The sequence below is a fragment of the Hevea brasiliensis genome, chromosome 14, assembly GCF_030052815.1.
Source record: "Hevea brasiliensis isolate MT/VB/25A 57/8 chromosome 14, ASM3005281v1, whole genome shotgun sequence".
Classification (NCBI taxonomy): Eukaryota; Viridiplantae; Streptophyta; class Magnoliopsida; order Malpighiales; family Euphorbiaceae; genus Hevea; species Hevea brasiliensis.
In genome coordinates this window covers 8,655,204-8,788,994 of record NC_079506.1, presented here as the reverse complement: position 1 = coordinate 8,788,994, position 133,791 = coordinate 8,655,204, and the positions used below count along the sequence as shown (strand labels likewise).

Genomic DNA, 133,791 nt, shown 5'->3' with positions numbered 1-133,791 from the left:
ATTTATTTTACAGGCTCTTGAGAGGCTTTGACTTTTAAATTGTATTCATGTTATTCATGTTGTTGCTTTGTGGTGCTCATTGGAGCAATTATTATTATTATTATTATTATTATTGAGAAATGTCAATTTATGCTAAATTGTTATCTTATTTATTTATGTATTTTTTTAATTAAAATTTTTATGACACAAAATTTATGCATGTCAAAAGTTTTGTTTTTAGAGCTACATGGACCTGGTACATAGGTAGCTTTTGAGTGTGGTGCAAAGTAAATAACTTTATTTTCTTGTTTTCAATATTATTATTATTATTTGTTCAAATAGCTAATTTATCAAAGAAATATAGAAATTTTGATTATAGATTATATTGGTCATGTTCAGTAGAACTTGGGTGTGACAACAGCCTTCTACCATGGCTTCTACTTCTTCTACTCCTCCCGATCAGTGGAAGACATGGGATGCTTTCATTAGTTTTAGAGGCAAAGATATCCGTCAGGGTTTTCTCTCCCATCTCTTTAAAGCTTTGTTGGGAAAACAAATCAATGCCTTCTTGGATGAAAACCTTGAAAAAGGAGAAGAGATCTCAAGTTCTCTACTGGAAACAATTGAAGATTCATACGTTTCAGTAGTGGTTTTCTCTGAAAATTATGCAGATTCCCCATGGTGCTTGGATGAGCTTGTAAAGATATTTCAATGCATGAAAACATCAGGACAAATAGTCCTACCAGTTTTTTATCGTGTAGATCCAACTGATGTTCAAGAGCTGAGAGGGAATTTTGGAGAGGCGTTTAGTAAGCATAAAAAAGAAGTAAAAATTTTGGAAGGATGGCGCCATGCCTTGATAGAAATAAGCAACTTAGCGGGATGGGACTCACGCAACATCAGGTGAGTTAATTATAGTCCTAATTGGATACATGAAGAATGCCTCTATTTCAGTGATGCCTAATTTAAAAAGAAATGACAACAATATATATATAAATATTTAATTGGATACTATTTGTTTGTTTCTTATATATGTTTTCTTTTTTTCTTCTTTGAAATAATTCTTATTTATGGATCTAAGGAAACTATTCTTCTTATTCATGTTTATAATTATTAATTCATAGTTTTTAACATATGTGTACCCTCAACATATAATATCTTAATTTTTAAGAACATTTATGTTTTACCTTTATGTTATGCGTGTTATTTTAATTCATGAATCATAAATACTTGATTATTTGCATATGATATTCTTAACCTTTAAAAGAATACCAATATTTATATATATAAATATTGGTTTTGCTATAGTAATGAAAGAAATATCGTTATATAATTAACCAATAAATTAAAGAATATGCCAATAAAATTAATTGATGGTTTTAAATAATAATAATAATAATAATAATAATAATAATAAATATGTATATTTTTATTAATTATAATTAATATATATATATATATATATATATATATATATATAAATATTAAATAAAATTTATTAGTTGTATTTATTACTACTAATTGATATATGACTTTTTAGTCTGTTAATAAGTAACATAAAAATTTAAATAAAATTAACATATATCTATATACATAAATTAAAACTGCAAAAATATGTACATTTTTATCATTAATAATAATTAATATGTGTATACTAAATAAAGTTTATCAATCCTATATTAATATTAGGGCTGAGCAGAATTCGGTTCAAACCGAAAAACCTAACTGAATCGAGTCAATTTGGTTCAATCGGTTCGGTTTTAAAATTTAATCGGTTCGGTTCGGTTTTAATTTATAAAAATTTCGGTTATTTCGGTTCGGTTCGGTTTTGAAGATAAAAAAATCGGTTAAACCGAACCGAACCGAATAGTGATTTATATAGTCAAATCGAACCGAATCGATTTTTGAATTAATTTATTTTTATGAAAAATTTATGAATTATATTTAATTTTATATATATTAATTGTTTAATTTTATTGATTAATAGTTATTAGGTTCAAACCAAAGTTAAAATTAGACCAAATAACTTGAAAATCAAGTTTAAATTAAAAAATAATCAAAAATCAAACCGATCGATTTAAACCGAACCGAACTGAAATAAAGCGGTTCGGTTCGATTCGGTTTTTACCAATTTCGGTTCGATTTCTAAAATTGACGGTTCAATTTTTATAATTTAATTCGGTTCGGTTCGGTTCGGTTTGAACCGATTGCTCACCCCTAATTAATATCACTAATTGTTATGTATTTTTTTAGTTTATTGATACTTAATATAAAAATTTTTAATATATATATATATAAAATTTAATTTTAATGTATCTTTATTTCTATCTTTTTAAGCTATATTATCATTAATTGTTGTTTACTAATACGTATATATTAAATAAAATTTATTGGTCTTATTAAATTTATGATGACATTAGATCCCTAATCACTTATTAATGTGACTTTTCAATTTTTTAATTTTTAATATAACATATATACAATATTATAAAGCTAAGTCATGTGATAAGGCTACAATATAAAAATGAATTATGATATGAAGATAAATAGGCTAATTTTGAAAAATAATTAGAGAACATAATGAGATATAAAAAGCCATAGTCACAAGTATTTATAATATGTAAAATTACTATTGAAAAAATAATTCTACTAATTTTTATAGCAAAAAGCCAATATAAATTTAAAATAATTATAAATCTCCATGATCATTTTGAAAGTTATATAGTAAAGAAAGTATGTAAAGATGATAAAAAAAAAGTTTCTACAAATATTTACGAGATATATATGATCTTAAAATTTAAGATTTTTTATATTTTTAATATTTTTTAAATTTAAATACCATATTTTTATTATGTATTAAATTAATAATTTTAAAAATTAAATGTCCACGCAAGATGTGGATAAATGTTTAGTTTTAATTAAACTTCATCTTGATTTTAGATAATGTGTCATTTATCTATTGAGTGATTGCATACATCCGAGTATAGGCAAGAACAACTCAATATAATACTAGTTCAAATATAAATGGTGTCATATCAAAATTAATATGAGTATCTTATTTTTCTAAAATAGAAACATAATCATTGTATATTATTTACTTAGAAGTATGACTTACTAACATGTCTTCTTCATATGCAATCAGGTCCGAGTCTGAACTAGTTGAGGAAATAGTAAATGTTGTTTTGGAGAAATTAAATCACATCTTTAAATGTGATTATAAGAATGATGATTTAGTTGGAATTGAATCGCGTGTGAGGAAAATGGAATCATTATTATTTTCTGGACCAATCAATGATAGACGAGTTGTAGGAATTTGGGGGATGGGAGGTATTGGAAAGACAACTCTTGCTGAAGAAGTATTTCATCGAATCAAGGAAAAATTTGATGGTCACTACTTTGTTGCCAATGTTAGGGAAGAAATAATGAAGCAAACACCAAATGCTTTACGGGACAAAATCTTTTGTCAATTGTTAGGAGAGAAAGATGGATATATAGACACTCCTCGTTTAGGGGCTTTCACTATTAGAAGACTTCAAAGTAAAAAAGTAATCCTTGTCTTTGATGATGTGGTTAATCCAAACCATTTAAAGCTTTTAGGTGGAGTATGTGATTTGTACAGTAAGGGAAGTAGAATAATTATAACCAGTAGAGATAGGCAAACACTTAAAAATGTTTGTCTTGAGGAGCATATATACGAGGTTAAAGAATTAATTGATTGTGAAGCTCTCCGTCTCTTCAGCTTATATGCCTTTAAACAAGATTATCCCAAAGAAGGATATAAGAAGCTATCAGAGATGGCAATAAGATATGCTTAAGGCAATCCGTTGGCTCTTAGAGTTTTAGGCTCTAATATGTATGATAAGGGTATAGAAGAATGGGGAAGTGAGTTGAAAAAACTGAAAGAAATTCCAGATTTCCAAATTCAAAAAGTTCTGAGAATAAGTTATGATGAACTAGATCGTCATGACAAAAATGTATTCCTTGATATTGCATTTTTCTTTAAGGGGAAGCCTAAAGGTCGTGTTGAGAGAATACTAAATGCTTGTGGTTTCTTTGCAACATGTGCACTAAGTCGTCTAATTGATAAATCTCTCATAACTATTTCATCATCCAATGGTATTGGTATGCATGACTTGTTGCAACAAATGGGCTTCGAAATTGTTTATGAGGAATCCAAACAACCTGGAGCACGCAGCAGGTTATTGAATTACAAGGATATCTGTTGTGTATTGACAAAAGAAACGGTAAGGACTTAGTGTAGTTTCTTGTTTCATTTTTCATCTATTTGAGTTTTGTAAGAACTGTAGCTCTCATATGGAATTAAGTGATATATGATGATCTTTTGCTGTTATTTTTTTAGGGAACTGAAAATGTTGAAGGCATATCACTTAACATGTATGAGGTGAATGATAATTTGGTGCTAAGTTCCACAGCCTTCCTGAAGATGTACAATCTTAGAATCCTCAAATTCTTCAATGTTTCTAATTCTAGTCGAGGACAATTGCAGCTTCCTAGCGGCCTTGAATTTCTACCAGAAGGGCTAAGATATCTTCACTGGGATAGATACCCTTTGAATTATTTGCCATTGAAGAGTTGCACAAAATATCTTGTAGAACTCCACATGCCCAGGAGCAACCTCACAGATCTTTGGAATGGAGATGAGGCAAGAGTAATTGTGCTGCTATATAAAATTGTTGTGAAAAATCACATCTACACAAAATAAATAACACAAAATTTAATGTGGTTCGGCGTAAGCCTACTCCACCAAATAAATTCACTATCAAGGAAAAATAATTACAACCACTAATTATTTTTCTCACCCTCAAAATCACTCAATCAAAATTCACGGAATTCAACACACCTCTCCACTTTATGGGCTCTCTGCAATACATTCTATATAATTGCCAATCACCTATTCATATATATAGGCCAAATCTAGTCCTTTTAGGACTCTAAATATTAAACTTCATAATTTAAATTTTACTAAACTTCCTAAACTAATTATACTTCCTAAATAAATTATACTTTCTAATTCCAATTGGATTTGGACTCTACAATCTTCACCTTCAAGTCAAATGGAATTAGTCTTCACAATTTCTGCAAAAGTCAATTTTCTGTTGGGTACTTCCTTGCACTCTTGATTGTTGATGTTGCCTCTTACTTCCACTTGCATTCTTCCAATCAATGTGCTTCCTTCCAATTTTTAGAGATTCTTTGTATCAATCTTCTCACCTTTCATTATTACAAGAGCACCTCGGTTAACTTTCATAACTCCACCATGAATCGAACACCCATAATCCAAAGAATCCAACTTACCTAAGGAAATTAAGTTCCTTTCAAATTTAGGAATATATCTCACTTCATCAAACACTTTTACTTGATTACCATGCAGCTTAATCTTCACTCTTCCAATACTTTCAACTTCCATCTTGTTCCCATTGGCTAGCTTCACTTTTTCTCCTTTCTTTTCTTCAATCATATCAAACCACTCCTTTTTTGAGCAAATATGGAATGGGCAAGCAGAATACATTAACTACTCATCTTGTAATGGATCTTTTGCCTTTTCCTTATCATCATCCACATTCAGACATTCACTATCAATACCATCATCTATTGCAATTGCAGCAGTTCCTTCTTTTTCTTTTTCGCGACTCTTCTTGAATTGTTTAAACTCTACAAGATCTTCCTTCATCTTCATACAATGGTATTGAATGTGACCCTTCTCATGACAGTAGTACCATTCTCTATCTTCATGGTCTACTCGTGGTCTCGAACTCGATCTACTATTCTTTCTTAAATTATTTCCATGTGAATTGCTTCTACCATGATTAGAACCAGCAATAAAAGCTCAACCTTTATTGCTACTATATGTCTTCTTGAACTTTTTATCATCAAAGATAACTGCGGTAACCTCCTCTACCTTCAAAGTCTCATTCCCAACTGTTAGAACTGTCACCAAGCTTTTATAAGAGTGTGGAAGAGAGTTAAAAGCAAGAGAGCTTTATCTTCTTCATCAACCTTCACATTAACACTAGCCAATTGGGTAATTAATTTATTAAAAATATTAAGATGATCCCTCACATCAGTACCTTCATCCATTCTGAGTTGGTATAACTCCTTCTTCAAGTACTAACGATTTGTGAGTGATTTTGACATGTACAGGCTCTCTAATTTCTTCCACAAAATAACAGGCGAGGTCTCTTTCAAGACATTGTACTTCACGTCTAGGGCTAATATCAATCTAATCGTACTCACAGCCCTTTGTTGAAGCTCCTTCCAATCATCATCTCTCATGGTCATTGGTTGCTTCTCGTTCAATGTTTTGATTAATCATTGTTGTACAAGGACATCTTTCACGGTGCTTTGCCATAAACTGAAATTATTTTTCCCATCGAACGGCTCCACCTCAAATTTTGTACTCGCCATCTTTGACATCTCGAACCAAGCTTTGATACCACTTGTTGTGAAAAATAACACCTACACAAAATAAAGAATACAAAATTTAACGTGATTCGGCGTAAGCCTACTTCACCAAAGAAATCCACTATCAAGGAAAAATAATTACAACCACTAATTATTTTTCTCACCCTCAAAATCACTCAAATAAAACTCACAGAATTCAACACACTTCTCCACTTTATAGGCTCTCTGCAATACATTCTATATAATTGCCAATCAACTATTCATATATATAGGCCACTAAAATCTAGTCCTTTTAGGACTCTAAATATTAAACTTCCTAATTTAAATTCTACTAAACTTTCTAAACTAATTATACTTCCTAAATAAATTATACTTTCTAATTCCAATTGGACTTGGACTCTAACAAAAATTTAGTTACATTTTGTGAAGTTAATTATCATCTGCTAATTTTATTGATATTTTCATTACAGGCTCTTGGAAATTTGAAATTTTTAGACCTCAGTAACTCTTTGGAGCTGACCAGAGTTCCAGACTTGTCTAGCGTCCCAAATCTTGAGGTTTTACGTTTGAGCGAATGTAGAAGCTTGATTGAGATTCCTAGCAGCATTGGCGAGTTAAAATGTCTGAAAGAACTTAATCTAATGGGATGCTCAAAACTACTTAGTATTCCCCAAAGCATCTGCAATCTGAAATCTCTTACACTCCTTAGTATGTCAGATTGTTTGAATGTCACTGAATTGCCAGAGAACATAGGGGATTTACAATATCTAGAGACCCTTCATATACTTGACAGTGGAATAAAAGCGTTGCCATCATCCATCAATCAATTGGAAAATTTGGTTTCCTTAAAGTGTAAAGGCTGCAAAGGTTTGACATTGCCTCCGTTGACAGGTTTGTCGAGTTTACAGGAAATGGAATTAATGTACTGTGGCATATTAGAAATTCCCGAGAGTCTTGGGTTTTTAGTGTCATTGAGATCCTTATTTTTAATTGAAAATAATTTTGAGAGCATACCGGTAAGCATTAAACAACTATCTAAGTTGAAAATTTTTTACTTGCTTGGTTGCAAGAGACTCAAATGTTTACCAGAGCTTCCATCATGCTTAGAACAGTTGCTTGTACGGTGTTGCACATCTTTGGAATCTGCATCAACTTCATTCCTTTTCCCAGAACAGGAAGACGAAGATAGAATCGAAAATATTCTTGAGTTTACTGATTGCATCAATTTGGATAAGGAGAAAGTAATGGAGAATGTATTGGAAACGCATCTGTTGAAACACAAGGTATTCTTTCATTTCTCAGGTGTTACAAGGGTCATCACGATAAGTTTGGATTTTATTTTTTCATAAAATAATTTATAATTTTTATGGTACAGATTGTTCGTTTGTGTATTACGGGGGATGAAGTGCCTCGAAGGATGAGATATAAGAACCAGAGTGGATCTTCTCTTTCATTCACACTAGATAAGCCAAACTTGATTGGTGTTTCTTTATGCCTTGTTTTTGATCCCAAAAATCATTATGGTTATCATGTTAGGTTTATTTGCGGAGCCCAATTCATTGATAAATCTAGACACAAAATAAAAATTGCCAAGTTCAGTTTTCGTTATGCTTGGATGACTAATCTGTTAGAATCAGAACATGTGTACCTTTGGAATGAACTGTTCGACATGGAAGACAGTTTTGTTGAGGCCTCATTTCACTTCTTCATTGAACATTTTTCACTCAAGCCACAACATAATTTCGAGGCTATAATTAAGTGTGGGGTACTTCCTATATTTCGAGACGATTGCCTTCACAGAGATAAAAAGAGAAGCAGAAATCAAGAAGATGAGGAAGACGAACCTTATTCTCTTCAAAGATTGAAACAAGGCCAAAAACCTTGCAACAGGTAAAGGCATTTCTCATAATTTATTTACTCTTTTTTTCTTAAATATAATTTATTTACTCTTACAAAGTACTTGTAATCTTTTGCAGCACTACCACCACAACAGAGTCTTATTAAGTGTTTAAAGGTTAGAAATTAAACAATATCTTTTGTTCCATATTCTATTTAGGCAACCTGAATTTTGCCAAATTACTCTATCCAGTGTTCACTCATATTGATGGGTATTATTGCTAAACTACTATATTATGTTGCCTTACTCTCTTATTTTTATTATTGAATTTCATTTATACATGATCTTTCCACATGAATTTCATTAAGTGTTTAAAGGTTAGACATTAAACAGTATCTTCTGTTAGACATTTAATAATAAAATTTATCTCTTAAATTTAAAATACCATAATAACCACTAATAACTGCAACTTTGATTCAACTTTGAAATCATGACACGTTCTTACTATGAAAATTCTTCAATTAAATTGCATTTTTTATTGATTGGAGAACTCATCACAATCGGTCCTATAGTGATTTAAGAGTTCAAATCAATTAAGTTTCTTGTTTATGCTGCTTGATCTTGTCTTGTAGGTCTCCTCTTTGTTGCAGATTCTGTACTTGGAGGCTTTTGTATGCGACTTTTCTGCAGAATTTTCTGTAGCTCTCGGCTTGGTTTTGCTGCTTTCTAAACCTTTGACTTTTCTTCTGCTGACAATTGTTATCCTGGACTTTTATTTGTTGTCTTTTGTAATGAAACTTTGGTACTGTCTTGTTAGTGTGTTTTATACCTTTCTTTCTATGTTTTTTCACTTAGCATACCATTGTTAGGTGTAGTGGGGAAGCCTATCGGTTTGGTTTGGTTGGCAACTGATACATGCATTTTGCATAGTCATTTAGGTTAGATTTCATGTCCATTTCATTTATTTGTTAGTCGCTTTTAGCTAATTTTATTAGTTATTTAGATAATTTTTCATAATTATTAATTTTTGGGTTAATTTGTATTTTACTTTGTTTTATAGTTAAAACAGTATTTTTGAGGGACTAAAAAGTAATTGTGCCAATAAGGAGTGATTCCCATAGTAAAAAAATGTCAAAATTAAGCTTGAAGGTTGAAGAATGTAAAATTGTCAAAGTCTGCATAGCCTGCTGCACAAGTCGTGCAGTTTTTGCACAAGAAAAAGCAATTTTTAAACCTACTGAAACTTGCATTACGTGCTGCATAACTTGTGCAGATTCACTCCTCGCTTATGCAGCTTCATGGAGACCTACATGACTTGCTGCATAACTTACACAATCTCATGCCTTGCTTGTGCAGCTTCACAGAAGGCGGTAGTCAAAATGGCCAAAACGTGCATAACTTACTGCATAATTTATGCAGTCTAACGCTTCACTTATGCAGCATTACAGAAGGAGCACTCAAACTTGCCAAAACTTGCACAACCAGCTGCATAGCTTATATAGTCTGCTTATGCACTTTCACGGATGACTCTAAAGCATGAAAAATTTGCACAACCAGCCTGCATAACTTGTGCAGAATCACGGGAAGCACTTGGAACCACTAAACTTGCTCAGAATCTACATAGGAAGCTTACACAACTTGTGCAATTCTTCATAATGAGTTGGCATGTGAATCCCTTCCTCAAACATACTATTTTAGGGTTATTTGTCAGAAAAATATAAATAGTGTCCTTATCTCATTTTGGCCAAAAAAAAAAAAAACCGAGAGAGGAACAAAGTGGAGAGAGGCAGAGAAAACGTCAGAAAACAGAGCAAGGGAGCATCACTTCCCATTTTTAGATCATATTTGGATTCTTCTTCTTTTCTTCATCATTTTTTATCTTTTTTGTATTGGGTTTCTTAGTTATTAGTATATTTTCAAGTTCTATTTTCATATTTACTCAGAATTTCTTTTAATAATTATAAATAGTGAGTAGTTTTTCATAGATTCTGGAGTTGAAATGTAATATTTAAGATATTTTGTGAATTTTGATTGGGTAATCCATATTTTATAGTTTTTATGAGGTTTTATCCATTCTTGTATGCCTAATCACATGCTTAGTGTAGGATCCCATTAAGTATTGTTCTTAATCCATGATTGAAGCACCGAAAGGAGAAAACCCTATGATAGATAATCAAGAAATTGGACTTAATTAATTTAGATTTAGAAATGGACTAAGGATTAAGAGAATTTACAGATTAATTAAGAAACCTAATGGGTCTTGATTGGTTTTAACTCTACGAAAGTAGGATTAAGTTAATTAAGACACTTTTTGTCTCATTCGAAAGGGTATTCAAAAGATTTAAGAATTAATCTCCTTAAAACTCATAATTTTCATAAGATTTGATAATCAATTTAAAATTTAAAAATAACTTGAATATGAATTCCCAAAATTCAAAATCACCCTTTTTAATATTGTTAATTGTTAATTGAATTTAATTGCTTGTCATATTTCAATTTGCTCATTTTATTTGCTGTTGCTTGAGTTGAATAATTTATATTGATAATTAGATTGTTGATTTTGCATAAATAGATTTTACACCCTTAATTCTATTAATCATTCACTTGATTTATAAAATTAACTTAAATTAGTTAATTTTTATATTAAAAATTCAATCATTAGTATAACTCTTCGAGAAAATGATATTTTTTCTATACTATTTGTACGACTTGTGCACTTGTGGTTGGGTCACATCAGCAACTTTCCTATTAAGTTTTTTCTGGATTTCATTTATTAACAAAATTTTGCATATAAGATAAATTGTGCTAAATTATAAATTTTGAATAAACACCACAGTCAATCCATCATAAAGATCAAAAGTATCCACAATCAAAATGAAAAATGTCTTATATAAATAGAATAAAACTCTCAGTAGGAGAGAGACAATAAATAAAAGAACTAAAAGACTACATTTCCTGTCTTGATTCGATGTTGCAGACAACTATTTACAAGAACCTATAAAGGCCAATTTCGACATTTTCCTGTCTCCACTTTCTTGGGCAATCCAAGACTGTGTGCTTCAATTGAACAGCATTTTTGTTGTGATCAACTACAAACTACCAATCCTATTGCTGAAGAATCCTCAAATAACCCACTTGTTTTTGGACTCATTCCTAGACTCGCTTTTGATTTATTGTTGGAACTACAACTGGGTTACTCTACCCCATCCACAGACTAAAGTTTCTGCAGAAGTTCATTGAGTTCTTTTATGCAAAAGAACACAGAAAATCATCTGTCTCACATTGGTATGCTCTCTCATAATGCTGAATTCCATTTATACATATGGTAGGTACCACTGAGAGGTACTAGAAAGGATTATTTGATAGTTGAAGATGTTAGATCATATTGAAGATGCTTATCTATCCACAAGCTTTTGTATATTTCCATGTACCTGTATATATCAAGTGTGCAGGATTCAAATGTCTCAGTTATGACTAGGATGCGTGTTGTGAGCTGAGGAATTTACAACAAATGCATTTTAACAAATGGATATCAAAAAATACATGTCATTTATGTATAAAATTGAAGAAAACATCTAAAAATCTATGCCATATACTTTGAAAGATGTACTAAAGAGCAATTATGATGTCACACAGTCACGGTGATATTAGTATGCTATGATGGTGACATCCATTATCTGGAAAAACTTGAGTAAAAAAAAAAGATTGAATTAGGAAGATGCAAAGAAAGAGCTCTATCAATTAATCTATATATTTTATTGATTCATCAGTCACCATCTTAAAAATGTCTAGCCACCACCCGAAATTTTTTTTTTAAAAAGGCAAAATCTTATGAAAATTTATCCACTGCCTAAACCATTGTCAATGCAATGTCTCTTTCCAGTCAATAAACATTGTTTGTGCATTAGGCCACCTACTCATGCCTCAGTTTTCAAGCATCATGTACACTCCTCGTCCCTTGCTTATTAGTTTAATACCAATAATTAGTAATTAACAATATCACAAGCACCACCATTATTCCTTCCTCCCGGAACAGAATTGTTAGTTGATCAATTGTTCCAAAAACCTAAGCTTAGAAATGTGAGAAAAATCTTTTATCTCTTTCATATTTTAATACAAACCTTTCATGGACAGTCAAAATTTAGAGTTCCCATGACATTGAAGAAAGGATGTAATTTACTTCGGTCTTCCTGTAAAAGCTCTTCCCATGTGAATGACAAACATTCAAGTCTATGGGATGGTGTATGGATGGGGCTATCCACTAGGCCTAGACAACCATTTCCCCAAGTCTATTAACACAAGCTATGAAGTATCAATACATTAATGATAAAATATTAATAATTTCATGTCAATAGAGGAGAAGAAGAAGAAGAAGAAGAAGACAATAAAAGGATCCAATGATCTCATCAGGATAAAATAAGCCCTGTTTATATGCTTGAAAGACGACAATGACTATGAAATAGAGAAAAGATTCAGATTATAAAGCCTATAAGATTTACCTTAAAAGCTCTGTTTTCTTTAATGTTTTCTTATCTTGGAATATGTCCAGAAATTCTTAGCAGCTGCAAAAGTGAGCTCTATGGTCAAAATACTGATTTTATTATTTTATGTAACTTCCTCTGTCTGTTATCATTCTAAACCATTTAAGTATAATTCTAAAATTTACCAAACTGAATTTAATTTTTTTTTTTCCAATTACTCTGTTCAGTGTTCACTGTTCACCTTTATGTGCAGACATATTATTGGGTTTTATTGCTAGAGTAATATATTATGTTGCCTTAATCTCGTATTTTACTATTGAATTTCATTTATTGATTTTCACTTGTTGCTCGATGAGCAATGAATTCTAAAGTCTTTGTTGCATTTATCTCCTTCAATTTTCCATCTATCCGTGCATGCAACAAAATTGCAAACAAATTCAATTCGAGAACTAGAGAAGTGAAGTTCTCAGCAAACACACACAGGACAAGAACTAGAGAAGCAATACAAGCATGCAAATAATGCAAACCAAGGCATTGTTGCTTTGCATTAAAAACAATTGCTCACTTACTAGTGAGTAGTCTGCAGCTTGGTTGGTCAGATGCAGAACGGGAATTTAAAAGCAGATATTAAATGCCGGATCCCAAGGATTCCTTTCAGTTTACTTCTCTGTTTTATCTGGGCATGAAAATTCCCACCAGCCTATTTCTTAAAGTTTTATATGGCTGCACTTATATTATTTTTTTAGGCTTTCTTTTTTTTTAAGAGATTTTTTGTAGGTTTTCATTTTTTATAATTCTATTGCCCTATTTAATATTCAATTTAACTTAAAAGTTTTATAAATTGAATGGTTAATTTTAATGATTTGCATTTAACTGAATTTCTAAATGAAAATCATTAAAATAAATTTACTATTATGATTTAAAATAATCTTATTTCATCATGAAATACTTATTTTTCAAGACTAATAAATTAAATTTTGGATTTGGATAAAATTATCTTTCATTACAGCCTCTTGGAAATTTGAAACTGATGGACCTCAGCAACTCTAAGGACTTGATCAGAATTTCAGACTTACCTAAAGCCATAAATATTGAGTTTTTATATTTAAAGGGATGTAAAAGTTTGGTTGAGATTCCCTCATCTCTTCAAAATCTGATCAAGCTTATTGAATTAGAATTATTGTAAGCCAACTTTCAAAGAAGATTCAAATCCCTCTGCATTTTTAATATCATAAGGTAAGACTATATTTGTTAAATTTAGAGAGAGTGTTGGACAAATTACAATTTAAATCATTTTATTTTGAGCTTATATAAGTAATTACATTACTTTTACACATCAAAATAACTAGTCAAGTCAATATTATAACCCAACCACTTATATATTACCTTTTTACTTTATATTCTTTTGATGTAGGATTCCAACAATATTAGTCTCATTAGAGAGATGAATGAGGGGAACAAAATTTTAGAACTTCTTTCCAACAGATATCAAATGGTTAAACCTAAAATAATGAATTACTTATTGGGTTGACAAATATGAGTAGAAACAACCAAATAAAGTTACCGAAATAGCATGATATTACATTTTAATCTAATATTTTTAATTTTAATTTAATTTATAATATACATGAAACGAAATAATATAGGTGAATTTTCTTTTTAACTTGAAAGGGTCAAAATTTGTCCACTCCCGCATATTAAATAGATAGATAAATAAATATAAGTAACTCCATTAAATGTGAAACGGTTGAAGTATGTAGGGTGGAATATTCTATGTACTGCAAGCGGATGAAAAAGTTCAATCAAGAACGGACAATCATTCTTTACACCTCAGGGTAAGTTGCATAAAATGGCTGCATGTCCGGCGGGAACCTTGTTTGGTGTATTGAGATCCGATTGCAAAGACAAAGGTTGGTGTATTGAGAGACTGAAGTTCCAGGCCTGATTTTGTCATGGAGTGTATCGCTTTTGTTTTTATGTAATTCATGCTCTATCCATCAAAATATAAATGCTTTTATTTTAACATAATTTAACAACATATTGTTAATATAATTAAAGTAATAAATTTTATTTTATATTTTCCTAAAATACTTTTCATTCATATTAATTCACTAAAAAAATAATTATTTTTATGAACTTTGATATTATATTTTTAATTTATTTGTCTTTAATTAAAATTAGATCTTTAAATCTTACAATTTGAAGATGACTCAATGAATATTATTTGTGTGACTTCATAAATTTAGCTCTGTTTTGCTAAGTTAATTAGCATCTGCTTATTTTATTGATATTTTCATTACAGGCTCTAAGGAAATTTGAAATTTTTATACCTCAGCAACTCTTTGGAGCTAACCAGAGTTCCAGACTTGTCTAGTGTTCCAAAGCTTGAGTTATTATTTTTGGACAGATGTAGAAGCTTGATTGAGATTCCTAGCAGCATTGGCGAGTTGAAATGTTTTAAAGAAATTTATCTCATTGGTTGCAAAGAACTGCGTAGTGTTCCACAAAGCATCTCAATCTGAAATCTCTTACAAACCTTGATATCTCAAATTATTTGAATGTGTTAGAATTATTACTCAAAATTCTAGTGGAATTTAGAGAGACATTTTCCTAATTTGAATAGGAGAAATATTCCTCAATATAATAGAGAAATATTTCCTATATAAAGTAGAACTCTTATTTAGTGTTATTTCTAAATTAAGTGGGATTCCTAATTAGATTAGAATTGAGGAAATTAATGCTATAAATAGGAGAATAGTGAAAAGAGTTATTTGATTTTCAACTCATTAGATTAGGATTGAGAAAGGGATTCTTATCTATTGATGAAAGAGCTCTTACCCATATAGTTGAAGATACCCTTTGTGGTGTAGTATTGTAATAGTAAATATATTGGGTTATGTATAGAGGAGACTGAGAGGAGCTAACTAATATATTTATTATGAGCAATTTGATGTAGTATGGGTTCTCTTGGATATAATTGCATTCATGGGTAGTATAGCTTTGAGCTCCTAAATTGATGATTATTTATTGATGATAGTGGAAAATGGCATGCCCGTGGATGTAGCCCTATGTTGAGAGGATAAACCACATAAATATTGATATTTTGTATGTTTACTTTATTTTTTTGCAATTTACACGCTTCTGTAGTGCACAACAATTGATATCAGAGCCATGGGAATGATCTTGGTGAGTTTGGTTGAAAGCGGAGCTGCTGCGATATATAGAAAGTTGCGCATGCAACAATAGTGATGATGGAGAGTTGAATTTAAAGTGGAGCTCTTGATGCAAAATCAAGAAAGTTGACGTGATAATTTTCTGAAGAAAAAAGCAAGTTACACCCAAGATGAAGATTAGAGAGATTGATAATTTAAAGGATTCAAGCTCAAGCATGGAAATATGATAATTGAAAGCACCCAAGAATTAGAGGTATATAATGGTTTATGGATTTTGAGTCAAGGTAGAGATTGTTAGAATTATGACTCAACATCCTAGTGGGATTTGAAGAGACCTTAATATTTCTCAATAGTATAGAGAAATATTTCCTATATAAAGTAGAACTTTTATTTTAGTTTTATTCCTAAATTGAGTGAGACTCCTAATTAGATTAGGATTGAAGAAATTAATACTATAAAAAGGAGAATAGTGGAAAGGATTATTTTGCTTTTAACTCAGAGTGAGGCTATTGCCCATTGTAAAAAGGGGTCTTGCCAATTGCTGCAGATTTAGCTCTACACAATGATGAGGGGCTTTTGCCCATTGTAATAAAAAGAGGCTTTGGCTTATGGTAGAGAAAGGACATAGAATTCAAAAGAAATGGATTTTTATCCATTGATGAGAGGGCTTTTGCCCATAGAGTTAAAAACACAATTTGTGGTGTAGTGTTATAATAGACAATTGGTATTAGAGCCATGAAAATGATTTTAGTAAGTTTGGTTGAAGGTGGAGATACTGCGACATGTAGAAAGTCGCACATGCAACAATAGTGATGGTGGAGAGTTGAATTTAAGGTGGAGCTTTTGATGCAAAAACAAGAAAGTTGATGCTGCGAAGATTTTCTAAAAAAAGAAGCAAGCTACACCCAAGATAAAGATTGAAGAAATTGATAATTTGAAGGGTTCAAGTTCAAGCATAAATATGTGATGATTGAAAGCACCCGAGAATTGGAGGTATGCAATAGTTCATAGATTTTGAGTCAAGGTAGAGATTATTAGAATTATGACTCAAAATCCCAGTGGAATTTAGAAAGACCTTTTTCTAATTTAAGTGGGAGAAATATTTCTCAATAGGATAGAGGAATACTTCCTATATAAAGCAGAACTCTTATTTTAATGTTATTCCTAAATTAAGTAGAACTTCTAATTAGATTAGGATTGAGGGAATTAATACTATAAATAGGAGAATAGTGGAAAGTGCTATTAGGCTTTCAACTTATAGAGTGAGGCTATTGGCCATTATAAAAAGAAGTCTTGCCAATTGTTGAGGATTTAGCTCTGCCCAATGATGAGGGGCTTTTGCCCATTGTAGTAAAAAGAGGCTTGGGCCTATGGTAGAAAAAAGACATAGAATTTAAGAGGAAAGAATTTTTGTCCATTTGTGAGAGGGCTTTGCTTATATAGTTGAAGACACTCTTTGTGGTGTAGTATTGTAATAGTAAATATATTGGGTTATGCTCAGAGGAGACTAAAAGGGATTAACTAATGTATTTACTATGAACAGTTTGATGTAGTATGGATTCTCTTGGGTATAATTGGGTTTATGGGTAGTATAGCTTTAAGCTTGTAAATTGATGATTATTTATTGATGATAGTAAAATGTAGTCCTATGTTGAGAGGGTGAACCACATAAATATTGATATTTTGCTTTATTTCTTTACAGTTTACACGCTTATGCAGTACATAATAGAACGTCATTGAATTGCCAGATAACATAGGGGATTTAGAATTACTGGAGTTCCTTTGCATAAATGCAAATGGAATGAAAACATTACCATCCGCCATCAATCAACTGAAAAATTTGGTAGACTTGGGCGCGTGGTGATGTGAAGGTTTGGCATTGCTTCCTTTGACAGGTTTGTCCCGTTCATGGAGGATTGATTTACATGACAATGGTATATTAGAAATTCCCCAGAGTATTTGTGATTTAGTGTCATTGTTACATTTACATTTAGGTGGAAACAATTTTGAGAGCGCACCTGCAAGCATTAAAAAACTGCCGAAGTTGAAATATCTCGGATTAAATGATTGCAAGAGACTTAAATCTTTACCAGAGCTTCCATGCTTAGAAGACAAAGATGAAGACTTATTATATGAAAACAAAAACAATAACGAAGAATCATATCTTGACTTTCATAATTGCATCAATTTGGACAAGGATGTATGTGAGAAAGTAACGGAGGACGTATTTGTAAAGCATCTGTTGCAACACAAGGTATGCTTCCTTCCTCATGCATTTCCTCAAGTCCATTAACACAAGCTATGAAGTTTCAATACATTACTGATAAAATATTAATAATTTCATGTCAATGAAGAGGAGAAGAAGAAGAAGAAGAAGAAGACAATAAAAGGATCCAATGATCTCATCAGGATAAAATAAGCTCCGTTTGTATGCTTGAAAGACGACAATGACTATGAAATAGACGACAATTACTATGATGATAAAATAATCTCTTATTTTACTATTGAATTTCATTTATTGAATTTCACTTATTGCTCGATGAGCAATGAATTCTAAAGTCTTTGTTGCATTTATCTCCTTCATTTTTTCCATCTATCTGTGTGAGCAACAAAATTGCAAAGAAATTCAATTCGAGGACTACAGAAGTGAAGTTCTAGCAAACACACAGAGGACAAGAACTAGAGAAGCAATACAAGCAAGCAAATAATGCAAACCAAGACATTGTGGCTTTGCATTAAAAACAATTGCTCACTCACTAGTTAGTAGTCTGCAGCTTGGTTGGTTAGACGCAGAACTGGAATTTAAAGCAGATATTAAATTGCGGATCCCAAGGATTCCTTTTAGTTTACCTCTCGGTTTTATCTGGGCATGAAAATTCCCACCAACCTATTTCTTAAAGTTTTATATGGCTGCCCTTATATTATTCTTTGTTAGGCTTTCTTTTTTCAAGAGCTTTTTTATTTTTAGGTTTTCATTTGTTGTAATTCTATTGCCTTATTTAATATTTAATTTAATTTAAAAGCTTTATTAATTCGAATGCTTAATTTTTTTAATTATTTGCTTTTAACTGAATTTCTAAACGAAAATCATAAATATAAATTTACTATTCCTGATTTAAAATAATCTTATTTCATCATGAAATACTTATTTTTGAAGACTAATTAATTAAATTTTTGATTTAGATAAAATTTACAGCCTCTTGGAAATTTGAAACTGATGGACCTCGGCCACTCTAAGGACTTGATCAGAATTTCAGACTTATCTAATGCCACAAATATTGAGTTTTTATATTTAAAGGGATGTAAAAGTTTGGTTGAGATTCCCTCATCTCTTCAAAATCTGATCAAGCTTACTGATCAAGATTACGGTAAGGCAACTTTCAAAGAAGATTCAAATCCCTCCGCATTTTTAAATATCATAAGGCAAGACTATATTAGTCTCATTAGAGAGATGAAAGAGGGGAAAGAAATTTTAGAAATTCTTTCCAACGGATATCAAATGGGTAACCCTAAAATAATGGGTTACTTATTGGGTTGACAAATATGAGTAGAAATCCAAAAATTAATAACACTTCTAAAAATAATGGCTAAAATTAAAGAGATTGTAGCAAACAAACTCACGGCTTCAGGCTTCAAAACTTTCAATTTCTTCTCTCTGTTAACCGTCCGTCGACTACAATTGTGATTACAGAAGGGCTTATCGACGGACGGAGGAAGTAAGAGGCGAGGAAGTCCGATTGACGCCGGGGATGTCATGGTTGGCAAGGGAGAGTCGCTGTTCGCCTTCTTCTCCCCTTTTTTTTCGCATCCTTGGTGAAAAGAAACAATGAAACAAGGCTGAATTCGAGGCAAGGAAGGGTTTCTAGCTAACTACAGCTGTAACTCACCTGTTGTTAGTTGTTAGATCTGTTGAGAAACGCGGGAATCCATCTCTTGCTCTGCTTTAGATCTTTCCAGCACGCACCGTTTTACTTATGCTTCTCCGCACCGTTTCTTCATTTTGCTTTGTCAGCTCAGTTCTTTTCTTTTACTTCCATTCATTTTCTATATGCTGCGTTTCATAATAAATACTTATCATTAATCCATTAGTTTTGTTTCTTAGAATTTTTGTTGACAAAAATGAGCTCTTTTATTTGTGGAATTTCAATCGCATGATGACTTTTGTCTTCCCTCATTCGTTTTCCCCAACAATAATATGTTCCTTCTGGGAAGGTGCTTCCAATCATGCTGTATGCCTATAAATTTTTATTGCGTCAAAGCAGTTTTCCACACGCAAAAAATATACATCTCTGGTATTTGTTTTGTTAATTACCTTGTTCAAACTCAGTTCTCACGGGAAATATTGTTCAAACTCTGCTTGCAAAAAAGCCTTCTACCACGGCTTCTACGTCTTCTACTCCTCCAGACATGGCTTCTACTTCTTCTACTCCTCCAGATCAGTACAAGAAATGGGATGCTTTCATTAGTTTTAGAGGCAAAGATATCCGTAAGGATTTTCTCTCCCATCTCTTGAAAGCTTTGTTTGGAAAACAAATCAAAGCCTTCTTGGATGAAAACCTTGATAAAGGAAAAGAGATATCCAGTTCTCTCCTCGAAACAATTGAAGAATCATACATCTCAGTGGTGATATTCTCTGAAAATTATGCAGAGTCTCCATGGTGCTTAGATGAGCTCGTGAAGATACTTCAATGCAAGAAAACATTAGGACAAATAGTCCTACCAGTTTTTTATCGTGTAGATCCAACTGATGTTCAAGAGCTGAGAGGGAATTTTGGAGAGGCATTCTCTCAGGCTCAGCATGGAGAAGAAGTAAAAAAGGTGGAGGAATGGTGCCATGCTTTGAAAGAAATCAGCAACTTAGCAGGATGGGACTCACAGTCACGGAATATCAAGTAAGTTAATTATTATTATTTTAACGTTTTCATTTTAATTATTATTATTATTATTATTATTATTATTATTATTATTTTAAATTAGAGATAACTTTAGTCCTAATTGGATACATGATGAATGGCTCTATTTCATTGATGTATATCTTAAAAAGAAATGACAACAATATATATACAAATATTTAATTGGATACTATTTGTTTGTTTCTTATATATGTTTTCTTTTTGGAAATAAATCTATTTATTCATATTTTATATTAGTAAGAATAATAATGGCGGTTTTTTCTTTTGTTTTTGGGTGTAAACAAATTGCTAAAAGTTAATCTGAATATATATAATGGTGAATTTGAAAATAAATCACTTAATTATTAATTTATAATTATTTTTTTAATATATAAATGGAATAGTCAAACTCGAGACATCCTCACCTCTTACATTGTTAAAAGTCTAAGAAAATTAACTAGACTACCCTTATTTGGCATATGTTAAAATAATTGATTATGATATTATACATCATATTTATCATAGTTTTTAACATATGTGCCCTCAACATATAATATATGAATTTTTTAGAATATTTGTGTTTTACCTTTATATTGAGGTTGTTATTTTAATTCATGTATCATAAATACTTGATTATATGCATAGATACTTTAACCTTTATATATATATATATATAGATGAAAGAAATATCAATATATAATGACAAACTGACTTAAAAAATCTAAATATTTGTATTTATTTTTTTATCTAAATTTTTTAATTTTAGACAATTAAATCAAACCTTTCAAGACTAAAAAAATTTTATTTGGCGCTCAAATTTTATCCCTGAATTGTAACTAGAAAATTACAATTTAGTTTTTAAAATTTGGTAAAATGAAGTTTAAATTAAGGGAATAAATTGTAAGTTTTACTAAATTTCAAGATGAAATTGCGTAGTTTTGAAAATATAAATTGTAAGGTTTTGCCAAATCTTGGGATAAAATTGTAATTTATTAAATTTTAATTTGAGTGTTCAATAATTTTTTATTTAAAAAAATTTAATTTAATCATTTAAAATTAATAATTTTGGATAGAATGAGTAACAAATTCAAATGTTGGATTTTTTTTTTTAATTCAATAACCAATAAATTAAAGAATATGCCATTTGGCTAAATCTTAACGTTTCCTTATTGAACGAGAAAATGAAATACTAATTCCAAAATCAAAAGGAAACGGCATCTTGTGGGCAAATACATAACATAAATGATGTGATCGCTACACATTGTCGGTTTGTCACATTCTAAGAATAATATGGCAAAAATTGGGGCATATAATTAAAAAGAAAAAATTAATGTTTAGCTAAAGTTAAAAACTCAATGCTTAATTAGATTGCTTGCAAATTGAAATTCTAAGATGAATCTTTAGATATAATACAAAAAATTCTTACATACATCTAAGTGCATAACATTCAATAGAAAATCAGTGTATCATTAGTTCAGATAGCACATACCATAATTTAAAATAAATTTCACCATGATCAAATTCAAATATAAACAGTGTTAATATCAAATTTAATATCAGTATCTTATTTTTCTAAATAGAAATATATATATTGATTGCATGTTATTTACTTAGAAGTATGACTTACTAACATTTCTTTTTCATATATAATCAGGTCTGAGTCCGAACTAGTTGAGGAAATAGTAAATGTTGTTTTGGAGAAATTAAATGACACCTTTAAAGGTGATTATGAGAATGATGATTTAATTGGAATTGAATCACGTGTGAAGAAAATGGAAGAATTATTATTTTCTGAATCAGTAAATGATAAACGAGTTGTAGGAATTTGGGGGATGGGAGGTATTGGAAAGACAACTCTTGCTGAAGAAGTATTTCATCGAATCAAGGCTAAATTTGATAGTCACTGCTTTGTTGCCAATGTTAGAGAAGAAATAATGAAGCAAACATCAAATGCTTTACGAGATAAAATCTTTCATCAATTGTTAGGAGAGAAAGATGGATATATAGATACACCTCATTTGGGGCTTTCATGAGGAGAAGACTTCAAAGTAAAAAAGTACTCATTGTCTTTGATGATGTAGATGATCCAAACGATTTAAAGTTTTTAGGTGGAATTTGTGATTGGTACAATATGGGAAGTAGAATAATTATAACCAGCAGGGATAGGCAAACACTTATAAATGTTTGCCTTGAGAAGTGTATATATGAGGTTAAAAAATTAATTGATCGTGAAGCTCTTCGTCTCTTTAGCTTATATGCCTTCAAACAAGATCATCCCAAAGAAAGATATGAGAAGCTATCGGTGATGGCAATAAGATATGCTCAAGGCAATCCGTTGGCTCTTAGAGTTTTTGGCTCTAATATGTATAAAAAGGGTATAGAAGAATGGGAAAGTGAGTTGAAAAAACTGAAAGAAATTCCTGATTTGAACATTCAAAATGTCCTGAGAATAAGTTATGATAAACTAGATCGTCATAAAAAAAACATATTTCTTCATATTGCATGTTTCTTTAAGGGGGAGCCTAGAGGTGATGTTGAGAGAATACTAGATGCTTGTGGTTTATCTGCAAGAAGTACAATAAGTTGTCTAATTGATAAATCTCTCATAACCATTTCATCAAACAATGTTGTTGGTATGCATGACTTGTTGCAACAAATGGGCAAGGAAATTGCTTATGAGGAATCCAAACAACCTGGAGCAAGCATCAGGTTATGGAATTACAATGATATTTGTCGTGTATTGTCAACAGAAACGGTGAGGACTAAATTAGAGCAGTTTCTTGTTTCATTTTTCTCATATTTGAGTTTTGTAAGAACTGTAGTTCTCATATGGAATTAAGTGGCAGATAATAATCTTTTGTTGTTATTTTATTAGGGAACTCAAAATGTTGAAAGCATATTACTTGACATGCATGAGGTGAAGGATAATTTGGTGCTAAGTTCCACAGCCTTCAAGAAGATGTACGCTCTTAGATTCCTCAAATTCTTCAATGTTTCTAATTCCGGACAAGGACAAGTGCTGCTTCCTAGCAGCCTTGAATTTCTACCAGAAGGGCTAAGATATCTTTACTGGGATAGATACCCTTCGAAGTATTTGCCTTTGAAGGGTTGCACAAAATATCTTGTAGAACTCCACATGCCTAGTAGCAACCTCAAAGAACTTTGGAACGGAGATGAGGCAAGAGTTATTGTGAGTATATAAAATTTAGCCACATTTTTGTGAAGTTAATTAGCAACTGCTTATTTTATTGATATTTTCATTACAGGATCTTGGAAATCTGAGACTTTTAGACCTCAGAGACTCTTCTGAGCTGACCAGAGTTCCAGACTTGTCTAGCGTCCCAAATCTTGAGTTTTTAAGTTTGAGGGGTTGTTTAAGCTTGATTGAGATTCCTAGCAGCATCTGCAATCTGAAATCTCTTACACTCCTTGATATCTCATTTTATCAGAATGTCAATGGATTGCCAGAGAACATAGGGAATTTAGAATTGCTGCAGGAACTTAATATATTTTCAAGTAGAATAAAAGCATTACCATCCTCCATCAATCAATTGAAAAATTTGGTAGACTTAAATTGTGGTTTATGTGAAGGTTTGACATTGCCTCCTTTGACAGGTTTGTCCTGTTTGCTGGATATGTCTTTAAATTACTCTGGTATATTAGAAATTCCCCAGAGTCTTGGGTGTTTAGTGTCATTGACATACTTACATTTAGCTGAAAGCAATTTTGAGAGTATACCTGCAAGCATTAAACAACTATCTCAGTTGGAAACACTTTGGTTAGATGGTTGCAAGAGACTTAAATTATTACCAGAGCTTCCCTGCTTAGAAAGATTGCATGCATCGGGTTGCACATCTTTGGAATCTGCATCAACTTCATTCCTTTTCACAGAACACGAAGTCGAATATAGAATTGCAACTTTTCTTGAATTTCGTAATTGCATCAATTTGGATAAGGAGAAAGTAATGGAGGATGTATTGGAAACGCATCTGTTGAACGATGAGGTATGCTTCCTTTTCTCAGGTGTTACAAGGATCATCACGATAAGTTTGGATTTTATTTTTCATAAAATAATGAATGATTTTCATGTACAGATTGTAGAATTATGTATACCCGGGGATGAAGTGCCTCAAAGGATGAGATATAAGAACCAGAGAGGATCTTCACTCTCATTCACGCTAGATAAGCCAAACTTGATTGCTGTTTCTTTATGCCTTGTTTTTAATCCCAAAAATCATTATTGTGATTTTGTTCTCCTTACTTGCGAAGCCCAATTCATTGATAAATCTGGACATAACAGTGATTTCGTTTTTGATTTCCCTCATTTATTGGCGGTTGATGGGTTAGAATCAAAACATGTGTGTCTTTGGAATAAATTGTTCAACATGGAAGACAGTTTCGTTGAGGCCTCATTTCAGTTCTGCCTTTACAAGTACTCATCCTCACTTCAAGGTGCGGGTCCATATACCGAGGGTATGATTAAATGTGGGGTACATCCTATATATGTTCGAGACAAATGTTGGTTGCAGAGATAAAAAGAGAATTAGAAATCAAGAAGATGAGGAAGAAGAACCTTCTCCCCTTAGATTGAAACAAGACCAAAAACCTTACAACAGGTAAAGGAATTTCTCATAATTTATTTACTCTTTTTTGAAATATAATTTATTTACTCTTACAAAGTACTTGTAATCTTTTGCAGCACTACCACCACGGCAGAGTCTTCTTAGGTGTTTGAAGGTTAGACATTAAACAATATCTTCTGGATTTCATTTATTAATAAAATTTTGCTTATAAGATAAATTGTGCTGAATTATAAATTTTGAATAAACACCACAGTCAATCCATCTAAAAAATCAAAAGCATCCACAATCAAAATGAAAAAAGTCTTATATAAAGTGAATAAAACTCTTGCTAGGGGAGAGAATAAATAAGAACTAAAAGACAACATTTCCTGTCTTGGTTCGGTGTTGCAGACAACGATCTACAAGGACCTATAAAGGCCAGTTCGACATTTTTCCGGTCTCTAGTTTCTTCGGCAATCCAGGACTGTGTGTTTCAATTGTACAGCAGTTTTGTTGTGATTAAACACAAACTACCAATCCTATTCTTGAAGAATCCTCAAATAACCCGCTTGTTTTTGGACTCATTCCTGGACTTGCTTTTGATTTATTGTTGGATCTACAACTGGGTTACTCTACAACCGATGTTTCGCATCCTTGGTGAAAAGAACAAGGCTGAATTCAAGGCAAGGAAGGGTTTCTAACTAACTACAACAGTAACTAATCTGCTGTTAGATCTGTTGAGAAATGCGGGAATCCATCTCTTGCTCTGCTTTAGATCTTTCGAGCACCGTTTTACTTATGCTTCTCCGCACCGTTTCTTCATTTTGCATTGTCAGCTCAGTTCTTATCTTTTAATTACTTCCATTCATTTTCTATACGCTGCATTTCATAATAAATACTTATCAATAGTGTATTCATTTTTCATAAGTATTTAAAAGTAAATTTTACTATTTTTTTATATTTATATTTATCTTTATCCCTTTCCTTGTTCTTTGAACTTTTGGCACTTCTGTTTTCTTCTCTCTAAATTATTTATTTAATGGACATTTTGCACATTATTACATTTTTCTACTCTCGCATATTAAATAAATAAACAAATATAAATAACTCCACTAAATATGAAATGGTTGAAATATATAAGGTGGAATATTCTATGCAGTAAAAAAGTTCAATCAAGAGTAGACAATCGTTGTTTACACTTCAAGGGAAAGTAGCATAAAATGGCTCCATGTGCCGGTAGGGACCTTGTTTGGTGTATTGAGATCCGATTGTAAAGACAAAGGTTGGTTTATTGAGAGACTTGAAGTTCCATGCCTGGTTTTGTGATCGGGTGTGTCGCTTTTTTGTTCTTGTGCGTTTCATTAATATCATAAAAAAAAAAAAAAAATTAAATATGCAATTCATGCTCTATCGATCAAAATATACATACTTTTATTTTAACATAATTTAACAATATATTGTTAATATAATTAAAGTAATAAATTTTATTTTATATTTTCCAAAAATTCCCTTCATTCACATTAATTCACTAAAAAAATAATTATTTTATGAATTTTGATATTATGTTTTTAATATATGTCTTTAATTAAAATTAAATCTTTAAATTTCATAATTTTAAAGATGACTCAATGAATATTATTCGTTTTTTTTCCTTATCAATATTATTAATTTAAAGCTTATATATATTGACAAAGTGATATCTTTCTTTAATTTGCTTCTATTATGTAGCTATTTTAATATCTGCATAGTTTTAAATCTATGACTTTGTACCTTTTTGTAGCTAAATACTTTGTTGACCTGTTCCTGGTATTAATCATTCCTTCAGTTTATTTTCCTTCACAGAAAGTGCATATGGTGTTTCCAGTTATCTTCATTTTCTTTCTTTGTTTAATTTACATCATTTCTACTCTGTCTCAGAATAGTTTATCGAATTATTAATCTATAGTGTTTTTGCTCTCTTTACCAGCTTCAAATTCAGTTGCACGACCCTTCTTTTATCACTTATCATGGCTTCTACTTCTTCAACCCGTCCCAGCTATGATGTTTTTATTAGCTATAGAGGCAAAAATATTCGAGATGGTTTTGTCTCCCATCTCTTGAATGCTTTCCAGCAAAAACAAATCAATGCCTTCTTGGATGAAAACCATTGTAAAGGAGAAGATATCTCACCAGCTCTCTTGGCAACAATTGAAGAATCATATGTCTCAGTAGTGATTTTCTCTCAAAATTATGCCGATTCTTCATGGTGCTTGGATGAGCTTGTGAAGATACTTGGATGCAGGAAAACATTAGGACAATTAGTCCTACCAGTTTTTTACCATGTAGATCCAACTGATGTTCAAGAGCTGACTGGGAATTTTGGGGAGGCATTTACTATTGCTAAGCATGGAGAAGAACTCAAAGGCTGTTTAGACAGGGTGGAACAATGGTGCCATGCTTTGATGGAAATAAGCAATATAAAAGAATGGGATTCACGGAATTTCAAGTAATGCACTTAGTATTTTTTAATATTCTTATTTTTGTTATATATATATTGCTATCAATTTGGATAAAAAAGCATATTAATTGTCTATTACTCAAAAGTGAGTCTACCATTAACTTACTAGCATTTGTTCTTCATATGTATCAGGTTTGAATCCAAACTAGTTGCGAAAATAGTTAATGATGTTTGGGAGAAATTAGGTTGCTTCTCTTCAAGTGATTCTCCCATTGACAACTTAGTTGGACTTGAGTCGCCTGTAATGAAAGCGGAATCCTTATTAAGTATTGAATCAACGGATAATAAAAGAGTCATAGGAATTTGGGGTATGGTAGGTATTGACAGGACAACTATTACTAATGAAGTATACAGTCGAAAACTCATACAAATTTGATAGTTAATGTTTTGTTGATAATGTCAAAGAGCATATGAGAAAACAAACATCAATTGCTTTATGCGATAAAATCATTGAGCAATTTTTAGGGTAAAAAAATTTACCTATAAACACACCTCAGTTACCTGCTTTCATTAAGAGAAAACATCGTAGTAAAAAGGTCGTCAACGTTGTTGACGATGTGGATGATCCAAACCATTTAAAGCTTTTAGCAAGAGATCATGATTTGTATCATAATGGAAGTAGAATTATTTTAACTAGCAGAGAGAGACATTTGCTTAAAAATGTTTGCGATGAGGATTATATATATGGGGTTGAAAAATTAATTTATGATGAAGCTCTTTCTCTTTAGCTTGTATGCTTTCAAACAAAATCATCCCAAGAATCAATTTGACCTGTTCCTGATGCTAGTCGTTCTTTCAGTTTATTTTCCTTCACAGAAAGTGCATGTAGTGTTTCAAGTTATCTTCATTTTCTTTCTTTGTTTAATTTGCATCATTTCTACTCTGTCTCATAATAGTTTATTGAATTATTAATCTATAGTGTTTTTGCTCTCTTTAGCAATTCTTGAAAGTAATCAAAATGGATGTATGAGAATATGGGAAAAAAAAATTACAAGTTTTGGGTAGAATATTTAATTTGAAATTGGACCTATAAATGGGATTATAAGTTTTGCGATTGAAAATTTAATTTTTAAAGAGTTCAAGGAGTAAAGTGAAATTTTTTTTAAAATGACTTGCTTGCTGCTTTTTCTTCCGCAAAATAAGGGAACGTGAAAAAAAAAAATAATAAGAAAAAAAAGAGGAAAGAAAAGAGGAACAGTCAAGAATCGGGAAAAAGGTGGGAAAGGGAGGAGATTTGGCCAAGCCATGACCTAGACCTTGAACACCCAACAAATTTTTCGGTGGAATTTCCCTCTTATCATTGTCCATTTTCATCTCTAATAGCATTCCCTCACCCTTAATTGTCCATAACCAATTGATTCACCGCAATCTCCACCTGAAAACACTAAAATTGAAGGAGAGAGTTGTGTGGCTGTCATATTTTCCCCTCCAATTTCTAGTGCAGCCCATTCCACTCTCATCGCTATATGTACCAATGAAACCTCTCTAGCCATTAGTTCAAGTGAAAGAGAAGAGAGAAGGGAAAAGTGGAGGAGTACGAAGACAGGGAGAGGCAAGAGGAAAATTTCTGCAACAACACTCCACCAAAGATTTGGTTAAATTCTCAACAAAAGGAACCCATCTAAGTCAAGGGAAGTGAGGGGGAAATTCCAAAACTCAACTCAGATTGGATTATTTCCTTAACCCAATTGTGAGTTTTCTTCATATTATATATATAAAAAAAATCTTTTTATGTATTGTTTAATTTGCGTTTGCTTTTTTCTATTTTGTTGATTAGATTTCAAAAGTAGGATCGTGATGTACAATTTTCAATATATTTTTTTTTCATAGAAAAAAAAAAGGTTATTGTTTGATACTGTGGTAGAGCTCTGGAAAATATCTCTGTAAATAATTGTTCAAAAAGTCTTGTTCTGCTTAATGTTGTTCAGGTTTTGCTAGCAACAAGCACTGTAGAACAAAAAGACTAAATGATAGAAAAAAAAAATTATTGGGAGGACTAGTTTAGTGAAATTATGAAAGCATCAAAACTTCAATGCCATCGATTATGGAGTATGCCATATTTCTGCTGTGTTTTCATGATTGACCTTGGTGATAATAATTAATCAGTAGTTATACAATGAAACTACAGTAAATGTTCTATATGAGCTCATGTAGTGAAATATGAATTCTTGTCTTTGTAATTTGTTATTCCTACATGTATCTTTCCTGGCCCTGCTATGGTGGTAATGGACTTGATTAATTCTAGTAAATTGCTTCTCTTGCGTTCACATTCTCATAAGTGAGATATATATCTTCTAAAAAAAGAGAGAGAGAGAAAAGATAGACGAAGAAGCTAAGAAACTAAATTTATATTTTTCTTTTCTTTTCAGATTTTAGCCATAGGACAATGAGTGGACCATCTCAAGTGACAAGCTAAACTCACAAGGCCTTTTGTACCCAATGGAAAAATATGCATATTTAATTTACTTTTGATATGAGTAATAATCAGGCGCATCATATAGAAAATCTTTGAAATATGCTAATAGGAGTATGCTATTTTTGTTCTGCACTTCCTTTTATTTATTTATATATATTTTTTTATATAGTGTTCTAGATTTAATGTTGTATTTCTCACTGGAGACATTTATTTTTCTTGTCTTAAATGATGGACTATAATATGTGAACTATTGGACTTAAGCCTTAAAGCTTGTGATTATGGTGCTTGCTTAAGATTGTATGTAAAAGAAATTTTGATAGGGGGAAATGAAACAATCCTAGTTTAAGTGAGATATCAAAATTTTAGTAGAACTTTAAAGACTTTTAGATGTTATACGGATGTTATATGGATAATTCAATCAAGTGAAGTTATAACACTAAGTTTGTCATATGTACTAAGAGCTATGTGGGCCTGATCATCCTTCTTAGGAGGTACATAAGTAGCCTTTGGGTGCGGTCAAAGATAGGTAAATTTTTCTGCAGTTGGAAACACAATTGAGTTTTGAGTTATTGTTCTTTGGTAATATTATATTATTATTTAAATGATGCGACTTACTGGTATGCTCGTTTATTTATTTTCATGTCTTTTATATGCTTAACGTTTGAGTTGATTGTTTGATTTATTAGAATGACTTTATCTATGTTATATTTACTTAGAAATTTTCAAAGGTTACATAAATTATGTACATATGAGGAAATTCTAGCTAAAAGAACGAATACTCTATACTAGCGTACCTTATTACTTTGTCCTAGTATCTTAATATATAAATTGATTTTGTTGATGCCATTTTATTTATTTATTTATTTATTTGTCATTTGAGAAAGAATTTTGTTTATTGAAAGTACTTGTAGTTAGTCAATTGTTTCGAGGAAACTCTGATGGTTTGGTTTCAGGTTACATATGTTCTAAATTTGAAGGACTGTTGTGTCACATTACCATCTTCAAACCCAGTTGCAAGACCCTTCTTTTATCACTTATCATGGCTTCTACTTCTTCAACCCGTCCCAGCTATGATGTTTTTATTAGCTATAGAGGCAAAGATATTCGAGATGGTTTTGTCTCTCATCTCTTTAATGCTTTCCAGCAAAAAAAAATCAATACCTTCTTGGATGAAAACCTTTGTAAAGGAGAAGAGATCTCACCAGCTCTCTTGGCAGCAATTGAAGAATCATATGTCTCAGTGGTGATTTTCTCTGATAATTATGCCGATTCCTCATGGTGCTTGAATGAGCTTGTGAAGATACTTGAATGCAGAAAAACATTAGGACAAATAGTCTTACCAGTTTTTTACCATGTAGATCCGACCGATGTTCAAGAGCTGACTGGGAATTTTGGGAAGGCATTTACTATTGCTAAGCATGGAGAAGAACTCAAAGGTTGTTTAGACAGGGTGGAACAATGGCGCCATGCTTTGATGGAAATAAGCATTATAACAGAATGGGATTCACGGAATTTCAAGTAATTCACTTAGTATTTTTTAATATTCTTATTTTTGTTATATATATATATATATATATATATATATATATATATATTGCTATCAATTTTTAAAAAAGCATATTAATTGTCTATTACTCAAAAGTGAGTCTACCATTAACTTACTAGCATTTGTTCTTCTTATGTATCAGGTCTGAATCCAAACTAGTTGTGAAAATAGTTAATGATGTTTGGGAGAAATTAGGTTGCTTCTCTTCAAGTGATTCTCCCATTGACAACTTAGTTGGACTTGAGTCACCTGTAATGAAAGCGGAATCCTTATTAAGTATTGAATCAACGGATAATAAAAGAGTCATAGGAATTTGGGGTATGGGAGGTATTGGCAAGACAACTATTGCCAATGAAGTATATAGTTGAATTATGACTAAATTTGATAGTTACTGTTTTGTTGATAATGTCAAAGAGCAGATGAGAAAACGAACAGCAATTGCTTTACGAGATAAAATCATTGAGCAATTGTTAGGAGAAAAAAATTTACGTATAAACACACCTCAGTTACCTGCTTTCATTAAGAGAAGACTTTGTAGTAAAAAGGTTGTCATTGTTTTTGATGATGTGGATGATCCAAACCTTTTAAATCTTTTAGCAGGAGATTGTGATTTGTATCATAATGGAAGTAGAATCATTGTAACTAGCAGAGATAGGCATCTGCTTAGAAGTGTTTGTGATGAGGATTATATATACGAGGTTGAAAAATTAATTGATGATGAAGCTCTTTGTCTCTTTAGCTTGTATGCCTTCAAACAAAATCATCCCAAGAATTAATTTGTTAATTTATCGAAGAGGTTGATAACATATGCTCAAGGCAATCCATTGGCTCTTAGAATTTTAGGCTCTAATTTATGTGACAAGGAGATTGAAGAATGGGAAAGTGAATTGAAAAAATTGAAAGAAATTCCTGATATGAACATAATTATAATTATTCATTGAATTGAAAAATAGTAATTTATTACTGTTTGATTCAATAAACTTTCTAAGAGCTCGATTTAGAAATCAAATATATATATATATATATATATATATATATATATATATATATATATTATTTTTAATAAATTTATAAATTAAGATATTTTATTGACATAGTAAAATCAAAATTCACTTGAAAATGGACCTAATTAAAAAAAAAAAAAACTCTAAGCACTTTTTTCAATTTTATTAAGTTTTTAATTTGGTTAATTTTTTTTAACATGAAGGTATAACTTATTTAGTAAAAAAATTAAGGTATAATTGTGATGTAATATATCAAAAAAATTTATTTCTATTTTTTTAAATAAAAATATTTAAATTTGTATGTAAAGAAAATATATTTTAGTCTACTTTTTTAGTGTTTTAGACTAAAAGAGATGGATTGTTGCGCGATGAAAAATTAAAAAAAAAAATTTCCATTTCATCAATTAAAAAATAAAAAAAACAAAAATAAAAAATTATATATACATAATTATAATTATTCCTTGAATTAAAAAAAATTATATACTTAAAAAACATACAATAATCTCACTCATATATTAAAAGGTGCACAAAATAATTCCGAGTCATTTTATTCATAACTTTATAGATGTCAAGTCAACTTTTTTTTTATAATTTATGATTTTCCTATATTCTTTTATGGAAGGTACTTGGGTGTTTCCATATATATATATATATATATATATATATATATATATATATATATATATATATATATATATATATATATATATTATGATAATTTTGTTAATTAGTGGTATATTTTTCATACTTTTCACCTCAAATCCAAGCGGCCCAATAGTAATTTTAAATACTTAAAAAAAAATTTTTACGTTGTCTCCCCTCATTCGTTTTCCACAGCAATAATATGTTCCTTCTGGGAAAGCGCCTTCAATCATGCTATATGCCTATAAATTTTTATAGCCTCCAAGAGTTTTCCACACCCCCACACGCAAAAAATACACATCTCTGGTATTTAATTGCTTTCGTTAATTACCTTGTTCAAATTCGGTTCTCATGGGAAGCATTGTTCAAACTCTGTTTGTACAACAGCCTTCTACCTTGGCTTCTACTTCTTCTACTCCTCCCGATCAGTGCAAGACATGGGATGCTTTCATTAGTTTTAGAGGCAAAGATATCCGTCAGGGTTTTGTCTCCCATCTCCATGATGCATTGCTGCGAAAACAGATCAATGCCTTCTTGGATAAGAACCTTGATAAAGGACAAGAGATCTCAAGTTCTCTCTTGGAAACAATTGAAAAATCATACATCTCAGTGGTGATTTTCTCTGAAAATTATGCAGATTCCCCATGGTGTTTGGATGAGCTTGTGAAGATACTTGAATGCAAGAAAACATCAGGACAAATGGTCCTACCAATTTTTTATCATGTAGATCCAGCTGATGTTCAAGAATTGAGAGGGAATTTTGGGAAGGCATTTCGTAAACATAAAAAAGATGTAAAAAAGGAGAAGGAATGGCGCCATGCTTTGAAAGAAATCAGCAACTTAGCAGGATGGGACTCAGAGTCACGGAATATCAAGTAAGTTAATTATTATTTTTTTAACATTTTCATTTTAATTATTATTATTATTATTATTATTTTAAATTAGAGATAACTTTAGTCCTAATCCGATACATGACAAATGGCTCTATTTCATTGATGTATAATTTAAAAAGAAATGACAACAATATCTATAAAAATATTTAATTAGATACTCTTTGTTTGTTTCTTATATATGTTTTCTTTTTGGAAATAAATCTATTTATGTTTTATATTAGCAAGAATAATAATGGCGGTTTTTTCTTTTGTTTTTGGGTGTAGACAAATTGCCAAAAGTTAAGCTAAATATATATAATGGTGAATTTGATAATAAATCACTTAATTATTAATTTAAAATTAAATTTTTTCATATAAATGGAATACTCACATTCTCTATCTCTTATATTTTTAAAAGTCTAAGAAAATTAACTAGACTACCCTTATTTAACATATGTTGAGATGATTGATTACAATAGTACACCATATTTATCATAGTTTTTCACATGTGTCCTCAACATATAATATTTGAATTTTTAAGAATATTTGTGTTTTACCTTTATATAGATGAAAGAAATATCAATATATAATGACCGGCTGAATTAAAAAAATATAAATATTTGTATTTACTGCTTTTTTTTTATTTAAATTTTTTAATTTTGAACAATTAAATCTAATCTTTCAAAATTAAAGAAATTTTATCCAATGCTCAAATTTTATCTCTGAATTCTAATAGGAGAATTACAATTTAGTTTTTGAAGTTTGGTAAAATAAAATTTAAATTAAGGGATTAAATTGTAAGTTTTATCAAATTTCATGATAAAATTGCTTGTTTTTAAAAATATAGAGACCAAATTATAAAGTTTTGTCAAATTTTAGGGATTACATTGTAATTTATTAAATTCTAATTTAAGTGTTGAATAATTTTTTTATTTTAAAAAAATTAATTTAATTACCTAAAATTAAAAAATTTGGATAGAATGAGTAACAAATTCAAATGTTAGATTTTTTTTTTTTTAAATTCAATAAGCAATAAATTAAAGAATATGCCATTTGGCTAAATATTAACGTTTCCTTATTGAACGAGAAAATGAAATACTAATTCCAAAATCAAAAGGAAACAGCATCTTGTGGGCAAATGCATAACATAAATGATGTGATCGGTACACATTGTCAGTTTGTCACATTCTAAGAATAACATGGCAAATATTGGGGCATAAAAAAAAAAATTAATGTTAAGCTAAAATTAAATACTCAATACTTAATTAGATTGCTTGCAAATTGAAATTCTAATATTAATCTTTAGATATAATACAAAAAATTCTTACATACATCTAAGTACATAATATTAGTTCAGATAGCACATACCATAATTTTAAATAAATTTCACCATGATCAAATTTAAATATAAACAGTGTTAATATCAAATTTAATATCAGTATCTTATTTTTCTAAATAGAAATATATATATTGATTGCATGTTATTTATTTAGAAGTATGACTTACTAACATTTCTTTTTCATATATAATCAGGTCTGAGTCCGAACTAGTTGAGGAAATAGTAAATGTTGTTTTGGAGAAATTAAATAACACCTTTAAAGGTGATTATGAGAATGATGATTTAGTTGGAATTGAATCACGTGTGAAGAAAATGGAAGAATTATTATTTTCTGAATCAATAAATGATAAACGAGTTGTAGGAATTTGGGGGATGGGAGGTATTGGAAAGACAACTCTTGCTGAAGAATTATTTCGTCGAATCAAGGCTAAATTTGACAGTCACTGCTTTGTTGCCAATGTTAGAGAAGAAATAATGAAGCAAACATCAAATACTTTGCGAGATAAAGTCTTCCGTCAATTAGAGAGAAAGATGGATATATAGATACGCCTCGTCTAGGGTTTTCACGAGGACAAGACTTCAGCGTAAAAAAGTACTCCTCATCTTTGATGATGTAGATGATTCATATGTTTTAAAGGGTTTAGGTGGGAACCTTAATTGGTACAATAAGGGAAGTAGAATAATTATAACCAGCAGAGATAGGCAAACACTCATAAATGTTTGCCTTGAGGAGCATATATATGAGGTTGAAGAATTAATTGATCATGAAGCTCTCCATCTCTTTAGCTTATATGCCTTCAAACAAGATCATCCCAAAGAAGGATATGAGAAGCTATCGGAGATGGCAATAAGATATGCTAAAGGCAATCCGTTGGCTCTTAGAGTTTTAGGCTCTAATATGTATAGTAAGGGTATAGAAGATTGGGAAAGTGAGTTGAAAAAATTGAAAGAAATTCCTGATTTGAACATTCAAAAGTCCTGAGAATAAGTTATGATAACCTAGATCGTTATCAAAAAAGTATATTTCTTGATATTGCATGTTTCTTTAAGGGGGAGCCTAGAGGTCGTGTTGAGGGAAAACTAGATGCTTGTGGTTTATCTGCAAGAAGTACAATAGGTCGTCTAATTGATAAATCTCTCATAACCATTTCATCATCCAATGGTATTGGTATGCATGACTTGTTGCAACAAATGGGCTTCAAATTGTTTATGAGGAATCCAAACAACCTGGAAAACGCAGCAGGTTATTGAATTACAAGGATATCTGTTGTGTATTGACAAAAGAAACGGTAAGGACTTAGTGTAGTTTCTTGTTTCATTTTTCATCTATTTGAGTTTTGTAAGAACTGTAGCTCTCATATGGAATTAAGTGATATATGATGATCTTTTGCTGTTATTTTTTTAGGGAACTGAAAATGTTGAAGGCATATCACTTAACATGTATGAGGTGAATGATAATTTGGTGCTAAGTTCCACAGCCTTCCAGAAGATGTACAATCTTAGAATCCTCAAATTCTTCAATGATTCTAATTCTAGTCGAGGACAATTGCAGCTTCCTAGCGGCCTTGAATTTCTACCAGAAGGGCTAAGATATCTTCACTGGGATAGATACCCTTTGAATTATTTGCCATTGAAGTGTTGCACAAAATATCTTGCGGAACTCCGCATGCCCTTGAGCAACCTCACAGATCTTTGGAATGGAGATGAGGCAAGAGTAATTGTGCTGCTATATAAAATTTAGTTACATTTTGTGAAGTTAATTAGCATTTGCTAATTTTATTGATATTTTCATCACAGGCTCTTGGAAATTTGAAACTTTTAGACCTCACCAGCTCTATGAAGCTGACCAGAGTTCCAGACTTGTCTAGATTCCCAAATCTTGAGGTTTTACGTTTGGGCGGATGCAGAAGCTTGATTGAGATTCCTAGCAGCATTGGCGAGTTAAAATGTCTAAAAGAAATTGATCTACTGAGATGCTTTAAACTGCATCGTATTCCCCAAAGCATCTGCAATCTGAAATCTCTTACAGTCCTTGGGATGTCAGATTTTTTGAATGTCACTGAATTGCCAGAGAACATAGGGGATTTAGAATTTCTAGAGACCCTTGAAATAGTTCGCATTGGAATAAAAGCATTACCATCCTCCATCAATCAATTGGAAAATTTGGTTTCCTTAAGGTGTAGAGGCTGTAAAGGTTTGACATTGCCTCCTTTGACAGGTTTGTCCCGCTTACGGGACATGAGTTTAGATGAGTGTGGTATAATAGAAATTCCCCAGAGTCTTGGGCTTTTAGTCTCATTGAGATCCTTAAGTTTAACTGAAAACAATTTTGAGAGCATACCTGCAAGCATTAAACAACTATCTAAGTTGAAACTGCTTTACTTATTTGGTTGCAAGAGACTCAAATGTTTACCAGAGCTTCCATCATGCTTAAGAAATTTGTCTTTAGGGAATTGCACATCTCTCAAATGTTTACCAGAGCTTCCATCATGCTTAAGAAATTTGTCTTTAGGGAATTGCACATCTCTCAAATGTTTACCAGAGCTTCCATCATGCTTAATAGATTTGTCTTTAGGGAATTGCACATCTCTGGAATCAGCATCAACTTCTTTCCTTTTCCCAGAACACAAAGACGAAGATCGAATTGAAAATTTTCTTGACTTTAGTAATTGCATCAGTTTGGATAAGGAGAAAGTGATGGAGGATGTATTGGAAACGCATCTGTTGAAACACAAGGTATGCTTTCATTTCTCAGGTGTTACAAGGATCATCACGATAAGTTTTTATTTTATTTTTTTTCATAAAATAATTTATAATTTTCATGGTACAGATTGTTCGTTTGTGTATTCCCGGGGATGAAGTGCCTCAAAGGATGAGATATAAGAACCAGAGTGGATCTTCTCTTTCATTCACACTAGATCAGCCTAACTTGATTGGTGTTTCTTTATGCCTTGTTTTTTATCCCAAAAATTATTATGGTTATTATGTTAGGTTTAATTGCGAAGCCCAATTCATTGATAAATCTGGACACAACAGTAAAAATTCCAAGTTCAGTTTCCAGGGTCACTGGATAACTGATCCGTTGGAATCAGAACATGTGTACCTTTGGAATGAATTGCTCTACAGTTCCGACAGGTTCGTTGAGGCCAAATTTCAGTTCTTCATTGAAGAGGCCTCGTTTCCGTACTACATTGAACATTTTTCACTCAAGCCACAACATAATTCCGGGGCTATAATTAAGTGTGGGGTACTTCCTATAGTTCGAGATGATTTTCTCTGCAGAGATAAAAAGAGAAGCAGAAATCAAGAAGATGAGGAAGAAGAACCTTCTCCCCTAAGAATGAAACAAGACCCAAAACCTTACAACAGGTAAAGGAATTTCTCATAATTTATTTACTCTTTTTTTTTTGTTAATATAATTTATTTACTCTTACAAAGTACTCGTAATCTTTTGCAGCACTACCGCCACAGCAGAGTCTCATTAAGTGTTTAAAGGTTAGAAATTAAACAGTATATTTTGTTCCATATTCTTCTTAATGCAACCTGAACTTTGCCAAATTACTCTGTCCAGTGTTCACTCATATTGATGGGTATTATTGCTAAACTAATATGTTATGTTGCCTTACTCTCTTATTTTTACTATTGAATTTCATTTTTACATTATCTGTCCACATGAATACATTACATTCACAAGGTTTGAAATCATAATAACCATTAATAAAATTTACAATAAAATTTCTCTCTTAAATTTAAAACATCATAACAACCATTAATAAGTACTACTTGATTTCACGAAAATTCTTCAATTAAACTGCATATTATATTGATCCGAGAACTCATCACATCCGGTCCTATAGCGATTTAAGAGTTCAAATCAACATAAGTTTCTAGCTGTGCTGCTTGATCTCGTCTTGTACGTCTCCTCTTTGTTGCAGATTTCGTGTTTGGAGGCTTTTGTGTGCGACTTTTCTGCAGAATTTGATGCAGCTCTCAGCTTTCTAAACCTTTGGCTTTTGTTCTGCTGGCAATTGTTTGCTGCCTTTTGTGATGCAACTTTGGTGCTGTATTATTGGCGTGTTTTGTACCTTTCTTTCTATGCTTTTTCACTTGGAATACCATTGTTGGGTGTAATAGGGAAGCCTATCGGATTGGTTTAATCGGCAAAGTCCATACTAAGTATTTTCTAGATGTCATTTATCAATAAAATTTTGCTGATAAAAGCAATTGTGCTGAATTATAAATTTTGAATAACACCACAGTCGATCCATCTTAAAGTTCAAAAGCATTCACAATCAGGCCAGTTTGACATTTTTCCTGTCACCAGTTTCTTAGGCAATCCAGGACTGTCTGGTTCAATTGCACGGCACTTTTGTGGTGATCAACCAAACTACCAATCCTATTACTAAAGAATCCTCAAATAACACGCTTGTTTTTGGACTCATTCCTGGACTCGCTTTTGATTTATTGTTGGATCTACAACTGGGTTACTCTATCCCGTCCAGAGACTAAAGTTCTTGCAGAAGTTCATAGAGTTCCTTTTTGCAAAAGAACACAGAAAATCATCTGTCACATTGGTATGTCTTCTCATAATGCTGAATTCCATTCGTAAATACCATAGGTTACTCTATATGCTTGAAAGACGACAATGACTATGAAATAGAGAAAAGATTCAGATTATAAAGCCTATAAGATTTACCTTAAAAGCTCTGTTTTCTTTAATGTTTTCTTATCTTGGAATATGTCCAGAAATTCTTAGCAGCTGCAAAAGTGAGCTCCTATGGTCAAAATACTGATTTTATTATTTTATGTAACTTCCCCTGTCTGCTATCATTCTAAACCAGTTAAGTATAATTCTAAAATTTACCAAATTGAATTTCATTTTTTTTCCCAATTACTCTCTTCAGTGTTCACTGTTCACCATTATATGCAGACATATTATTGGGTTTTATTGCTAGAGTAATGTATTATGTTGCCTTAATCTCTTATTTTACTATTGAATTTCATTTATTGATTTTCACTTGTTGGTCAATGAGCAATGAATTCTAAAGGCATTTATCTCCTTCAATTTTCCATCTATCCGTGCATGCAACAAAATTGCAAACAAATTCAATTCGAGAACTAGAGAAGTGAAGTTCTCAGCAAACACACACAGGACAAGAACTAGAGAAGCAATACAAGCAAGCAAATAATGCAAACCAAGGCATTGTTGCTTTGCATTAAAAACAATTGCTCACTTACTAGTGAGTAGTCTGCAGCTTGGTTGGTCAGATGCAGAACGGGAATTTAAAAGCAGATATTAAATGCCGGATCCCAAGGATTCCTTTCAGTTTACCTCTCTGTTTTATCTGGGCATGAAAATTCCCACCAGCCTATTTCTTAAAGTTTTATATGGCTGCACTTATATTATTTTTTTAGGCTTTCTTTTTTTTAAGAGATTTTTTGTTGGTTTTCATTTTTTATAATTCTATTGCCCTATTTAATATTTAATTTAACTTAAAAGTTTTATAAATTGAATGGTTAATTTTTTAATGATTTGCATTTAACTGAATTTCTAAACGAAAATCATTAAAATAAATTTACTATTATGATTTAAAATAATCTTATTTCATCATGAAATACTTATTTTTCAAGACTAATAAATTAAATTTTGGATTTAGATAAAATTATCTTTCATTACAGCCTATTGGAAATTTGAAGCTGATGGACCTCAGCAACTCTAAGGACTTGATCAGAATTTCAGGCTTATCTAATGCCACAAATATTGAGTTTTTATATTTAAAGGGATGTAAAAGTTTGGTTGAGTTTCTCTCATCTCTTCAAAATCTGATCAAGCTTACTGAATTAGAATTATTGTAAGCCAACTTTCAAAGAAGATTCAAATCCCTCTGCATTTTTTAATATCACAAGGCAAGACTATATTTGTTAAATTTAGAGAGAGTATTGGAAAAATTACAATTTAAATCATTTTAATTTGAGTTTATATAAGTAATTAGATTGCTTTTATACATCAAAATGACTAGTTAAGTCAATATTGCAACCCAACCACTTATATATTACCTTTTTACTTTGTATTCTTTTGATGTAGGATTCCAACAATATTAGTCTCATTAGAGAGATGAATGAGGGGAACAAAATTTTAGAACTTCTTTCCAACAGATATCAAATGGTTAACCCTAAAATAATGGATTACTTATTGGGTTGACAAATATGAGTAGAAACAACCAAATCAAGTTACCGAAATAGCATGATATTACATTTTAATCTAATATTTTTAATTTTAATTTAATTTATAATATACATGAAACAAAATAATATAGGTGAATTTTCTTTTTAACTTGAAAGGGTCAAAATTTGTCCACTCCCGCATATTAAATAGATAGATAAATAAATATAAATAACTCCGTTAAATGTGAAATGGTTGAAGTATGTAGGGTGGAATATTCTATGTACTGCAAGCGGATGAAAAAGTTCAATCAAGAACGGACAATCATTCTTTACACCTCAGGGTAAGTTGCATAAAATGGCTGCATGTGCCGGCGGGAACCTTGTTTGGTGTATTGAGATCCGATTGCAAAGACAAAGGTTGGTGTATTGAGAGACTGAAGTTCCAGGCCTGATTTTGTGATGGAGTGTATCGCTTTTGTTTTTATGTAATTCATGCTCTATCCATCAAAATATACAGGCTTTTATTTTAACATAATTTAACAACATATTGTTAATATAATTAAAGTAATAAATTTTATTTTATATTTTCCTAAAATACTTTTCATTCATATTAATTCAATAAAAAAATAATTATTTTTATGAACTTTGATATTATATTTTTAATTTATTTGTCTTTAATTAAAATTAGATCTTTAAATCTTACAATTTGAAGATGACTCAATCAATATTATTTGTGTGACTTCATAAATTTAGCTCTGTTTGCCTAAGTTAATTAGCATCTGCTTATTTTATTGATATTTTCATTACAGGCTCTAAGGAAATTTGAAATTTTTATACCTCAGCAACTCTTTGGAGCTAACCAGAGTTCCAGACTTGTCTAGTGTTCCAAAGCTTGCGTTATTATTTTTGGACAGATGTAGAAGCTTGATTGAGATTCCTAGCAGCATTGGCGAGTTGAAATGTTTTAAAGAAATTTATGTCATTGGTTGCAAAGAACTGCGTAGTGTTCCACAAAGCATCTCAATCTGAAATCTCTTACAAACCTTGATATCTCAAATTGTTTGAATGTGTTAGAATTATAACTCAAAATCCTAGTGGGATTTAAAGAGACATTTTTCTAATTTGAATGGGAGAAATATTCCTCAATATGATAGAGAAATATTTCTTATATAAAGCAGAACTCTTATTTAGCGTTGTTTCTAAATTAAGTGGGATTCCTAATTAGATTAGAATTGAGGAAATTAACACTATAAATAGGAGAATAGTGAAAAGAGTTATTTGATTTTCAACTCATTAAATTAGGATTGAGAAAGGGATTCTTGTCTATTGGTGAGAGAGCTCTTGCCCATATAGTTGAAGACACCCTTTGTGGTATAGTGTTGTAATAGTAAATATATTGGGTTATATATTGATGTGGCCCAACCGCAAGTGCACGGGTCATACAAGTAATACAGTAAAGATATCGTTCCCACGAGGAGTTGTGTTAATGATTGAATTTTTGATATAAAAAGTTGAGTAAATTGAAATATTCTTAAAATTAAAGTAACAAATTGATGGGTATTTGAGTATGAAATCTATATGTGCAAAATTAATAATCTATCAAACAATGAATTAATTAAACTAAAATTGCATCAAATTAAAATAGGCAAGTTCAAAAATGGCAATATTCAAAATGGCAAGCAATTAAATTTGATTGGAAATTAACAATGATAAAAAGGCGATTCCGGAGTTCGGGGTTTCATATTCGAGCTATTTTGGGATTTTAAATTGGTTATCCAATCTCGTAGAACTTACGGGTTTTAAGGAGATTAATTCTTAAATCCTTTGAATACCCTTTCGAGTGGGACAAAGAGTGCCTTAATCAATCTAATTCTACTTTCGTGGACTTAGAGTTAATTAAGACCCATTAAGTTCTTTAATTAATCTGTGAATCCTCTTAATCCTTAGCCTATTTCTAGGTCTAAGTTAATTAAGTCCAATTTCTTGATTATCTATCACAGGGCCTTCTCCTTTCGGTGCCTCAACCATGGATTAAGAACATCACTTAATGGGATCCTACACTAAGCATGTCATTAAGCACACAAGAAATTAATAAAACTCATTAAGACCACAAAATATGGATTACCCAATCAAAATCCACAAAATATCTCAAATATTACAACCCTTACTCCAGAATCAAAATAAAACTACTCACTATCCATAATGCTTACAAGATATATTGAGTTTAAATGGAAATAAAGCTTTAATCTAAGCTAAGGAACAAGAAATTAAACACTAGAAATGTAGAAAAATGTAAGGAAAGAAAGAAATCTGCAAATCTTGGTTGAAAATGGTGTGGAAGGTGAAAGTGACTCTTCAAATTCTACCTCTCCTCTTCCTTTCCTTTTTCTGCTCCTTGTCTCCCTTTTTTTTTTTTCTCCCTTCTAAAATGGGAAATGGGACTATATATAACATTTTCTGACATGGAGCCCTAAAATAGTGTGTTCTAGGAGGGATTTTCTAAGGGAATCTTCTGCCAGTTCATTAATGAACTCTTTATGGGACTGCATAAGTGGACTGCATAAGTTATGCAGTCCCTTATGCAGTTTTCGGCTGGTTCTGGTTCACTTATGCGAAACTGCATGACTTGGTGCATAGGTTATGCACAATTCCGTGAGAGTGCATAAGGGAGGCGTGAATGTGCATAAGCTATGCAATCTCCTTATGCACATTTCGGCAGGTATTGGAACAGTGATTTTTCTCCTTATGCAGATCTGCATAGCTTATGCGGCAAGTTATGCACAATTTGGTCAATGCATATTTCAGCTTGAAAACTTGTTTTTGACATCTTTGGCTGTAGAAGTCACTCCTCAATGGCAAAATTTCTCTTCAGTCCTTCAAAAACACCATTTTTCCTACAAAACAAAGTAAAAAAATACAAATTAATCCAAAATCGACAATTATAAAAAACTAACTAATTAACTAATGGAATTAGCTAAAAATGACTAATAATCAAATAAAATGACTATGAAATTAGACCTAAATGACTATGCAAAATGTATGCATCAAATACCCCCAAACTCAAGCTTTTGCTTGTCCTCAAGCAAACTTTAAAATGTGATGCAAAGTTTTTAGGGGTGCCTTATCCAAAGAGCTATGAAAATTACCAATTGAAGTAACTTAACACACCTTCAGCCATACCAGCAATCCATATACCCATCCTTCAAAATGCAAAGAATTTAATGCTTATCCAAGCTTTCACCGCTTAGCCATCAAGTCAATTATCATTCAAAATCCCCAAACCAACCAATCAAAAGAGAGAGTCATGCTCAAAAGGAATTCTAGGACCATCAATAACCAAAGTGTCTCTATATGGAATGATGGAATTGAATGAATGAATGAATAATTTTCCAATCCCATAGGCAAATTCCCTACTCCCATCTCCACTAATATAGCAAGTACTATCAAGAGATCAAAGGTCTTTTTAGGGATGTAATGAGGCCATGGGGTTCAAAATGAGGCTAAGAAGAAAAAGGGGTAAAAAGGCTTCAAAGCATGAGAATATTTTCAATTTTGAAACATAAGGTACACTTCTTATTTTATTATATTTTTTTCTTTTTCTCTTTTTTTTTTTTATATATGGGAGAGAGAAATATACAATGAGGATTGTCAAGTGCTAGCATAATTTACAAAACACATAAAAATGGAGGGACATTTTGATTCTTTAAACTTGCATCTTGCATTTCCTTTTGATGATTGTCCCTAAAAATGCCACCCCCAAACTCATTTCTTTTAATACTTTAGGTGGATTTCTTTCAATTTGAATGACAATAATGAAAAGTACATATACTAGCACTTTTACAAGATGACAAGCATTTCTTCTCCCTTTTATTGTATTTTTTTTCTTTTTCTTTTTTTTTTTTAAATTTTTTATTTTTTTATGTACCTAATATTATGAATAATTATTCTCATGAAAAGGGTTGGAGTGTTTGGTTCATTGGCTAGGTAGTAATAAGGATTTCAAGAAAAATTAGGGATAAAAAGGCTCAAAGGGGTTTGCAATGGTCAATTTTAATTAGGAAAAGGGCCAAAGGGTTTAAAATGAGAAGGTTTAAATCAAAGAATGCCTAATCATCTCTCTTTTCAAGTACAAGCTGGTATTTCGCCTTGAAAGGTTTAGAAAATTTGTTCTAGGATTGGTGAGACATCATTTGACTACCTTATATCCAATAACTCCCTCTAAACACTTCCATCTCCAAATGACTAGTTGGGTGGCTTTTTGGCTAAGAAGATATAGGCAAGGGATAACACTTCAAAACTTCGCACCTCTTAGGAAACTTTCAATCCACAAACCCATCTAAAGGTAAGTCAAATCACTCTCATAGGCACATTTTCAATACTCAAGGGATTTGGCAAGAGATTTTAATGCATGATGCGTGATTCCTAAAAATGAGTAATGCAATAACTAAATGGAGGAAATCTATTTGTATGCAATATGTACAATTTCTAAGTGATGTATAATGTGTATGTAAATGATGTATAATGTGTGTGTAAATGTGTTATGTATATGTATGTAAGGATGTATATGTAAAATATTTACAATATATGTAAATGGAATGGGATGAGATGTTCCTATACTCAAAATGTGAAAAATGAAGCAAAAATCAAAATGTGCACAAAAATGAAGCAAAAATCAAAATGTGCACCCCCAAACTCAAAATTGGACATTGTCCTCAATGTCTCAAGCAATGCATTATCAAAACTCAAAGCAAATAGTAATTACCAGGAATTGTGAAATGTTAAGAGCAAAAAGAAGAGGTTACCTGGTATAGAGCAGATGAGAAGTCAAGAGATAATGGGAATGCATAAGAGGCTGCAAAGGTTATGCAGAGTAAAGTGCTGTCCAGATCAAGTGCATAAGTAGGGTGCATAAGCCGTGCGGTTCTGCATGAGTGGTAATAAGGGCTGCACAGGCTATGCAGGATATGTGCATGAGGGGATTGACAGCCTATGCAGTTCTGCATGATTGGCATAGAGGACTGCACAGGCTATGCAGAATATGTGCATGAGGATATTCATAGCCTGTGCAGTATATTCAAAAGCTGCTCCATGATGATGAGCAAGGGAAAATGTACAACCAGCAGTAGAAGCATGGAAATATATACAGAGTATGGACAAATATGTACAAAAGGGCAATAAGTGTAATGAAAATCAAAGAAAACTAATGTAATAGCTATCCAATAAAACTTCAAGAAAAACAGAATTGAAAACAAACTAATTCAAAACAGACAAACATAATTCAAAACAAACTACAATTGTTTGAACATATTTACAAAGAAAAAGTCCTACGAGTTTGAATAAAAGTAAAACAGCAACTAATCTAGTTCTATTGTTTTGCCCTTGTCCAAGGATGTTGCTAAGGGGCTGGTAGCTGCTGGTTGCTGTCGAAATGATGGTGCTGGAGGAGGTGATGGAGGTGGAGGTGGCATTCCCAGAAAAATCATGATTTGCTTCACCATCTCCTTCAATTCTTTTTGCTTGTCCCTGGTTTCCATGACAAGGTCAAATAGTTGATCATGACGATCCTTGAGTGTATCAAGACCAGTGTCAAGCTTCCTATCCACAAAATATATATCATCACTAAGCCTTTCAAGATAGGTGAATAAGGCTTTAGTGTTGAATGCAGGAGGGGCTGTGGATGAGGAAGGTTCAGCTGTAGGAGCTGTAATGGCAGAAGGCTCTTTGGGGTCTCTGTGCAGATTGAGGGGTGGGGAGGTTCGATGAGAGTCTTTGTGGGGTGATGGGAAAGGTTGGGCTTCTGGTTGTGCAATGGGCTCAGTTTCTGCTGCAGGTTGTGTAATGTCAGAATGTGGCAAACTGAACCCTGTTTTGGATAGGTGTGCAGTATCAAAATATAAGGTGTCCACAAGTGCTGGTATTGGGTGCTCTTCAGGATTAAAACCAAAATGCTTGGCTATAACTGTTATGAGTCCACCCAGGACAATGTCACCTATGGATTTAGTGGCAATATGCAACACATGCTCACAAAAGAAATAACCAGGAGAAACCTTGACCTTGTGAAAAGCACACCATAACATGAATAATTCAGATTTCCCCACAGCACCAGAACTAGTCCCTCTGCCCAAAATAGTGCTAGAAATCAGTCTATGAATGAACCTAAGTGCAGGGTCAAGTATTTGAGAGGTTTTTGATCTGCCAGCAGAAAAAGTCTGAGGTTGGTTTGTGATGATTGTCCAAAATTGAGCAGCATTCCAAATACCCTTGTTTGCTACCTCTATCCCTGTATATGGCACTCTAAATAGCCCATCAATTGCAAACCCAAGAATGCTATGAAATTGATCCAATGATAACTCTCTATTTTGCCCCAAACATCTAAATTTCATAGTTGGCTTAAAATCTACATCATGCAATTTCAGGGTGGCAGAGAATGAGGAAATAAACTCTAAAACTAAAGCTGGGTAAACAATTTCTTGTTTGTGCACAAATTCCATCCAACCCATTCCATCTAGATAGGCAACCACATTATCAAAAAAATCAAGTGACTGTAGAGAGTCCACAGAAATATACCTAGTGGGTTGCACCTTCCTTTCCTTAAGTCTCTTAAAGGCGGCCTTTTGAACTGCATTAGGAAGAGGCCAAGGTAGTTTTGATACCAGTGAAACTGCTGACATTTGCTTTTTGCTGGAGGAGGGTGATTTGGCTTGTGTGGAGGCTGAACTTTTGGGGTTTTTGGGTGGTGGTTCTGAAAATGGGGTAGGTGGTTCTTTGCGTTTAGATAGAGGAGGTACAGAAGCAATGGGTCGCGTAGATTTCGACCGAATTTTCCTCTTGTAGGTGGTTGTGGGGGGTGGTGAGGGTGTCGCTTGTGGAGGGGAATCGGGATTGGGAGGTAGCGTTGACAATGGCGACACCTGGAGAGGGGAAGTTTGAGGGGAATGGGGAGGTGACTCCATGGGTTCCCGATAGTGAGGATGGAGAAGATGAGGGCGGAAATGAAAATGCAGGGGGAAGTTAGGGTTTATCCGTCGAAAATACGAGTGAAGAAGAAGGGGTATGTCGGAATTGAGGTCGTGGGGAAAAGGGGTGAGCAGGGATATCGGGAGATGGAGGTGGGAAAAGAAAATTGCCGAAAAGAAGTTTTAAACTGGACTTATATAAAACTGCATAAGGAGAAAGTGAATGTGCATAGCTTATGCATCCTGCTTATGCACCTCTCGGCGAGTTTTGGAGTTCAGAAAATGTGGTCATGCAGTTGTGCATAAGCTATGCACTCTGCTTATGCTCCTCTCGGCAGATTTTTAAATTCAGAGTTGATGGTTATGCAGAAGTGCATAGGCTATGCACCTTGCTTATGCACCTCTCGGCAAGTTTTGGGATTTTGGGTTGGTGGTCATGCAGTTGTGCATAAGCTATGCACTATGCTTATGCACCCCTCGGTGAGTTTTGAAATTCAGAATGTGAGGTCATGCAGAAGTGCATAAGTTATGCACTCTGCTATGCACCCCTCGGCAAGTTTTGATTTTTGGAGTTTCTGGTTATGCAGAAGTGCATAAGTCATGCACCTTCCTTATGCAGACTTCGGCAGAGAGAGAAAATGCAGAATTTGAAGTTATGCAAATGTGCATAAGTCATGCACTCTGCTTATGCAGGTTTTGAAAGATATGAAATTTGACAAAATTAGGCTATGCAGAGTTGCATAAGCTATGCACTCTTCTTATGCAGTTTGCAACAGGGATGAAAATAGCAAGAATTGTGGTTATGCAAGAGTGCATAAGCTATGCAGTTGCTTATGCATAATTCAACAAGATTGAGATTGTAATGGAAAATGATTTGCAAGTGTGAAAAATACCCTAGAATGAAGAAATATAATTCCATGAAGCATAAACCATGAGAAATTTTCACCAAAAACACACCAATATATACAAAGTTCATAAAGAATGCATCACACAAGCTTGTAGAAGATGGATCCTGCATAAAAGGCATTTGTGACCTATGCCATTTTGACTCAAATTCTGCAAATCAACATTTAGCACATTAAAACTCAATAAAATCTGCATAAAGTTGCATCTATTCACAAATGATGAACTCCCCAAGTCATGCCAAGAAAATGCAGCATGTCCATCTTAAATCTCACACCCCAAATAAACTCATAACTGCAAAAATGACTCACTTACCACCATATTAACATTAAAAGCACATATACTTAAAAGTTACACACCCAACCTCACCAAGAACATAAGCCATCTACTGCAGACACCCTCTTTGCTGCAGAATGTCATTTTTTCTCTGCATAAACCAGATAGTAGCTCCTGCACAGGTTATGCAGCAAAAATCAATCAATTTTTGGGAGAGTTTGAAAGACAAAATTTTCAAGTTAAGAATCACTCCCCAGCAGTTCACCAACCTTCCTCCATTGAAATACATCTACAAGGGACAAAATTCAACAATGTCAAAAATTGAATTTGAGGAGATTCAAGATAAAAACAAAAGTAATGAAAGTGAAAGTAAATCAGCAAAAGCAAAATAAAAGGACTTGGGATGCCTCCCAAGAGGGCTAATTTATAGTCCTTAGCTGGACTTTTCATGAATTTCACTGAAAAGAGGTGAGGGATTAGAGAGCTTATAACAGCTTGCTCCCTTTATTGGGTCTCCAGTTATGTAATGTTTCAATCTATGCCCATTGACCTTAAAATTCCCAGATTTTTCACTCCAAATTTCAATTGCTCCATAAGGGAAAACCTTAGAAACTCTATATGGACCAGTCCACCTTGATTTAAGTTTTCCAGGGGACAATTTCAATCTTGAGTTGAACAATAAAACTAAATCACCCTCTTTGAATTCCTTTTTTCTAAGATGCTTATCATGCCAGACTTTGGTTCTTTCTTTGTAAATACGGGCACTTTCATAAGCATCCATCCTCAGTTCTTCAAGCTCATTAAGTTGCAATAGTCTCTTTTCACCAGCTTGCCTAAGATCAAAATGCAAGGTCTGAATGCCCCAATATGCTCTATGTTCTAGCTCCACAGGTAAATGGCAAGACTTACCATACACCAACCTAAAGGGAGTAGTTCCTATAGGGGTTTTGTAAGCAGTCCTATATGCCCATAAAGCATCATCTAGTTTGATAGACCAATCTTTCCGAGAATTGTTCACTGTTTTCTCCAAAATATGCTTAAGTTCTCTGTTAGAAATTTTAACTTGTCCTGAAGTTTGAGGGTGATATGGGGTAGCTATCTTGTGCACTACACCATACTTCCTCATTAAGCTCTCAAATTGCTTATTGTAAAAATGTGAACCACCATCACTAATTATAGCCCTAGGAGCTCCAAATCTGCTCAAAACAAATTTCTTCAAAAATTTCACTACCACTCTAGCATCATTAGTTGAAGTTGCAATAGCTTCCACCCACTTTGACACATAGTCAACTCCAACTAGGATGTATCTATTACCAAATGAAGGAGGAAATGGCCCCATAAAATCTATTCCCCAAACATCGAATAATTCCACTTCAAGAATATCATTTAGGGGCATTTGATCTCTTTTTGACAAATTTCCACTCCTTTGGCATTTATCACATTCCAACACAAATTTCCTCACATCCTTAAAAAGATTTGGCCAAAAGAAACCAGCTTGCAAAATTTTACTAGCTGTTTTAGAGATTCCAAAATGTCCTCCATAATCAGAAGCATGGCAATGATGCATAATACTCTGTGTCTCATCATCAGGAATACATCTCCTTATTAAATCATCACAGCATCTCCTAAAGAGTAAAGGATCATCCCATCTATAAAATTTCACCTCATGCAAAAACTTTTTCTTTTGTTGCCATGTCATTCCTAGAGGTAAAACTCCACAAGATAGATAATTCACAAAGTCTGCATACCAAGGTAGTTTAGCAACAAGAGAGAAAAGTTGTTCATCCAAGAAAAACTCATCAATAAGGATTTCATCCAATTCTTCACCATCCAATTTCAACCTACTAAGATTATCAGCAACTACATTTTCAGCTCCCTTCTTATCTCTAATCTCCAAATCAAACTCTTATAGCATCAGAATCCACCTAATGAGCCTAGGTTTAGCCTCCTTTTTACAGAGCAAATACCTGATGGCTGCATGATCTGAAAATATAATCACTTTTGAGTCAATAATGTAAGGTCTGAACTTTTCTAATGCAAAGACAATTGCTAAAAATTCCTTTTCAGTTGTTGCATAATTTGTTTGAGCCTCATCCAGTGTTCTACTAGCATAATAAATAGCATAAGCCTTTTTGTCCTTTCTTTGACCAAGAACAGCTCCAATTGCATAGTTGCTAGCATCACACATAATTTCAAAAGGTAGGCTCCAATCAGGTGGTTGCATGATTGGTGCAGTGATAAGAGCTTGCTTCAACCTGCAAAAGGCATCCAAACACTCTTGGTCAAATACAAATGGTGTGTCATTACTTAACAAATTAGACAAAGGTTTGGCTATTTTAGAAAAATCCTTGATAAAGCGTCTGTAGAACCCGGCATGTCCTAGGAGACTTCGAATTCCCTTGACATTGGTAGGAGAAGCCATCTTCTCTATCACTTCAACCTTGGCTTTATCAACCTCTATTCCTCTGTTAGATACCAAATGTCCAAGCACTATCCCTTCCTGAACCATGAAGTGACACTTTTCCCAGTTTAACACAAGGTCAGTATCTGCACATCGCTGCAAAACTTTAGAAAGGTTAGCCAAGCATATGTCAAATGAAGATCCATAAACAGAAAAATCGTCCATAAAAACCTCCATTATGTCTTCAATGAAATCTGAGAAGATTGCCATCATGCACCTTTGAAAAGTGGCTGGTGCATTACACAACCCAAATGGCATCCTCCTATAAGCAAAGGTTCCATATGGGCAGGTAAAAGTGGTTTTCTCTTGATCATTTGAATGGATAGGGATTTGAAAAAAACCTGAGTATCCATCTAAATAGCAAAAATAAGAATGCCTAGCCAATCTTTCTAACATCTGATCAATGAAGGGAAGTGGAAAATGATCTTTTCTAGTGGCAACATTTAATTTTCTGTAATCTATGCACATTCGCCAACTAGTCACTGTTCTGGTGGGAATTAATTCATTATTTTCATTTTTGACCACTGTCATTCCACCCTTTTTTGGGACAACATGTACTGGGCTCACCCAAGTACTGTCTGAGATAGGATATATGATCCCTGCATCAAGCAACTTCAAAATTTCCTTTTTAACAACTTCTTTCATATTTGGGTTCAACCTCCTCTGATGTTCAATAGATGGCTTACAATTTTCTTCCAAACTGATTCTATGCATGCAAAAGTGTGGGCTTATTCCCTTAATGTCATCTATGGTGTATCCTAAAACTTTTCTGAATTGCCTCAACACTCTTAACAACTTATCAGCCTCTAAGGTACTCAAGTTTGCATTTACAATTACTGGATAAGTGTTATTGGTGCCAAGAAATTCATACCTGAGCTGAGAAGGAAGTTGCTTAAGTTCTACCTTAGGTGCATCTTCTTCCTTGAATGATGGTTGCTTAAATTTGACTTTTTCCTTTTGTGTGAGTTGAAAAACTGGAGCAGAAATGAATGGTGGACTACCCTCTAAGTGTTGAGCATATGCAGCCACATGAGGGTTGTCACAGTCTATGCCTTCTCCATGAACCAAGCAGTTTTCAAGTGGATCTTCTGGATATTTCTTTCTGAAGTGTTCTTCAACCAGCTCATCAATAATATCAACTCTCAAGCAAGTATTAGCTTCAGAATGATGCTTCTTCATAGTGTTATTAATGTTGAAAACCAATTGCTCTTCACCAACTCTAAGAGTCAATTTTTCTCCCTTAACATCAATTAATGCTCCTGCTGTAGCTAGAAAGGGTCTTCTCAAGATAATTGGAATATTAGAATCCTCCTCCATGTCCAAGATGACAAAGTCAATAGGTATGTAGAACTTCCCAACCTTCAGAGGCACATTCTCCAAAATCCCTTCAGGATACTTAATTGATCTGTCAGCTAACTGAAGAGAAATGTGGGTTGGTTTTAGATCTCCCATGTTGAGCTTCTCATAAATGGAGAGGGGCATGAGGCTAACACTAGCCCCTAAATCACATAAAGCTTTTGTAGAACATGATTCCCCAATATGGCATGGAATTGAAAAACTCCCTGGATCCTTGAGCTTTGGAGGAAGTTTCCTTTGAAGGATAGCACTACATTCTTCTGTCAAAGCTACAGTTTCATGATCTTCAAGTTTCCTCTTGTTTGAGAGAATTTCTTTCAAGAATTTTGCATAAGAGGGCATTTGTGAAAGAGCATCAACAAAAGGCACATTTATGTATAGCTTCTTCAAAACCTCTAAGAACTTCCCAAATTGCTTATCAAGCTTGGCTTTGTGAAATCTTTGTGGGAAAGGAAGTTGTGGCTTGTAGGGCTCAGGAGGTATATATTTCTCTTCCTTTTCTTCAATTTCCTCTTTACATTTTTCTGCACTCTCTTGTTTTTTGCTCTCATCAGTTTCTTTCTCATTTTCTCTCTTCTCGCTATTTTCACTCTTCTCATCATTTACAACTTTCCCACTTCTTAAAGTAATAGCTTGACACTGCTCTCTTGGGTTTTCTGGTTGACTTGGAAGTTTTCCAAAAGACTTGGTACTTGAAGAAGATGCTTGTTGTGCAATCTGATTTTCCAGCATTCTGTTATGTGTTTGCATCTGTTCTAGCCTTGCTTTCATCTCTCTCATCTCCTCATCATGCTTGTTTTGGTTAGCAAGAATCTGTTGCAATAAAGCTTCAGTGGTAGAACTTTGTTCTTGCTGTTTTGGTGGAGGATTCATATTTTTCTACTGAAAATTAGGCAATGGTTGCCTATTTTGCTGATATGGAATTCCTTATTGCTGTTGTGGTTGAAAATTCTGATTTGGAGCTTGATTTTGCTGATTTCCCCATGAAAAGTTGGGATGATTCCTCCAATTTGGATTATAAGTTTGAGAATAAGAATTCCCCATTTGCTTGTTTCCATAATTACCAACATATGCTGCTTGTTCTCCATAATCTACTCCACAGCTGGTAGTTCCTTCTGCATAAGCAACTTGTTGTGAACTTCCAGATGATGATGATGAACTAACCAACATGCTCAAATCTTCCATCTTCTTAGCCAAAACATTAGTAAGTGCATCAAACTTTGCATTAATCATGTTGAATGGATCAAGATCATACATTCCAGCAGCTTGTCTCCTCTGAGTTGGAGCTGGTCCTCTTGGACTACTCCAAAGATGAGTATTCTTTGCAATTTTCTCCAGTAGCTCATAAGCTTCATCTTCATGCTTCATAATAAATTCTCCTCCTGTTTGAGCATCAATAATTCCTCTGATTGCAGGAGTAACATTTGTGTAAAAATTCTGGTTTATCATCCATTTCGGAATGGCATGATGTGGGCATTGTCTCTCTAATTCCTTCCATCTCATCCATGATTCATAAAGAGTTTCATCTTCTCTTGGTCTGAAAGCTGTCATTTGATTCCTCAATTCTTGAGTTTTTCCAGGTGGAAAATATTGTGCAAGAAATGCATCAGTGAGTTGCTCCCAATTTGTAATGGAGTTGTGAGGTAAAGAATCAAGCCAATCCAATGCTCTATCTTTCAAAGAGAATGGGAATAGCTTCAATCTTGCTGCATCATCAGACACTCCAGGTTGTTTTTGCATATCACAAATCATAGCAAACTTCTTCAGATGTGTGTGTGGATTTTCAGAAGGATGTCCCCCAAATTGAGAATTTTGAATCATTTGAAGAATTCCAAAATCCATCTTGTAGCTATTTGCATCAATTCTTGGTCTTGCTATGCTCTCTCTCAGGTCATCAAAACGAGGAAAAGCATGATCCATCATACTTCCCCTGGGCAAATTAGCATTTACAACTTCTTCACCATGGGCTGCATTTTCATTTTTTCGATCATTTCCAGCATTACCAACACCAATTCTAATTCTTTCATCAGCCATGTCTGCTTCTAATTCAGTTTCTCTCAAAGCTTATTTTCTTCTTCTGGTTTCTTTCTTGTTGGCTTTACAAAATTTCTCAATTTCAGGATTGAACAATAAGGATGTGTCACTTGTGCTTCTAGCTCTTCTCATAAAAGGTTAAAAGTACCTGAAAAAGAACAAACAAACACAAAATGAAAAGATAACAAAAATAAAACTAAAAACAACTAAAATAATCAAGAATTCAATCTTAAACAAACAACTCCCTGGCGACGGCGCCAAAAACTTGATGTGGCCCAACCGCAATTGCACGGGTCGTACAAGTAATACAGTAAAGATATCGTTCCCACGAGGAGTTGTGTTAATGATTGAATTTTTGATATAAAAAGTTGAGTAAATTGAAATATTCTTAAAATTAAAGTAACAAATTGATGGGTATTTGAGTATGAAATCTATATGTGCAAAATTAATAATCTATCAAACAATGAATTAATTAAACTAAAATTGCATCAAATTAAAATAGGCAAGTTCAAAAATGGCAATATTCAAAATGGCAAGCAATTAAATTTGATTGGAAATTAACAATGATAAAAAGGCGATTCCGGAGTTCGGGGTTTCATATTCGAGCTATTTTGGGATTTTAAATTGGTTATCCAATCTCGTAGAACTTACGGGTTTTAAGGAGATTAATTCTTAAATCCTTTGAATACCCTTTCGAGTGGGACAAAGAGTGCCTTAATCAATCTAATCCTACTTTCGTGGACTTAGAGTTAATTAAGACCCATTAAGTTCTTTAATTAATCTGTGAATCCTCTTAATCCTTAGCCTATTTCTAGGTCTAAGTTAATTAAGTCCAATTTCTTGATTATCTATCACAGGGCCTTCTCCTTTCGGTGCCTCAACCATGGATTAAGAACATCACTTAATGGGATCCTACACTAAGCATGTCATTAAGCACACAAGAAATTAATAAAACTCATTAAGACCACAAAATATGGATTACCCAATCAAAATCCACAAAATATCTCAAATATTACAACCCTTACTCCAGAATCAAAATAAAACTACTCACTATCCATAATGCTTACAAGATATATTGAGTTTAAATGGAAATAAAGCTTTAATCTAAGCTAAGGAACAAGAAATTAAACACTAGAAATGTAGAAAAATGTAAGGAAAGAAAGAAATCTGCAAATCTTGGTTGAAAATGGTGTGGAAGGTGAAAGTGACTCTTCAAATTCTGCCTCTCCTCTTCCTTTCCTTTTTCTGCTCCTTGTCTCCCTTTTTTTTTTTCTCCCTTCTAAAATGGGAAATGGGACTATATATAACATTTTCTGACATGGAGCCCTAAAATAGTGTGTTCTAGGAGGGATTTTCTGAGGGAATCTTCTGCCAGCTCATTAATGAACTCTTTATGGGACTGCATAAGTGGACTGCATAAGTTATGCAGTCCCTTATGCAGTTTTCGGCTGGTTTTGGTTCACTTATGCGAAACTGCATGACTTGGTGCATAGGTTATGCACAATTCCGTGAGAGTGCATAAGGGAGGCGTGAATGTGCATAAGCTATGCAGTCTCCTTATGCACATTTCGGCAGGTATTGGAACAGTGATTTTTCTCCTTATGCAGATCTGCATAGCTTATGCGGCAAGTTATGCACAATTTGGTCAATGCATATTTCAGCTTGAAAACTTGTTTTTGACATCTTTGGCTATAGAAGTCACTCCTCAATGGCAAAATTTCTCTTCAGTCCTTCAAAAACACCATTTTCCCTACAAAACAAAGTAAAAAAATACAAATTAATCTAAAATCGACAATTATGAAAAACTAACTAATTAACTAATGGAATTAGCTAAAAATGACTAATAATCAAATAAAATGACTATGAAATTAGACCTAAATGACTATGCAAAATGTATGCATCATATATAGAGGAGATTGAGAGGAGCTAACTAATATATTTATTATGAGCAATTTGATGTAGTATGGGTTCTCTTAGGTGTAATTACATTCATGGGTAGTATAGCTTTGAGCTCCTAAATTGATGATTATTTATTGATGATAGTGAAAAATGGTATGCCCGTGGATGTAACCCTATGTTGAGAGGATAAACCACATAAATATTGATATTTTGTATGTTTACTTTATTTCTTTGCAATTTACACGCTTCTGTAGTGCACAACAATTGATATCAGAGCCATGGGAATGATCTTGGTGAGTTTGGTTGAAAGTGGAGCGGCTGCGACATATAGAAAGTTGCGCATGCAACAATAGTGATGATGGAGAGTTGAATTTAAAGTGGAGCTCTTGATGCAAAATCAAGAAAGTTGATGTGATGATTTTCTGAAGAAAGAAACAAGTTACACCCAAGATGAAGATTAGAGAGATTGATAATTTGAAGGATTCAAGCTCAAGCATGGAATGTGATAATTGAAAGCACCCAAGAATTAGAGGTATATAATGGTTTATGGATTTTGAGTCAATGTAGAGATTGTTAGAATTATGACTCAAGTCTCAACATCCTAGTGGGATTTGGAGAGACCTTAATATTTCTCAATAGTATAGAGAAATTTTTCCTATATAAAGTAGAACTCTTATTTTAGTATTATTCCTAAATTGAGTGAGACTCCTAATTAGATTAGGATTGAAGAAATTAATACTATAAATAGAAGAATGGTGGAAAGGATTATTTGGCTTTTAACTCATAGAGTGAGGCTATTGCCCATTGTAAAAAGGAGTCTTGCCAATTGCTGCAGATTTAGCTCTACCCAATGATGAGGGGCTTTTGCCCATTGCAATAAAAAGAGGCTTTGGCCTATGGTAGAGAAAGGACATAGAATTCAAGAGAAATGGATTATTATCCATTGATGAGAGGGCTTTTGCCCATATAGTTAAAGACACAATTTGTGGTGTAGTGTTATAATAGACAATTGGTATCAGAGCCATGAGAATGATTTTGGTAAGTTTGATTGAAGGTGGAGATACTGCGACATGTAGAAGGTCGCACATGCAACAATAGTGACGGTGGAGAGTTGAATTTAAGGTGGAGCTTTTGATGCAAAAACAAGAAAGTTGATGCCGCGAAGGTTTTTTGAAAAAAGAAGCAAGTTACACCCAAGATAAAGATTGAAGAGATTGATAATTTGAAGGGTTTAAGCTCAAGCATAAATATGTGATGATTGAAAGCAACCGAGAATTGGAGGTATGCAATAGTTCATAGATTTTGAGTTAAGGTAAAGATTGTTAGAATTATGACTCAAAATCCCAGTGGGATTTAAAAAGACCTTTTCCTAATTTAAGTGGGAGAAATATTTCTCAATAAGATAAAGGAATATTTCCTATATAAAGCAGAACTCTTATTTTAATGTTATTCCTAAATTAAGTGGAACTTCTAATTAGATTAGGATTGAGCGAATTAATACTATAAATAGGAGAAGAGTGGAAAGTGCTATTAGGCTTTCAACTTATAGAGTGAGGCTATTGGCCATTATAAAGAGAAGTCTTGCCAATTGTTGAGGATTTAGCTCTGCCCAATGATGAGGAGCTTTTGGCCATTGTAGTGAAAAGACGCTTGAGCCTATGGTAGAAAAAAGATATAGAATTTAAGAGGAAAGGATTTTTGTCCATTGGTGAGAGGGCTTTGCCTATATAGTTGAAGACACTCTTTATGGTGTAGTATTGTAATAGTAAATATATTTGGTTATACTCAGAGGAGACTAAAAGGGATTAACTAATGTATTTACTATGAACAGTTTGGTGTAGTATGGGTTCTCTTGGGTATAATTGGGTTTATGGGTAGTATAGCTTTGAGCTTGTAAATTGATGATTATTTTATTATTGAATTTCATTTATTGAATTTCACTTATTGCTCGATGAGCAATGAATTCTAAAGTCTTTGTTGCATTTATCTCCTTCATTTTTTCCATCTATCTGTGTGAGCAACAAAATTGAAAAGAAATTCAATTCGAGGACTAGAGAAGTGAAGTTCTAGCAAACACACAGAGGACAAGAACTAGAGAAGCAATACAAGCAAGCAAATAATGCAAACCAAGACATTGTGGCTTTGCATTAAAAACAATTGCTCACTCACTAGTTAGTAGTCTGCAGCTCGGTTGGTTAGACGCAGAACTTGAATTTAAAGCAGATATTAAATTGCGGATCCCAAGGATTCCTTTTAGTTTACCTCTCGGTTTTATCTGGGCATGAAAATTCCCACCAACCTATTTCTTAAAGCTTTATATGGCTGCCCTTATATTAAAAGTTTCATTAATTCGAATGCTTAATTTTTTTGATTATTTGCTTTTAACTGAATTTCTAAACGAAAATCATAAATATAAATTTAATATTCCTGATTTAAAATAATCTTATTTCATCATGAAATACTTATTTTTGAAGACTAATTAATTAAGTTTTTGATTTAGATAAAATTTACAGCCTCTTGGAAATTTGAAACTGATGGACCTCAGGCACTCTAAGGACTTGATCAGAATTTCAGACTTATCTAATGCCGCAAATATAGAATTAAAGAGATTGTAGCAAACAAACTCACAGCTTCAGGCTTCAAAACTTTCAATTTCTTCTCTCTGTTGACCGTCCGTCGACTACAATTGTGATTACAGAAGGGCTTATCGACGGCTGGAGGAAGTGAGTAAGAGGCGAGGAAGTCCGATTGACGCCGGGGATGTCATGGTTGGCAAGGGAGAGTTGCTGTCCGCCTTCTTCTCCCCTTTATTTTCGCATCCTTGGTGAAAAGAAACAATGAAACAAGGCTGAATTCGAGGCAAGGAAGGGTTTCTAACTAACTACAGCTGTAACTAACCTGTTGTTGATTGTTAGATCTGTTGAGAAACGCGGGAATCCATCTCTTGCTCTGCTTTAGATCTTTCCAGCACGCACCGTTTTACTTATGCTTCTCCGCACCGTTTCTTCATTTTGCTTTGTCCGCTTAGTTCTTTTCTTTTACGTCCATTCATTTTCTATATGCTGCGTTGCATAATAAATACTTATCATTAATCCATTAGTTTTGTTTCTTAGAATTTTTGTTAAATTTGAAGCATTCTGAGTATGCATAATGATATATAGAAAATTCATTTTTCATATGCATTTAAAAGTAAATTTTAGTATTTTTTTTATTTATATTTATCTTTATTCCTTTTCTTGTTCTTCAAATTTTTTTCTCTCCGCTAATAGAGACATTTTGCACATTATTACATTTTTCTTTGGATACAAGTAAGAGTGGAAATCATCCAAAGAGAAACAACCAAGTCAAGTTACCGAAATAGCACAATATTACATTTAATCTAATATTTTTAATTTTAATTTATAATAAACATGAAATGAATAATATGGGTGAATTTTCTTTTTAATTTGAATGGGTCAAAATTTGTCCACTATCATTTAATAAATAAGTAAATATAAAATATTCTAATAAATGTGAAACGGTTGAAATATATAGGGTGGAATACTCTATGCAATGCAGGCGGAAGAAAAAGTTCAATCAAGAATGGACAATCGTTGTATAAAATGGCTCCATGTGCCGGCAGGGACCTTGTTTTGGCGTGTTGAGATCCGATTGCAAAGACAAAAGTTGGTGTATTGAGAGACTTGCCCCCAACAAGTCAAGTCATCAACTGTCTTTAATACAAAGTTAGCTTCCTAGAAATTGCATAGTATTTCAAGTATTTTGTTGCCTTTTTTTTTGGGTAATTACTGAAACAAGCCATAGCTTTTGGTAATTACTGAAACAAGCCAACAATAATATGTTCCTTCTGGGAAGGTGCTTCCAATCATGCTGTATGCCTATAAATTTTTTATTGCGTCAAAGCAGTTTTCCACACGCAAAAAATATACATCTCTGGTATTTGTTTTGTTAATTACCTTGTTCAAACTCAGTTCTCACGGGAAACATTGTTCAAACTCTGCTTGCACAACAGCCTTCCACTTCTTCTACTCCTCCAGACATGGCTTCTACTTCTTCTACTCCTCCAGATCAGTGCAAGAAATGGGATGCTTTCATTAGTTTTAGAGGCAAAGATATACGTAAGGATTTTCTCTCCCATCTCTTGAAAGCTTTGTTTGGAAAACAAATCAAAGCCTTCTTGGATGAAAACCTTGATAAAGGAAAAGAGATATCAAGTTCTCTCTTCGAAACAATTGAAGAATCATACATCTCAGTGGTGATATTCTCTGAAAATTATGCAGAGTCTCCATGGTGCTTAGATGAGCTCGTGAAGATACTTCAATGCAAGAAAACATTAGGACAAATAGTCCTACCAGTTTTTTATCGTGTAGATCCAACTGATATTCAAGAGCTGAGAGGGAATTTTGGAGAGGCATTCTCTCAAGCGCAGCATGGAGAAGAAGTAAAAAAGGTGGAGGAATGGGGCCATGCTTTGAAAGAAATCAGCAACTTAGCAGGATGGGACTCACAGTCACGGAATATCAAGTAAGTTTATTATTTTTTTAACGTTTTTATTTTAATTATTATTATTATTATTATTATTATTATTATTATTATTATTATTATAAATTAGAGATAACTTTAGTCCTAATTGGATACATGATGAATGGCGGTTTTTTCTTTTGTTTTTGGGTGTAAACAAATTGCTAAAAGTTAATCTAAATATATATAATGGTGAATTTGATAATAAATCACTTAATTATTAATTTATAATTATTTTTTATTTATATAAATGAAATAATCAAACTCGAGACATCCTCACCTCTTACATTGTTAAAAGTCTAAGAAAATTAACTAGACTACCCTTATTTGGCATATGTTAAGATGATTGATTATGATATTACACCATATTTATCATAGTTTTTAACATGTGTCCTCAACATATAATATATGAATTTTTAAGAATATTTGTGTTTTACCTTTATATTGAGGGTGTTATTTTAATTCATGTATCATAAATACTTGATTATATGCATAGATACTTTAACCTTTTTATATATATATATAGATGAAAGAAATATCAATATATAATGACAAACTGACTTAAAAAATCTAAATATTTGTATTTATTTTTTTATCTAAATTTTTTAATTTTAGACAATTAAATCAAACCTTTCAAGACTAAAGAAATTTTATTTGGCACTCAAATTTTATCCCCGAATTGTAACGAGAAAATTACAATTTAGTTTTTGAAATTTGATAAAATGAAGTTTAAATTAAGGGAATAAATTGTAAGTTTTACCAAATTTCAAGATGAAATTGCGTAGTTTTGAAAATATAAGGACTAAATTGTAAGGTTTTGCCAAATCTTGAGGATAAAATTGTAATTTATTAAATTTTAATTTGAGTGTTCAATAATTTTTTATTTAAAAAAATTTAATTTAATCATTTAAAATTAATAATTTTGGATAGAATGAGTAACAAATTCAAATGTTAGATTTTTTTTTTAATTCAATAACCAATAAATTAAAGAATATGCCATTTGGCTAAATATTAACGTTTCCTTATTAAACGAGAAAATGAAATGCTAATTCCAAAATCAAAAGGAAACAGCATTTTGTGGTGCACATTGTCAGTTTGTCATATTCTAAGAATAATATGGCAAAAATTGGGCATATAATTAAATAAAAATAATGTTAAGCTAAAATTAAAAACTTAATACTTTATTTGATTGCTTGCAAATTGAAATTCTAAGATTAATTTTTAGATATAATACAAAAAATTCTTGCATACATCTAAGTATATAACATTTAATAGAAAATCAGTGTATATTAGTTCAGATAGCACATACCATAATTTTAAATAAATTTCATCATGATTAAATTCAAATATAAACAGTGTTAATATCAAATTTAATATCAGTATCTTATTTTTCTAAATAGAAATATATATATATATTGCATGTTATTTACTTAGAAGTATCACTTACTAACATTTTTTTTTCATATATAATCAGGTCTGAGTCCGAACTAGTTGAGGAAATAGTAAATGTTGTTTTGGAGAAATTAAATCACATCTTTAAAGGTAATTACGAGAATGATGATTTAGTTGGAATTGAATCTCGGGTGAAGAAAATGGAAGAATTATTATTTTCTGAATCAATAAATAATAAACGAGTTGTAGGAATTTGGGGGATGGGAGGTATTGGAAAGACAACTCTTGCTGAAGAAGTATTTCATCGAATCAAGGCTAAATTTGAGAGTCACTGCTTTGTTGCCAATGTTAGGGAAGAAATAACGAAGCAAACATCAAATGCTTTGCGAGATAAAATCTTCTGTCAATTGTTAGGAGAGAAAGATGGATATATAGGTACGCCTCGTCTAGGGGATTTCACGAGGACAAGACTTCAGAGTAAAAAAGTACTCCTCATCTTTGATGATGTAGATGATTCATATGTTTTAAAGGGTTTAGGTGGAAACCGTGATTGGTACAATAAGGGAAGTAGAATAATTATAACCAGCAGAGATAGGCAAACACTCATAAATGTTTGCCTTGAGGAGCATATATATGAGGTTAAAGAATTAATTGATCATGAAGCTCTCCATCTCTTTAGCTTATATGCCTTCAAACAAGATCATCCCAAAGAAGGATATGAGAAGCTATCGGAGATCGCAATAAGATATGCTCAAGGCAATCCGTTGGCTCTTAGAGTTTTAGGCTCTAATTTGTATAGTAAGGGTATAGAAGATTGGGAAAGTGAGTTGAAAAAATTGAAAGAAATTCCTGATTTGAACATTCAAAAAGTCCTGAGAATAAGTTATGATAATCTAGATCGTTATCAAAAAAGTATATTTCTTGATATTGCATGTTTCTTTAAGGGGGAGCCTAGAGGTCGTGTTGAGGGAATACTGGATGCTTGTGGTTTATCTGCAAGAAGTACAATAGGTCGTCTAATTGATAAATCTCTCATAACCATTTCATCATCCAATTATGTTGGTATGCATGACTTGTTGCAACAAATGGGCAAGGAAATTGCTTATGAGGAATCCAAACAACCTGGAGCAAGCATCAGGTTATGGAATTACAATGATATTTGTCGTGTATTGTCAACAGAAATGGTGAGGACTAAATTAGAGCAGTTTCTTGTTTCATTTTTCTTATATTTGAGTTCTGTAAGAACTGTAGTTCTCATATGGAATTAAGTGACAGACAATAATCTTTTGTTGTTATTTTTTTAGGGAACTCAAAATGTTGAAAGCATATTACTTAACATGTATGAGGCGAAGGATAATTTGGTGCTAAGTTCCACAGCCTTCAAGAAGATGTACACTCTTAGATTCCTCAAATTCTTCAATGTTTCTAATTCCGGACAAGGACAAGTGCTGCTTCCTAGCGGCCTTGAATTTCTACCAGAAGGGCTAAGATATCTTTACTGGGATAGATACCCTTCGAAGTATTTGCCTTTGAAGGGTTGCACAAAATATCTTGTAGAACTCCACATGCCTAGTAGCAACCTCAAAGAACTTTGGAATGGAGATGAGGCAAGAGTTACTGTGAGTATATAAAATTTAGCCACATTTTGTGAAGTTAATTAGCAACTGCTTATTTTATTGATATTTTCATTACAGGATCTTGGAAATCTGAGACTTTTAGACCTCAGCCACTCTTTTGAGCTGACCAGAGTTCCAGACTTGTCTAGCGTCCCAAATCTTGAGTTTTTACGTTTGAGTCGTTGTTTAAGTTTGATTGAGATTCCTAGCAGCATTGGCGAGTTAAAATGTCTAAAGGAACTTAATCTATCTGTTTGCTCAAAACTGCATAGTATTCCCCGAAGCATCTGCAATCTGAAATCTCTTACACTCCTTGATATCTCATGTTGTCGGAATGTCAATGGATTGCCAGAGAACATAGGGAATTTAGAATTGCTGCAGAAACTTGAAATATCTTCAAGTAGAATAAAAGCATTACCATCCTCCATCAATCAATTGAAAAATTTGGCTTCCTTAGTGTGTAGTGGCTGCGAAGGTTTGACATTGCCTCCTTTGACAGGTTTGTCCTGTTTACTGGATATGGAATTAGGTTACTGTGGTATATTAGAAATTCCCCAGAATCTTGGGTGTTTAGTGTCATTGAGATCCTTATATTTAAATGAAAGCAATTTTGAGAGTATACCTGCAAGCATTAAACAACTATCTCAGTTGGAAATACTTTCGTTAGATGGTTGCAAGAGACTTAAATTATTACCAGAGCTTCCATGCTTAAAATTGTTGCGTGCATCGGGTTGCACATCTTTGGAATCTGCATCAACTTCATTCCTTTTCACAGAACACGAAGTCAAAGATGGAACTGCAACTTTTCTTGAATTTCGTAATTGCATCAATTTGGAAAAGGAGAAAGTAATGGAGGATGTATTGGAAACGCATCTGTTGAAAGACGAGGTATGCTTCCTTTTCTCAGGTGTTACAAGGATCATCACGATAAGTTTGGATTTTATTTTTTCATAAAATAATGAATGATTTTCGTGTACAGATTGTAGAATTATGTATACCCGGGGATGAAGTGCCTCAAAGGATGAGATATAAGAACCAGAGTGGATCTTCAATCTCATTCACGCTAGATAAGCCAAACTTGATTGGTGTTTCTTTATGCCTTGTTTTTGATCCCAAAAATCATTATGTTTCTCCTGGTAGGCTTATTTGCAAAGCCCAATTCATTGATAAATCTGGACATAACAGTAAAAATTCCAATTTTGATTTCATTTATTCATGGGCGGTTCATGGGTTAGGATCAAAACATGTGTGTCTTTGGAATAAATTGTTCTACATGGAAGGCAGTTTCGTTAGGGCCTCATTTCAGTTCTGCCTTGACAAGTACCCATCCTCACTTAAATGTGTGGGTCCATATACCGAGGGTATAATTAAATGTGGGGTACATCCTATATATGTTCAAGACAATGGTGGTTGCAGAGATAAAAAGAGAAGCAGAAATCAAGAAGATGAGGAAGAAGAACCTTCTCCCCTTAGATTGAAACAAGACCAAAAACCTTACAACAGGTAAAGGAATTTCTCATAATTTATTTACTCTTTTTTTAAATATAATTTATTTACTCTTACAAAGTACTTGTAATCTTTTGCAGAACTACCACCACGGCAGAGTCTTATTAGGTGTTTGAAGGTTAGACATTAAACAATATCTTCTGTTAGACATTTAATAATAAAATTTATCTCTTCAATTTAAAATTAACCACTAAAAACTGCAACTTTGATTCAACTTTGAAATCCTGACAAGTTCGTACTATGAAAGTTCTTCAATTAAACTGCTTTTTTATTGATTGGAGAACTCATCACAACTGGTCCTATAGTGATTTTAGAGTTGAGTTTCTTGTTTATGCTGCTTGATCTTGTCTTGTAGGTCTCCTCTTTGTTGCAGATTCTGCGTTGGAGGCTTTTGTGTGCAACTTTTCTGCAGAATTTGCTGCAGCTCTCAGCACCTTTATCTGCTGTCTTTTATAATGCGACGTTGGTGCTGTCTTGTTAGTGTGTTTTATACCTTTCTTTCTATGTTTTTTCACTTAGCATACCATTGTTGGGTGTAATGGGGAAGCCTATCAATTTGGTTTAGCTAGCAACGTCCATACTATGTTTTTTTCTGAATTTCATTTATTAATAAAATTTTGCTCATAAGATATATTGTGCTGAATTATAAATTTTGAATAAACACCACAGTCAATCCATCTAAAAAATCAAAAGCATCCACAATCAAAATGAAAAAAGTCTTATATAAAGAGAATAAAACTCTTGCTAAGTGAGAGAATAAATAAGAACTAAAAGACAACATTTCCTGTCTTGGTTCGGTGTTGCAGACAACGATCTACAAGTACCTATAAAGGCCAGTTCGACATTTTTCCTATCTCCAGTTTCTTGGGCAATCCAGGACTGTGTGGTTCAATTGTACAGTAGTTTTGTTGTGATTAAACACAAACTACCAATACTATTCTTGAAGAATCCTCAAATAACCCGCTTGTTTTTGGACTCATTCCTGGGCTCGCTTTTGATTTATTGTTGGATCTACAATTGGGTTACTCTACCCCATCCATAGACTAAAGTTCCAGCAGAAGTTCATTGAGTTCTTTTATGCAAAAGAACACAGAAAGTCATCTGACCCACATTGGTATGCCTCCTCATAATGTTGAATTCCATTTATAAATATGGCAGGGACCACTGAGAGGGACTAGAAAGGATTATTTGATAGTTGAAGATCTTAGATCATATTGAAGATGCTTATCTACCTGCATGCTTTTGTATATTTCCATGTAACTGTATATATCAAATGTGCAGGATTCAAATGTTTCAGTCATGACTAGGATGCATATTGTGAGCTGAGGAATTTACAGCAAATGCATTTTAATAATGGATATCAAAAAATACATGTCATTTATGTACAAAATTACAGAAAACATGTAAAAAGCTATGCAATATACTTTGAAAGAAGTGCTAAAGAGCAATTCTGATGTCACACAGTCACGGTGATATTATTATGTGTGAACAGAGCCTGTTATTAGTATGCTATGATGGTGACATCCATTATCTGGAAAAACTAGAGTAAAAAATAGAAGATTGAATAGGAAGATGCAAAGAAAGAGCTCTATCAAATAATCTATATATTTTATTGATTCATCAGTCACCATCTTAGAAATGTCTAGCAACTTAACTCAACTCAACTCAACTAAGTCTTTATTCCAAAAATTTGGAGTCAGCTATATAGATTCGCTTTTTCCACTCTAAATGATTTTGGGTTAAATCCTCATAAATGTGTAGTGCTTCTAGGTCATGTTGTACTACTCTCCTCCTAGTCAGTTTAGGTCTACCCCTTTTTTTCTTTCTATCCTCTAACCTAATGTGCTTTACTTGTCTAACTTGAGCCTCCGTATGTCTATGCTTCACATGACCAAACCACCTCAATCTCTCTTTTCTCAACTTATCCTCAATTAGCACTACTCCTACCTTTTCTCTAATACTCTCATTACAGACTTTATCTAGTTTAGTATGGCCACTCATCCACCTTAAAATTCTCATCTCTGCAACTCTTATCTTAGATACATATGACTCATTCAGTGCCTAACATTCACTACCATATAAGATGGCCGGTCGTATGGCTGTACAGTAAAATTTTCCTTTCAACTTATTGGGAATCTTGCGATCACATAAAACTCCAGTGGCACATCTCCACTTCAACCATCCAGCTTGAATCCTATGACTAACATCCTCCTCACATTCCCCATCTACTTGAAGGACTGAGTCGAAATATTTAAAGTAATTACTTTGGGACAGTACCACTCCATCCAAAGTAACTCCTTCCCTATCACCAGTTTGGCCTTCACTGAACTTGTAATGCATGTATTCTGTCTTCGTTCTACTTAACTTGAAGCCCTTTGACTCTAAAGTACTTCTTCAAAGCTCTAGATTTCTATTGACTCCTTCTCGAGTCTCATCTATCAGAACTATATCATCCGCAAACATCATGTACCAAGGGATACTTTCTTGTATATGTTTCGTCAATTCATCTAAAACTAATATAAAAAGGTAAGGGCTTATAGCTGATCCTTGGTGTAATCCAACTGAGATCAGAAAATCTTTTGTGTCTCCTCACACTGTGCGCACAATAGTAGTTGCTCCTTCATACATATCTTTCAACACTTGTATGTACCTAATAGATACCCTCTTTTGTTCTAACACTACAAGAAAAAAGGAGATTTGAAACCGAATATTCGGTTTCAAATCAGTGAAAATCGGTTTCTAAATACATTTAGAAACCGATTTGAAACCGAAATATTCAGTTCTAAATCCGCAAGTTTCTAAATAAATTTGAAACGGAAAATGGCGTCCGTTTCAAATTCTGAAACTATTTTCAAACCACTATTCCGTTTCAAATTTAGAAACCACATATATTCGGTTTCAAATTCCGTTTTAATTTAAAAATTGATATTTTGGTTTCAATTTTTTTGAAACAGAAATTCCGTTTCAAATCGGTTTCTAAATTCTGAAACCGATCCTTGTGTTATTGGATTAGAAACGGAAAAATTCGTTTTTAATCCGTTTCAAATTACTAGTAGAAAATTTTTATTTTTTTATTTAATATATTATTTCCTGTATTGAAGCATATAATATAATATTAATTTTAAATGCTCAATATCATAATATTTATAATATCAGGCTATCAAATATCAAATATCAGTCAATATTATATATAAATATGACAGTGAAGGGTTATTACAATAATATACTGTATGGAAAAATAAAATATCATAATAACAAAAAAACAAGCTACTTGTCATCAACAAGATAATCACTCATCACCACTATCAGCCTCTCTACCATCATCTTGATGAGTCGCATGTGGAGTTGGGGTTGTAAACTGCGTACCCTGCATCATTTGTGCCATCATGTTTTGCATCATTTGTTGCATGCGCTCCTCCAGTGTCTGCTCACGTTGTCTATATCTCTCCTCCAGCATCAACTCGCGTTGTCGATCTCTCTCCTCCATTGCAACCAAACTATCCTTGAGCGTTGCAACAGTCTGATGCAATTGTTGAATCTCTTCCTCCATTGCCTCTGACTGAGCACAATAGGATGCAGTAGGAGATGATCCATGTGATGAGCTAGGGTAAAAAATTGATGCTTGAGATCCAATGCCATAAACCCTGTTCTTCTTCTCCCCCCCCCCCACAACTTGATAATATAGTGCGACCTCATCTACAATAGGAGGGTCACTGCACCCCTCTTGTGGTTGAGACGACTGCTCCTTAAGCGCCAAAAATGCATCCTGCATAAGTCAATACACATATTTTAAATTTATTTTTCTTGGCAATTGAATAAACAAACTCACTTATTCATTTTTTTCATATAATTGAAAGACATAAAATACTTGTTCACTTACCTTAATTGATTGCGCTCGTGAATCAACCATATTAGAGGTGCTTTTCCTAGTGTGGGTCTTATGGAAAAGTTCATAAGGAAAAGGTCTTCGGCCAAGCTGGGCTTCCTGAAAAGATATAATGATTTTAGTGATGTTTATAATAATGTTCGATTATTTGCTACTAATATGTAGACAGACAATAACAAAACTAATAAATATGAAATCATTACCATCCTATAGTAAATATGAAATCATTACCATTCTATCTGCGTGAGTAGCATGTGAAACTGAACCCCCTGTGTGTCTAGAGATGCCTGCCCCAACTCCCCCTATCTCACTACAACGGTTAGCAGTGAACTGATGGCTCTTGGCTTTAAACTCTGGGCTACTCCATGCCTCCTTCCATTTTTGCATTGTACTATTAGGCACGATGACCTTGGATTTTCCTTTCCTGACATTGCACATTAGGGCCTTATAGCGCTCTGCAGCCTTACGCCTCCAAGCTTCCTTTACTAGTGGAGTCACCTCTTGCCAATCAAAGTATTTCTGGTATAAAATAAATAAAAATTAAGACAGTTGTATTAGTATGATAATATTTTAGAAAAAAATTGACAGCATTTCCCCGTAATTTTGGACAATCCAGCCTAGTTTTTAGGTATTAATTGCACCTGTTAAAAACACTTCATATATTCTCAACAATAAATAACATCCACCCCAACTACAACAACTCACAACAATACATATTTTCAATATCACACAAGCTGTACATATAGATCATTTAAGCATTAATATACTTCAATTGTGTTCTTTTATATTAATTCACAAATTCTCATCACTTAAATGATATTTGTTCATAACATTCTTTTTTGAGGTTTCATAAACTATGCAAATTAGTTATCTGATAGCTAATTATATTTAAATATTTATTTTATTACTTGAAATTCATCCCAGTAAAACTCTTTTGTTTCAGGCGTGATAGTGTTCCAACAAAGGCCTCTCCGGGTCCATCCTCTCCTTGAAGATATTCTTCATCTTCTTAGCACATTCCTCAGATGGATGTAACCTGTACAAAAGAAAGACAGCAAATATATTGATTTTATGTAAATGTAGAAACACGGTACTTCAATTGCCAATGATATGTAATACCAAATCATAGATAAAGTTAATTAATTTTAAATACTTACGTGCCATTAATGAGCTTTATTCTTTTCTTTCTTCCAAATGTAGTGAGTGATAGGCCATCCATCGATGATATTGGTGCTGCCCCAACTGAATGACCTTCATGACCAGAGGTTGATCCAATTGCAGGCTCAGAAGATGGGGTAATAGGTGGTGGCGGTGGAGGTGGAGGTGTAGCTCGATGCTGTGTTGAAGCAGTAGACCCCTCTGGATCTGGTGTCGACCTCCCAGTGGATCGTGAAGGAACCTGAGGCTGACCCTGTGTAGATTGGTCTAGTTGATCATTGGGCTCATCCTGCACAAGTTGCCTTGACTGTGAATGACCCAACAAACCTCCCCTGCGACCGTTGCCTCGCATCCTACATAAATAATTGTATTAATTAGTTAGCTTCATTCAACTTATGATACATAATACAGATGAAATTAGTTAGAGTTTATACTTCAAGTTTAGAAATATGAATTCATTAAGAGAAATACCTAATTCTAATTAGTATCACTATCATATACATCATCGCATTCCTCATCACTTTCTGAGTCCAATTCAAGCTCTTCTTCATCTTCAACATCCTCTTCATTAATTTCAACTAGTACACCATTTTGATCATTCAAATATTGTTGTTGATCATCATCATCGTCAATTTGAATCAAAGGGACTTCCATTTCATCTTCTTGAAATGGTTCTTCCCGTGCAGGGGGGGTTGTGACATTCACTTGCTCAGGAAGATCAATAACAGATCTCGCTTTGATTTTGAACACAGCCCACCAATCATCCTTGTCACGTTTTAAGCTTGGATATATGGAATAATTCACCTGAGCAGCTTGGATAGCAAGAACAAATGGTTCATACCTATTGAAGGATCTTTTATGATTAATATCCACAAGTTTATATTTTGGATGAATCTTTGTTCCCACATTTGGTGTTGGATCAAACCAATCACATTTAAACAATACAGTTCTTTTGATTGGTAATCCAGGGTACTCCAATCGTAGCACTTCAATTAATTGTCCATAGTAGTCACTTTCATTAGTACTGTAATTAGTCCCCTTGATACATACCCCACTGTTCATCGTTGCCCTATGCGAACCATAACCTTTAGTGTGAAATTTATAACCATTAACTACATAACTATTGTAGCACATAACACTTCTTAATGGACCCTTTGATAGATCCTTTAAAAGCGGCTTGATATATTGTTGGAGGGATTGTGAACATATTTATTGAACCACTTATCAAATTCACGCTCTAGTTTCTCATCAACTTGTTTATCATTGATATTTGGATTGGCCATGTGTAACTCATTAACAAAAATGTTGCACACAATGAAAATAGTTAATTACATGTTTGGAATCAATAATGGCATTGCAACAATTATAATAATTGAATATTAGAAAAACTTACTCAATGTACGGTTTTACTTCTATACAATTCAACAAGATGTACATTTGTGCTACTTGAAATTCTTGTTCCGTGAGATATCTAACCTTTCCTTTTCCTAGTGGCCTACCGTAATGAGTGAAAATTGATAGATTCCCGGATGTTCATCCATATGTTCGATCGTATCATCATTGCGTGGAACCTTTCGATGCCTTGTGTTGACATGGGGTTCAAAATAATGAGCGCAGAATGACGATGCTTCTTCAACTAAGTATGCATTGCATATGGAACCTTCCACTTTGGCTTTATTTTTCACATTATTTTTTAACTTCCTAAGGTACCTGCACCATTTACTATTTAGTCACAACAAAGTTTTTATTTCTCCATGTAATGATAGTATACAACAATACATTAAACTAGTTACCTCTCAAATGGATACATCCACCGATATTGCACAGACCAAGAATCCATGCTTCATAAGCCAAATGCATCGAGATGTTCCATGGAGTCAAAGAAACTTGGAGGAATATACGCTCAAGTTTACATAATATTATAGGAATCTCTTCATTGAGTCAGTAACATGGCTTCTTCTCTAAGTGTTGTTGAAGTTAACTCTCTAAAGAAATTGCTCAATTCGGTCAATGCTCGCCACACATTTTTTGGAAGCAATTCCATAAATTCTATTGGTAGTAATCAATGCATAAAGAACTGACAATCATGGCTTTTCATCACAATCAACTTTATTTTTAGCATGTATATACACCTACCCATGGTTGAGACATAACCATCCTGGGAATCTAAGATTTTTAAGCCATTCACACAATATCGCTTTTGATTGTTTGTCTAATGTGTAACATGCTTTAGGATACTTTCTGTTGCCATATCCTCTCTAACTCAGGTCGGTGACAAAACTCTTTCAAATCTTCCCTTGATTTTGCATTGTCCTTCGTCTTCCCTTCAACATTCATCACAGTATTAAAAATATTTTCAAATACATTTTTCTCTATATGCATGACATCCAGGTTGTGGCGAAGCATGTTAGTACTCCAATATGGCAAATCCCAAAAAATGCTCCGTCTCTTCCAACCCGTGTTTTTTGCTTTGCAACTGTTATTCTCATCTGCACCCATATCTGTGACACACATTAATCCTAGATGTTCTATTTGTTCTAAAATTTCCTCACCAGATAGAATGGGGGGAGCACTTTTTGTAACTGTCTTGTTCTTTCTAAAAGTAATTTTATTCCGTCTGAAAGGATGGTTAGCTAGTAAGAATTTACGGTGATTGTCAAACCATGATTGTTTACCACCTTTTGTCAATGTGAATGCATCTGACTCGCCCCTACAATATGGACAAGCAGTCTTGCTCTTTGTGCTCCAACTGGATAACATTGAATATGCAGGGAAATCACTTATTGTCCATAATAACGCAACCCTCATATTAAAATTATTCTTCTTTGATGCATCATATGTCTCAACTCCAACTTCCCACAACTGTTTCAACTCTGCAATAAGGGGCTGTAAGTACACATCCAATTTGTCTTTTGGGTTTCTCGGACCAGGAACTATTACCGTTAGGAACATATACTCTTCCTTCATACATAACCAAGGAGGCAAATTGTAAGGAGTGACAATGACTGGCCAAGATGAATATTGTTGTCCAGACTGACCGAATGGTTGAAACCCATCGGTGCACAGTCCTAGCCTTACATTCCGAACCTCAGCAGCAAATGAAGGATGTGTTTTATTAAAATGCTTCCATGCAGTTGCATCTGAACAATGACGCATTACCCCATCTTCATGGTCATGCTCAGCGTGCCATCTCATTTCTTTTGCTGTTGCATTCGAAGCATATAATCTTTGCAATCTCTGTGTGAGAGGAAAGTAGTACATTTGCTTATGTGGGACATAGGTTTGAAAATTAGAAGAGCCTCGACTATGTCGTTTGAACCGTGGATGGTCACAAAACTTGCAATTCGTTAACTCACTATCTTCAGCCCAATATAACATACATCCATTAGTACAACAATGAATCTTCTCAACAGGTAGGCCCAATGCTTGGACCAACTTCTTCGTACTGTAAAAGTTTTCAGTCATTAAATTTTCATCCGGTAACACCTCTTTCATAAGTTGACAAATGTCATCAAAACACTTTTCTGACAAATGATGTTCTGCCTTGATGTTCAACATCCTTGCAACAACTGAGAGCTGCGAATGGCTTTCACAACCTGGCCACACCTCTTGATTAGCAGCTTGTAACATGTCATACAATTTTTGAGCTGATGGATTTGGAGGCTCCTCCATTACATCCTGAAAGAAATTAGGACCTGCTGCATCCATTACCATTTGCTCATATGTATTGCTTGTGCTATTATCAACCTCTTGAACAGACTCCGCTATCATAACATTTATGTTTTGACTATCAATATTACTTGTGCGGGGTTCCCCATGTAGAATCCATTTATAATAATATGACACAAATCCATGCTTCATCAAATGTAACCGAATTGTATTCTCATCAACATAATTACGATTCTGACACTTTCGATGATTACATGGACACTTCAGTTTATCCCCATCCATCCACTCTGGATGTTGCTTAGCAAATGTTATGAATTGTTCAATACCTTCTATGAATTATGAGGTCAATAGGCCATCTTTTAACCTAGCATACATCCATCTCCGATCTGATCCCATTTTGCTAATAGCTGTGTAATAATTAAGTGAATATTAGTAATGATATGTCAGATATCAGAATTACATCATATCCCCAATCATGCGTTGAAAGGTAAGGCCCTAACCCAATTAGAATTGTATCATTTCTACCAATAACAGACAGATAATGACATGTTATATATTTGTAAAAATTTCGGCAGCATCTCCCATTAGTTCTCCAAGTGCACAACATAAAGGCTGCACCCAGAGAACAATGAGAGATGTTACGAAATTTCTACAAATATATAATACATATTTATATCCATCCTATTCCTATTTAGAGTATACAATTCCAATTTGTCCAATAGGACAATCCATTGTCCACTGACATTAATTGTCAGTAGGACATTGGACGGGTTTTCTAAGGTTATTATGTGACAAATTTGATAAAAAAAAAAAAAGAAACTATTAAGATATATAGAAAATCTAGAATAGTGTCCAACAATAGAAAAAATTATCACCTCAAAAATTGATATGCATGCATTTACAAATCAAAATGCCATATTAAAATATTACTTACCTGTGTGATACTGAAAGCAAGGGACAAAATAACGAGAGATAGTGACCAAAAGAGAGTGAGACAGACTATAGTTCCAAAAAAAAAAAAAGAAGAAATTATGTTAGTAAATTCTTGTATAAAATTTAACACCCAAAAGTAAATAAATAAATAAATAACTACACTATATGGCATAATAGTATAAAATTAAAAAACATAATAAAATAATTAATTTAAAAATTAAGAGTGTTACAATTCATTCATTCAAGCCCTACAGGAACACGTGGATCCAGGGAACAGATATTGGAGTTTTTTTTTTATTATTTTTTTATTTTACAATTTCTTGCAACTTCTGGCTTCATGTGCAATTGATAATGGTTAAGTTTAGAATTTAGATTTCTATAAATAATTATATTATTTTACACATCAAAATAATTAATTAAGTCAATATTACAATCTAACCACTTATATTTATCTCTTTTATGTTTATTTTTTTTCTAAAATAGAATTTATAATCTCAATAACCCCTTGCAAGTGTAACTATATTATTGTCACTTGATAATTAATTTGTATTTTTAATTAAATATGAGTTTAATTATATAATCCAAACTCTAATACTATATTAAATTTAGAGACAGTATTAATTAAATTATGATTTAATTCATTTTAATTTGAACTTATATAAATAATTAATTTACTTTATCCATCAAAATGACTAATTAAATCAATATTACAATTTAATTATCTATATTTACCCTTTCATATTTATATTTTTTCAAAATGTGAAATTCATAATCCCAATAGTAATAATAAACTTGCTTACTTATAGCTCTTGTTTTGAAGAGCATGATCTCATCAAGTGGCCCAAGCTAGCTTGGCATGTTTAACTTTGAATTTTGATGGATGAGGACGTTTTGATATGAAAGCTAACTGCAACTAATTGAATCCCTCTCTCTTTATCAGATTTTGATGAAGCAAGGAAAATCATGACATCTATATATATATATATAATTGTAATGACCAGCTTTCAGATGGGCAATTAAATACAATTAGAACGTTTCAAACATATTAATTATAAAGAGAAATAATGAGTTAATAGTTTAGTGATGGTGAAGTTAATGTCATTATTTTTCTGAGTCCCATCTCATCCCATGATGGCTAAATTATTTTGGCTGTTTATCAGTCCCCACCTGCAACTGCAAGCCAGTCAGCCATCCATCACTAGCAGAACATCTAAGATGAGTTGCAAATTTTGGCATAGCTAGCAAGCAGACTATCCAACTTCCCAATCCATGCCCAAAAAAAAACATCGTTGGACACTTGGACGACCATAATTTTCATAAGCAAAACCAATGTGGCCATTGGCCACGCCTATAAATGCAACTGTCTGAAAGATACTAAAATTGTTTATAAATTTAAATGAATCTCATTCAAGCAAAAACACAAACACCTACAGAGCAATACTGTACAAGCAAGAAAAATAACTTCCATTAAAAAAAAAATAGAGAATGATGATTTGCACAGATAGAGAAATCGCGGGCGTTGTTAATGCATGCAAAGACCAAAAACTACAGAAATTAGAGGTACCCATCAAACATATTTGTGCAGCAAGCTCAAAAAAGGTGTAAAAATACCATTCAACAAAAAAGCGTCAGATAACACCAAAGAAGGAACATTTTGGTTTCTTCAAGACTTCAACTACAAGCAGATTTAGAAGGACAACAAGAAATTTTTGCCTTGCAGGAAATTGCACTTATTACTTCAGCTAATCAATTAACAAATTCTCATTTCACATTAAATTATATCAGTAAGATTGAGTTTTGCTTATGTTTAAGCCAAACAGAAAAAGGCCCAGCACCATTAACTGAAGCCAAACTCACCAGCCATCTAGAGGGACTCTGGCATGAAACACAAGCATAGTAGTTGGGCAAGACCTGGAATAATTCTTGAAAATGGCTAATTTTGGATTCTATCAATAACAATATTTGAAAAGCAAGATTTTTTTTTAATTCTTCGTTACTAATGAAAATTTTCTAACCCTAATAACCCATATTCATTCGGCATCAATTATTCTGTCCAAGATTTTTCTTTTCAATTCTTTATTACAAATTAAAATTTTCTAACCCCAAGAACCCATATTCCTTTGGCTTCAATTGTTTAGTCCCATTTTTTTTTTTTTCTAATTCTTTATCACAAATGAAAATTTTTTAACCTCAATAACCCACATTCCATCGGCAATTGTTCAATCCCACTAATGTGCAAAATGCTTAGTAAATGAAAAAAATAAGTCTGCAGCAAGATAAACTCACCTTAGTTCTGGAGCGAATGAGCTGCTGGAGAGCGACTTAATCACGAGAACGAGCCAAATCTGTTAAGAATGAGCTAGATTACTGAGAACGATTCTGTGTTGAGATTGATGAAACCGAAGAAGAAGCGACCGAAGAGAACTGTAGGAATGAGGTGAAGTTCTCATCCGATGAGAAATGGCCGAAGAGAAGCGGTCGAACAGAGAAGAAGCGGAGAACTTGATGAATGATGGAAGGGAGGACTGTCGACTGTGTGGCTAGGGCTAACAAATATTTATTATTAATTTTATTTAATTATAATTGAAATTTATTATTTTTATTTAAAATATATTAACTTTTATATTATTAATTAGTTTGTACAAAAATAAAAATAAAAGACTTATAAAAAGAAAAGGTTTAGATTAATTTGGAAATTTTTATTGCTTTATGATTTAATAGTCTAAAATTAAAGGCTAAGATTAATTTTTGCATTTTTCATTTTTTTTAACTAAAATTAAATCGAAATCATAAAGTTGAAATATAAGTGAAATTAAAATAAAAATTAAAATTCAATTAAAAATAAGATTAAGTAAAGTTAAAAATTAAACTCAAATTATAAAATTAAATTAAAAATTATATTAGAATTAAGTAAATACCCTAACTTTTGAAACCGAAAGCAATCAGTTTCTAAATATAAGAAATTAGAAACCGATCAAAGTTGATTTCTAATTTGGCCTTTAAATTTAATAAGTAAAATATTAACTTTAGAAACCGAAATATATTGGTTTCTAAATATAAGGAATTAGAAACTGACCAAAATCGGTTTCTAATTTGAGCTTCAAATTTAATAAGTAAAATACTTTAACTTTAGAAACCGAAAGTAATCGGTTTCTAAATACGATGAATTAGAAACCGACCAAAATCGGTTTCTAATATGGACTTAAAATTCAACAAACAAAATGGCTTAATATTTGAAACCGAAATCAATCGGTTTCTAACGATAAGGAATTAGAAACCGAATAAAATCGGTTTCTAATTTGACTTAAAATTCAATGAACAAAATACCTTAATTTTTGAAACTGAAATAAATTGGTTTCTAAATATAAGGAATTAGAAACTGATCAAAATCGGTTTCTAATTTGAGAGTCAAATTTAATAAGTAAAATACCTTAACTTTAGAAACCGAAAGCAATCGGTTTCTAAAAACAATGAATTAGAAACCGACAAAAATCGGTTTCTAATATAGACTTAAAATTCAACAAACAAAATAGCTTAATATTTGAAACCAAAATCAATCGGTTTCTAATGATAAGGAATTAGAAACCGACTAAAATCGGTTTCTAATTTGACTTAAAATTCAATAAACAAAAGAGCTTAATTTTTGAAACCGAAATAAATCGGTTTCTAATTATAAGGAATTAGATATCACTAAGTAAAATACCTTAACTTTTGAAACTGAAAATCATCGGTTTCTAAATATAAATAAATTGAAACCGACAAAAATCAGTTTCTAATTTGGTCCTTAAATTCAATAAATAGTATACCTCACCTTTTGAAACCGAAAGAAATCAGTTTCTAAATATAAAGAATTAGAAACCGACCGAAATTGGTTTCAGATATCAGTTTCTAAGCGATTTCTAAACGGACATTTAATTTACCGCCAAATTTCAGCACATGCTTTAGAAACGGATAATTTTCCGTTTCTAATTTCGGTTTTAAATCCGTTGCTAATCGGTTTCTAATATATTTGATTCATATTGTTCAATTTCCATTTCAAAATCCGTTTCAAATTACAAACCGATATAAATCCGTTTCAAATTACAAACCGATATAAATCCGTTTCTAATTTCAGTTTCTATTCTGGCAAATTCTTGTAGTGTAACACTCTCCATAAGACATCTGTTAGAACATTATCATAAGCCTTCTCCAAATCAATAAAAACCATTTATAGATCTTTTTTCACATCTCTATATTTCTCCATCAAGCTTCTAATGAGAAAGATCGCTTCTATAGTTGAACGACCGGGCATAAAGCCAAATTAATTGGGAGAGATAGAAGTATCATGATGTAGTCGATGCTCCACAACTCTCTCCCACAACTTCATAATATGGCTCATGAGTTTAATTCTCCTATAGTTTGAGCAACTCTGTATGTTTTCTTTATTTTTAAAAATAGGTACTAAAATACTCCTCCTCCATTAATCAAACATTTTCTTTGAGTTTAGAATCTTATTAAATAATTTAGTTAACCATGCCACTCCAATATCTCCCAAACACTTTCACAGTTCAATTGGTATTCCATCGGATTCACAGGCTTTACCCACTTTCATTCTCTTAAGTGCTTCCTTCACTTTTAAAGATCTAATCCTTCTAGTATAATTCACATTCTTTTCTATTGTTCTATAGTCTATGTTCACGCTATTACAAATTTGACTATTGTTAAAGAGATCATCAAAATAATTTCTCCATCTTTCTTTAATATCCTCATCTTTCACCAATATTTTTCCTTCTTTATCCTTAATGCACCTAACTTGATTGAGATCTTTACATTTCTTTTCTCTTCTCCTTGCTAATCTATAAATATATTTCTCCCATTCCTTAGTTCCAAGTTTCTCATATAACTTTTCAAAGGCTTGCGCTCTTACTTGACTAACTGCTTTTTTGGCATTTTTCTTTGCTATCTTGTACTGTTCATATGCCTCATTATTATCACATTTAGGTAATTTCTTATACCATTCCTTCTTTCTCTTCACTGCCTTTTGTACTTCCTCATTCCACCACCATCTCTCTTTTGAGGGTGGTCCATGTCCTCTATACTCTCCAAGTACTTTTCTAGCTACTTCTCTAATCTTTGATGCAATCTGTAGCCACATATCATTGGCCTCCATATCCAGCTTTCATGCTTCGGACTTGAGAAGCTCATTTTTGAACTTCATTTGCCTTACTCCTTTGAACTCCCACCACTTTGTTCAAGCTACCCTATTTCTTTTGACCTTACTTAAATTGTTCCTAAACTTGACATCCAAGACCATTAACTAATGTTGACTTTTTAAAGCCTCTCCTGGAATGACCTTACAATCCTTGCATAGAGCTCTTTTTATTTTCCTGGTTGAGAGGAAGTCAATTTGGCTTCTATGTTGCCCACTTTTGAAAGTCTCTAAATGTGACTCTCTTTTCATAAAGTCTTGGTTCGATGTTGTAGACAACGATCTACAAGTACCTATAAAGGCTAGTTCGACATTTTTCCTGTCTCCAATTTCTTGGGCAATCCAGGATTGTGTGGTTCAATTATACAGCAATTTTGTTGTGATTAAACACAAACTACCAATCCTATTCTTGAAGAATCCTCAAATAACCCGCTTGTTTTTGGACTCATTCCTGGACTTGCTTTTGATTTATTGTTGGATCTACAACTGGGTTACTCTACCCCAGCCATAGACTAAAGTTCCTGCAGAAGTTCATTGAGTTCTTTTATGCAAAAGAACACAAAAAGTCATCTGTCCCACGTTGGTATGCCTCCTCATAATGTTGAATTCCATTTATAAATATAGCAGGTACCACTGAGAGGGACTAGAAAAGATTATTTGATAGTTGAAGATGTTAGATCATATTGAAGATGCTTATCTACCCGCATGCTTTTGTATATTTCCATGTACCTGTATATATGAAGTGTGCAGCATTCAAATGTTTCAGTCATGACTAGGATGAATATTGTGAGCTGAGGAATTTACAGCAAATGAATTTTAACAAATGGATATCAAAAAATACATGTCATTTATGTACAAAATTACAGAAAACATGCAAAAAGCTATGCAATATACTTTGAAAGAAGTGCTACAGAGCAATTCTGATGTCACACAGTCACGGTGATATTATTATGTGTGAACAGAGCCTGTTATTTGTATGCTATGATGGTGACATCCATTATCTGGAAAAACTAGAGTAAAAAAAAGAAGGTTGAATTAGGAAGATGCAAAGAAAGAACTCTATCAAATAATCTATATATTTTATTGATTCATCAGTCACCATCATAGAAATGTCTAGCCACTACCAGTAAATTTTTTTTTTTTTTTTTTTTTTTTAAAAGGCAAAATCTTATGAAAATTTATCCACCTGCCTAAACCACTGTCAATGCAATGTCTATTTCCAGTCAACAAACATTATCTATGCATTAGGCCACCTACTCATGCCTCAGTTTTCAAGCATCATGTACACTCCACGTCCCTTGCTTATCAGTTTAATACCAATAATTAGTAATTAACAATATCACATGCGCCACCATTCCTCCCCCTGGAACAGAATTGTTAGTTGATCAATTGTTCCAAAAATATAAGATTAGAAATGTGAGAAAAATCTTTTATCTCGTTCATATTTTAATACAAACCTTTCATGTACAGTCAAAATTTAGAGTTCTCGTGACATTGAAGAAAGGGTGTAATTTATTTCAGTCTTCATATAAAGCCTCTTCGCATGCGAATGACAAACATTCAAGTCTATGGGATGGTGCATGGATGGGGCTATCCAATTGGCCTAGACAAGCATTTCCTCAAGTCCATTAACACAAGCTATGAAGTATCAATACATTGCTCATAAAATATTAATAATTTCATGTCAGTGAAGAGAAGAAGAAGAAGAAGAAGAAGACAATAAAAGGATCCAATGATCTCATCAGGATAAAATAAGCTCCGTTTGTATGCTTGAAAGACAACAATGACTATGAAATAGACGACAATGACTGTGACGATAAAATAATCTCTTATTTTACTATTGAATTTCATTTATTGATTTTCACTTATTGCTCTATGAGCAATGAATTCTAAAGTCTTTGTTGCATTTATCTCCTTCATTTTTTCCATATATCTGTGTGTGCAACAAAATTACAAACAAATTCAATTCGAGAACTAGAGAAGTGAAGTTCTCAGCAAACACACACAGGACAAGAATTAGAGAAGCAATACAAGCAAGCAGATAATGCAAACCAAGATATTGTTGCTTTGCATTAAAAACAATTACTCACTGACTAGTGAGTAGTCTGCAGCTTTGTTGGTCAGATGCAGAACTGGAATTTAAAGCAGATATAAATGGCAGATCCCAAGGATTCCTTTCAGTGTACCTCTCTGTTTGTTCTGGGCATGAAAATTCCCACCCACCTATTTCTTAAAGTTTTATATGGCTGCACTTATATTATTGTTTTTAGGCTTACTTTTTTTAAGAGATTTTTTTTAAGGTTTTCATTTGTTATAATTCTATTGCCTTATTTAATATTTAATTTAACTTAAAATTTTTATAAATTGAATGGTTAATTTTTTTTAATTATTTGCTTATAAATGAATTTCTAAACGAAAATCATAAAAATAAATTTACCATTCTGATTTAAAATAATCTTATTTCATCATGACATACTTAATTTTCAAGACTAATTAATTAAATTTTTGATTAAGATAAAATTATCTTTCATTACAGCCTCTTGAAAATTTTGAAAGTGATGGACCTCAGCAACTATAAGGACATGATCAGAATTTCAGACTTATCTAATGCCACAAATATTGAGTTTTCATATTTAAAGGGATGAAAAAGTTTGAAAGGCATTTTTTAATATCATAAGGCTACATTAGTCTCATTAGAGAGATGAGTGAGGGGAAAAAAATTTTAGAGCTTCTTTCCAACGGATATCAAATGGTTAACCCTAAAATAATGGATTACTTATTGGGTTGACAAAAATGAGTAGAAATCCAAAAATTAAAAAACTTTTAACAATAATGGCTAAAATTACAGATATTGTAGCAAACAAACTCACAGCTTCAAGCTTCAAAACTTCAATTTCTTCTCTCTGTTAACCGTCCGTCGACTACAATTGTGATTACAGAAGGGCTTATCGACCGCTGGAGGAAGTGAGTAAGAGGCGAGGAAGTGCGATTGACGCCGGGAATGTCATGGTTGGCGACGGACAGTCGCTGTCCGCCCTCTTCCCCCCTTTATTTTCGCATCCTTGGTGAAAAGAACAAGGCTGAATTCAAGGCAAGGAAGGGTTTCTAACTAACTACAGCCGTAACTAATCTGCTGTTAGATCTGTTGAGAAATGCGGGAATCCATCTCTTGCTCTGCTTTAGATCTTTCCAGCACGCACCGTTTTACTTATGCTTCTCCGCACCGTTTCTTCATTTTGCATTGTCAGCTCAGTTCTTTTCTTTAACTTACTTCCATTCATTTTCTATACGCTGCGTTTAATAATAAATACTTATCATTAATCCATTAGTTTTGTTTCTTAGAATTTTTGTTAAATTTGAAGCATTCTGAGTATGCATGAAGATATATAGAAAATTCATTTTTCATATGTATTTAAAATTAAATTTTACTATTTTTTTTCTATTTATATTTATCTTTATCCCTTTCCTTGTTCTTTAAACTTCGGCTCTTCTGTTTTCTCTCTGCTAATAGAGACATTTTGCACATTATTATATTTTTCTTTGGATACAAGTAAGAGTGGAAATCATCCAAAGAGAAACAACCAAGTCAAGTTATCGAAATAGCACGTTATTACATTTAATCTAATATTTTTAATTTTAATTTATAATAAACATGAAATGAATAATATAGGTGAATTTTCTTTGTAATTTGAATGGGTCAAAATTTGTCCACTATCATTTAATAAATAAATAAATATAAAATATTCTAATAAATGTGAAACGGTTGAAATATATAGGGTGGAATACTCTATGCAATGCAGGCGGAAGAAAAAGTTCAATCAAGAATGGACAATCGTTGTTTACACTTTAAGGGAAGTTGTATAAAATGGCTCCATGTGCCGGCAGGGACCTTGTTTTGGCGTATTGAGATCCGATTGCAAAGGCAAAAGTTGGTGTATTGAGAAACTTGCCATGGTGATTTTGTGATGGGGTGTGTTAATGTCCCTATGCGTTTCATTAATATCATAAAAATAAAATTCTTTAAAATATGCAATTCATGCTCTATCCATCAAAATATACATACTTTTATTTTAACATAATTTAACAACATATTGTGAATATAATTAAAGTAATAAATTTTATTTTATATTTTCCTAAACTACTCTTCATTCATATTAATCCACTAAAAAATTAATTATTTTTATGAATTTTAATATTACATTTTTAATTTATTTGTTTTTAATTAAAATTAGATCTTTAAATTTCCCAATTTTAAAAATGACTCCATCAATATTATTTTGTTTGTTTTTCCCCTTATCAATATTATTAATTTAAAGCTTATAGATATTGACAAAGTGATATCTTTCTTTAATTTGTTTCTATTGTGTAGCTATTTTAATATCTGCATAGTTTCAAATCTATGACTTTGTACCTTTTTGTAGCTAATTACTATGTTGACCTGTCCCTGGTGCTAGTGGTTCCTTCAGTTTATTTTCCTTCACAGAAAGTGCATATGGTGTTTCCAGTTATCTTCATTTTCGTTCTTTGTTTTATTTACATCATTTCTACTTTGTCTCAGAATAGTTTGCCAAATTATTAATCTATAGTGTTGTTGCTCTCTTTACCAGCTTCAAACTCAGTTGCACGACCCTTCTTTTATCACTTATCATGGCTTCTACTTCTTCAACCAGTCCCAGCTATGATGTTTTTATTAGCTATAGAGGCAAAGATATTCGAGATGGTTTTGTCTCCCATCTCTTTAATGCTTTCCAGCAAAAACAAATCAATACCTTCTTGGATGAAAACCTTTGTAAAGGAGAAGAGATCTCACCAGTTCTCTTGGCAACAATTGAAGAATCATATGTCTCAGTGATGATTTTCTCTGAAAATTATGCCGATTCCTAATGGTGCTTGAATGAGCTTGTGAAGATACTTGAATGTAGGAAAACATCAGGATAAATAGTACTACCAGTTTGTTATTTTTGTGGCTTGAATTTTGAATATATTTTTCATGGATTCGAATTGTGACCCGACCAGAAAGTTTCGCGCTGCGACCCGATTGGGATAAAAAGTGAGATCTGTGGTGGTAGCGGAGGGCATAGGCCGCGGTATGGACCAGTATAAATATTGTAATATTCTATCCTTTACAAAAAAGTTATGAGATATTCGGGAAACACATTGGGATTAGGGTTTGAGAGTTCTGATTGATTGTATCTTGCTCTTTTCATCATAGTGGAACTTTTTCTCTTGTCTTGCCCGTGGACGTAGACTTTACGGTTGAACCACGTTAAATCTTGTGTTATTCTTTTTCTCTTTTCAATACTGTGTGATTGTGCGATTTGTGTGTGTGCCTTAGATTTGCGTGCTTATTATAACAAACTGGTATCAAAGCTTTGTGCGTAAAACCTAGGGTTTACAGATGGCTTCGTCTTCAACGAAGTATGAGATGGAGAAGTTTGATGGTGGATAGAGTTTCAATCTGTAGAAGATTAAAATTAAATCTTCCTTAATCCTACAAGGTCTATGGAAGGCAATCAAGGATAACTTTCCAAAAGGTATGAAAGAGGCGGAGAAGGCTGATCTAAAGGAGAGAGCCTTGAGTGCGATTTTCATGAGCGTAACCGATAATGTCCTACGCGAGATTGCTGGTGAAAGCTTAGCATTTGCAGCATTGGAAGAAATTAGAGGAGTTGTACTCTGCCAAATCGCTGACCAACCGCCTGTATATGAAGAAAAGACTTTACAATCTGAGAATGAGCGAAGGTATGCCCATTAAAGACCATCAGGATGAATTCAATTCAATCATTATGGACCTGAAGAATATTGATATTGAGATTGATAGTGAGGATCAGGCCCTTATTGTGTTATGTTCTTTGCCACTCTCCTATTAAACTTTTTTTGATACTCTGCTGTATGGAAAAGATAGTATTTCACTAGACGATGTTAATAATTCTCTAAAATCGAAGGAGTTGAAAAAGAAATTTCTAGACAATAGAGAAAGATTTGAGGGGGAAGGTTTGTTGAGCAGGGGAAGAACACATTCAAGGGAGGGTTCTTCCAGCAGGAAGAAATCTAAGGCCAGATCTAAGTCAAGAATGAAAAAGGCCAACTGTTTTGAGTGCGGGGAGTAAGGTCACTATAGGAGAGACTGTCCCAAGTTAAAAAATAATAAGGGAAAACAACCAGAAAGTTCTGCGAATGTGGTTGATAGTTTATTGATTCTGATGGTGATGACAGTGCTGGAGAAATTTTATTCGTGAGTTCAGATCATGGATAAAATTCCTGGATTCTTGATACTGGTGCTACTTATAATATGTGTCCACACAGAAACTGATTTGTCACTTACAAACAGATGAGTGGCAAGGTGTTTATGGGCAATGATCATGCATTATCTATTGAAGGAATTGGTAACATCAAATTGAGGATGTTTGATGGCGTTGTCAGAACTATAGAGTGTTGGCATGTTCCAGGACTAAAGAGGAACCTAATTTCTCTTGGGACACTTGACTCTCATGGATTTAGATACCATACAGAGAATGGAGTTCTCAAAGTGTGCAAGGGCCCTATGGTACTCATGAAGAGCAGTTTGGTTTCAGGATTGTATTTTCTTCGGGGCAGTACAGTTTCAGGGGAAGCTGCAGTAGCATTTAGAAGTAATAATCAGAATCAGACTCAATTGTGGCATATGCGTCTTGGTCATATGAGTGAAAGGGGATTATCTGTGTTAAGCAAGCAGGATTTGTTGAACGGCCAGAAAACAGAATCTATAGACTTTTGTGAACACTGTGTGTTTGGCAAACAGACTAGGGTGAAGTTCGATAAAAAGGCAGTGCACAAGACCAAAGGAACAGTGGATTATATCCACTCAGATTTATGGGGTCCTAATAGAATCTCTTCCAAGAGTGGTGCCAAGTACTTCATGACTTTGATTGATGATTACTCTCAGATAGTGTGGGTGTATTTTCTGAAAACAAAAGATGAGGCATTTTCAACCTTTGTAAAGTGGAAGACGATGATTGAGAAGCAGACAAAAAAGAAGGTCAAGCATCTTAGAATTCATAACGGGTTAGAATTTTGCAATCGTGAATTCGATGCATTCTGTAGCAATGAAGGTATAGTGAGACATCGCACTTATACAAGGATACCACAACATAATGGTATTGCAGAACGTATGAACAGAACGCTTTGTGACAAAGCACGAAGCATGCTCTCACATTCAGGATTGGGAAAGGATTTCTGGGCTGAAGTAATTAATATAGCTTGTTTCTTGGTTAATAGATCTCCATCTACAACTATTGAGTGCAAAACTCCTTTTGAGATCTGGTCCGGTTCACCTGTTGATTACTCTCAGTTGAGAGTATTTGGTTGCCCTGCTTATGCTCATGTGAGAGATGGTAAGCTTGAGCCGAGGGCAAAAAAATGCATATTTCTAGGGTATGCATCTGGAGTGAAAGGCTACAGGTTGTGGTGCAATGATCCAAAGTCTCAGGATTAATTATCAACAGGGATGTGACATTTAATGAGTCTGCTTCATTGGATAGTTAGAGGGAAAAGTCAATAGTAGAATCAGATCACGGTGTCAGAGAACATTTGGAGCTTGATATTGATACTTCAACAGTTCAGTCCAGTGATTCAGAGGATGAGGTGCAAGATCATGATCAACAAGATGATGCACTTGAGCAACAGCAACAGGAACCATATAGCATTGCAACTTGTAGAGAGAGAAGACAGATTAGACCACCGCAGAAATATGTATATGCAAATCTAGTTGCATTTGCCTTATCAGTTGCTGAGACAGTTGATGTGCATGAACCCAGCAATTATAGAAAAGCTTGTCTTGTTCAGATGCAGATCAGTGGGTCGGTGCTATGAGTGAAGAAATTGAATCTCTTCATAAGAATCAGACTTGGGAGCTTGTAACATTGCCTAAGGGACAAAAAGTGGTAGGTTGCAAATGGGTGTTCAAGAAAAAGGAAGGCAGTCCAAGGGTTAAAGCACCTCGATATAAGGCACGGTTGGTAGTAAAAGGCTTTACTCAGAGGGAGGGGATTGACTTTAATGAAGTATTTTCTCCAGTTGTGAAGCACAGTTCTATTAGAGTCTTACTTGCTATGGTTGTTCTTCATGATCTAGAGCTTGAGCAACTAAATGTGAATATAACATTTTTGAATGGTGAGTTGGATGAGCAAATTTATATGAGTCAACCTGAGGGGTTTGTCATTCCAGGTATGGAAAACCATGTTTGCTTGCTTAAGAAATCTTTATATGGTCTGAAACAATCTCCTAGGCAGTGGTACAAAAGATTTGATACATTCATGATTCGTAATGGCTTTAATCGTAGTTCATATGACAGTTGTGTGTATCATAAGAAGCTTTCAGATAATTCCTTTGTTTATTTGCTGTTGTATGTGGATGACATGCTTATTGCTGCTAAAAGCATGTCACAAATTAACATTCTGAAAAAAGCAGTTGAGTCATGAGTTTGAGATGAAGGATTTGGGTGCTGCAAAGAAGATATTGGGAAATTACTATGGATAGAAGTGTTGGGAAACTTTTCTTGTCTCAACAGGCCTATGTTGAGAAAGTGCTTAAGCATTTCAACATGAATAATGCTAAGCCTGTGACTATTCCGTTTGCTACCCATTTCAAGTTATCTGCAGAAATGTCACCCAAAACAGATAAGGAGATGGAGCACATGTCCAGTGTTCCCTATTCGAGTGCTATTGGTAGCATCATGTATGCTATGCTATGCACCCGACCTGACATTTTACATGCAGTTAGTGTTGTGAGTAGATACATGGAGTGTCCTGGAAAAGAGCATTGGCAGGCAGTGAATGGATTTTGAGGTATTTGAAGGGTATTACAGATGTTGGTCTGACATTTGACAGGGCCAAGATGAGTGATTCAGTTGTTGGCTATGTGGATTCAGATTTTGCAGGGGACTTAGACAAGAGGAGATCTTTGACAGGTTATTTGTTTACTCTTTCTGGAAATGCAATCAATTGGAAGACAACATTGCAAGGTACAGTTGCTTTGTCTACCATAGAGGCAGTAAAGGAAGCTTTATGGTTACAAGGTTTGGTGGGTGATCTTGGGTTGATACAGAACAAGGCAACATTGTTTTGTGACAGCTAGAGTGCAATACATCTCACAAAGAATCAGATGTACCGTGAGCGAATTAAGCACATTGATGTCAGATATCACTTTTATTCGGGACATTGTATCTTGGGGGACTGTAGTTATGCAGAAAGTCTCTACACATGATAATCTAGCAAATATGATGACCAAGGGAGTCTCAGTCAGCAAGTTTAGGCATTGCCTAGACTTGGTTGGTATTTGTAGTGCTCAGTAATGCCCTTGTGAGGGCATATGGCAAGACAGAGTGTTTTTATGGTTACTTTGTTGATGATAGAGGGAATTCAAGCCAAGGGGAAGAATTGTTATTTTTGTGGCTTGAATTTTGGATATATTTTTCATGGATCTGAATTGTGTCCTGACCCAAAAATTTCACGCTGCGACCCAATTGAGATAAAAAGTGAGATCTATGGTGGTAGCGGAGGGCACGAGCCACGGTATGAATTAGTATAAATATTATAATATTCTACCCTTTGCGAAAGAGTTGTGAGATATTCGGAAAACACACTGGGGTTAGGGTTTGAGAGTTCTAATTAATTGTATCTTGCTCTTTTCATCATAGTAAAACTTTTTCTCTTATCTTACCCGTAGACATATGTGTATGCCTTAGATTTGCATGCTTGTTATAACACAGTTTTTTACCATGTAGATCCAACTGATGTTCAAGAGCTGACTGGGAATTTTGGGGAGGTATTTACTATTGCTAAGCATGGAGAAGAACTCAAAGGTTGTTTAGACAGGGTGGAACAATGGTGCCATGCTTTGATGGAAATAAGCATTATAACATAATGGGATTCACGGAATTTCAAGTAATGCACTTAGTATTTTTTAATATTCTTATTTTTGTTATATATATATTGTTATCAATTTTGAAAAAAAAAACATATTAATCGTCTATTACTCAAAAGTGAGTCTACCATTAACTTACTAGCATTTGTTCTTCATATGTATCAGGTCTGATGTAACACCCCTCACTCGACTACAGTGTAGCCGAGCAAAGCGTGCTACATTCGGTGCTGGAGCACCCTAACTTATCTTACTTTATTTCTTTAAAATTTTGTTCCACAAATGTAATGGCCCTATCCACTAGTGATATTGTCCGCTCTAGGCCGAAGCCCTCACGGTTTTAAAATGCGTCACTAGGGGTTACGAACCGCCAACTTATAAACCCAGCATCTCTCCCGTGTTTTGCCATGTGGGATTTGCCTAGGGTGTTACATCTGAATCCAAACTAGTTGCGAAAATAGTCAATGATGTTTGGGAGAAATTAAGTTGCTTCTCTTCAAGTGATTCTTACATTGACAACTTAGTTAGAATTGAGTCACTTGTAATGAAAGTGGAATCCTTAATGAAGTATACAGTCGAATTATGACTAAATTTGATAGTTAATGTTTTGTTGATAATGTCAAAGAGCAGATGAGAAAACAAACACCAATTACTTTACGAGATAAAATCATTGAGCAATTTTTAGGGGAAAAAAATTTACCTAAAAACACACCTCAGTTACCTGCTTTCATTAAGAGAAGACATCGTAGTAAAAAGGTCGTTATTGTTTTTGACTATGTGGATGATCCAAACCATTTAAAGCTTTTAGCAAGAGATCATGATTTGTATCATAATGGAGGTAGAATTATTGTAACTAGCAGAGATAAGCATTTGCTTAAAACTGTTTGCGATGATGATTATATATATGGGGTTGAAAAATTAATTGATGATGAAGCTCTCTCTTTAGCTTGTATGCCTTAAACAAAATCATCCCAAGAATCAATTTGACCTGTTCCTGGTGCTAGTCGTTCCTTCAGTTTATTTTCCTTCACAGAAAGTGCATGTAATGTTTCCAGTTATCTTCATTTTCTTTCTTTGTTTAATTTGCATCATTTCTACTCTGTCTCAAAATAATTTACTGAATTGTTAATCTATAGTGTTTTTGCTCTCTTTAGCAATTCTTGAAAGTAATAAAAATGGATGTATCAGAATATGGGAAAAAAAAATTAGAAGTTTTGAGTAGAATATTTAATTTGAAATTAGACCTATAAATGGGATTATAAGTTTTGGGATTGAAAATTTAATTTTTAAAGAGTTGAAGGAGTAAAGTGAATTTTTTTTTTATAAATGACTGCTTACTGCTTTTTCTTCCACAAAATAAGGGAACGTGGACCCTGTCCAGCAAATGAAAAAAAAAAAAAAGAAAATGAAAAAAGAAAAGAGGAAGAGTCTAGAATCGGGAAAGAGGTGGGAAAAGGAGGAGATTTGGCCAAGCCATGACCTAGACCTTGAACACCCAACAAATTTTTCGATGGAATTTCCCTCTTATCATTGTCCATTTTCATCTCTAATAGCATTCCCTCACCCTTAATTGTCCATAACCAATTGATTCACCGCAATCTCCACCTGAAAACACTAAAATTGAAGGAGAGAGTTGTGTGGCTGTCATATTTTCCCCTCCAATTTCTAGTGCAGCCCACTCCACTCTCATCACTATATGTACCAATGAAACCTCTCTAGCCATTAGTTCAAGTGAAAGAGAAGATAGAAGGGAAAAGTGGAGGAGTACGAAGACAGGGAGAGGCAAGAGGAAAATTTCTGCAACAACACTCCACCAAAGATTTGGTTAAATTCTCAACATAAGGAACCCATCTAAGTCAAGGGAAGTGAGGGGGAAATTCCAAAACTCAACTCAGATTGGATGATTTCCTTAACCCAATTGTGAGTTTTCTTCATATTATATATAAAAAAAATCTTTTTATGTATTGTTTAATTTGCGTTTGCTTTTTTCTATTTTGTTGATTAGATTTCAAAAGTAGGATCGTGATGTACAATTTTCAACATATTTTTTTTTTCATAGAAAAAAAAAGGTTATTGTTTGATACTGTGGTAGAGCTTTGGAAAATATCTCTGTAAATAATTGTTCAAAAAGTCTTGTTCTGCTTAATGTTGTTCAGGTTTTGCTAGCAACAAGCACTGTAGAACAAAAAGACTAAGTGATAGAAAAAAAAAATTATTGGGAGGACTAGTTTAGTGAAATTATGAAAGTATCAAAACTTCAATGCCATCGATTATGGAGTATGCCATATTTCTGCTGTGCTTTTGGCTGGTTTTGTTTGAGTTTATTTGTATTATAATTGCAATTTTTCTCATGCTTAAATACAAGACAAACATTTGCTCTTTGAGGTGTAGTGGCTATTAAACTTTCTTATTAATGTTGCAGCTGGTTGTTAATTTTAACAATGTTTATATTTTATTAAAATACCTTCTTTCCATTGGTTTTGCAAGGTCTTTTTCTGATCTATCATAAATAATGCTACTTTAGTAGACTATGGGTGTGCTCTTTTAAGTTAAATCAGTAACTTAAAGAATCTAGAAACCCTAAAATATTTGAATGGATCTACATGATCAAGATATCCCCTGAAATGATCTGTTTTCTTCGTTTCTGTGCATGACATATATTGATGAATGTGAATGAGGCTTAGGCTAATACAAAGTTATTCAAATGCATACATAAAGTTATAAAGAATTGAACTAGCCTATTGCAGCTCATTTCTATGACCTAAATATCTTGAATTTTGAGCAAGAATAAGACATTTCAAACCAGGTTATACTCTATAGAAGCACATGTCAGTCTTTCTTTTAATCCATTTGGGCAAAGTTTAAAGTAATCCAGGTCTAGTTTTCATGATTGACCTTGGTGATAATAATTAATCAGTAGTTATACAATGAAACTACAGTAAATGTTCTATATGAGCTCATGTAATGAAATATGAATTCTTGTCTTTGTAATTTGTTATTCCTACATGTATCTTTCCTGGCCCTGCTATGGTGGTAATGGACTTGATTAATTCTAGTAAATTGCTTCTCTTGCGTTCACATTCTCATAAGTGAGATATATATCTTCTAAAAAAAGAGAGAAAGAGAGAAAAGATAGATGAAGAAGCTAAGAAACTAAATTTATATTTTTCTTTTCTTTTCAGATTTTAGCCATAGGACAATGAGTGGACCATCTCAAGTGACAAGCTACACACACAAGGCCTTTTGTACCCAATGGAAAAATATGCATATTTAATTTACTTTTGATATGAGTAATAATCAAGCGCATCATATAGAAAATCTTTGAAATATGCTAATAGGAGTATGCTATTTTCGTTCTACACTTCCTTTTATTTATTTATATATATTTTTTATATAGTGTTCTAGATTTAATGTTGTATTTCTCACTGGAGACATTTATTTTTCTTGTCTTAAATGATGGACTATAATATGTGAACTATTGGACTTAAGCCTTAAAGCTTGTGATTATGGTGCTTGCTTAAGATTGTATGTAAAAGAAATTTTGTTAGGGGGAAATGAAACAATCCTAGTTTAAGTGAGATATCAAAATTTTAGTAGAACTTTAAAGACTTTTAGATGTTATACGGATGTTATATGGATAATTCAATCAAGTGAAGTTATAACACTAAGTTTGTCATATGTACTAAGAGCTACGTGGGCCTGATCATCCTTCTTAGGAGGTACATAAGTAGCCTTTGGGTGCGGTCAAAGATAGGTAAATTTTTCTGCAGTTGGAAACACAATTGAGTTTTGAGTTATTGTTCTTTGGTAATATTATATTATTATTTAAATGATGCGACTTACTGGTATGCTCGTTTATTTATTTTCATGTCTTTTATATGCTTAACGTTTGAGTTGATTGTTTGATTTATTAGAATGACTTTATCTATGTTATATTTACTTGGAAATTTTCAGAGGTTACATAAATTATGTACATATGAGGAAATTCTAGCTAAAAGAACCAATACTCTATACTAGCATACCTTATTACTTTGTCCTAGTATCTTAATATATAAATTGATTTTGTTGATGCCATTTTATTTATTTATTAATTTGTCATTTGAGAAAGAATTTTGTTTATTGAAAGTACTTGTAGTTAGTCAATTGTTTTGAGGAAACTCTGATGGTTTGGTTTCAGGTTACATATGTTCTAAATTTGAAGGACTGTTGTGTCACATTACCATCTTCAAACCCAGTTGCAAGACCCTTCTTTTATCACTTATCATGGCTTCTACTTCTTCAACCCGTCCTAGCTATGATGTTTTTATTAGCTATAGAGGCAAAGATATTTGAGATGGTTTTGTCTCTCATCTCTTTAATGCTTTCCAGCAAAAAAAAATCAATACCTTCTTGGATGAAAACCTTTGTAAAGGAGAAGAGATCTCACCAGCTCTCTTGGCAGCAATTGAAGAATCATCTGTCTCAGTGGTGATTTTCTCTGATAATTATGCCGATTCCTCATGGTGCTTGAATGAGCTTGTGAAGATACTTGAATGCAGAAAAACATTAGGACAAATAGTCTTACCAGTTTTTTACCATGTAGATCCGACCGATGTTCAAGAGCTGACTGGGAATTTTGGGAAGGCATTTACTATTGCTAAGCATGGAGAAGAACTCAAAGGTTGTTTAGACAGGGTGGAACAATGGTGCCATGCTTTGATGGAAATAAGCATTATAACAGAATGGGATTCACGGAATTTCAAGTAATTCACTTAGTATTTTTTAATATTCTTATTTTTGTTATATATATATATATATATATATATATATATATATATATATATTGCTATCAATTTTTAAAAAAGCATATTAATTGTCTATTACTCAAAAGTGAGTCTACCATTAACGTACTAGCATTTGTTCTTCTTATGTATCAGGTCTGAATCCAAACTAGTTGAGGAAATAGTCAATGATGTTTGTGAGAAATTAAGTTACTTCTCTTCAAGTGATTTTTACATTGACAACTTAGTTGGAATTGAGTCACCTGTAATGAAAGTGGAATCCTTATTAAGTATTGAATCAACAAATAATAAAAGAGTCATAGGAATTTGGGGTATGGGAGGTATTGGTAAGACAACTATTGCCAATGAAGTATATAGTCGAATTATGACTAAATTTGATAGTTACTGTTTTGTTGATAATGTCAAAGAGCAGATGAGAAAATGAATAGCAATTGCTTTACGAGATAAAATCATTGAGCAATTGTTAGGAGAAAAAAATTTATGTATAAACACACCTCAGTTACCTGCTTTCATTAAGAGAAGACTTCGTAGTAAAAAGGTTGTCATTGCTTTTGATGATGTGGATGATCCAAACCTTTTAAATCTTTTAGCAGGAGATTGTGATTTGTATCATAATGGAAGTAGAATCATTGTAACTAGCAGAGATAGGCATCTGCTTAAAAGTGTTTGTGATGAGGATTATATATACGAGGTTGAAAAATTAATTGATGATGAAGCTCTTTGTCTCTTTAGCTTGTATGCCTTCAAACAAAATCATCCCAAGAATCAATTTGTTAATTTATCGAAGAGGTTGATAACATTTGCTCAAGGCAATCCATTGGCTCTTAGAATTTTAGGCTCTAATTTATGTGACAAGGAGATTGAAGAATGGGAAAGTGAATTGAAAAAATTGAAAGAAATTCCTGATGTGAACATTCAAGCAGTTTTGAAAACAAGTTATGACGGACTAGAGCATGATGAAAAGTGCACATTTCTTGATATTGCATGTTTTTTTAAAGGGGAGCCTCTAGATCATGTTGAGAGAATATTAGAAGGTTGTGGTTTCTTTCCAGGTATAGCAATAAGTCGTCTAATTGATAAATCCCTGATAAATGTTTCAGACGGTAAGGTAGGTATGCATGACTTGCTACAACAGATGGGTAAGGAAATTGTTTACGAGGAATCCAAACAGCCTAGAGGACGAAGTAGGTTGTGGAATTACAAGGATATTTGTCATGTATTGACAACAGAAACGGTAAGGACCAGATTAATTAATATATATGAAACTTCTTCCATTATTATGTATATTTGAGTTTTGCAAGAAATTCTGTTGCTTTCATAAGGTTTGAATGCAATGGCTATATTGTATTGAATTATCTATTTTGTTATTTACTAGGGAACTGAAAATGTTGAAGGCATATTACTTGACATGCCTGCTAATGAATATTTGAAGCTAAGGTCCACAGCCTTCAAGAAGATGTACAATCTTAGATTCGTCAAATTATCAAATGATCCTTTTTCCAAGGAAGGACAAGTGCTGCTTCCTAGGAACGACCTTGAAATTTTACAAGAACAACTAAGATATCTTCATTGGGGAAAATACCCTTTGAAATCCTTGCCATTAAATTTTTGCGCAAAATATCTTGTAGAACTTCATATGCCTGGCAGCAAACTCATACAACTTTGGAATCGGGATAAGGCAAGAGTTATTGTGTGACTTAATAAATTTAACTATGTTTTTTTAAGTTAATTAGCATCTGCTTATTTTATTGATTTTTTCATTACAGGCTCTAGGAAATTTGAAATTTTTATACCTCAGCGACTCTTTGGGTGACTGAGTTCCAGAGTTGTCTAGCATTCCAAAGCTTGAGTTATTATTTTTGGACGGATGTAGAAGCTTGATTGAGATTCCTAGCAGCATTGGCGAGTTGAAATGTTTAAAAGAAATTTCTCTCATTGGTTGCGAAGAACTGCATAGTATTCAACAAAGCATCTGCAATCTGAAATTTCTTACACGCCTTGATATCTCATATTGTTTGAATGTCACTGAATTGCCAGAGAACATAGGGGATTTAGAATTACTGGAGTTCCTTTGTATTATTGCAAGTGGAATAAAAACATTACCATCCTCCATCAATCAATTGAAAAATTTGAGAGACTTGGCGTGTGGTGAATGTGAAGGTTTGGCATTGCCTCCTTTGACAGGTTTGTCCCGTTTATGGAGGATTGATTTACGTGACACTGGTATGTTAGAAATTCCCCAGAGTATTTGGGATTTAGTGTCATTGTTACATTTACATTTAGGTGGAAATAATTTTGAGAGCATACCTGCAAGCATTAAACAACTACCTAAGTTGAAATGTCTTGGATTAAATGATTGCAAGAGACTTAAATATTTACCAGAGCTTCCATGCTTAGAAGACAAAGATGAAGACGTCTTATATGAATACGAAAATGAAGAAACATATCTTGAAAGATCTTGACTTTCATAATTGCATCAATTTGGATAAGGATGTATGTGAGAAAGTAACGGAGGATGTATTTGAAAAGCATCTGTTGCAACACAAGGTATGCTTCCTTCCTCATGTATTACAAGGATCATCACTATAAATGTGGATTTTTTTTTCTTTTTATATAAAATAATTTCCAATAACTCCGCCTAAGTAGTTTGCACTTAGCCGGTCCCAAGCCCGGATAAAGGAGGAGGGTTGCGGTAGGTGACAACTAGCGTAAAAATTTCGTCACACCTTATGATATGGATTCAAATGATATAAACGTTGGGGCGTCCTCTACTAACGACGCGCTACATCGGAGCCCGGGTGTAGTGAGAAATATGCAAGGGTGTAGAGCGTTCACCGAAAGCTACACACCATGCCGACGCCCAGGTGGTGTGTTAAATGAGCAAGGGTTCCCACATCATGGACGGGTGTGGGTAAATAAGTTAGTCCATAGGACAGATAGTAGAACAGATAGTGGAACAGAACACAAGATAGACATAGAAAACAATAGAAGATATCATAGAAAGAGACCAATTAGGAGGGAGCAGGTTAGGAGGAGGATCAGGGTTGGTACTTGGAATGTTGGATCACTTACAGGAAAATTAATGGAGCTTGTGGATACCTTGGAAAGGAGAAGGGTGAATATTGCTTGCATTCAGGAGACTAAATGGGTAGGAGAGAAAAGTAAGTAAGTGGGTAATTCATGGTACAAACTGTGGTTTACCGGAAAGGAGAGAAATAAGAACGGAGTGGGCATAATCATAGACAAGACATTGAAAAACGCAGTAATAGCTGTGAAAAGAGTAGGAGATAGAATTATACTAGTAAAACTAGTACTAGAAGGAGAAACAATAAATATAGTTAGTGCTTATGCCCCACAAATAGGACTAGACAGTAAGAGTAAACAAAGGTTTTGGGAAGATATGGATGATTTAATGCAAAGCATACCAAATGAAGAGAATGTTTTCATTGGTGGAGATTTGAATGGACATGTAGGAAGTGATAGACAAGGTTATGAGAATGTTCATGGAGGTTTTGGTTTTGGAAGTCAAAATGAGGAGGGAAAAAGCATCATGGATTTTGCTATGGCATACGACCTAATATTAGCAAATACCTACTTTATAAAAAGAGAGTCACATTTAGTGACTTTCAAAAATGGGCAACATAGAAGCCAAATCGACTTCCTCTTAACCAGGAAGACAAATAGAGCTCTATGCAAGGATTGCAAGGTCATTCCAGGAGAGGCTTTAACAAGTCAACATTGGTTGGTGGTCTTGGATGTCAAGTTTAGGAACAAGTCAAGTAAGGTCAGAAGAAATAGTGTAGCTCGAACAAAGTGGTGGGAGTTCAGAGGAGTAAAGCAAGTGAAGCTCAAAAATGAGCTTCTCGAGTCTGAAGTATGGAAGCTGGATATGGAGGCCAATGATATGTGGATACAGATGGCATCAAAGATTAGAGAAGTAGCTAGAAAAGTACTTGGAGAGTCTAAAGGACATGGACCACCATCAAAAGAGAGATGGTGGTGGAATGAGGAAGTACAAAAGGCAGTGAAGAGAAAAGAGAACGGTATAAGAAATTACCTAAATGTGATAATAATGAGGTATATGAACAGTACAAGATAGCAAAGAAAGAGGCAAAAAAGGCAGTTAGTCAAGCAAGAGCACAGGTTTTTGAAAAGTTATATGAGAAACTTGGAAATAAGAAGGGGAAAAAGATATTTATAGATTAGCAAGGAGGAGAGAAAGGAAATGTCAAGATCTCAATCAAGTTAGGTGCATTAAGGATAAAGAAGGAAAAGTGTTGGTGAAAGATGAGGATATTAAAGAAAGATGGAGAAATTATTTTAATGATCTCTTTAATAATAGTGAAAATGGTAATAGCGTGAATATAGATTATAGAACAATAGAAAAGAATGTGAATTATACTAGAAGGATTAGATCTTTAGAAGTAAAGGAAGCACTTAAGAGAATGAAAGTGGGTAAAGCTTGTGGACCCGATGAAATACCAATTGAAGTGTGGAAGTGTTTGGGAGATATGGGAGTGGCATGGTTAACTAAATTATTTAATAAGATTCTAAACTCAAAGAAAATGCCTGATGAATGGAGGAGTATCTTAGTACCTATTTTTAAAAATAAGGGAGACATACAGAGTTGCTCAAACTATAGGGGAATTAAACTCATGAGCCATGCTATGAAGTTGTGGGATAGAGTTGTGGAGCATCGACTACGTCATGATACTTCTATCTCTCTCAATCAATTTGGTTTCATGCCTGGTCGTTCAACTATGGAAGCGATTTTGCTCATTAGAAGCTTGATGGAGAAATATAGAGATCTGAAGAAAGATCTACACATGGTTTTTATTGATTTGGAGAAGGCTTATGATAGTGTTCCAATAAATGTCTTATGGAATGTGTTAGAACAAAAGAGGGTATCTATTAGGTACATACAAGTGTTGAAAGATATGTATGAAGGAGCAACTACTATTGTGCGTACGGTGTGAGGGGACATAAGCGATTTTTCGATCTCAATTGGATTACACCAAGGATCAGCCATAAGCCCTTATCTTTTTACACTAGTTTTAGATGAATTAACGAAACATATACAAGAGAGTATTCCTTGGTGCATGATGTTTGCGGATGATATTGTTCTGATAGATGAGACACGAGAAGGAGTCAATAGAAAACTAGAGCTTTGGAGAAGTGCTCTAGAGTCAAAGGGTTTTAAGTTAAGTAGAACGAAGACAGAATACATGCATTGCAAGTTCAGTGAAGGCCAAACTGGTGATAGGGAAGGAGTTAGTTTGAATGGAGTGGTACTGTCCCAAAGTAATCACTTTAAATATCTAGGCTCAGTCCTTCAAGTAGATGGGGGATGTGAGGAGGATGCTAGTCATAGGATTAAAGCCGGATGGTTGAAGTGGAGACGTGCCACGGGAGTTTTATGTGATCGTAAGATTCCCAATAAGTTGAAAGGAAAATTTTACCGTACAGCCATACGACCGGCTATGTTATATGGTAGTGAGTGTTGGGCACTGAAAGAGTCGTATGCGTCTAAGATAAAAGTTGCAGAGATGAGAATGTTAAGGTGGATGAGTGGCCATACTAGACTAGATAAAGTCCGTAATGAGAGTATTAGAGAAAAGGTAGGAGTGGTGCCAATTGAAGATAAGTTGAGAGAAGGGAGATTGAGGTGGTTTGGTCATGTGAAGCGTAGACATACGGAGGCTCCAGTTAGACAAGTAGAGCACATTAGGTTAGAGGATAGAAAGAAAAAAAGGGGTAGACCTAAATTGACTTGGAGGAGAGCAGTACACATGACCTAAAAGCATTACACATTTCTGAGGATTTAATCCAAAATCGTTTAGAGTAGAGAAAACGAATCCATATAGCCGACCCCAAATTTTTGGGATAAAGGCTTAGTTGAGTTGAGTTGAGTTGTATAAAATAATTTCCAATAAGTTAAAAGGAAAATTTTATCGTACAGCCATACGACCGGCTATTTTATATGGTAGTGAGTGTTGGGCACTAAAAGAGTCGTATGCGTCTAAAATAAGAGCTGCAGAGATGAGAATGTTAAGGTGGATGAGTGGTCATACTAACCAGATAAAGTCCGTAATGAGAGTATTAGAGAAAAGATAGGAGTAGTGCCAATTGAAGATAAGTTGAGAGAAGGGAGATTGAGATGGTTTGGTCATGTGAAGCGTAGACATACGGAGGCTCCAGTTAGACAAGTAGAGCACATTAGGTTAGAGGATAGAAAGAAAAAAAGGGGTAGACCTAAATTGACTTGGAGGAGAGTAGTACAACATGACCTAGAAGCATTACACATTTCTGAGGATTTAACCCAAAATAGTTTAGAGTGGACAAAGCGAGTTCATATAGCCGACCCCAAATCTTTGGAATAAAGGTTTAGTTGAGTTGAGTTGAGTTGCATATAAAATAATTTATAATTTTCATGGTACAGATTGTTAAATTATGTATAGTTGGGAATGAAGTACCTCAAAGGATGAGATATAAGAACCGGAGTGGATCTTCTCTTTCATTCACAGAACAACTTCCTAACTTGATTGGTTTTTCTTTTTGTGCTGTTTGTGATCCCAAAAATTGTTCGGGTGATGAAATGTGTTATGGAAAGTCAATCACTATGTTATGGAAAGTCAATCACTATATTATTTCTCTGTATATTTTGTATTCTGTATTCCTATTTAGGATTTCTTCCTAATTAGTAGAACACAATTATAGAAACCAATTGTATATATATACCCATGTACAGATTAATTGAAATCAATGAGAATCATCTCTTTCTACATGGTATCTGAGCAGGTCATCAATCTAGTGTGACTATTTGTTCTCACTACCCAGCTCAGGAGAGACCTTGGCCGCCGACCGACCGTTTCAACCCCGATCAACATTGCCGGCGTCGCCTCAACCCCCTCATTCCACCACTGTGTGCTGTTGCCTAATCCAGTATACCATTAAAGGACTTCTGAGGTTTGGCTCTCAGATCCTATTTTGGTATTTTCTTGATTTGTGATTTTGGGTTATTTTGCTGCTATAAGCACTTTGGATTAGCGTTTCGGTTAGTTTTCTTTGTCTCAAGAAATGGCAGACAATAAGAATGTTATTTCTGATGTGATTCAGGTGATGACTAAGATCACGGAACACAAACTTAATGGTTCGAATTACTTGGAGTGGAGTAAGACTGTTAGGGTCTATTTGCGTAGCATTGATAAGGATGATTACCTTACTAAAGATCCACCCACTGACGATACACGGCAAACTTGGCTAAGGGAGGATGCTCGATTGTTTTTGCAGCTTCGGAACTCGATTCATAGTGAGGTAATTAGTTTAATTAATTACTGTGAATTTGTTAAGGAATTGATGGATTACTTAGATTTTTTGTATTCTGGTAAAGGGAATATCTCCCGTATTTATTATGTTTGTAAGGCATTCTACAGTGCTGAGAAAGAGGATAAGTCTCTCACGGCTTATTTTATGGATTTTAAACGGGTATATGAGGAACTTAATGTATTGTTGCCTTTTAGTCCTGATGTGAAAGTTCAGCAGGCCCAACGGGAGCAACTGGCTGTTATGAGTTTTCTTGCAGGCCTTCCTTTAGAGTATGAGACTGCTAAATCTCAGATTCTCTCCAGTTCTGAGATTTCCTCTTTGCATGAAACGTTCACACGGGTCCTTCGTACAGAGAGTACTCAATCTTCACAGCCTGCCAGTAGTGCTCTTATTAGCCGTAATCCAAATAGACAACAGGGTAATAGAAGAGGAAGTAGAGGAGGAATTACAGGCAATGTAATCAGCGTAATGGAGAGGCTAGTTCTAATCAGGACTCAAGAGGAGTCATTTGTTATTATTGCCATGAGCCTGGCCATACAAAATATAATTGTCCGCAACTTCAGAGAAAAAAATCAGCGATCACATATGGCAAATATAGCAGCAGAGAATTCTACAGTATCTTCCTCTGAGAAAACTATTTTGGTATCTGTAGAGGATTTTGCACAATTTTCCCAGTATCAGGCATCTCTAAAGCCTACCAGTTCCCCTGTCACTGCGATCGCTGAGTCAGGTAAATCCACTACAGGCCTTGTGTCTTCTTAATCCAAATGCTTTATTGATTCTCAAAGTGCGACGGATCACATGACAGTAATTCTAGTCTTCTATCCGCTTTTGACCTAATCTCACTTCCTCATCATTACTTTAGTTGATAGTTCTACTTCTTGTGTCATGGGTTTTGGAACTGCGAACCCGACTTCGTCAATTTCTTTGTCTTCTGTTTTGTGTCTACCAAAATTCTCTTTTAATTTACTTTCTGTTAGTAAACTTACTCATACCTTAAATTGTTCTGTTTCCTTTTTTCCTGACCAGTGTTTGTTTCAGGATCTTACGACGAAGCAGATTATTGGTAGAGGATGCGAGTCAGGTGGTCTCTACATTCTGGAAAATCATATACCGCGGTCGCTTGTTTGCTCCAGTACCTTAATACCTCTTGAAGCTCATTGTAGATTGGGTCATCCTTCTTTGTCTACCATGAAGAAGCTGTGTCCTCAATTTCAGTCTTTATCAATACTAGAATGTGAGTCGTGTCAGTTTGCAAAACATCATCATTTGCCTTCTATGTCTAGAGTCAATAAACGAGCTTCATCCCCTTTTGAGTTAGTTCATTCTGATGTTTGGGGTCCTTGTTCTGTTACATCTAAAACTGGATTTCGTTATTTTGTTATTTTTATTGATGATTACTCTCGTGTTACCTGGTTTTATTTAATGAAGAATCGTTCTGAGTTGTTTTCTATCTTTTGTGCCTTTTGTAATGAAATCAAAACTCAATTTAATATTTCTGTGCGCATATTAAGAAGTGACAATGCCAAAGAATACTTTTCAGCACAATTTCAGCCTTATATGACACAAAATGGCATTCTTCATCAGTCTTCCTGTGTGGATACCCCATCCCAAAATGGCGTGGCCAAAAGAAAAAATCATCATCTTCTTGAGGTAACTCGTGCTCTTCTTTTTCAGATGAAAGTACCTAAACACTTTTGGGCGGATGCAGTTTCTACGGCATATTTTTTGATCAATCGTATGCCGTCTTCTGTCCTTAATGGGGATATTCCTTATACTATTTTGTTTCCTACAAAATCTTTGTTCCCTATTGAACCCCGTATTTTTTGTTGTACCTGTTTTGTGCGTGATGTTCGTCCACAGGTTACTAAATTGGATCCAAAATCTCTCAAATGTGTCTTCCTTGGGTACTCCTGACTCCAAAAAGGGTACCGTTGTTTCTCTCCTACTCTTAATCGTTATCTTGTTTCTGTAGATGTCACATTTTTTGAGTCCACTCCATTTTTTCCTCCATCATCTGTGTATGAGAGTCAGAGGGAGGAGGATGATCTCTTAATATATACTGTCCAACCAATGTCTAGTCCTCTCCCACAGCCTATTCCTTCTGTCTCTAGACCTACTCGACCTCCCGTTGTTCATGTTTATTCCAGGAGATTGGAGATTCCTGACTCAGATCCTCCACCAGCTACTTCGTTGGGAGATCCTGTACCTCATACTGATCATGATTCTGATCTAGACTTACCCATTGCTCTTCGTAAAGGTAAACGTTCATGTACTTATCCTATCTCTTCTTTTGTTTCTTATAATCAATTATCTTCTTATTCTCGGTGTTTTGTTACTTCTTTAAACTCTGTTCCTATCCCTAATACTGTTGATGAGGCACTGTCTCATCCTGGCTGGTGTGATGCTATGAAAGAGGAAATGGAGGCTTTAGATGCTAATAGTACATGGGAACTATTGCCTTTGCCCACTGGTAAGAAAGCTATTGGTTGCAAATGGGTATTTACAGTAAAGGTAAATCCTGATGGTTCTGTGGTTAGGTTAAAAGTACGCCTTGTAGCAAAAGGATATGCTCAGACATATGGGGTTGATTACTCTGATACTTTTTCTCCTGTAGCTAAACTTACTTCTATTTGCTTGTTTATCTCTTTAGCAGCTACATATGATTGGCCCCTGCATCAATTGGATATCAAGAATGCTTTCCTTCATGGTGATCTTCAGGAGGAGGTGTATATGGAGCAACCACCTGGGTTTGTTGCTCAGGGGGAGTTGGGTAAAGTTTGTAGGCTTCGGAAATCTCTTTATGGCTTGAAACAAAGTCCTAGGGCATGGTTTGGGAGATTCAGTGAAGCAGTACAGGAATTTGGTATGCAAAAGAGTAAGTGTGATCACTCAGTATTTTATAAGAAATCTGAGGCTGGTCTAATTCTCTTAGTAGTCTATGTGGATGACATTGTCATCACTGGGAGTGACTCACAGTATTTCATCTCTTAAAACCTTCCTCCAAACTCGGTTTGCACCAAAGACTTGGGATTGTTAAAGTATTTCTTGGGTATCGAAGTTATGAGAAGTAAGAAGGGTATTTTCTTGTCTCAAAGAAAATATGTCCTCGATCTATTGACAGAGACAGGAAAATTAGGTGCTAAGCCTTGTAGCGCACCAATGACTCCAACTTTACAACTGTTAGCAGGGGATAGTGAGTTGTTTGAAGATCCAGAGAGATACAGGAGATTGGTAGGAAAATTGAACTACCTTACAGTCACTCGTCCTGACATTGCTTATGCCGTTAGTGTGGTAAGTCAGTTTATGTCTTCTCCAACTGTTGCTCATTGGGAAGCCTTGGAACAAATCTTGTGTTATCTGAAGAGCGCTCCAGGAAGAGGTTTGCTATATGGTAATCATGGGCATTTGAATGTTGAATGTTTTTCAGATGCCGGCTGGGCTGGATCTAAGGTTGACAGGAGGTCAACTATTGGATATTGCATTTTTATTGGAGGAAATTTGGTGTCTTGGAGAAGTAAGAAGTAGAGTGTAGTTTCTCGATTTAGTGCTGAATCCGAATACAGAGCCATGGCACAATCAGTATGTGAGGTAATGTGGATACTTCAATTACTAGATGAGACAGGTTTTAAGACCTCCCTGCCTGCGAAATTGTGGTGTGATAATTAAGCTGCTCTTCATATTGCTTCTAATCCGATGTTTCATGAGCGGACCAAACATATTGAGATTGATTGTCACTTTATTCGTGAAAAGATTCAACAACAGATCATCTCAACAGGACACATCAAAACTGGAGAGCAGTTAGGAGATATTTTCACAAAAGTTCTGAATGGAGCTAGGATTGACTATATTTGTAACAAGTTGGGCATGATTAACATCTATGCTCCAACTTGAGGGGGAGTGTTATGGAAAGTCAATCACTATGTTATGGAAAATCAATCACTATATTATTTCTCTGTATATTTTGTATTCTGTATTCCTATTTAGGATTTCTTCCTAATTAGTAGAACACAATTATAGGAACCAATTGTATATATATACCCATGTACAGATTAATTGAAATCAATGAGAATCATCTCTTTCTACAAAATGAATGAAATTAGTTGCGAAGCCCAATTGATAGATAAATCTGGACGTCGGAGTAAAGATTTCCGTTTCCATTGGGTGAGTCCGAGGGTAGCTGATGATTTATTATATTCAGAGCATGTGTTCCTTTGGAATCATAGGTTCGACATGGAAGACAGTATCGTTAAGGCCTCATTTCAGTTCTACATTCACATGGGGTCATACGGGACAACATATCATGAGGATTCTGTTTTTGAGGCGATAATTAAGTGTGGAGTACAACCTATTTTTCGAGACTATGGAAGCAACCTCACACAACTTCAGAATGGAGATAAGGCAAGAGTTATTTTGCTATTTAATTATAAAATTTAGCTACACTTTGCTAAGTTAATTAGCATCTACTTATTTTGTTGATATTTTCAATACAGCCTCTTGGAAATTTGAAAATTTTAAACCTTGGCGGTCCTTTCGAGCTGACCAGAGTTACAGACTTGTCTATCTTTCCGAATCTTGTGGTTTTACGTATGAGCGAATGTAGTGGCTTGATTGAGATTCCTAGCAGCATTGGCGAGTTGAAATGTCTAAAAAAGGTTTTTCTCATTTCATTGTGAAAAACTGCAGAGTATTCCACAAAGCATCTGCAATCTGAAATCTCTTACAGTCCTTGAGATCTCACATTGTTTGAATGTCAATGAATTGCCGGAGAACATAGGGGATTTAGAATTGCTGGAGACCCTTGATATATCTGGAAGTGGAATAAAAACATTACCATCCTCCTTCAATCAATTGCAAAATTTGGGAGAGTTAACCTATGGTAAATGTGAAGGTTTGACTTTGCCTCCTTTGACAGGTTTGTCCCGTGTAAAGAGAATTGTTTTAGGTGGTACTGGCATATTAGAAATTCCCCAGAGTCTTTTGTTTTTAGTCTCATTGAGATACTTGGATTTAGGCGAAAATAATTTTGAGAGCATACCTGCTAGCATTAGACAACTGTTTAAGTTCAGTTATCTTTTCTTAAATGATTGCAAGAGACTTAAATTTTTAGAAGACAAAGACGAAGACGAAGATGAACACGAACAAGACACATATCTTGAGTTTCAAAATTCCATCAATTTGGATAAGGATGTATGTGAGAAATTAAAGGAGTATGTATTTGAAATGCATCTGTTGAAAAAAAAGGTATGCTTCCCTTTCTCAGCTGTTACAAGGATCGTCACAATAAGTTTGAATTTTTTTTTTCATAAAATAATTTATAATTTTCATGATACAGGTTGTTAAATTATGCATATTCGGGGATGAAGTGCCTCAAAGGATGAGATATAAGAACCAGATTGGATCTTCTCTTTCATTCACACTAGATCAGCCTAACTTGATTGGTTTTTCCTTTTGCGCTGTTTGTGATCCCAAAAATTTTTTGGGTGATGATATGGCTGACATTACTTGCGAAGCCCAATTCATAGATAAATCTGGACATAGCAATAAAAAATTCCATTTCGATTGGGTGACTGTGAAAGATGTTAATTTATTATGTTCAGAACATGTATTCCTTTGGAATGACTCGTTCGACATGGAAGATGGTCCCGTTGCGGCCTCATTCCAGTTCTTCGTTGACAGGGTGTTCGTCAAGGCAAAATATCGCAAGGATCGTGATTACAGTGCTATAATTAAGTGTGGGGTACATCCTATATTTGGAGACGATTGTCTTGGCAGAGATAATAAAAAGAGAAGCAGAAGTCAAGAAGATGAAGATGACGAACTTTCTTTTCAAAGATTGAAACAAGACCAAGAACCTTCTCATACACTGGATAAATCAGATTCAGAATGACAACAGGTAAAGGAATTTCTTATTCGTTGTTTTATCATTCAGAATTTATTTACTCTAACAAGTAATATTTTTCTGCACTACTACTTAAACAATATTTTCTATTCCATAATCTACTTATGCTAACAAGTAAAGATCCCATGTTTTAGCTTTTGGTACAGTGAGGAGATCAGGAAAACTAAGATTTTTTTAAGGAAAATGATTTTCTCTTTTTAATACTATTATTAAAATGTGAAAACATTTATATACTAATGACATAAATAAATATTATTAGTTTAATATTGTAATTAAATAATAAAAAATATTTTTATGAAAAAAATTTTCTTATAAAATAATTTTCATGAAATGTTTTTTTATATATAAATTATTTTTTCCAAAACAAATATGATGGTATTTTTTTTTAATTACTTTGTTTAGTGTTCACTGTTATATGCACACATGTTTATGGGTTTTATTGCTAAACTAATGTATTAAGTTGCCTTACTCTTGAGAAATTATAGAATATAAGCATTGTATGTACAACGATTTTGTTACATTTATTATAAGACTGGATTTTTAAGGTTTGACTAAATTTCTAAATAAAAATATTATTAAAGTATCCACCCAACATATTGTTAAACGATTAATTTTCATATATAAAAATAAAGTTACTATTTTGATTTAAAAAGAATACTATATCATCATAAAACACTGATATACCAGACTAATTTTTTTTTTTTAATTTAGATAAAATTCTCCTTCTATTTAAATATTTTTTTAGCAAAGAGATCATTTTCATTTATAAATAACACTACAGTATTTAGAATAAAATTTCCCTTAAATTTAAAATACCACAACAAACACTAATAACTGCAACTTGATTCAAATTTGAAATCCTGATATTGTTCTTACTGTGAAAATACTTCAATTGAACTGCATTTTTTATTGATTGGAGAACTCGCCACAACCGGTGTTGTACTATTTAGGAGTTCAAATCAATATGAGTTTCTTGTTTTGGCTTCTTGATCTTGTCTCGTAGGTCTCCTCTTTGGTTGCAGATTTGAGGCTTGGAGACATTTGGGGGTGACTTTTCTGCATATTTTGCTGCAGCTCTCGACTTGGTTTTGTGGCTACCTAGACCTTTGGTTTTTGTTATTCTGGCTTTTGTTCAGTTGTGTATCTAGACTTCCATTAGCTATCTTTTGTAATGCAACTTTGATGCTGTCTTGTTAGTCTGTTTTGTATTTTTTTTATTTATTTTTTTTATTTTATTTTTTTTGACTTAGCATGTTATTGCCTATGTTGGGTGTAACGGGGAACCCTATCGACTTGGTTTAATTGGCGACTTTCATGCTAAGCTTTTTTTTTTTTTTGATTTCATTTATTAATAAAAAAAAAATTAAGAAGTTGTGCTGAATTATAAATTTCAATAAACGCCATAGTTGATCCATCTTTAAAGATCAAAAGCATTCACATTGAAATGAAAAAAAAAAAAATCGTGTAATGAGAACAAAACTATTGCCAGGAGAAAGATACTAATTAAGAATTAAAAGACTACATTTCTTTACATAATTACACCCAAAAAAAAAATAAATGTAACAAGGCCTTTTATTATGAAGTATGATCGGAAAGAAGTACTAAAGAGCAATTGTAGTGGAGGGAGGGGTGTTGAAGAGCAATTCTTATGTTGGACAGCTACCGTGATCTTACTACGTGTGAGTAGAGCCTTTTATCAGTATGCTACGTATGATGGTGACATCCATTAACATGAAAATTTTAGGGAGAAAAAGAAGATTTGAGTTAGGTAGGAAGATGCAAGGAAAGAGCTCTCTATCACTTTATATATTATATTTTCATTTTTTTAATTTTTTAAATTTTAAAATACATCATAAAGATAAAATTTTCATTTTTTAGTCATTTAATGGAAACTGAATTTTATTAAATATTTAAAAAATGTTATGTTCAATAATAAAATCCTCATAATATTTCTTTTTCAAGTAGTAAACACTTCGTGTATTTCTATTTTTAATGTATGGACCCAGACCCCAATTTTTGATAAATAAAGATATTTTTATAGTTTTATTTATATAAAATAATATTTTTAATATAAAAATGAATTTTATTATAATTTTAATTTTAAAAGCAAATTTAAGAAATACAAAATTTACACATAAATAAAAAAAAATATTTAAGCTTAAAAATTTTATTTTATGTGAAGAACTCGTCAACCATCTTTAATATAAAGTTGCAAAGTTCATTACATATACATAGTTTCTTAGAAGGCGCATTAAGTGATTCTGATGAGTCACACCATTGATTACCTCATTGGACCTCTTTGATGTTAAAATTAACTAATTTTTATTAATAAATTTTCATTTAATAATAGTACATTTATTTTTAAAGTAGTAAAATTTTAAATTTTAGATTACATTTAATTTAAACTTGACATTATATAAAAAAATAACTTATAACAGTTAAATTAAATATTTATTTGAGATATGTATAAAATTAATTAATTTATTTATAATCCAACAATTGTTAAACTTATGCTCGCGAGCCTATAATTATAAGTGTCATTTTAAATTTTAATTTAAATTGACAAAATAAATTAAAAAATTAATTGTATTTTATCCATTTTAAATTTTATAATTTATGTATTATAAATAAATTTAAAAATAGATTATTTATTATATTTTATATTTTCATGTTCATCACAAAGATAAATTTCTATTTTTTAGTAATTTAATTGAAACTATTTTTTTTGAAATAATTAAAAAAAAATTATAATCAATATTAAGATCCATATAATATATCAAGCATTATTTTTAGTGGGTGGACTCAGACCCCAATTTTTGATGAATAAGGGTATTTATATAAATTTATTTTGTATAAAATAATATTTTTATATATAAATGAATCTTATTGTAAATTTAACAAATATAAAATCTACACATAAATAAAAATTATTTAAGATTAAAATTTTTATTTTATATGAATATAATATAATTATAAAACAAATAAATTTTATTAAACATAAAAATTAAATTAATAAATGTTAAAATATTTAGGAAAATATATTTTATAATATTGAAAAAATATAGTCTCTCTTAATAATTACTTTATTCTGTAGTTGGATCGCACTCAAGTCTTAAAAAAAAAGAAAAAAAAAAGTCGGTACCCTTTCTGACAAAATGATTTCTTTCTTTAGCTTTATACTAATTCTACATCATTTTTCTTTTTTTTTTTTTTCATTTGCATTTCAGACACAAAATTTTTGTAAAATTTAATTAAATTTTATGTTTTATGTGTTTAATTTAAAAAAAAACTTATAATTCAATTTTAGGATATGGTTGTGATTAAAATTATTTTTTTATCAAATTTAATAGAATTTAAAATGAATTTTATAAAATTTAAATAATATTTTTAGATTAAAATATCCTTATTAAAAAACTATCAAACTTCGTTGATGAACACGACAAATTAATTTTTTTATTTATTTACCACAATTATATAAATATTTTATATTTATCCTAATATTTAATATTTAAACTCTATTAAGGTTTAAATTTTCTTTATCATTTATATTTATTTATTTAACTCTATTAAGGTTTAAATTTGACGTCTTACAGTTTTTCAAATGATTTCAATATTATTAAATTAAAACTTTTCATCTCAAATTTTAGTGGTCCAATAATATATAATTTTTTACCTTAAATGCAAAATGCTGCTATGTCAGATTCAACAATAATAATTAAGTTTTATTTTATACAAAATAATATTTTTATATATTAATGAATTTATTGTAATTTTAATTTTAAAATTAAATTTAACAAATATAAAATTTACACATAAATAAAAAAATATTAAGCTTAAAAATTTTATTTTATATGAATATAATATAATTATAAGCCAAATAAATTAACATAAAAATTAAATTAATAAATATTAAATTTATTCAATTAATATTAAAAAAATATATTTTATAATATTGAAACCATACATTCTATAATTAAATTTTTTCAGACTCGGAATTAGATGGCATATATATATTCAGTAAAAAAAAAAAGTCATATATATATAACAAAATAGAGTAGGGACCATTATGCAGAAAAAAAAATTTGTTTCTTTTGCATTATACTGCTTGTATTTATCAAAAAAAATAATTTAATTATTTTTAATGTTTAATTTAAATTAATTCAAAAATTTTTAATTTAAACTCAATTTAATCAAAAACTAAAAAAAATCAAGAAATTGAATTTCTTGATTTTTTTAATCAATAAAATAAGAAATTTATTAAAAATAAGAACTTATTTATTTTTTACTTAATAAAAAAATAAAAATTTAGCCAATAAATTTTTATTTTTGAGTTAAATTGAAATTTTTATATTAATTTAGATAAAAAATTAAAAATAAACTAAATTAAACTTTTACTATTACCTGCACGTAGGTTGGTCCTGTAGAGAGATGTTGTTGATAAAATGAATTATTTCACATGGTGTGACTCTTTTATTTGTGGAATTTCAAACGTATGATGACTTTGTGTACTGAAATATACATCTCTGATATTTTGTTTTCGTTAATTACCTTATTCAAACTTAGTTTGCACAGAGCTGTAACACCTAACTTTTCTATTTTTCAAATTTATTATTATTATTATTATTATTATCTATTATATTATTTTAAGGTGATTAAATTTTATAAATTAATGAAATGTAATAGTTGTTTCATATAAAATATACATGATTAAATTTATTTGGTATTTAATAATATAAAGGATGTTTATATATTATCTTTAATAAAATTTTATTTAAAAGTGTTTTGATTTGAAAATTTTTATTTAAAAGTAACATTTTTCTAGTTTTTGGGGTAAAATTGTAATTTTGAAAGTTAAAGGATCAAACAGTAAATCATTGACACTTGGCAGCTTCTACATCACTCATTTCAGCACATGGGCTGGATTTTTCTAGTCTCCAGCAGAGATAAGAAAAAGGGGAAAGAGGAAGAAGGGGAAGCAGAGAAAAGAAGAAGAAAGAAAAGAAAAGGGGAGAAGAAAAGAGGAAAAAAAAAAAAAAAGAAATGAAAGAGAGAAAGGAAAGTTCTGAACTTCATTTGCATGGAGAATCAACTAAATTTTGGATAGAAAATGAGAGTTTAAGGTGAGAGATTATAAGTTTTAAAGAGAGAAACAAATGGTAAGATTTAGGATTTTAGCAAATTTAATGAAAATGGTAATTAACACTTGAGTTCTGGAAATTTTAATATGGTTCATTTTTTTATATATATTTTTAAAATAAGTTGGTATTGAGTTAGAAAAATATGAGATTTCAAGTTTTGAATTAAATTTAAAACTTTAGCTGTGTGTAGGTAATTTGAAATGGAGTTAGCCTCAAGTAGTTAGAAATTTTAGATAACGAAGCATGAAATGAGTTGATAGAAAAATGCATAAAATAGGTAAGCCCTAACCCAAATGCTTCCCATATAGGATTAATATCCCACACAACTATGTAGCACGGAAACGGAAACGCGGACACGGGGAAACGCGGAAACGGACACGGGAAAACGGCATTTTAAAAAATATAGGAAACGGAAATGTGGGGGAAACGTGTAAATATTAAAAATATAGGGGTATATTTATAAATAAATATATATATATATATATATATATATATATATATATATATATATATATATATATATATATATATATATATATATATATATATATCATGAAAGATGTTTAATAATAAATAAAGTTCAAATTAACATTTAAATTCAACTATAAAAATACATATTTAGAAGTTTCATACTTATAATAAATAAATATTAACTACAACACATTCAAATGTTAAAAAAGAAAAGATAATGAAATTTATAACATTTCCTCAACTTCACTGTCTTTCTCATTCTCCTTCTCCATGCTTGTAGTTGCATTTTCATCAAACAAAACAGACTCTAACTCTGGTTCATCCAATGAAATGTTGGCAAATTCAAGAACTCTCACATCTTCCATACTCCCAAATTGATCACAACCAACATCCCACAATTTTGTCTTCTCATCATAATATTGGGAGGAGTTTCTTGACAGAAGACGAAGATTATTATGGATAAAAACCAAGTTCTCTGCACGTTTTGGAGTTAATTTATTCCTTCTGCATGAATGAATGAAGGAATAAATACTCCAATTTCTTTCATAACAAGAGGAGGAAGTAGGTTGTCCAAGCACTTTAAAAGCCAACCTTTGAAGTAAAGGTGCATTAGAACCAAAACATGCCCACCATTTCCTAGGATCTGTAACATACATACTTCCAATAGAATCAGGATCAGCAAAAGGTCCACTTTTCAAAGAAAAATTTGCAAATTCATCATTTGCTCTAATTCGCTCATCTTCATTAGAAAAAATCCTCCTAAAGCATTTAATTCTCTCAGTTGATACTTCTCCATCCATATGAGAAGGCACTCTACCTTCTCCCTCTTGAAGCCATTTTTCACTATAAAATCTTCAAAAATAAGAAAACAAATTTAGAAAATAATAAAAAAAAATTAGAACAAGAAGATGAGTATGTAAGTTAGAAATTTACCTTGGATTTAATGAATGGGCTAAACAATGAAGGGGAGTGTTGCTCTTTGCCCAACGATCAACAAGAATTCGATGAACCGCATAATAAAAAGGAGAAAGCCCATCTGCTTGCTTTCCTTCATGATAAAAAATAACTTGCTTCACCTTTTCAATCATAGAATCCTACAACTCATAAACCAAATGAAGGCATGGTTTGTCTGTGTCATAAACTCTGATCATGTCATAAATGGGCCCAGTAAAAGCAATGATGTAATCAACATTTTCCCACCAATCCTCATCTACCACTTTATCACGAACAAATCTAGCTTTGCCTTGGTCATCTTCTCGGTATTGTGCCCATTGATCACTCATAACCATTGCTTCTAAAGCACGCCTAATAAGTTTAAATCTTTTAAGCATCACAACAATAGAAGCAAAACGAGTGTCAGCAACTGAAAGCAATTTCAAAGGGCTAAACCGATTATAAATTGCAAGCCTCATGGAATGATTCATTATAAAATTCTTGATTTGCAAAGCATCCCCATGGATTTCAGTGATTCAGTGACACACTTCATAAGTTTCTTGATTAGTTTCCAAATTTTTTGCTGCACATATATTCTTCAAAGCAAGATTAAGAGTGTGCACAACACAAGGAGTCCAATAAATATGTGGAAACATTCCCTCAATGATTTCTCCAGCACCTTTACAATTTGAAGCATTATCAGTAATGACTTTTACCACTTTTTGATGACCTACCTCATCAATTACTTCTTTTAGCAAATTAGCAATAAATTGCTTATTTTTCACTTCACCAGAACAATCTACAGATTTGATAAACATGGGGCCAGACTCAGAAACAACAATAAAATTAATCAAAGGCCTCCTCTGGGGATCACTCCATCCATCACTCACAATACTAACACCCTTTTCTAACCAAGTGCTTTTAATTGGTTCAAGCAACCTCTCTACATTTGCTTTTTCTTGCTGAAGTAATGTGGTTCTCAATTTGTTATGCGGCACATAACCACCCAAAACATGATTAGCAGCAAAAGAATAAGAACTCACATAATAAGGATTTCTAGCAAAATTAAAAGGTAGACCCCCAGTGTAGAACATTCTAGCAATCTCTGCATCTAATTGAGCTCTAGTTTGCAAGTCAAAAGCTCTACCAAAAGGAGAATCATTAACTCTTCTTTTCTTCAAAGCTGTTGAAATACTTGGTTCAGTTATATCCAATGAAGGAGCAGAAGTTATACTAATAGGCAAAGAAACTCGCCTAGATTGTGAATTGGTAATTTTGTTTGTTGCCTCATCCTCCTGTTTCCACATTTCAGAAATACTATCATTCATCACTTTTTTACACACACCAATCCCTTTTCCAGTGATTTTCAATAAATGAGCCCTCACTCTAGTATAAGTCCCTTGCTTTTCTTGTCCACAAAAATTGCATATCCATTTACAATTACCCCCTCCTTCTCTAGTTTTCTCTAGTTTAGTTACATATCTCCACAGAGGATTAAATTCTTCCTCCCTAGTTTTTGAAGAAGTGGCACTAGTGCTATTTGGTTGGATAGAATTTGAGTTTGAAGAATCCACTCAAATATTGTCCTATCAAAATAACAAAAAGAAAATGCAATTTTATACAATTTACAAATTATTTAAACAAATTATATACTAAGGATTAAAGCACAATGTAAATTATATATTAAATAATTAAAGAATTAAATAATAGAATTGAATAAATTGACTATATTATGAAAAATTTTAATATATAATATAACGATACATTAAAAAAATTATATTAAACACTTTATATATAAACTATTACAAAAATATAAAATATATTAATATAAAATACAAATTTTCAATGTTGGAATTTTTTTTTATTTATCATTAATTAGAATTTAAACTTGAAATTTTATAATTTTAAAAATAACTTTAAAAATATATTTACATTTGTCCTTAATTTCCTTCAAAATGTTGATTGTAAAAATATGGCAAATCTTTAAAATTTTTAGTGAATTTGTGAAAAAAAAAAATTTTTCTTTTTTTTTTAAAAAAATATTTATGATAACTCCTCAAATTTAGTTTGAGAAAAATCTAATTATGGAATATACATTTAGAGAAAAAAAATTGATATTAAATATGATAAATTTATGATTAATTAATGGAATAAAATTGTAATTAATTAATAAAAATTGCTTGATAAAATTATTTTACGAAAAAATTAGAAAAGGAAAATAATAAATTAATAATAAAGAAAATAAAAAATTAAATAATAATAAATTAATAAAACCACCCCAATATAAACCTAATTACCCTCATTCACAATCGGGAAGGAAAAAAAAAAGGGAAACGCCACTTACCTTTCGACGAAGGGAGAATCGACTGCTGCTGCTGCTTTTTCTTCTTCTTCTTCTTCTTCTTCTTCTTCTTCTGTTGATAAGAGAGAAAAGAGTTAATATAGCAGATCAGAGAGAAAAGAAGAGAAAGGTGGTGTTGCGATTCTTACCCGCGTAATCGATGTCGCTGATCGTCGTTGAAGCCTTGAAGGTACTCCTTTTCTTTTTCTTTTTCTTCTTCTTCCTTTTCTGTTGGTGAATGTTGTGAACTGTGAAGTAATCGATTTTAACCTACCCATTTTTTTTTTTTAATTTTCTTTAAAGAAACGCGTTTCCGGCAACGGAAACGCGTTTCCGATTTTCAATATTTTCGGAAACGGCCCGGAAACGTTTCCCAGCCGTGTCAGTTCGTTTCCTCGTCGGAAACGTTTCCGACACTGGGAAACGTGACTCAGTGCCGTTTCCGTGCTTCATAGCCACATAATATAGGACTTTTGGCATCAATTTCGTAGCTGAAACATCACTTAAAATAGGTTCGACCTTCTGAACTAACCCCCAGTGTGGAGGGGTTTTTCTACACTACCCCCTAGTGCAGAATGAACAGTGACGTTAAAGTAACCTACTGCACTAGGCCTTAATGTGGCAGTGCTTTTTTACACACCCCGCTAGTGCAACCACCACACCAACTCCACTTTGATGCCAATACTTTGGGTCTTTAGATGCCTTAGAAAGTTCCCCAAATATGAGCCATTACTCAACGACGTCCACCTTGGCAAATATTCATTCCCTTTAAAGATTTTCCCTTGGAGAACCTGTAACTCCCCTGAAGTCCCATCCTTCTTATATGTTCAGTTTGAAGCAACTTAGAGCAAGTCCAAGCAATGTTTGAAATTCTCTCCAATGGTAGCACTTTGGTCAACATGTCAGCTACATTTTTTTATGTGTGCACCTTCCTCAATTGAATCTCACTTGAAGCAACTAACTCCCTTATCTTGCAATGTGCTTTGTGCGAGAATGATACACTTGATTCTTTGATAAGTCAATGGCACTTTGACTATCACAAAGTAGCTAAAGTGATTCACGTGCAAAACCAACCTCTCTTATGAATCCTTTCAACCACAATGCCTTCTTTGCTATTTCTTTCACTACCATGTATTCCTCCTTAATTGTGGACAAGGCAATTGCACTCTACAGGGTTGACCTTTAACTAATTGGACCACTTACTAGGGCAAATACATAACCTGTAGTGGACTTTCTGTCATCCAAGTCCCTCGCATAATCTGCTTCTACATATCCTATAACAGAAACAAAACTATCAATGGTATCAAAACAAATCCCATAATCTGTAGTACCTCACAAGTATCAAAGAACCCATTTGATACCTTGCTAATGCTCTTTTCTAGGATTAGCCATGAACTAACTAACCACACTAACTACATGTGCCAAATCCAGCCTAGTGTATACCATAGCATTCGTCAAGCTTCTTATAACACTCTCCCATATGGAATCTTGGACATGAGCTCCACCTCATCTTTTGTCTTGGGACTTTGCAAACTTGATAGCTAGAAGTGGCTTACCAATAGGGTGGTAACTAGTTTGGTTTTATCCATGCCAAACCTCTCAACACTTTCTCAATGTAGTTCTTTTATGAGAGCCAAAACTTTCTGTTTTTCCTGTCTCTATTAATCTCCATACCCAGGATTTTCTTTGCAACACCAAGATACTTTATATCAAACTCTTTACCTAATAAAGACCTAAGGCAACAAACCTCTTTCATGTCCTCAGTAGCAATCAACATATATCAATAGAAAAATATAGGAGCCATTATTTAGAAACCGAAAATAAACACAACAATCATTCTCATAACAGGTGAAGCCTATACTCAACATGTATGAATCAAAGTGCTTGTACCATTTTTTAGGCGATATATTGCTTCAATCCATATAGGAATTCCTCCAACTCACACACAAGGTACTCTTTCCCAAGCCCCTTAAACGCCTCTAGTTGTTCCAGGAAAATATATTTTTCCAACACACCATGTAAGAAAGTAGTTTTCACATCTAACTACTCCAACTCTAGATCTAGTTGAGCTGTTATGCTTAACAACACCATAATGAAGTGTGCCCTATCACTGGAGAGAAAACCTCATTGTAATCCACTCCCTTTTTCTACGAGTAACTTTTGGCCACTAACTTAGCCTTACACCAAATACCTTCCTGTTATTTTTTGTGGCTTGAATTTTAGATATGTCTTCATGGACCCAAATTATGACCCACCTCGAAAGCTTCGAGCTACAACCCTCAAAAAGTGAGATCTGTGGTGGTAGCAGATGGCACAAGCCGATAGGCAATGTCCATATTGTATGGATTAATATAAATATTGCAATATTCTACGCATTGCAGTAGAGCTGTAAGATATTTTAGAAACACACTGGGGTTAGGGTTTAAGAGTTCTGAGTGATTGTATCTTGCTCTTTTCATCATAGTGGAACTTTTCTCTTATTCTGTCTGTGGACGTAGACCTTACAGTTGAATCATATTAAATCCCATGTTATTCTTCTTATCTTTTCTATTCTATGTAATTGTACGATTTGTGTGTGTGCCTTAGATTTGCATGCTTATTATAATAAACTGGTATCAGAGCATTGTGTGTAAAACCTAAGGTTTACAGATGGCATCGTCTTCAACGAAGTATGAGATCGAGAAGTTTTATGGTGGATTGAGTTTCAGTCTATGGAAGATTTGTCACACCTTATCCCTCTGTAAGGCATAACATGATCCCGTAGAATACCTAATGAACTACCGAACTTCACCTACCGATAACTCATTAAGTCCCTACAAGGGATTTTAAAACAATTTTCTTATTTTTGACAAGTGGTGAGCATTTTCTAATAGGTATTTAAAACATTTAGTTAAAATTAAAACTAGTTAATATTTTTGGTCAATTTTAGTTTTCCGCAAATTTTATAAAAATTTTGACAGAGTTCTGTCTGTATTTTGAGAAACCAGTTCTTCAAATACCTGTAAAAAGCACTTCTAAAAATTTTTCTCAACCACTACTTCAATTTCACAATCAAACTCAATCAATTTCACAATCATTTCAATAAATTTCTCAAGTTCAAAATTCAATAATCCTCAGCATACTAGCAATACATTTCATTTAAATTAAATAAAATAGTTGTACTCATATTTCATTAAAGACAAAACAATTTATATACATTCTTACAAAATTTACATCAAAAGAAATACAAACTAAACTTTATTACAAACTTCATACAAATTTTTGTACAAGCTGCTCAAGACCCATTTACATGTCCATACATTTATATGCAATACATACATCAAAAGAAATATTTATAATTAGGGTATAAATTATACCCGATGACTTCAAGCTAATGGCTCCTCACACCTCAGCAACTCAGTCTGCTGCTCCTCTAGTCTCTGTATCTGCGATAGCAATAGAAGCTATAGCTGAGTACTAGGACTCAGTGGTGCACAATATACTAAAATAATCTTTATGCAGAATATAAATCACATTTATTCAAAAATTTGACTAAACATGAGCATTAAACACAAAACATGAATTATGAAATTTTAATGCAAACCAAGTTCATTTCGAAGTATCAAAACACATTTCATAAAATCCACAGTTAGATCATGCCATTCGAAACAAATAGAATCTCAATAGCCAGAGGCTAAAGAGAAATCACATCACGAGGCTAGCTAGCTCAAATATATGGATATCCATTCACATCCTCTTCTACTGGCACACCTCAACACTTCTCCAGAGAAGGAATCAAAATTCAAAACTAATTACCTCCACTAGTCGTGCTAGTGAGGTGTTCAAATATATGGTCATGACACTGTGGTTTCAAAACTTATTTTAACAATTTGCTAAACATTGTCATTTCAATATACATAATAACTTTCAACAATTTAAATTAAAACATCATAAGAATGCCATAATTCAATATTTCACATTATTCAAAACAGTATGCAAAAGATGATTATAAAAAGTATACGTTGTGTACAAACCTCAAACGAGTCGCCTGTTGGCCTTGACTCGACTCCTCGGGTTCTGTCCCGGTATTCTTTTCCACTGAAACACATAATTTCACAGTGTTTCAGTACCATAACTTAGCATAAATCCAGTAATAAATTTAACTTCACTTTTACCTAGTTCTAATGTGTTAAATTTGACGTTCTTGAAATTTTGTATTTCGGGTTACTATTCACTGCACTATTCAAGTCAAATTATTGACTTTCTAAGGCTTAATAGGTATGGGAATTCTAACTTCACCCACATACCACATTTTGGTCACTAAACTTGTTGGTTTTGGTCATTTTCTCAAAACTTAGGCCTTTTAGGCAAAATTGCCAAATTTTCAGTTTTGGTGTCCCTAATTTTACTGTTTCATTGGTCAGTTTACTGTTGGAATTTGGCAAAACTTTCTTCATAGAAAATGTTCCTTATTGTCTTAAGTTTATTCTTCTTTTTGAATCACCCCAATTGGAGTTTTGTAGCTCAAGTTATAAGCAAATTACATTTACTGTTCATGCTGCAGAATTTGGTTCTACAGATTTATTGATCCAACTTCGTTTAGCAATTTGATCAAGTTAAGTCCATAATTTGGTCTAATTTCCTTCATATGAAATGTTCTACTATGTCTTAGGTTTCCATCGGTTCAAGAATCACCTAAATCGGAGTTTTCTAAAGAGAGTTATAGCCATTGAAACTTTACTATTCAAATGGCAATCTGCAGTTCTGCAGATTCAGGTCACCAAATGTGCTCAATATTTTGATTGGGTTAATGGCATAATTTGGGTTGGTGTTCTTCATGAAAGTTTTAGATCTATATCTTATCTAATTACCGGTAAAATTTCAGGTCATTTTGACCTGCCTAGCTCGAGTTATGACCAAATGAACAAACACTGTTCATTTGATCAGTTTGTGTAGAGGCAGCCTGCGATTTTTTGACTTCGGCCACTTTGTTCACTAGGTTTTAGTCACTTTTTGGGCAGGCTTCCCAAATGAAAATTGTGTCATTTAGTGCCTATTTTCAGTTCCAATTGGTCCCATACCAATTGGACTTGTAAAATTTCATTTTTGGTCCCTCAAAGTTGATTTTTGGTCATACTTCATAGCCAATCCGAATTGGCTTTTGATTCCAACACTTCTAACACACTTAATTAGGTCACAAATGACCATTTCTCACTTTACATTAGGTCAAAAACACCATTTACAAGTTTCTCACATTTTTGGTCTCCAAACCCTAATGTCCAAAACCCTAAGTTTGTCCAATCTTCACAATTTATGTAATCTAATTATACAATTCACATATCTAACATCTACTCACCAAGATTTCATGTTTAACCTAACTAAATACCATCAAAACCTTAAGGTTCCATGGCTGCCACATTCTCTCTTCCATTATTTAAGCATGATTTCCTTTATTTCTAATACAATTTCATCACACATAAACTTAAATTCATGAATTCAATAAAAATCTAAACTTGAAATTGCACTTACCTCAATTTGTAGATTTCCTAATTCTTCAATTCTCCAAGTTTTCTTTTCCTTCTTGCTCCCAAAGTGTTTATCTAGGTCTAGGGGTAAGATTTACTTAAGGACTTTAGGGGAATTTATGGTTAAATTGTGGTGTATGAAGCTTGAGAATAAGCTTCCATGGAGTTTTAACAATGGAGAGGGAGAGAGAAATGGGAGACGTCCTTTGAGAAGAAGAAGAAGGACTTTTGATTATTTTTTTTTTCTTTTCTTTTCTTTTATTTATCCTTATGGAAGACTCAAAAATCCCAATTAAATAAATATTTTAAGTATTTTTTTTTATGGCATCATGCATGAGGTCATACATGATGTCATCACCTTTTGACTTTTCCATTTTTTTTTCTATTTATTTCTCTATTACTTCTTTAATTTAATTCTCGACTCTGAAATTTTTTTTCTCCGATTTTATTTAACAGTTAGGTTAGGAGTCAGCTCTCGGGGTCAATTGACCAAATTGCCCCTCGCCGGTTCAACCCGGTTTGCAAATAATTCTATATTTCTTCCGGCTCTCTAACCTAATTATTTGACTGGCTTAACAGTTCTTTTTCGTGATTTTCTCTTTTCCACTGTGTTCATAAGGGTCCTAAGGACCGCGGCGTCATATTTTACGGTTCGAAATTTGAGTTTAAAACGATTTCGCAGTCGTTCCCGAGAAGGTCACCCATCGCTGTGACTCTCGGCTCGTTTAACTTCTTCTGTTCTGTTTTTCTTATTTATACTCAACTAATTGGACATTATTAATTATTTGTGTTTATAGCTTCTCTAGTTGTCTTAAGTGTGGTTCTAATCCCCTTAATTGTCCGGACCGACACCGGTCACCGGAACAGTGAAATATACCAGGCTATACCCATAGGGGGTGTTACAATTCTCCCCCCCTTAAAATAAATTTCGTCTCGAAATTTTACCTGGTATCAATCTCTGAACAGCTGTGGGTGCTGTCTCCTCATGTCCTCCTCTCGTTCCCAAGTAGCCTCCTGGCCCGAATGATGGTTCCACAGCACTTTCACCAACGGTATCTGCTTGTTCCGTAGCTGCTTCGCCTCATAAGCCAGAATTTGTATGGGCTCTTTTCATATGTGAGGTCTGGATTCACTTCAATTTCCTCTACTGGTAGTACATGAGATGGGTCTGATCGATACCTCCTCAACATAGACACATGGAAGACATTATGTATCTTCTCTAACTCTAGAGGTAGTGCCAAACGATATGCCAAAGGACCCACTCTTTCCAGAACCTCATATGGCCCACAAAATTAAATGTGGTGTACATCCTATATACGTTCGAGACAATGGTGGTTGTAGAGATAAAAAGAGAAGTAGAAATCAAGAAGATGAGGAAGACGAACCTTCTCCCGTAAGATTGAAACAAGACCAAAAACCTGACAACAGGCAAAGGAATTTCTCATAATTTTTTTACTCTATTTTTTGTTAATATAATTTACTTACTCTTACTCTTGCGAAGTACTTGTAATCTTTTGCAGCACTACCACCACAGCAGAGTCTTATTAAAGGTTAGAAATTGAACAGTATCTTTTGTTCCATATTCTATTTATGCAACCTGAATTTTGCCAAATTACTCTGTCCAGTGTTCACTCATATTGATGGGTATTATTTCTAAACTAATATATTATGTTGCCTTACTCTCTTATTTTTACTATTGAATTTCATTTATACATGATCTTTCCACATGAATAGATTACATTCACACGGCTTGAGAAACATGTGTAGTTTAGAATAAAATTTGAAATCATAATAACCATTTTTAGGGTTCATTTGCTATAATTTTATTGCCTTATTTAATATTCAATTTAAAATTTTATAAATCGAATGCTTAATTTTTTTTTTAATTATTTGCTTTTGACGGAATTTCTAAATAAAAATATTAGTAAAGTAACCACACGACATATTGGTAAATGACTTATTTTTATAATAAATTTTTTTTTTTTAAAGATAAAATTCTCTTTCCATTTAAATATTTTTTTTAGAGCCAAGAGATCATTTTCATTTATAAATAAATAAACTACAGTATTTACAATAAAATTTCTCTCTTAAATTTAAAATATCATAATAACCATTAATAACTGCAACTTGATTTAGCTTTGAAATCATTACATTGTTCTTACTATGAAAATTCTTCAATTTAACTGCATTTTTTATTGATTGGAGAACTCATCACAACCGGTCCTATAATGATTTAAGAGTTAAAATCAATATGAGTTTCTTGTTTATGCTGCTTGATCTTGTCTTGTAGGTGTCCTCTTTTTTATTGTAGATCCCGCATTTGGAGGCTTTTGTTTGTGACTTTTCTGCAGAATTTGCTGCAGCTCTCGGCTTGGTTTTGCTGCTTTCTAGACCTTTGGCTTTTGTTCTGCTGGCATTTGTTATGCTGGACTTTTGTTTGTTGTCTTTTGTAATGCAACTTTGGTGTTGTATTGTTAGTGTGTTTTGTACCTTTCTTTCTATGTTTTTTCACTTAGAATGCCATTGCTGGGTGTAATAGGGAAGCCTATTGATTTGGTTTAATCGGCAACATCCATACTAAGTTTTTCCTAGATTCCATTTATTAATAAAATTTTGCTTATAAAAGAAATTGTGCTGAATTATAAATTTTGAATAAACAACATAGTCAATCCATCTTAAAGATCAAAGAGTCCACAATCAAAATGAAAAAAAGTCTCATATAAAGAGAATAAAACTCTTATTAGGAGAGAGATAATAAATAAGAACTAAAAGTGTAACACCCCAATTTTTGAACAAATATTAAATTTGGTTATTATTTGAATGAAAATATAATTTATAAAGTTTTGAGGAGAAAACTTTAATTTAATTTTGGACCTAGAAGTAAAGTTTTAGAAGTTTTAGGGTGGAAAATATAATTTTGGAGAATTTAAGGACTAAAATTATATTTATTTTAAAAAGGGACAGGTGGCAGCCCCTTCTCCATAATTATAAAATAAAAAAAAGGATAAAAACAAGAATCAGAAAAGAGAAAGAAAAGGGGAAGAAAAGGAAGAGAGAGAGAGAGAGAGAGAGAGAGAGAGAGAGAGAGAGAGAGAGAGGAAAAGGACAAGAAAAAAAAGGAAAGAAGGGAGATGGTAGCTGTATTTTTGAGATTTCTCCAACAGAGATGGACGCCGGCTTGGGAAAGAGAGAGAAAGTGGCATGTAATACAAGAAATTAGAGAGAGAAAGGGAGAAAAATGAATAAGAGCAGAAACAAGGGTTGAGTAGGGGGAGTAACTTTGTCTTCCATCCAGACAAGTTTGTGCATCTTTCACCATAGATTTTTGGATATGTTTGAGGTCTATATGTGTAGAAGTTATAATTAAAATTTGGTAATTTTTCAATAGTTAGATTTGGAGAAATAAATTGTTGAACATAGGCTGTCTGCATTTAGAATTCTAAATTTTGGCTATTGAAATTTGAGGAAAACAAATATTTAGGATGGTTAGAAAATTACGAAATTTGGTAGGGCTATTGTGGCTGTTGTGCCAAAATTTGGTGAATTTTAGACTTTTAGTTTATGAATATAAATTATTTTTTATGAGTTATCTGAGTAAGAATTATTCTTGAAAAATTCAAAATTTGAAGGGTTAGATAAATATATTGATATCTCATGATGTGGAGATAATTTGATGCTAAAAATGGTATTGATGTTGTATATGATGTCTTGAACATATGGTTAAAATTTCAGATTTATCTAACAGTTGGATCATTATATATAAATTTGAATGTACTGCTAGATTGTATATTAAAGGTTGGGTTAAATTGAATAAGTGATTTTGATGGAACTAAAATTATTTTGAGATAGGATCTAGTGTTTATTAAATTTTTAAGTGATTGTGGAATATTTTTTGAGAAATAGGTATATGTGTTTAGTTGGATTTAAGTGATATGAACATATTTTGAATATTTGGGTTGAGATTTGGGTATAAAATGGTCGTATGCATGATTCCTATGGGTTTTTTAAATTTTATATACTTGGCTAAGAATGAAAAATTTATATTTGTGAATAGTTAAATTTGGGGTGGATGTGAGTATTGATAGTTGGAAAAATGATTTGATGTTATTGGAATCAATTATAATTGAAGGAAGTAAATAGCATTAAAATGGAAATTTGAGTTTATGGAGCAAGTGGTGGTGAAATTGTGATTTTAGTTATGCAAGTTAATATGTTGACATAATTTCGGAGTTGTAAATTTAAGTTTTGTGACAGAGAGTTTAGTTAAATTTTGAGAGGAGATGCTTTTAAACTTTTATTAGCTTATTAATATGAAAAGTAAAGCATGTGGTTAATTTTGATTATTGGATTATTGATTTTCTAGGAGGAGATTTTGAGTATGGTTTTATATGGATGGCGATGTGATATTTGTGAGTTGATACTTGAAGTGAGGTGGTGACATTTTACAATATATAGTATGAATATGCTTATTAATTGATTATTCCTTCAAAAGTTGTGATTTACTTCTGATATCATTTGATATATTTTGATAATATAATTTCACATTGTGATACAATTTGATTCTATTATATAATTATTCATTATTCTTTAAATCTTATTTCATGTATATTAGCAAATCTAAAAAGAGAGTTAAGGTATCATGAGAGTGGAAATTGTAATGAGATTAGAAGCATATTATAGAACGATAGAAGTAAAATTTAGCAAATATGATTTAATATTTTAGAATTATAAGAAATATTATGAGATTGTGAATTAGCATGATGATTGATTGATTTTTTTATTATAATTATATGCGTTAAAAATATATATATTTTTTTTTATTTTAAACTATGTACTAATTTATTAGAAAATAATTCAAATTACAATTTAAAAGGTTATTTTCCTCAAAAAACATGCGTCCAACAAGTCAAGTCGTCAACTGCCTTTAACACAAAGTTAGCTTCCTGGAAATTACATAGTATTTTCAAGTATTTTGTTGCCTTTTTTTGGTAATTACAGAAATGAGCCACAGATCTAAGCACACCTAGCCTTGTTGTCCCTTCGATTACGTTGTTGAACGTAGACCTCTTTTATTTTAAAATTAATTAATTTTTTTAAATTAATTAATTTTAACTAATGAATTTTAATTTATTGATGGAATTTTAAATTTGAATTAGTTAAATAAATTAAAAAATTAATTAGTTTTTACTATATATATATATATATATATATATATATATATATATATATGTTAAATACTTAGAAAAATACTTTAAATTGAGTCAATTTGAACTAGTATATTAACGAAATTAAATTTTAAAAATAAATCATTTGTGTAAAAAAACATTGGGATTAATATGTGGCTTTTCATATATTTTAGAATCTAATTTATAATTTATCTTAAAAGTTGACAAAATGAACTCTTTTATTTGTGGAATTTCAATCACATGATGACTCTGTCTTCCCTCGTTCGTTTTCCCCAACAATAATATGTTCCTTCTGGGAAGGTGCTTTCAATCATACTGTGTGCCTATAAATTTTTATAGCCTCAAAGAGTTTTCCACACCTCACACGCAAAAAATATACATCTCTGGCATTTAATTGCTTTCATTAATTACCTTGTTCAAACTCAGTTCTCATGGGAAACATTGTTCAAACTCTGTTTGCACAACAGCCTTCTACCTTGGCTTCTACTTCTTCTACTCCTCCCGATCAGTGCAAGACATGGGATGCTTTCATTAGTTTTGGAGGCAAAGATATCCGTCAGGGTTTTCTCTCCCATCTCCATGATGCATTGCTGCGAAAACAAATCAATGCCTTCTTGGATGAGAACCTTGATAAAGGAGAAGAGATCTCAAGTTCCCTCTTGAAAACAATTGAAAAATCATACATCTCAGTAGTGATTTTCTCTGAAAATTATGCAGATTCCCCATGGTGTTTGGATGAGTTTGTGAAGACTTGAATGCAAGGAAGCGTTTGGACAAATAGTCCTGCCAGTTTTTTATCATGTAGATCCAACTGATGTTCAAGAACTGAGAGGGAATTTTGGAAAGGCATTCGTAAACATAAAAAAGAAGTAAAAAAGGTGCACCATGCTTTGATAGAAATAAGTAACTTAGCAGGATGGGACTCACAGAATATCAAGTAAGTTAATTATTATTTTGTTAACGTTTTTATTTTAATATTTCCAATTGGATACATGACGAATGGCTTTATTTCATTCATGTGAACAGAGTACATTGTCACATTCTAAGAAAATTTTGGCAAAAATTGGGGCATATTTAAAAAAAAAATTCATGCAAAGCTAAAATTAAAAACTCATCTTGCAAATCGAAATTCTAATATTAATCTTTAGATATAGTACGAAAAATTCTTACATACATCTAAGTCTATAATATTCAATAGAAAATCAGTATATCATAAATTTAGATAGAACGTATTATAATTTTAAATGAACTTCACTATGATTTTAGCTAATGTGTCATTTATCTATTAACTGATTGTATACCTCCAAGTATAGGTAAGGACAACTTAACATAATACTAATTCAAATATAAACGGTGTTAGCATCAAAATTAATATTAGTGTCTTATTTTGCTAAAATAGAAATATATTGATTGTATATTATTTAATTAAAAGTGTGACATACTAACATTTCTTCTTCATATATAATTAGGTCTGAGTCTGAACTTGTTGAGGAAATAGTAAATGCTGTTTTGGAGAAATTACATCACACCTTTGAAGGTGATTATAAGAATGATGATTTATTTGGAATTGAATCTAGTGTGAAGAAAATTGAGTCATTATTATTTTCGGAACCAATAAATAATAAACGAGCTGTAGGAAATTGGGGGATGGGAGGTATTGGAAAGACAATTATTGCTGACAAAGTATTTCATCGAATCAAGGCTAAATTTGATGGTCACTACTTTGTTGCCAGTGTTAGGGAAGAAATAGAGAAGCAAACACCAATTGTTTTACGAGATAAAATCTTTCGTGGATTATTACGAGCAAAAGATGTGCATATGGACACACCTAGTTTACAGGGTTTCATGAGGAGAAGACTTCAAAGTAAAAAGGTACTCATTGTCTTTGATGATGTGGATGATCCAAATGATTTAAATCGTTTAGGTGGAATCTGTGATTGGTACAATGAGGGAAGTAGAATAATTATAACCAGCAAAGATAGGCAGACACTTAAAAATATATGGGCAAGAGCCTTTTACTAATGGACAAGAATCACTTCCTTTTGAATTCTATGTCCTTTCTCTACCTTAAGCCAAAACTTTTTTCCATTGCAATGGGCGCAAAGCCAAATCCACAGCAATTAGCAAGGCCTTCTTTGCAATGGACGACAGTATCACTCTATGAACTTGAAAGCCACTCTCATCAATGGACAAAAGCAACTCTCCTCAATTGGTAAAAGCCAAATAATCTTTTTCACCATTATTGTATTTACAGTGTTAATTCTCTTAATTTCAATGTAATTAAGAGTTTCACTTAATTTAGGAATAACACTAAAATAAGAATTCTACTCAATATAGGAAATATTTCTCAGCAAGAGACTTAAATTTTTAGAAGACAAAGATGAGCACAAAAAGATGGAGATGAACACGAACAAGACACATATCTTGACTTTCAAAATTCCATGAATTTGGATAAGGATGTATGTGAGAAAGTAAAGAAGTACATATTTGAAACGCATCTGTTGGAAACAAAGGTATGCTTCCCCTTCTCAGCAGTTACAAGGATCATCACGATAAGTTTGATTTTCATTTTTCATAAAATAATTTATAATCTTCATGGTACAGATTGTTAAATTATGCATATTTAGGGATGAAGTGCCTCAAAAGATGGAATAAAAGGACAAGAGAGGATCTTCTCTTTCATTCAAAATAGATCGGCCTAACTTGATTGGTTTTTCGTTTTGCGCTGTTTGTGATCCCGAAAATTATTTGGGTGATGATATGGCTGACATTACTTGCGAAGCCCAATTCATAGATAAATCTGGACATAGCAGTAAAGTAAAATAAATTAGAGAAGCTAATATGATCATTAATATATAATGTGATTAATGAATTTTAACTTTTGAATTTGAGTGGCTCTAGGATATAAAGAAAATTAAGCTAAATTTAAAATCTATGAAATGATCATGGATTACTTAAAATATAAATGATAATGATAATTATATAAATAGTATAATGAATAAATGAGTGTATGAATGAGACATTAGTTCTCATTATTGAAGAAGAGAAAATGCTTTGAGTACAATTGTACATGAGAATAATTGTTATGAATTGTGATCAATATAGATAATATAATGAATATATAAATTATGATGAATGAATAATTTATGTAAAATTGTATTTTAGGAAATTTATACTTCTGCTAGTAATAAAAATTAAAACGTTATAAATTATAATTGGAACATATAATGAAATAATAATACTTATGAACTCTTAATGGTACTATGTGCCCATGTATTGCCTAGACACGTGTATCAGATTGGATAGATTGGCATGCCAATAGAATATTGTTTTAGCAGTACTGCGTAAGGCTTTATGCCTGTATTTATGGCTTTATGCCCGCACTCATGGCTTTTATGCCCGATTATATATTATCATGGCTTTTTAGCCATACTGACTGCATACGTGGTTGACGTTCCGCGTCCCATGGTATGACAGCCCGAGGCACCGCGGTGTCCAGTGCCAACCACCCGTTATCCAGTTTAGTCAGCCTATCATAGGTTACCTGAGCAGTGTAAAATTATTGAAACTATTTAAGAATATTAACAATTAAAAACATTAGAAAGTATTGAATGAAATGTGAAAAAGAGATTAGCAATAGAAATATAATAAAAATAAAATTTGCAGAATCGTAGAGAGACCTCAAATACAATACTCTTAGAATAAAATGTATATTGAATATTATTACTGTAAGGCTATAAACTCGGTACTTCCAAAGAGGAATGAATTAACATATGTAGGAGGGGGGCATGAGACGAAATATCATCCATTAGAATTATATAAAATGCACCAAGTAATGCCCAAGAAAGATGGTGGAGTCACAATGGTCTCACTTAAGTACCACCTCCTTATACAGCATTTCCTAAACATGCACTTTATACAATCCTAATAGAATCAAACCACTGGTAAGTACCGTCTTCCCATAACACTACCACGGTACTAACGATTTATGCCACGAAGGCATAGATAGACAGGAGTCGCCACCCAGGTAATAACCGGGACATATTCAGTGTTTCTTCCGAGGGTCATGGATGGCAACTTACTCCTTGCAGAGTTTCCACAACCGTCATTACCATAACCCAATGTCTAGGTTCGGAATAGTGGGTACGTAAGGGAAAGGTGTTAGGCACCCCTTACGCCTAGTCTAACATCGTTGATTCGAATGCTAGTCTTCTACTAATGTTTCTAGAAGTCTTGTTTATTATTATTTTATTAAACTTTATCCTAGAAAATGCAATTCTAATCCTACATACGCAAGTAATTCACAAAAGGGTTATTGTTTACACACAATTTTCATGCACAAGTAATTCCTATCTATGGGGTTGCTAATTATTTAAATGATATTTACCAGATGACTAAAATTAATTTATTATTGAGAATTTAATTTACAAACAAATTCAATTTCAAATAATCTTACGTTTTTATTTAACCTAATTAATTAATTTTCACCAAGTTACCCTAAGGATAATTGAACTAAGTTAATTATGTACATGTGTAATTTATTCTAATATCACGTAAGACCCAAACAATCACAACTTAATAAAGATTTATAATATGCAAATTTATTTTACAATTACCAAGTGTTAAATTAAATTTATTTTACATGTTAATGATAGTTTAATTTACAAACAAGATTAATTTTAATTTACAAAGTATTTATTTAAATTAATTACATGCAAAAGTCAATT

The 133,791-nt window shown here is 32.9% G+C and overlaps 12 protein-coding genes and 1 non-coding gene across 24 annotated transcripts in view; 10 read left to right on the top strand and 3 right to left on the bottom strand.

The window, feature by feature from the left end:
- The window catches only part of LOC110652984 (disease resistance-like protein DSC1), a 10,671-nt gene extending 1,425 nt beyond the window's left edge, over positions 1-9,246 (top strand). The window contains exons 3-8 of one of the 4 annotated variants that reach the window (XM_058134129.1): positions 382-882; positions 4,340-4,381; positions 4,471-4,642; positions 6,873-7,685; positions 7,778-8,292; positions 8,379-9,246. In XM_058134129.1, the coding sequence (XP_057990112.1) occupies positions 410-882; positions 4,340-4,381; positions 4,471-4,642; positions 6,873-7,685; positions 7,778-8,292; positions 8,379-8,406 (2,043 nt within the window). In that variant the 5' untranslated portion in view covers positions 382-409 and the 3' untranslated portion in view covers positions 8,407-9,246. Of the gene's footprint in view, positions 1-378; positions 883-3,825; positions 4,224-4,339; positions 4,643-6,872; positions 7,686-7,777; positions 8,293-8,378 lie in introns of those variants that run through there. The other 3 variants (XM_058134128.1, XM_058134127.1, XM_058134126.1) reach the window with 3 other exon arrangements.
- A 5,323-nt stretch (positions 9,247-14,569) lies between these two features.
- Positions 14,570-60,579, top strand: LOC131172692 (disease resistance protein RML1A-like). Its single transcript, XM_058134202.1, has 11 exons — positions 14,570-14,630; positions 17,888-18,147; positions 19,192-19,261; positions 20,221-20,785; positions 22,440-22,724; positions 22,772-23,540; positions 23,661-23,975; positions 24,052-24,789; positions 24,880-25,401; positions 25,485-25,522; positions 60,412-60,579. The coding sequence occupies exons 1-9, from the start codon at positions 14,570-14,572 to the stop codon at positions 25,318-25,320; spliced, it is 3,504 nt and encodes a 1,167-aa protein (XP_057990185.1). The 3' UTR covers positions 25,321-25,401; positions 25,485-25,522; positions 60,412-60,579.
- Positions 23,568-39,937, top strand: LOC110652929 (disease resistance protein TAO1-like). 2 transcript variants are annotated; one of them, XM_058134132.1, is made up of 6 exons: positions 23,568-23,606; positions 37,034-37,371; positions 37,461-38,399; positions 38,494-39,032; positions 39,121-39,158; positions 39,599-39,937. In XM_058134132.1, the coding sequence occupies exons 2-5, from the start codon at positions 37,102-37,104 to the stop codon at positions 39,146-39,148; spliced, it is 1,776 nt and encodes a 591-aa protein (XP_057990115.1). In that variant the 5' UTR covers positions 23,568-23,606; positions 37,034-37,101; the 3' UTR covers positions 39,149-39,158; positions 39,599-39,937. The 2 variants fall into 2 exon arrangements, with proteins under 2 accessions (XP_057990115.1, XP_057990116.1); XM_058134133.1 differs by lacking the exon at positions 23,568-23,606 and adding an exon at positions 36,824-36,952 and having other exon boundaries at positions 37,069-37,371.
- LOC131169026 (putative disease resistance protein At4g11170) lies at positions 27,331-28,557 on the top strand. The gene is made up of 2 exons (XM_058134144.1): positions 27,331-27,832; positions 27,977-28,557. The coding sequence occupies exons 1-2, from the start codon at positions 27,354-27,356 to the stop codon at positions 28,218-28,220; spliced, it is 723 nt and encodes a 240-aa protein (XP_057990127.1). The 5' UTR covers positions 27,331-27,353; the 3' UTR covers positions 28,221-28,557.
- On the top strand, positions 29,037-32,262 carry LOC131172669 (putative disease resistance protein At4g11170). 3 transcript variants are annotated; one of them, XM_058134145.1, is made up of 3 exons: positions 29,037-29,534; positions 31,214-31,778; positions 31,949-32,262. In XM_058134145.1, exons 2-3 carry the CDS (start codon positions 31,300-31,302, stop codon positions 32,172-32,174), a joined length of 705 nt encoding a protein of 234 aa, XP_057990128.1. In that variant the 5' UTR covers positions 29,037-29,534; positions 31,214-31,299; the 3' UTR covers positions 32,175-32,262. The 3 variants fall into 3 exon arrangements, with proteins under 3 accessions (XP_057990128.1, XP_057990129.1, XP_057990130.1); XM_058134147.1 differs by lacking the exon at positions 29,037-29,534 and having other exon boundaries at positions 31,407-31,538; positions 31,619-31,778; XM_058134146.1 differs by lacking the exon at positions 29,037-29,534 and having other exon boundaries at positions 30,390-31,778.
- Positions 33,612-86,573, top strand: LOC131172662 (disease resistance protein RUN1-like). 5 transcript variants are annotated; one of them, XM_058134111.1, is made up of 7 exons: positions 33,612-34,327; positions 63,709-64,810; positions 64,931-65,245; positions 65,321-66,130; positions 66,222-66,378; positions 66,478-66,745; positions 86,190-86,573. In XM_058134111.1, exons 1-7 carry the CDS (start codon positions 33,804-33,806, stop codon positions 86,464-86,466), a joined length of 3,453 nt encoding a protein of 1,150 aa, XP_057990094.1. In that variant the 5' UTR covers positions 33,612-33,803; the 3' UTR covers positions 86,467-86,573. The 5 variants fall into 5 exon arrangements, with proteins under 5 accessions (XP_057990094.1, XP_057990092.1, XP_057990096.1 ...); XM_058134113.1 differs by lacking the exon at positions 86,190-86,573 and adding exons at positions 66,829-66,866; positions 85,359-85,424 and having other exon boundaries at positions 33,613-34,327; positions 66,222-66,745; XM_058134112.1 differs by lacking the exon at positions 86,190-86,573 and adding exons at positions 66,829-66,866; positions 67,104-67,379 and having other exon boundaries at positions 33,613-34,327; positions 66,222-66,745.
- On the top strand, positions 55,240-55,346 carry LOC131173520 (small nucleolar RNA R71). The gene has a single exon (XR_009143836.1). It is a non-coding gene; the product is annotated as a small nucleolar RNA R71 (small nucleolar RNA).
- LOC110666170 (uncharacterized) lies at positions 69,751-71,225 on the bottom strand. Its single transcript, XM_058134141.1, has 3 exons — positions 70,866-71,225; positions 70,629-70,733; positions 69,751-70,514 (listed from the first exon to the last, which is right to left on the bottom strand). Exons 1-3 carry the CDS (start codon positions 71,070-71,072, stop codon positions 70,038-70,040), a joined length of 789 nt encoding a protein of 262 aa, XP_057990124.1. The 5' UTR covers positions 71,073-71,225; the 3' UTR covers positions 69,751-70,037.
- LOC110642070 (uncharacterized) lies at positions 80,233-84,855 on the bottom strand. The gene is made up of 2 exons (XM_058134148.1): positions 84,453-84,855; positions 80,233-82,311 (listed from the first exon to the last, which is right to left on the bottom strand). The coding sequence occupies exon 2, from the start codon at positions 81,541-81,543 to the stop codon at positions 80,935-80,937; it is 609 nt and encodes a 202-aa protein (XP_057990131.1). The 5' UTR covers positions 81,544-82,311; positions 84,453-84,855; the 3' UTR covers positions 80,233-80,934.
- Positions 86,574-92,889: 6,316 nt separating the features above from the next.
- LOC131172671 (disease resistance-like protein DSC2) lies at positions 92,890-96,994 on the top strand. The gene is made up of 4 exons (XM_058134153.1): positions 92,890-93,402; positions 95,660-95,984; positions 96,065-96,224; positions 96,399-96,994. The coding sequence occupies exons 2-4, from the start codon at positions 95,969-95,971 to the stop codon at positions 96,685-96,687; spliced, it is 465 nt and encodes a 154-aa protein (XP_057990136.1). The 5' UTR covers positions 92,890-93,402; positions 95,660-95,968; the 3' UTR covers positions 96,688-96,994.
- On the top strand, positions 96,688-98,057 carry LOC131172691 (disease resistance-like protein DSC1; the record flags this gene model as incomplete). The annotated part of the gene is made up of 2 exons (XM_058134201.1): positions 96,688-97,497; positions 97,639-98,057. Coding segments are annotated over 2 exons (1,131 nt in total), but the record flags the coding sequence as incomplete, so codon positions are not given.
- Positions 98,058-108,082: 10,025 nt separating this feature from the next.
- Positions 108,083-110,820, top strand: LOC131172670 (uncharacterized). 2 transcript variants are annotated; one of them, XM_058134149.1, is made up of 3 exons: positions 108,083-108,833; positions 108,925-109,485; positions 110,514-110,820. In XM_058134149.1, exons 1-2 carry the CDS (start codon positions 108,813-108,815, stop codon positions 109,477-109,479), a joined length of 576 nt encoding a protein of 191 aa, XP_057990132.1. In that variant the 5' UTR covers positions 108,083-108,812; the 3' UTR covers positions 109,480-109,485; positions 110,514-110,820. The 2 variants fall into 2 exon arrangements, with proteins under 2 accessions (XP_057990132.1, XP_057990133.1); XM_058134150.1 differs by having other exon boundaries at positions 110,495-110,820.
- Positions 110,821-115,254: 4,434 nt separating this feature from the next.
- LOC131172668 (uncharacterized) lies at positions 115,255-116,738 on the bottom strand. Its single transcript, XM_058134143.1, has 2 exons — positions 116,034-116,738; positions 115,255-115,952 (listed from the first exon to the last, which is right to left on the bottom strand). The coding sequence occupies exons 1-2, from the start codon at positions 116,186-116,188 to the stop codon at positions 115,325-115,327; spliced, it is 783 nt and encodes a 260-aa protein (XP_057990126.1). The 5' UTR covers positions 116,189-116,738; the 3' UTR covers positions 115,255-115,324.
- Positions 116,739-133,791: the final 17,053 nt, after the last annotated feature.

Bases quoted from the DNA above. Each gene is read 5' to 3' on its own strand.
- LOC131172692 (XM_058134202.1), top strand. From the start codon at position 14,570: ATGGCTGCATGTCCGGCGGGAACCTTGTTTGGTGTATTGAGATCCGAT. The intron at 22,725-22,771 runs GCAAACATCAAA...ATCAATTGTTAG, and splicing joins GTTAGAGAAGAAATAATGAA to GAGAGAAAGATGGATATATA. The intron at 23,541-23,660 runs GTGAGGACTAAA...TTATTTTATTAG, and splicing joins GTGTATTGTCAACAGAAACG to GGAACTCAAAATGTTGAAAG.
- LOC110666170 (XM_058134141.1), bottom strand. From the start codon at position 71,072: ATGTGCAATGTCAGGAAAGGAAAATCCAAGGTCATCGTGCCTAATAGT. The intron at 70,734-70,865 runs GTAATGATTTCA...ATATCTTTTCAG, and splicing joins CTACTCACGCAGATAGAATG to GAAGCCCAGCTTGGCCGAAG. The intron at 70,515-70,628 runs GTAAGTGAACAA...TGACTTATGCAG, and splicing joins CACGAGCGCAATCAATTAAG to GATGCATTTTTGGCGCTTAA.
- LOC131172671 (XM_058134153.1), top strand. The intron at 96,225-96,398 runs GTAATTCACTTA...CTTATGTATCAG, and splicing joins TGGGATTCACGGAATTTCAA to GTCTGAATCCAAACTAGTTG.
- LOC131172669 (XM_058134145.1), top strand. From the start codon at position 31,300: ATGGCTTCTACTTCTTCAACCCGTCCCAGCTATGATGTTTTTATTAGC. The intron at 31,779-31,948 runs GTAATTCACTTA...CTTATGTATCAG, and splicing joins TGGGATTCACGGAATTTCAA to GTCTGAATCCAAACTAGTTG.
- LOC131169026 (XM_058134144.1), top strand. From the start codon at position 27,354: ATGGCTTCTACTTCTTCAACCCGTCCCAGCTATGATGTTTTTATTAGC. The intron at 27,833-27,976 runs GTAATGCACTTA...CATATGTATCAG, and splicing joins TGGGATTCACGGAATTTCAA to GTTTGAATCCAAACTAGTTG.
- LOC131172668 (XM_058134143.1), bottom strand. From the start codon at position 116,188: ATGATTGAAAAGGTGAAGCAAGTTATTTTTTATCATGAAGGAAAGCAA. The intron at 115,953-116,033 runs GTAAATTTCTAA...TTATTTTTGAAG, and splicing joins GCCCATTCATTAAATCCAAG to ATTTTATAGTGAAAAATGGC.
- LOC110642070 (XM_058134148.1), bottom strand. From the start codon at position 81,543: ATGGAGGCCAATGATATGTGGCTACAGATTGCATCAAAGATTAGAGAA.
- LOC131172670 (XM_058134149.1), top strand. From the start codon at position 108,813: ATGCATCTGTTGAAAAAAAAG. The intron at 108,834-108,924 runs GTATGCTTCCCT...TTCATGATACAG, and splicing joins TGCATCTGTTGAAAAAAAAG to GTTGTTAAATTATGCATATT.
- LOC131172662 (XM_058134109.1), top strand. From the start codon at position 33,804: ATGGGAAGCATTGTTCAAACTCTGTTTGTACAACAGCCTTCTACCTTG. The intron at 34,328-63,708 runs GTAAGTTAATTA...ATATATAATCAG, and splicing joins TCAGAGTCACGGAATATCAA to GTCTGAGTCCGAACTAGTTG. The intron at 66,746-86,189 runs GTAAAGGAATTT...TCTCTTTACCAG, and splicing joins GACCAAAAACCTTACAACAG to CTTCAAACTCAGTTGCACGA.
- LOC110652929 (XM_058134132.1), top strand. From the start codon at position 37,102: ATGTATGAGGTGAATGATAATTTGGTGCTAAGTTCCACAGCCTTCCAG. The intron at 37,372-37,460 runs GCAAGAGTAATT...TTTTCATCACAG, and splicing joins ATCTTTGGAATGGAGATGAG to GCTCTTGGAAATTTGAAACT. The intron at 39,033-39,120 runs GTAAAGGAATTT...AATCTTTTGCAG, and splicing joins GACCCAAAACCTTACAACAG to CACTACCGCCACAGCAGAGT.